The sequence below is a fragment of the Thunnus maccoyii genome, chromosome 9 (genome assembly GCF_910596095.1).
Source record: "Thunnus maccoyii chromosome 9, fThuMac1.1, whole genome shotgun sequence".
NCBI classification, from domain to species: domain Eukaryota; kingdom Metazoa; phylum Chordata; class Actinopteri; order Scombriformes; family Scombridae; genus Thunnus; species Thunnus maccoyii.
In genome coordinates this window covers 31,598,460-31,720,355 of record NC_056541.1, presented here as the reverse complement: position 1 = coordinate 31,720,355, position 121,896 = coordinate 31,598,460, and the positions used below count along the sequence as shown (strand labels likewise).

The window sequence follows — 121,896 nt, the reverse complement described above, 5'->3', positions numbered from 1 at the left end:
ATTAGATCCTGACCGATGCTGTCGGTGTGTCGGAGATTTAAATAATCAATGAAGTTATGCTGCTGTGTCTTGTGCGTAAATGCACACAGTGTCTCTGAATGGAGAGATGCAGGTGCGGGGAGATCGCTGCATAACTCTCTCTCTCTTTCTCTCTCTCTGTTGAACACAGCTTTGGACAGAGCAGACCCCCGGTCCGGTTAATAACGAACAAATTTGGTCTTTGACAACGGAAATGATGTCCGTGTTTATTTGCACATAGAGTGGGGAAGTGAGATCGGATTACAGATCAGATCAGTTACACCACTAGTTAACACTTGTTACTCTAGTTACTTTAAGCTTATTACTCAATATACGGCTCAGCTTAAAACGAACTAAAGAAACTGTCAGAAGCCAGCAGCCAGACCTCCTGCACTCATTCACTAATCACACAACATCAACAGGTGACTGAACAACCACAAATGAATGAGTGAGTCCAGACAGCTCACTGTAACTTCAACAAGCAAACTAACGTTACCCACAACACATTATATGATCTCTGCTGCATTCTTGTTAAGGAGATAAAAGACACAAAAAAGCCACACAGAGACATTTAACCATCAGAGATGAAATTAGCGATCAAAGAGACAGAGAGAGAGAGAAGCTGTATCTGACTCAAGTTATCTGACGTCGTCTTCTTTCTTTCGTGGAGATGAAGTATTCATGTCATAACATCCATTTGTAGCTGTTGGTCATCTTGTATGTTAGTTATCAGAACTTTGTGGCTACTGGTTAACCAGTCTGATATCATTAGCAACAAAGACAAACAAGCTAACTCTCCTGGTTGTTTCTCCGGTTGCTTCTCTCTCCAGCCTCCCCAGCAGCGTCCTGCTGCTGCTGCGCTGCCCAGTCCAGATAATTTCTCCCGTTAGCTTAACAACAGTCCTTAACAGTCCTTCCATGGATGTATAAAGAGTCCTTTAGGCTGTTACAACAAGCCAGCTGTTGCATTGGCTAAGCAAGGAGCTATCTACTGCTGCTACTCTGCCTTACTGTGGAGAGAACTGAAGATGAATTCTGGAAACTATCATGGGACCAACTCAATGTCAATATTGAATTCTGGTTGTTGATTGGTGAGGAAGGACAGCCTCCCTTGGAGCGTCATTTTACGTGTCATGGCCAATCACAGATTAGCATGAAAAAAAACGAAATACATTAAGTCCAATGCAAGAGATCCCGCCCTGCGGAGGACAGCAGGCACCCGTCCTCCTCTGTCCCCCACTCCACCTCCACCAATTGCCCCCCCCAATACTTCACACATACTGCTCTTTCTCCTCCTGCCCTGCAGGTGTCGCTGTTGAAGCATTTTAAAGAGAATTTCAGTGATTTTTTCCAAAGAGAGGAAAAAATACTTTATAAATAATACTGAGATTTGTAATGGTTTATTTCAACCAAATATTCTTTTTTATATTTTGATCTCCTTTTTGCCTCTCAAAAAATAGAGGAGGATCAACCTCCTCTGCCTCTATGGACCAGCCTCCACTGATACACACACATACATACATTCACATCCTATTATAATCAATATTTTGTTTCCTCCTGTTGCAAATGAAAATCTAAACTGTATCCTCATATTATCATAGGAGACTTCAGTGGTTTCCTGCTTGGTGACAGACGGTACCCTTGCCAGCCCTTTTTGTTGACCCCTTTTCCTGAGCCCGGCCCACAGCAATGTTGAAACTTGAATCACTGCAGGACACGAGCCAGGGTGGAGATGACCATCAGGATGCTCGAGGCCCGGTTCCAGTGCCTTCGTAGGCTCCGGGTCACCCCAGAAAGGGCCTGTGACATTATTGTGGCATGTGTGATTCTCTACAACATTGCTACAATTAGAGGAGAACATTGTCCTGCTCAACCAGCGGAAGATCTTGATAATCATCCTAACCACTCTGCTGACGCACGAGATGGAAGAGCAGTCAGAGACACAATATGCTACCATCATTTCTGATTGACCCATCACCCCCCCCCCACAAAATCATCCACTTGTGGGAACCTTACCTGATGTTCCAACAGTCAATGCTGAACAACATCTTACTGAGGAAACTTGTGCTCTGGAGGTGGATGGACCCTCTTCCTGATTTCCAGCATTGCTCTGTGCGAGAAAAAGAAGGTGCATATTTCAGTATGGTACAACACTATCATCAAGTGTTAGATGCTGTTTTTAAGGTGTAAACCTCAATATGTCTCTCTGCTTCTTCCCTCTCTGTGGCAGCTGATAAGGTGTCTTCATCATCCTCCTGTAATAAAAAATTATTTTTTGTGTTCTACTTTAGGGACATCTTGTTCCCTAAAAGAGCGTATCACTGAACACAAGAGCTCTATTAAGAGAAAGGATGTAACCAGCCCTGTTGCAAGACATTTCGATGAAAGGAACATCACATCTCATCTTTATTTTTTTACAGGCATAGAAGCAATTAAGCCCAGCCCAAGAGGTGGTAATGTTAGTTTTCTTAGGAAAAAGAGAGAAGCATTTTGGATTTTCTATTTCCAAAGTTTATCTCCGGGGGGCATGAATGAAGATTTCTCAATTAATGAGTTTCTGTAGTGGTTTTTTAATACCTCTTGTTTATGTGGTTTTGTAGTGTTTTTTTATGATATATTTTATATGATGAAATTTTTTAATAATGTATTATGATGTATTATTTTTTATCAATGTATATTGTATTATGTATCTTTCTGCTCTCTCTATACACAACACGTTATAAAGCTTTTTATCTTTACTATTATTATCATTATTGTTATTATCCTAATCAAAGTGTTTCTAATGTATGCCATATCTAATAGGCACATTTTTGGATTAACAAAAACCCAAGTACCACCCCCTAGTTGCACCTTTCTAGTTAATGGACCAAACATGGCGTCATCCATGCCCCTTCTTGGACACTCCCCTTGCCTCTGTTAATCTTGGACATCGATTGGCCTGAAGCCACATGACCATACATCCAACCCATCTTTGTAGATGCCCCATTGGCTGATATGTGTCTGGATGTATGACTTCTATATTTTTTCTAACTTTTTTTTTTTTTTAACCTTCTTTCATACCGAACTTACTTTATTTAAATGTTGTTTGTAATGTGTTTTATGATGATCCTGATGAAGGCTACAAGACACAATGCCTCGGTCAACTAATAAAGTTGTTCTTCATACTACAAGTGTTGCTGGAGTTCTCATGTCCCTGTGTTCTACTGTAACCCATAATGAAAAATCTATTGAGTATTAAGAGTACTTACAACTACATGGAAGTCTGTAACGGCAGAGGGCTCGACCAGGCTGATCATCCGTAACTGGTAGAAGATGAAGATTAGACACTTAAATTATAACCTTACCCAGAAAAGAGCTCCACCTAATTTGAATTGTTTTTACAGTGTGCAGGCCACATCACAATTTTTCAAGTATATAACTCAGAGTCACCTTTAAATGGATTATGATGTATGTTTTATTCATTTAAATTACTAACTTCTTATGTAGGCCGTTGTGTCCTGGGGGGTGGTGGGGTCCGATGAGCTTCCGCCAGAGATGCCTTCAGCAATGGGTCTCCCCATGTTTTGACCGAGGGCCATCTCTTCAGCCTCTGTGAGAGGTGGTCTTGGTGGACCCCCATCTGTTTTTCTGGCTTCAGCCTTTTTTCTGTTGGCTATAATGAAGGTCAAATTTGAACATATCCAGTAAGCGCAAATTTGGAGACTTGTATCTATAAAGGCATTTAGGTGTTGCTTTCAAATAGACAATATTAAATACTGGCAGTGTTGGAATGGCTGAAAAATGTACTTTCTTTGCTTAGAAAATTTCACTAACTAATTAAATATATCACATGTTGAATGTAGCCACTGAATGCTGTTTAGTTCGGTAAGGCAGGCTAAACAACATCACGCTTGTAATGAAATTATACCTTACCAATCTGAATTATATTTTTATATTTCATCTTCAGTTGCTACCAAGTTCATTTTGTGCCTGTCGGGTGCACCTACATAAATATTATACTGACACACACACACACACACACACACACATATACATACATATATATCACATGTTGAGTAAGTGCAACACTTAATGTAAAACTTTATTTTTTATCAATTAATACTCACGCATTGCCTCGGTCAGCAATTTTCTGGCAGACCAGCTCACGCTCTTTTGTTGTGGCTACAGTATTACTTTTTTCCTTGAATATTTGCTCATACTCTGTGTACACATTCATTAATATTTCCAATTCCACTGGCAGGAAGTACAAGGATCGAGCCCTTCTCTCTGCTGTTGCCATGGTGAATCTTATCTGCATCCATTGATGAGGGCTTTTTATCTCCTCATGCATGCGCTTTACTCAGGGTTAACTGGACTCAGAGTTGCTTGAACTGATTGTTCTGAAACTGAGAACTCTGAGTTTGACAGCTCAGGGTTAGTCAACCCAGAGTTAAGGTTTACTCTCAAGAGTTTGTTAAACCCTCTTTCTGAAACATGCCCCATATATTTAGCCTGCTCGATATCTTTCAGGTCTCTGTCTTGCATCGGCAAGCTCTCGGATCACGTCTTTGAACAGTTCACATATAGTGATCCAGCGCCGATCCAGCACCGAGCCCACACCAAATTGCCTCCAATCTGGGGTCTTTTATCACTGAGTGTAGAATCAGGGCTAAAATCATGTAGTGTGAACTCAGCATAAGGGGGCTTCAGAGGGACAAATGATTGCTGTCATGGGAACTTAACCCTTCCATTTGTGGGATGCTCTCTCCACTTGTGACATCACTGACCTGTCATTTGTGCTTGCTCTTGTTTGCTTCATGCAACACTACCCACCTACCACCTACCTGCTGTAACTTGATGCTTTTTTCTACCCTCCCTCCCTCTACAGTTTCCCAACAATGACATCCGCCAGGCACATTCAAAGCCATGGGCTGGTTTTGTAGAGTTCAGCAAAGCCTGTCCTCTCTGGAACTTACAACTTACTCTGCTCCGCTCGTATTCACCATCACTTTTCTGCCGCTCGCTCTCTCACTTAACCACTCACTCGCTTACGCACTGCCCTATTCCTTAAAAGGAGCTACGCTACCTGGAGTTTCCCTGGCAACGACTCATGTTTCAAAACAGCGCTGCTCAGAGGCTCCCAAATGCTACTGATTTCTGAATGAATGGATATTTGGCTGTACTTTGGCATTTAAAAAAAATGTTTTTTGGCCTGGCGGGGGCCTGTATTATTAAAGGGGAAACACTGGTATCTGTGTCAATTTCACTTACAACAAGCAAAATCTGGGACATTTAAGACAAAGTGGGTTATCATTGTATAGAATGAATGGCTTAATCATGTTCCTGTAAGAGGGCCTGCAACACCACTGCCTTCAGGCTGTGTGAATAAAAGCAAGCAACACCATCATAACTTATTTTCAGCTTAATTTCAACTATAACAAATGGGTGTAGTGTTATGATAGAAGTAACAAGCAAACGTCTCTCTATCATTAGGACTCATTTTCTCCCAGTCTCTCCTCACTTTCAACCTTAGCATCACTGCAGCTTGCCGTTAAATCCAAGAGGCACACCTGCCATTAACACCTGGCATTAACATGCGTCTCAACTGACCACTTGTGATCAGATCTCACTTCCCCGCTCTATATGCAAAAAAAACACGTACATCATTTCCATTTGCAAAGACCAAATTCGTTGTTTTTAACCGGCAGGAGGACCAGGGATATGTGTACACTCCATACAAAGCTGTGTTCAACTTGTTTGATAACAGGATAAACAAATATACAGTGCATTGTGTGCCTACTCACGAAAATCAAATGCCCGTCCTATTGACTTGCTCTAGACATATATATATTTAAAAATAAATATAGAGTTCTATGCTGCGGCTCCCCATCGACAGACGCTATGTGCATTTATGCACAAGGCACGCCGACAGCATCCGTCAGGATCTAATGTTAATTAATTTTACACGCAGTCCAGGTTCATACTGTTTGGAGTAAAGCAGCCGTCCTCCTGATAAATCCTGAGCTCCATTATGTTGAGCAGCACAGCAAAACTAAAAACTGTAGTTATCAACTTGACAGGACAAGTTATTTTCTGGTCTTGGTTTAATTTCTACTCCAATCGTCAATTTGAAGAGGAAAACGGGTTAGGGGAATGAGAAAAACAGAAAAAAATGGGAGGTGGATTACATTCATTTAATTCACATGAAAAACAGAAAAAAAAATCCTGTTATCAAACAAGTTGAACACAGCTTTGGACATGCGGCCCAGATCACCTCTGAATGTGGTCTAAGTGATTGGATCTCAATGTGTCTAAGGTGCGTTTGCTGCCAAAATACAGGATTTATGTAATCACAGCGCACCAATACAAATCCAAGCCCTGATTTGGCTTTTTTTTTTATTTTTAAAAAAAGATGCATATTAGCGTTAAATAACTTCAGTTAACTCTTATAACGTTAGAATAGGCTAGTCTCTGGTAAGTTACTATCTGGAAAACCGTGTGGCAGTTGGCAGACGTTAACTTAGCTGTGTTAGCGTTAGTTAGCCAAATTAGCTAACTTAACGTTAACGGCTGGGTTGTCATCTCTTATGTTACTGTTAATTTAATGCTAATTCTAAATTGAACAAAGTTATTTATGGCGTTACCTGTTGAATATATGCATTGTCAGGCTGTATCAGCTGTGAAAGAAGTTGGTCGAGTTGAGTTGACATGTTAACACTTGGTCAGATAGCCTCGGGGCGCTAGCTCAATCGGATCAATTAGTGCTTCAACTGCTAGCATAGCACGTGCATGGGCAGAACGAATGTTACCGTGGAAACCACTGTCACCATAGATCATGATGTATAATAAAAGCTGAAACAGGCTTTCAAAGACCCAGCCATAATCACCGCCCTAAATTTAGTCATGAGTGGCTCCCAAAACTCCCAGGTTACCAATATTTATTTTCAATATAAAATAAATCACTAAATCATGAAAAATGTGTCGACAATGGTATTGTATTGGTTAAACAACTTCCCAGATAGCAACTGACTCTGGACCGCCTCCAAACCGGCAGATCCATGTTACAGTCTCACCGGTTTTACGTCCCCGTGCCAGATACGGACAGCATACAGGCTGACGAGTGGGTGTGTCAGTTAGACTCGCAATCAGTCAGCAGAGTCAAAGTAGTTACGGGCCAGAACTGAATAAACAACTCTGTGTTTGTTATTAGTGATGTTACAACCAATGTTGCCCACAACTTGCTTTTCATCCGCATCTTACTATCTGTTGACGTTACGTTAGCTGCTCATAGGAATGTAGCCAGTAGCATATAGGCTAACGGCTAACCTTAAGGCTAACTGCTAACATTAGTTTGAAACAGCACCATTTGACAGCACAACCAGTCTCTATTTCAGGTTCAGGTTCCCCCGGAGTGCCGCGGATCAGTAGGGTAAGTTTTTGTTTGTTTGTTTGTTTGTTTTCCTGCTTTGAATTCCCCATCATTACAGTAATTTTCAAATCCAGGCTATAAGTTAGTTAAAGTTTTGCAGTCTTATTTACGGAGCCCCTAAAGGGACATGGGGAATTTTTTTTTTTTAGATACGTTTCTCGTGCGCACGAGAAAATTTCTAATGCTCACGAGAAAATTTCTAGTGCGCCCGAGAACATTTCTAGTGCTCACGAGAAAATTTCTAGTGCGCCCGAGAAAATTTCTAGTGCGCCCGAGAACATTTCTAGTGCTCACGAGAACATTTCTAGTGCTCACGAGAAAATTTCTAGTGCTCACGAGAACATTTCTAGTGCTCACGAGAACATTTCTAGTGCGCACGAGATACTACTTTTTCGTGCGCACAAGAAAACATCTCGTGCTCACACGAGATGTTCTCGTGCTCACACGAAATGTTCTCGTGCGCACGAGAAAGCATTGGATGCGCGCGCATGTTTTGTGGGAGATCCACTGCATTTGGTTTGTGGTCTGTGTGAAAATGCCAGTTCAGGAGTTAATTCGGCTGTATTTCGAACTAGGACTTCATTGTAAGGACATTGCTGCTTTGCTTGCAAGTCGTCATCGCTATGTTGTGTCTGAAAGACATTTAAAACGAATTTTGAAAGCATGTAGTCTGTTTCGGCGCAAGGGATACACCCCTTTGGATCGTGTGGTTGATTTCATTCACCAACAGTTACAAACAAGTGGCCAGCTGTGTGGGTATAGGTGGATGTACACTAAATGCAAGGAGAATGGATTACACATCAAGAAAGAAGAGGTACGCTTAATTCTTAAAGAACTTGACCCAAGGGGTGTTGAACTCAGAGGAAGGAGGCGGCTCCATCGTCGAAACTATTTTGCAAAAGGGCCCAATTATATTTGGCACTTTGACTCTTATGACAAACTGAAACCATTTGGTATCTGTATAAACGGCTGTATTGACGGATTTTCCCGGAAAATGATCTGGATGAATGCATTTAAGACCAGCAGTGACCCAAAAATCATTGGAGGCTACTATATGGAGGCAGTCCAGAAATTCGGTGGTTGTCCAAGAATTGTCAGAGGCGACCGGGGCACTGAAAATGTTAAAGTCAGAGACTTTCAGCATTTTCTCCGTCGTAACATTCATGACGGCTCTGATATTGACAGCTACATCGAAGGGGCAAGCACAGCAAATCAGCGCAGAGAGTTGGTGGGGTTTCCTCAGAAAGGAATCAATGGAGTTCTACATCTCTCTGTTCACTGACCTGAAGGACCATGGTTTGTTCGGTGGGACATATTTGGACCGAGGTCTAATTCAGTTCTGCTTTATGAGTATCATTCAGGTAAGCTATAATGCATTGTTATATCTATTTTCATCCTAAATTGAGGCCCACAAATGTTCGTTTTTTCTTTTAACATCCTCCCATGAGCGGACACTGGTTGTGAATATTAGGACTCGTGTCTCATCATGTCCATCTGTCTTCTTAATCACTGTCATCGGTGTCCTACAATAGCCTATTAATTCATAATCAGTGTTGGGGGGTTAGGTAGGCCTAATTTAATTACAAAATAAACAAAATTGTAATCCGTTACATTACTGGAGAAAAATGTTTAGGCTTAGGCCTATTAATTTACAGTTACTTATGTAAAATTCATGATCAAGATTTTAGTTACATCTGAAAATTTTTAGCAAAAGCCTAAAGCTATTTTATTTTTGTTGCTTGGTGTATCTTCTTCTTGATCGCGTTTCTTCAAATAACTATAATCTGTCTTTACTTAACACTCGACTTCTAGATGTATTATGTTGAGCGTTACCGCTGTGAAACAATCATAAAATTGATCTGATGATTTCTGTCTTCATTCGACAACAGCACGGTGGTGAAGTTAGTTTTAGGTTGAACTTTTGACATCTGTTCGGATATTCATTGTGGGTTCAACAGTATTAAATATTCACCCTGAAACTCACTTCACCAGTGTCCTGTAGTCTAATCTCTCTCAGCGGGTAGAGCTGTCTCCATACAGACACAGACATACAGAAGAAGAGTTGTGACAACTTCACTCATTTAACTATCCGCATGAAATAACGTCTCATCATATAATAGTGATTTTTCCCCCAGTACAAGCATAGTGGGCAGCAAACACTGTTTTTATTAATTTATTTTTATTAATTTATTAAATTATTTATGCTGGTCCTTTTCCACTCAATTTCTCCTAACTTCATCAAAAACTTCAAGATTTAACATGATTTATTTCAAGTCATCTCATAACTTACTTAAGGAGCGCATGATGTGAATAACAAATTGCATATTAATTAACTTTTCTTTCTCTCTATACTGTTTTTCCAGGATGAATTGGACGAGACCATCCATGTGTGGGATTCACATGTCATCAGACCATCAAAGAATGACAGGGTGCCCAGTGGTCGCCCCCGAATCATGTACATGTTCCCAGAACTCTACACAACTTATGACTGCATTTCCCCAGTGGACAGAGCTGATGCACAGTTGTGTCAGAGTAATTGCACATTTCGACCAGCAGTGCCATGTGACACAGACATCTACAACATCTGCAGCATTCTGATGGCAGAGTCACAGCTGCATCTTCCAGCTGATGCTTATCAAGCATTGGATTTGTACCTGCATTTGAGGAATGCGATAACATCTGCTCTCTAATTTGAGATGGATTATTATTCAGATTATTCAGGGGTACAACATGTGCACACTGACTACACTGGAACAGTGCTATGCCACAGACATTAAGAACATTTGCAGCAATATTGAGGGGCAAAAAGGATTGATATGTCACTATATGCACACTGACTACAAAGAGAAACAACAAGGCAGGACATGAAAGAGGAACTGAATATTTATTTGAGAATATTATGCTCTTCGTAGTTAACTGTCAGTATATTTACCATATGAGGCTCAAAGAAAAACAGCCATTTGAAATGGTAATCTCAGTGTACTAACAAATTACAGAAAAATCATTTACAATAAGAAAATCAAAAATCAAAAAATGTCAACTGTTTCTGTTTTAATAAGAACAATAAATGAACAATGCTTCAAGGATTTAAATCTAAATAAATGTAAATCTGTAGAAACAGTTTTGCTTCAGACAAATGCCATAATAATATCAGTGTAGAAGAGGGATGTGCAAGATCCTTTGCATTCACTACACAATATCCATTGTAAAGCAGTCGCCAGACAAGACATTATCAAATTCTTTACGAAACTCAGGGTATGAGCTGTAGGTGTATGGTAACTCAAGAACTGCTCCACATGTGTGTGCTACAGGCCTGCAACTTAAACAACTGGTCTGCATCTTGATTTGGCACAGGCTTTAAACAGTCATCTTCAGATCCATGCCTTCTTGTTGACTGCTGAGTATGACTGCCAACATCATCAGAAGGTCGTGGATGCAGGACCTCTGTGTTACCCATCTCAGGAGTTGCTGATCTTGATTGGCTGATTGTCTCTCCTCTCTATTGATAATTAAATATAAAAAACAACAAAACAAACAAATGTATTATTATTAATGTGTAATTATTATATTATCTATGTTTTTGAATCATCTGATCCAAGCTGTTATGTGTATTGATGTGATTATAACACCCTGCACCTGAGTACATTTTTTGGTGTATGCATTTTGACTTAATGTAGCATTAAACTCAAAACCGTTTGCAGACTCCCATCTTAACTGCAGTTAAAATTTAAGATGGATTTACAACTTACAACAAAATTGTGGTCTCTTAAAGGCCATTTCTGTGTCCTCATAGACTTCACCTGTGATTTATTATAAACATAGCTGCTGTGTCATGCAGATGTAACTCAAATGCCACTACAGGAAACTATAACTTTTGATTAATCAATTTTTGTTTGAATTTTAAAGAATACTGAACATTTTGGTACAAAAAAATCTTCAGACAATAAAAGTTCTGTACTGTATAGCACAGCCTGGATCCATAAAAATGCAATACTAGGGCTTACTTTTTCATTGTTTTTCTGCATTGAGCCACTGGGAGCTAGATCTAAATCAGAGGAGCTCTCTGGATGATCCACTTGATGACGTCTGCTGGTCTTGTTCCTCAAGGATCGTGTCTTCATTGTCCTAGCCTATAAAAAAGTCAGCAAATCAGCAAATTATGGGCTTATACAGACTTGACATAGAGTTAAGACAATAGATTTATCCTAAAAAATAAATGACATCTGTGAATGTACAGGTCACATTGAATAAGAGCACAGGTAGGAAAGCTAAGGTGAAACTTATTAAATTGGCTACTCTTTGAGAACAATAAATATGTATCAAATGCATATCTTTTTACAACATACATCATACTCAGCATATGAGACAGGTGTGGTATACAACCACACCAACCATAAAGGAAGTCATTAATTCTACGTATAGTGCAGCATTTTCACCCACAATCTGCGCCGTTTAAAACCATAGCAATAAACAACCAATCAATATAAATTAAATATCTACAGTAGCCTATGTATTGATACCACAAATGTGGCAGAAGATAAATTACCTTCATTGGCCTCTTATGTGTTGGCTCGAAGTCTGATGATTCATCTGAGAGGAGTTTAATGTCTTTAGCCTTGGTTGTTGCGTAGATGCACAGCATTCGTAGTTTAGTCTGTTCATACAGCTGGCCCACCGTGACTTCATGGGGCACAGAATTGTGACTGTAATCACAAATGTCAAACTCGAAGTCTTCCAATGGTCCTTTGGATGAATGCCCATTTGGAAAAAACAAGCCTTTGCCTGTCTCCACCAGTTCACCCATAGTCACTGATTTCTGGACCGACAGATTCCGTGTTCCTCCTCCTTTTCTCGTTCTGACCTGGTGATAAGTTCCGCTCTCAAAGTGGAGCCATCCCATATCAACCCGCCGGGTGACTTTGGCTGCATTTTTATTGCCAATACCGGGGCCTTGTGTGTCACTGTTAGCAGGAGTTCTTAATCTGTCTCTTAATTTCTGCATGAGAGCGGACTTCACTGTCTCTACTCCTCCCGACTCTTCGTTTGTCACAGTTCTTTGACGACAAAATGCTCTGAGTGCAAGTCGGTCCCCATATCTTACGATATACTGGCTTAACTCCTCATCTGTCATAACACCTATGACGTTGATGTCGATCTGTAAAATGCAAGGCAAACGTTTGCAAAATTACACTGCCTCCAGAAAGCTAGCAACATTAAATGTAGGCTATTGCTTACTTTATGTGAAAGTTAACAATTATCCTCACCTTGTCATCTTTTAGTTGGTTGATGACACTATCAGGTATATTCCGCATTTTCAGGAACGACAATAAATCTACTTCTGCTGCCATCCTTTGTGCTTGTCTTGGAGGCTTAATCACAGCAAGAACAACTCCTACTGTTGATTATGTTGATCTCATGCTCACGAGATGTTTTCTTGTGCGCACGAAAAAGTAGTATCTCGTGCGCACAAGAAATTTTCTCGTGCGCACTAGAAATGTTCTCGTGAGCACTAGAAATGTTCTAGTGAGCACTAGAAATTTTCTCGTGAGCACTTGAAATGTTCTAGTGAGCACTAGAAATTTTCTCGTGAGCACTTGAAATTTTCTCGTGCGCACAAGAAACATATCTAAAAAAAATTTTATGTCCCTTTAGGGGCTCCGTACTTATTGGATAAGTAACGTAAAGAAGTTAAAAATTTCATCTTAAGTTAACTGTAATTCATTGTCTGATCGCTGTGTAATAAGTTGTGTAATGCGCTGCTATATGTATTACCATTGAAAAGCATATTGTATTTGGTTGTTCATTTAGTTGTTGTGACTAGCTAAGAGAGAGGTTCACTCACCTCTGTACTTGTAACGTTAGTCGCTTTGTTTGTGGTGTTGTGTTGAATTGCTCTGGCACAGACTGAACAAAAATTGAACTTCATAGCCACTGGTTTCACAGCAGTAACCTGCGTGTGGCGATTCTGATGTGAACACGGTGTAAATGCATTATGTTACTCATAAACTTACAGTGCATGACATTTTAAGCTTAAGTACAGTTGATCAGTGTGCAATACTGAGCATTTTGAAATTTGAATTGAGTTTGTACTGTATACAGGTGCTGAGTTATAAATGCAATGAGACTGAATGGGCTTATAGCAACTGGTCACTTAACAGTACAATATTTATGGCCAAAACCGGTGAGTGTGACGGGGTGGTAAGTCAAACTGAGGAACACACACAAATCATAAAATTTTTACAAAAAATAATGTTTTTATTTTGAATAAATATATTTTATGTAGTGACACACATATACTCCTGAAAACAATAAAGGTTTGATAAAAATATAACATTTATTTGGTGATATTTTAGATGTAAATGTCATGTTGGTCAATCCAGACATGTGAAAATGGCCCTGTACTAATAAAAACTTATCAAGAAATAGTATGTTACTCTTTAAGAATAGCATTTTCTCATATATCAATTGAATTACTAGCTTTAAGCTTTGGAAACACATTTTGGCACATGTTTTGTGCCTTATGCACCTCATCAAACATTGCAGACGCAAATGGCACCCGTTTGGTAGAATGACTCGTATAATGTGCATGCCAACTAAGCATAATGTACATACATTTCTATCGCTTAAATTTAATAATTAATTTAATAAATTTAACAATATAACCATGCTATTTTTATTTCCACAACACATTCCTGCAAATATTTCAAAATAAAAGCCTTAAACATCAGTCATGGACAAAAACACAGTGCAGAAAAGACTGACTGCAAAACTCATTGCAGTTGAGAGGTCTTTGAAAAAAGACAAAGCTAAAGAAGAGCAGGCCAAAAATGATGAACTGGCCCAGAAGAAAGAGGGTGACACTTTGTTTAGGGTGCAGGTTCTTCTAAAAGAAAAAAATAAGTTTAAAAAACAGGTTGAAGGGTTGGCTCACTGCGTAAAAGAGCTCGAGGGGCAGAAGAGGGCTGCAGATAAAATAATTAATGAACAGAGAGAGCTGTTAAAAAGGATTGACAAAGAAAACAAACAGTTACACGATGACAATGCTTCATTAAAAGAACAAGTAACACACGGCATCAACGTTGAAAAAGTAATGCGCCGTGAGAAAGAAGCATTTCAGAATGAACAAAAAAAAAGAGAGAAGTCGTTAGAAAACGTTCGAAGATACAAAAAGAAAATTGATGATGGTAAGCTAGAAATACATAAAAGAGACAAACAAATTAAAGTAATAACATATGAGAAAGAAAAACTTTTTCAGAAAAATGTGGAACTCCAAGAAAGGATATGCTGTCTAGAGGATGACAAATCTTCCTTAGCAGCGAAAAATGGTACAGCTAGAGGAAAAGGTAGAAAAACAGTACAACAGCATTGAATATGTCAAAATGAAGCTGAACAAGGTCAACAATAAAAAAACTCAACTTGAAGATAAGTGCGACAAAGACACTCGGATCATAAAGAACAGAGAAGACGAGGTGACCAATAGTAGACTTTTGGTTCATGAGTCAGAGAAGAAGATGAGGCAGCAAAAAGTGCAGACCGAAGCTGCCGTGGGTGAGATTATGCTGCTACAGAAAAACTTGGACAAGGTTAATTTGGAAATAGAAGACAAGAACAAAACAATTAAAAAGCTAACTGATGGAATCAGAAGCCGGGGTACTGAGCTTAACAGGAAGAACCAAGAGCTGGAAACTGTTCAGAGAAGTGAGAAATGTTTGCAGAACAGGGTGATAGTCATGGAGAAGCAACTGACAGAAATAAAGCAAACACATGAAGAATTAGTAGTTTCAGCTGATAGGGAACAGAGCCGGCTGAGGAAAGAATTGGACCATGTGACTGAAGAAAGGGACATATTTATAAAAAAGTCAACTTACAGCGATAACATGGTATTGCAGCAGCAGCTGAAGATGGACCAACAGAAACATGCAGAGGAGACGCTAAAACAAGAGCTCAAAGACTGTGAAATAAAATTCAACCAGTACCAGGCAGAGCTTGATCACTTGAATCTTGAGTTATCGTTCAGTAGACATAATGAGCTGACACTTATGAGGAAGGTCGCAAGTTTGCAGTTAAAGAATCCGCAAGACAATAATGTTAGTGACATTATGCGCCTTCAGCAGCTCCATGACTACAACTCCCAGTTGATGAAGAATCTTGAGCGCATGTCGGCTAAGTTGGCGGAAAAAGACAAGGAGATTGCCAATTTGAAGAGCATGTTGGCTCGGCGGCCAGATGATGCAACCCAGAAGTTCCAAGAGAGTCAGAGGGCGATCAGAGAGCTTAAAGATAAGTTAAAGGCATCGACGGCAGAAGCCTGGGTATTCATGGATAAGTACTCTACTGTGACAGAGGAGAACAATAGGCTGAAAGGTGAGTTAAAGGAATTGTATATTAGAGACAAATCAAGTAACAAACCTTTGCCTCCTATTTCCAAAAAGTCCCAGCTCCACTCTGAGAAGAAGCCAGAGGATGGATCGAAGATCACCCCCCATCCTCCCATTAAGGTCTACGGAACACAAGTGAGGCCACAACCACCACCACCCCGTAAGTAAGGCTGGGTTTCAATGTGGTTGGCACTGTTGCCAACAGTGTGTAGTAGTGTGCATACAGGATGGGCCAAATGCAGAGGATCAGTTTCCCCATGGGGATCAAAGTACTGTAAAAAATCTTATCATCATATCTGAGAGTCGCAGCACAGAGTAGCGGAGTGAAACAGGCCAGGTGCTCTCTATGTTTAAAAGTAGGCTTAAAACTTTCCTTTTTGATAAAGCTTATAGTTAGGGCCGACCAAGCTCGCCTTGGATCAGCCCTTAGTTATGCTGCTATAGGCCTAGACTGCTGGGGGACTTCCCATGATGCACTGAGCTCCTCTCTCCTCCTCCTCCTCTTCTCCATCTGTATGCATTCATGTAACATCAATGCATATCAATAACTTTGCTTCTTCCCTGGAATTTTTTTGTGCTTTCTCATCTCACAGGAAACCCTGGGTTCTGGGCCGAGCCTTCGCGGTCCTTCACAGTCCTGATGGCATCCTTCCCTGGCTATTGCTGCTTATACTTATTGTTATTGTTATGATTGTTGTTCTTCTGTCCCCCCTCCCCCTTTCCCTCTCTCTTTCTCTCTCTCAACCCAACCGGTCAAAGCAGATGGCCGCCCACCAAGAGCCGGGTTCTGCTTGAGGTTTCTACACGAGTGCCACAAATATGTACAAAGTAAATTAAACAGATATAAAAGGATGGAAACTAACAAGGACTTTTTAGTGGCTTAACCGACAAATAACATTATGTGAAGACCAGGTCATGTGCTGCCACTCAGGATAAAAACCATACACACGAACTATGTCTGTATTTCCAAAAGAACAACAGTATGTGTATTAGGGATGTGCCGAGAGCCCAGTATTGTATTTGTATCTGTATTTGTTGAGGCAGCAAAATTATTTGTATTTCTACTGTTTCTATTTTGTATTTGAATAAAAGTGCAAAGAGGCCTAAAAATTCTGTTTTTGTTTTATTACGCTTTTAATTTTAGAAAATTAAATGAAAAACAGAAAAAAAAATCCTGTTATCAAACAAGTTGAACACAGCTTTGGACATGCGGCCCAGATCACCTCTGAATGTGGTCTAAGTGATTGGATCTCAATGTGTCTAAGGTGCATTTGCTGCCAAAATACAGGATTTAAGTAATAACAGCGCACCAATACAAATCCAAGCACTGATTTGGCTTTTTTTTTTATTTTTTAAAAAAAGATGCATATTAGCGTTAAATAACTTCAGTTAACTCTTATAACGTTAGAATAGGCTAGCCTCTGGTAAGTTACTATCTGGAAAACCGTGTGGCAGTTGGCAGATGTTAACTTAGCTGTGTTAGCGTTAGTTAGCCAAATTAGCTAACTTAACGTTAACGGCTGGTTTGTCATCTCTTATGTTACTGTTAATTTAATGCTAATTCTAAATTGAACAAAGTTATTTATGGCGTTACCTGTTGAACATATGCATTGTCAGGCTGTATCAGCTGTGAAAGAAGTTGGTCGAGTTGAGTTGACATATTAACACTTGGTCGGATAGCCTCGGGGCGCTAGCTCAATCGGATCAATTAGTGCTTCAACTGCTAGCATAGCACGTGCATGGGCAGAATGAATGTTACCGTGGAAACCACTGTCACCATAGATCATGATGTATAATAAGAGCTGAAACAGGCCTTCAAAGACCCAGCCATAATCACCGCCCTAAATTTAGTCATGAGTGGCTCCCAAAACTCCCAGGTTACCAATATTTATTTTCAATATAAAATAAATCACTAAATCATGAAAAATGTGTCGACAATGGTATTGTATTGGTTAAACAACTTGTTAATGCTGATGGGCAGATATTAACATATAATGAATTTCTCTCTGAATTCAGGTTACCAATTACACCAAAAGAGTATGCAGTGGTTTTTGATGCTTTGCCAAGGGCTGTGCTGCAGCTCCTCAGAGGTTCAGTAATTGAAGCAACAACGATCAATCCATTCAGTAGTGGTATATTCCTTGGAGAAGTTGACATTACTGAGACTAAATGTCCCAATAAATACATCAGGAATTACATACAAGCGGTAACTCTGCCCCTAGGAAGATTCTTTTGGGCTGCACTTTATTACTACCAAGTAGCCAAATTTTCTGCCAATTAATTTTTCCATAAAGTTAAAAAGGTTTCCTTTAAAATTATGCGGCCAATATATTGAGCAAAAAAAGTTAGAGAGATTTAGAATTAATAATTAATAATCTTGCAATTTTTGTGGACTAATAGAAGAGACAATGTTATTTGTTTTATCATTGTATATACCAGAATATTTTGGGTGGATGTTCAGCATTACATAAGAAGGAAAACGGGGCAAACAATCCAATTTCAGGATAAAGACATTTTTAATTGTTTTGAAGATAATGACAAGGAAAAAGGTATTTTCTTTGTAGTTAATTTTATTACTGGGAAAATTCCACATTCACAAGAAGAGATGGACAGACTCAAAACCAAATTTTGGATATTTTTAATCAATAATTGCATCAATATGGCACTACGATAAGAGGATTTAAGAATAAGAAGGCAATGAAAACTAATTCCGTTTTTGATAAATTTCATATGGACTGATAATACATTATAGTGAATATGCATTACTTTTTAATATTTTTCTTTTTCTTTTGTATTTTTCTCATAACGCTGTATATGTACCCCTGGACAGTTTTGTTTATACATATTGTTCACGTGTTCTCTAAAATAAGGAATTAAAAAATAAAATAAAATACATGAAGAGAACTGGATACAGGAGGAGTATCGGGCTTTGAACACGGATGTATTAGCCAATTTGACATAGCGGCCAAACCGTGTAATTACGATGTCATGTGATGCTATTGGGCCAAAAAGACATTTTCTCATAGATTTACATTGTGAAAGAGACGCCTATAAATCAGCGGATACATTTTTTGAGCGTCACAACCTCGTGAAATGACTTGTTTCACTATCAGAATTGAATCGTTTTATCCCCACTCAAGTTAGCCAGAGGGCTAAACCAAAAGTTAGCCGTCCCGGCCGGCGGAAGTGTCTAGTGAGCATCCTCCATGGGTGCATGCGGCCCATAGAGCGTGCTCACTGGAGCCCAGGATTTGTTGCCATGACAACAGTTCCAGATTAATTTTAAGCAGCGTCGAAGAACCAAAAAAATACAGACTCATAACCCGGTTGTCCACGTATGAAAAACTGGGCCCTGGTTGGCTCACAGTTGGCTCACACAAACTGAGTGATGTGTGCATGCGTGTGTGTGAGTGTGAATGTGGGCAAAATGGCATTTGTCATACACATAATCTCTCGAATCGTAACAACACAGACCATGAAGACAAACTGATAATATTTAATCGATAATGATTTATTATCAATAGCAGTAATTTGTAGAATACATCTAAAACTACATTAGTCAAAAAAGAGACGGGGGGTGCAAGATAATAAATAAAATAGGGGGTGGAGAGATCAGCTAAAGCATTGATGAAATGATATAAAATTATGTAAAATTACAGTTTGGTAGTTCACCGGCCCACAGAAGCATTTATACAAAATATACACAAGCTTTCTTTGTTACGGGATAAACTCATAAAATAATGTTATTCCCACCAACACAAAAGAAATTGTCAAGTCTGGAGACATCAGTGTGTACATAGAGACAATTTATGAATTATAAAATGTAAGTTTGGGATGGAAAAAAGAAAAAAAAAAAAATTTCCTTTGAGATTTATCCACAATCTGGGATTACAAGGTCCAATAACTATTACGTATTCAGGAATTTTTTTGTCACACTTGCTTTGAGATGCTCATCATGTTACTGAGTTTCCAATGTCACAAACTGTATTTACACCAACAAATGTCATACAAAAAAACTCAAATTGCAGAGGATTAATGAAGGCCACACAGTAGTTAAGCAAGAAGAGCCAAATTAATGTACACGTATCTCACCAAAGGCACCTCAACTGGAGTGTTCTTGCAACTTGTCACATATTTATACACACCATTACGGACTCAAGGTCGTCCACTGTGCTCACATATATACCAAGTGAAGAGAAAATAAAGTGTGGACTTGAAAGCTCAGACTTTGCAGTTGTAAAGTTGTGAAAATGGCACGTTTCAAAAATAAAAATGACGACAGCACCGGAGCCCTGCTCGGTGAAAATAAGCTGCTGATGCCTGAAACTGGTTGGAAACTGAAAACTTGTGTGGTTAAAACAGCACTGAAGTGTTTTTCCATCCTTGTCTGAAAAACATGGCAGGATACAGTTTAAGTCAAACATCATTTCATCACTGGTCTCTGGTCTAGGAGTCACTGGTTTTGGTTTCAGCTTGTGGGGCTGTGGCAACACTCTTCTCCACTTCTGCCTCTGCTGGCCGCAGGGTCTCTTTGCTAGAGGCCACCTCAACCTCCTCCTCCGCCCCGTCACTGGTGGGAGACTGGAAGCCACTGTCGTCATAAGGAGGCGGAGGGAATTCAGCTGTGGCCTCTGGGGGAATTTCCTCAGGAGGAGGTGGCATTGGCAGCGCCTCCTCTGACACCTCCTGATTGGTGGGTGGTTGTTGCTCCACTGCCGGCTGGCTGTCATCGCACTGACTCTTCTCCTCTGCAGCTGTGTCTGATTCACCCTTCAGCTGGACTACTTCTTTGTCCTGCTCCTCTGGTTTGGCCTCCTCTTCCTTCAAGACCAAACCATTTGATAGGTCTGGAGGATTCTCTGTGGCTTTGGGACTTGCAGATCTATTCTGGTCAGGAGACAAGTTCTCCTCCTCCTCCTCCTCCTCCTCCTCCTCCTCCTCGCCGCCCTCCTCTGGGATGTTGTCAATACCAGGCACCTCCATGCACGACTCACTGGGCAGGACCGGGGAGCCTTCCACCTGGATCATGGACACGACCTGCTTCATCCTCCTCCTCTTCTGGGACTCCCCATCTTCACCCTGGCTGTCACCCTCAGCGTCTTCCTCTGCTCTTTCTGCCTCCTCCTGGGCTCCTCTGTACTCCCCAGCCCAGTCGATGGAAGGGTTTTCTCCCAGCAGGTGCAGGCTGGGGTCGCTGTTGCTGAGGACGATGCTGTCCCTGTACAGGTTATGTCTCCTCTGGACTGCCGCCTCCTTCACAGCTACAGACGGACAGAAGAGGTTTGGTTAAAATGTGCTTCAAGAGACATTCAATGTAGAAAAAAAATAAGGAGGACCAAACTTAAAAGGCAGGAAGTATTTCCCTTCAGTTTTAGGCCTAGTGGTAATCTTAAGGACCTAAATTAACAACATGAAAGCTTTGTAGTGTACAACTATGACTAATGATTTGTATCTTTATATGTGATTGTCCTGAAACCAATGGAAGGATTTTTGACACTTAATTTTAACCCACCCTATTTAGCATTTGTAAGCACTAATACAAACAATTAATACATGGTTTACAGCATAACACACTATAGTGTAGTTGGAAACAGATGTAAGGATATATTTATTAATATCTTTGTTAACCACTATTTTATAACAGGTGTATGAGTAGTTAATGAGTGATTGATAACATTTTATACAATACATAATCAGAGAGAGCTGTGTAATGTACAGTATATTTAGAAGCAGGGTATGTTCCAAGAAACAAGTTCACTCTTTGTTGAGTAAAAGCTGGAAAACGAGCAAAACTGGAGCACTGGAACATGGACTCATGTAAAAAGACCTGTTCTTTCATTCAAACAGCATTAATTAGGAGGAGTTATAGTGGTTAACATTAATAAATGCTTAAAATGTCCTTAAATCTGTTTACAACTACTCTATAGAGTGACATGATGTGTTCTACACCATTAAATAATTGTTAAATTGTCAATAAAATAAAGTGTTCCTAATTCATCAGTTCGTAAACTGACTATTAAAAGATTAAAGGACAACAATTTGGTCATTGATTGATCATTAATCAAATTCTCAGATTCCAGCTTCTTAAATATGAAGAAACTGAATTTGTTTGTGTTTTAAAGTGTACACCAGCTGGGGCTTTCTGGTCATGGTGACGGACGTTTTTCACTATTTTCTCACATTTTAAAAACTAAACATTTGATTACAAAATCAAATTGGCAGATTCATCAAAAATGAAAATATGTATTGGTTTAATTAGTTGTATAGTTTATCCTTTTGATTTGAGAACAAATGCACAGCATCAGAAAATGTTTGTTTTCATTGGAACAAAAAAGCAGAAGGAAACACTTTTAATGAAAGGTTTTCTTTAATTTAGTCATATGTCAAGATATTACTGCTTACTCTGAAACATCTGGAGCTGCAATTAATAAAAATAATCTCAAATACCTCAGTGATTTGGTAGATTTGATCATTTTTAAGAAAGCGTGTTTTGGAAAACAATGAAACGTGTCTTATATAAATATGGAAAAAATAACTCAATATGATTCCAGATTTATGTTTGATTTATGGTTAGCTACACTTATATTTGCTGTCGCTGAATGAAGTTTACGGGATTCTTAATGTATTGTTTGTTTAGGACTGCAGCTTTTTGATATGTAAATTGTCTATGATATGGGTCAATGTCTATGTTAGCAAAACATTTTAGTCTTTTTATAAGGTTTTATTTAGATTTTTGTCTGAGATTCAAACAAACAAAAAAGATAGTTAAAGATTTTCTATCATGTAATGGAAAATCCACCCAGGAGCTCAGTTAAACAGCATCCTGGTCCAGAGTCTGATGCCCTGTGTGAGTGTAGAAGCAGACGGGATGAAACACGCTGTGGAGACTCACCCATCATGATGTCCTTCATGACCGAGTGCAGCACCACCTCCTCAAAGATGTTCTCCACCAGGATGAAACGGGAAAAGTCCTCAAAGATCAGCTCCTGGAAGCGTGGCAGCTCCTGGTCAAAACATCAGAATTCAGCTTTTTCTAAACTCCCTCACTGATGTCACAGAGTCAGTCAGTGTTTCAAAAATTAACATGATACCACAAGATGAAGACCGCACGGACACTCACCGAGGCACAGGAAGGGCTGAGCTGCTTCAGCATGTAAGGGATGAATATCTGGAGGAGAGCCTCGCGGAAGAAACGCTTTCTCACTGTGCTGCTGTCATAGTCAAATTTCTGAACAAAAAAAGAGGAAGAAAAAAAAAGACAGAAAAATAATTATTGCCACCATAAGAGTTGTGTCATCAACACAGGAGAAAAATGTTTGTAAGTAGTGCTGCTGACAGGGTTGATGAAGCATTTTTTGGGATTTTCTCTCCCTTCATTTCCTGTCACCTCTCGACTTTATGGTATCAAATGAAGGCAAAATGCACCAAAACTCCTTCAAACAAAATGAAAGAAACCAAGACAATTTCTGTGTGTGGACATTTCTACAGCAAATACTGGCACCAAAATTCAGTTAAAAGCACAATCTGTGGTCTAAATGTCTTTTTAAAAAAGGCAGTCCTGTGACAGTAAATTGATTTATTCAGTTTTTTTTTGTTTTTTTTAGGAAAAATTGAATCCAAACAATTGATCAACAGATGATGACACATGCTACAGGTGACAGCCATGTGACTCAGTTGACAGCTCCTGAAAAAGCTAGTAAGTGGACCTTGTGTTGAGGTTGTTTTGTGAAGTTAAGAATCGCACCTTTAAAGATCCCGCTGTAGAAATAGTATCAAATAATACCCAACACTTGTTAACAGCTGGTGGATCTGTGATTTTAGCAGCAGCTAAGTGTTGTCAGCTGACTGAAACTGTAGGTACTGTAGCTCTTGTGGCGATAAAGGAGTGTGTGTACTTTAGGAGGAGTAGGGCAGTCTGTTGAGTTACAAGTGTGTGCAAGTGTAGAGGAGCAGTAGGGCTGAGTGATTGAAGTTTAAAAAGAACTGAGAGGGTAGAGAAATAAAAAAATATGGTTTACTAAATAGAAATATTGAGTGTATTTGGACAAATTGTATGAATAACACATTTAAAACTAAATTAAAATTAAAATTAAAAGTGGGTCACATCCTCTGTGTCTCTTTGTTGTCCTCTTTTTTCCACTTTTCCTTTACTGATAGTATCATTCATTCTAGTGAGGCGGGGGTTTCCCTTCCTCAGACCCAGAGGGAGGGAGTTTTTTTTGTTTTTTTCTGCTGTCTATCTGTTTTGAGAGCATTCACAAACACCTGAGGGTTAAAGATGCTGCTTTTACATCAAACATTCAGCAGTTGAAACTAACTTTTTAGACTTCTATGGACTACTTAGTGTTGGTTTGAGTTTTAGTTGAACTTTGGATGGAATTACTTGAAATACACATTGCTCTGTGCAATGATCTTTGCTTTCATCCCGATGCTCTGCGGTCACAGTTACCCTTTCCCTGTATGAAGTCTTTGTCTGCCTCACGTAAAGAGCCGATTAGAAACCTGATTATGTGTATACATGACAGAGTAATTGGTGTTCTCCAGGGGAAATCAGGTTTCTCTACATCCCCCCTCCCCCTCCAAATACAGAAGCCAAGTTTCCCTTTTACATGACATTTAAGAAATCAGCTCACTGGAGAAAGCAGACTGTAAATCTGTTGCAGTAAATGCAATGAGTGTCCCTGTGTGTGTGCTTTACCTTAATGACTCTGTCCTGGCAGCGCTGGATGGTCTTACACAGCTCCTCTGTACCCTGAGACTCTAAACTCTGGTGAAGAATCTGCTCAAAGGTATACACTGCATCATCCATTTGCTGCAGAGAGAGAGAGAGAGAAAAAGAGAGAATTCATACTGACTCTTCATTTATTGTTCTCCTGAACAACTGAACCACCATTAGAGGGTGCTCACTCCCTACAGTTCTACTGCTCCTGTAGCTGAACCTCATACAATCCCTTCACTTCTGAGAGGCTACAGGGTCACTGCCTGTCAGGTCTTGAAATGGAAATAAATTAAATGATCTCACACCACTGGACATTTCAAAACATGTCTGCTTTAATATTGAAGACACTTAAATGCATGTTAAAACAATCTCTTTTCCAACAGTATCGACTGGAGTTTGTTTATACGTCGGTATCATCAAACCAGGCGGCAGGGAGCATCTATTCAGTTCAAACAAGGACAGCAAATGAACTCAAATGACTCCACAGAGCTTTTGTAGCATCATCTACAGTAAGTGTTGAATAATTCACTTATAACTAAATGACTTCCCTGTGGCAACAACTCAAATATTGACCTCATTATCTCATGGTACTGATCCCCTCATTTCTCAACCTGCAGTGATCAGATACAGACTCTGTGATCCTGCTCCCAAGCCACAAATACAGAACATACATTCACATATTTTGTCTTCATGAATCTAAAAGGAATCCTAAGAGCCTGGTAGCAGTTATGAATATTTTGGAAAGTGCATAACTGTAAGCAGATTGTAAGCTTCCTCTTTCCCCTCTGGATGTCTCTTTTTTGGACAATTCAAACATTACAAATCACAACAAAACTGTATTGAGAATATTTAAAGGGGAACTCAACCAATTTTACACTCACAGATCAGTTTATTTGTTATGGTTTGCACGACTCAGCCTGTGAAAACTGCTCTTTAACGTCCTCTGTGGCTCTGCAGGGAGCTTTGTCAAGTCTGAGAAAATAATGACGATGTCACAGGTGTTTTCCAGGAAGGGAGGGGCTAATGAAAGACGATATTAAGGTGAATTATCGGAAGAGTCAAATCCAGCACTTTTGCTGCACCAGTTTCCACTATCCTAGGAATTATGTCCATTGGACAGTTCTGCTGTGTACGATGTAGGCGTTAAAATGTAACCTGCACAAGTGTTTTAATTTCCTAACTATAACCACAACTAAACTTTAGATTATTTGCCATAACCAGGATCATTCCATGCACACATATTGTAGAAAGTGAAAATCATAAAAACGTTGGCACTAGACATAAAAACATCCTGTCATTGAATGTAACTTGAGGATACATTACAATACATCAACAATATCCTCTGGCAATAGGGTTGTGATTTTGCCCATTCTTCTCTTTAATATGGCTTATGTGATTCCCCCCATTGTTCAAAAGTGCAATACTAAAATCACTGGAGTGACCCTTTACAGGCAGTGTCTCCTTGGTGCCATTAGTGTAGTTTAGGAAGTATTGAATTTCTGGGGCTGAATGCCTTGCTCTTGGATGAATGAACACACAGCACAAACTGCATGAAAACTGAAAACTATTTAATTTGCCTATTATATAGCTGTTTAGTTCTTGCTGGAGATTTGTTAGAATCCAAAACTCTATGGGACTCTATATATAACCTAGGAAATAATTAGTAAACCTTGTCTTGCTCGTGATATCCTGGGTGACAGGTGCAAAGACAGATGGGATATCCTCAGCTACATGTGGAGGCAGTGCTCAGTCCAGGCCCTGGAGGCTTTTGGTGTCACGGGAGAATTCTACCTTGTTTTTAAAAGGATGTTAATGGCCTGGATGCATTATATTGGTTGCAGCAACCTCGTTTTGAAACTTATTGTGTGTTAGAGCCAATCAGGTAACACAGGACTGAACACAGGTTTAGCTTACAGTCAAAACTCTGCTTTACCTATTCTCTGCTATGCCCCATATCTCCTGATGTGGCCACAGCTCCCTGTGGGTGGTCACAGAATCAGCGCCTATGGCCTGAGAGCAGCTTCTAACTTCAACTCATACTCATTTGTAAAGTGTCACACACTTTATAAATGAAATGAGCCCCAGGGTGTTTTTGCTTGTTTTTAATTTCCTTCATTTATAGGCTTATGGCAAAGTCACCCAGGCATGCCATATATTGTTTTTTTTCCAGTTAGGATGTCCAGTAATGGCATAGTTTTGCATTTGAGTAGAACTATACATGCTGTAGGAGACTTTTTATGAAAAAAAACTTAAAATCTAAATTTTGTAAATGTTTTGTCTTTATGTGCAGAAATTGTCAATCAAGCTCAAAAACTCAAGTTAGAAGGAGCATCTTTTTTCCTCAATGTTAAACTGTCTTTGGTTCCATTAACTTTACAGTGTGTGTATGATGTCTGTGCATTCTGGTTTGACAGAGTTACGATTTTGAGATGAAAGAGTACTGATTTTGATAAAAATTCTTCGGGCACTAAGCATTAATCAACATTTCTGTACATGTGCCAGTGTTAGCCAGCTGGCTAATATTCAATTGTAGTCCTTTGGAAAGATGTTCTAAAACCAATGTCAGAATGTTGCAAAAATGTATATTTATTTTAAAGGAAATGGCAGAAACTCTCTTATTAACCATGGAGATTTTGCTGGATAGTCATTCAGCTTCTAGCAATTAAACCCAATCCTAAAAGCAAAGTGTAGTTAGTCAGTGTTAGAGCGTCACCTCTCTCATGAGGATCTGGGCCCTCTGGACGAACACTGAGGGGCTGGAGACATCAAACCTCTGCTGCAGACCCTCCAGAGTCAGCTGCTCTACCTTCTCATAGCAGCTCTGCATCTTCACCGGGTGGAATGCCAGCATGGAGATCTTCTCCATGTGCTGGGAGGAGGGAAAATTATTTTTACAAAAAGAGTCAGTTTCACAAACCAACCTGGACCAATAAAATGGTTTTGATGACTGGTTGATGATAATGGTTTGCTGATACCGGTTCAAGCATGTAATATAAGATCAACTCCCCCCCCTCACCTACCTGTGCCACGGTCTCCTTAGTGCCCTCATTGAGCGTGTTCTTGCTCATGTCCACCAGCTCCCTGAAGAAGACATCGCGGACCTCAGAGAAGCCTCGGCTGGTCGGCTCCATCAGGGCGTCCAGGATGGAGCTGATGTAGGGCTGGATGCTCACTTTCAGCAGCTTCTCAGCCTTGGGGAGGACCACCGCTGTGGGGAGAGATGGGGGTTAACATGTATGTAGGGTCGTAGTTCCAGACACACCTCCACTTCATCTTTCAGTCAGGCATTATGGGTGTTAACTGGCATCAACACTACATACAGAGGAAACAAATGTCTGTTACGCAGGCAGGATTGGCAGCTTATTATATGAGTATTCATCCATCTCTTGATTGGACAACACAGGATCATTTTTCTCATTTATGTTTCTGGAATTTTCTGCTTTTTCTTTCTTTGCAACTAAGGGTACTTTAACTCCTAACCTGTCTGGTTCAAACAAACTCTGGTGCGTTTGGGCTGCTGTGAAAGCTGTTAAGTAAGCTCTGGACTGAACAACCGGACCGAAAACGTCTGCAAAGGAGTCCACTTCCAATCAGTGCAGTTTCTGATGTCAAAGCAAAGCAGACCAACAGCAGGATTTCATGATAGAAGATATATCATTTTATCGTGAATTCAAAAAATAAACTACTGTTAAATCCATCTTCTGGTCTTGAACTGTCAAGGAAACAATATGTATAAGGGGTGTATATATTTATGCAAATCATTTTGGAGCCATGGTAACGTGTGCAGTGCAGAAACGAGATACATGTGTTGAATAGATGTGTTGAGCTTGTGTCGTTCTGTTAAATTGGGAGTTCCTAATAAAAAGTAAGTGAAAAGTATTCCCCACACAGTAAATATACAATACATGAGATACAAACATAATATTACAGTAAAAGATTATATATTTATAAAATGCTCTCTCCACTAAACCTCACTAATAGTTTAAGCCTGTGACATCATCAGATTAATTGATGCAACTCAGAGAACAGCTGGCACACCGGCTATATATTAGCTTATGTTTCCTGACAGCTTTACTTACTCCTAATGATGCTTTCAAAGTCAAACTGAAAGCTGGAAAAAAAAACTGCCACCATGCCTCTTTTTTCGAGGAATTGTACTCTTTCATGTAGTAAATATCAGTGGATCTCCAGGTTACCGTGTTTTATTTGATGGCCCTTTGCTTTAATGTCACTTGTACATTATTCCAGGGCTGGAAAATAACCTGACCTTATCAATTTACATCATGGATCTCTTACTGGTCTAAATCTACTAACATTGGAAAACATTGGGCCCGATTCAAGAAGCACTCATATGAACAGATTCATTCTTACGTGGCACATACAAGCGAGTTAAGAAAGTTGTGTTTGTCAATTTTCTCGTGCTGAGGTACAAACAGAATTTACAAGTGGTGCAGACCTGTTGTAAGTGTCACGAATAGATCAGCTCTGCCTTTCTTCACAGGGGAGAAACACTTATTTGACTTAGAATTATAACATCTTAATCTGAATGAATTTCGAGTTTAAATATGACCAAAGTCAACTAAAATAAAATATATAACAAAACAAAATGAATGCAAAATTAATATTCTTCTCACCACATCATCATCATGGCTGTCAATTTACAGAGAGGGTTTTTAGATTCTATGATTTTCATTGTCATATTTTGGTCGCATTACCTTCTACGTGTAGTTTCTAGGAAACTTCTCTCATTCCGATAGCTGCCTCTGCGTCTCTCTGCAGCTCTCTGTCCAGTAACATCACCTACTGTAGACCGTAATATTCTCTCCTCTAATATCTCTGTGACTGTCACATGACTGCCTCATACACAGAGCGCTTTGCTGTAGAAAGACGTTTTTTAGCTTATAACTTCATGTCAAAGCATATCCTCTTTATTTCTGTCACAGTACAGCACCGCTCTATGTTGTTGTATTAATATTTTCTAATTGTTTCAGGTCCTCTACTACTGCACTCTTAAACTTAACTTGAAGCTCCGCAATATGAAATTCTTAATGAGCAGATCTCATGACCAAACCATGTAATTACAACATCATGTGATGCTATTGGTCCCAAAAAGACTTTTTCCTACAGACTTACATTATGAAAGTTTGAATCGCTTTATCCCCATTCAAGTTAGCCAGAGGGCTAAACCAGAAGTTAGCTGTCTCAGTTGGTGGAAGAACATGCTCTAAAGGTGCATTGGGCCCATAGAGCATGCACAGTATGTTTTCAGGGACTGGCTTTTTTGGCTTCATGCGCCACTAAGCAACTTTCATAGGAATGAACAGGGCTCCACCTCCAACACTGTACCCAGTTCTCTTTATACATCCCGCGAACGCACATTGGTGCCACACTCACTCACTCGGGTAGTTTTGGGTATGAAAAGTGAAGCCAATGTGGAAGTGCCTTAAACCTGCATTCTCTCTAATGGCCATCAGGGGGCGACTCCACTGGCTCCAAAAATAAGTCTGACTGTATAGAAGTCTATGGGAGAATGACCCTACCTCTCACTTGTGTTGTGAGAAGTAGGGTCGTTGTGACGGACAAGTTGCTACCACGGCGACAACATTGGTCAGGTAATATAAACATGGTATGACCCCAGATTCACAGAGAATGGGCATAACCTTATTACGTTGATCTGTCATTCGTACAGATCGCCCCCCACAGTTCAGCTTGCATGTGAACCGTGGATTAATTGCAAAATGTAATGTCTCATTTAAGACAAAGTAAACAAACTGCTGTAAGTACAAGTCATAGACAGACAGCGCGTCGCTACCAGGGATTTTGAAGAGCAACGACCAAACCAGCATCTAACGGGTCCGAAGTGACATCTGCAGGTACGTTTACATACAAGTTTTGATGATGTGGACACAGGCTGTTGTTTCATTCACAAGCATATTTAAAAGAGGAACGTATCATGCTTCATATTGCAATTTAATTTAACAATTGAGCTTTGAATATTTCACATATTTTAAGATATTATTTAAATATTGGACATCTTGAATGTTGTTTTCATTTAAAACCATGGGCAAAAGGTCCTTGCTGTAAATGTTTTACAGAATATATGGAAAGCAAGTCTCCTCCCCCCCTTTTTTTTTTTTTTGCTGATCTGAAATATGATCCAATCCGTGACTCAAATCCGTGATACAATCCGAACCGTGAGTTTTGTGATCCGTTGCACCCCTACAGTTAACCATAGTGCATCAAATGCACTGTGCTAACCAAGCTAGCAGCTAGTGTTAGGGTCAGCTCCAACCTCTCATCCAAACATTAGGGGTGCACGATTCAGGAAATCTCACAATTCGATTCGCGTTCTTGGGGTCACGATTCGATTCACAATCAATTTGTGATTCAAAACGATTCGCGATTCAAAATCAGTTCTCAATTCAATACGTTCATAGATTTGATTCTAGATTGATGTTTTGAGTTACTCTTTCCATTTGACTGCAGCAGACACTTTTATAGGTCTCAAATAAAGATCACACTGAATCAAATGTAAACATTTGCTACTCAATGTCAACCTGAGTAAGATTTATGTTCCTTTAGTCCACTCAGTCAACATGGGCGCCGGGGCGGCGTCATTGCACCATCAATGGGATTTAGCGAGCTAATTCATGTCAGGAAAAAATGGATCGTGGCAAGACTGAAAAATGTATCTGAATCGGCAGAGATAGAATCGCGATTCTTATGTAAATCGATTTTTTTTGCGGACCCCTACCAAATATGGTCACATATCATCACTTCTGGCTCCAAAAATCCAAGATGGTGATGGTCAAAATGACAAACTTGAGGCTTCAAAACGTGAGTGCACCAATGTGTGAGGTCATGGTGGCTACGTCCATTTATTATTATACAGTCTATGGCCACACTTCAAAGCTCTAGGGGCAGGTAGTGTAGTAGTGAAGAGATGTTGAATGAAGTTCAGTCTTGGTACTTGCATACACAGCCACATGCATCACAATCATCCTATATTCATCACCCTAACAGTTATTTTTAATTAATTCAACGTATCTCTAGGGAGTTTCTTTCGGTCTCTGCTGAGAATTAAGAGTTGAAGGTCAAATCCTTATCTGCCTTTCCTCCCTGGACATTCCCTCTAAAGTTACAGTGACTGAGTCCCACACCTCACCTTTGATAGTATCTGTTAGGAACATTTTCATACGGGAAGCAGAGATCATAAAGTCTTACAATGAGCTCTTGACTATAAGGCATTATAACATAATCTTAAGACAGGAACATAAGTGTATATATTTCCATTTCAATGACAATGCCCTCATTCACAGGGCACAAGGGGTCACTGAATGGTTTGATGAGTATGAAAATGATGTGAATCATATTCTATGGCCTTCACAGTCACCAGATCTCGACCTATAGGAACACCTATGGGAGATTTTGGACTGATGTGTTAGACAGCGCTCTCCACCATCAGCAAAACACCAAATGAGGGAATATCTTTTGGATGAATGGTGTTCATCCCTCTAGAAGAGTTCAGAGACTGTAGAATCAATGCCAAGGTGTATTGATGCTATTCTGGTGGCCCAACACCTTACAAAGACACTTTATGTCGGCTTTTCCTTTAATTTGCCACCCGTCTGTATGTACAGCATGTTTGTGTCTGTTTTGCTGACCACTCTCTCCATATGCTTGAGTCCAAGATGGATTGAGTAACGTGAACTATACTTTCTTAATTTGTGGTCACATGATTACTTTTGCTTATGGTTACCTTGATAAAGGGGGTGGCTCATTTTACCCACTGGCTCTATTTAGCCCGTTCTCCCCTATAGTTGGTTTATATCAATGCACAATTAATAATCAGAGGAGGTTTGTAAACGTTTCATTTGTATGCGTGATATTCTGATAACATTAGCTATTATTAGCCCTGTCAATCATTTATCAAAATAAAAAGAAGAGAGCCGGAATGAAGAACACAGATTTTGTTAACAATATTTATTTATCCTAAACTCATTTTCAAGGGACACGTCACTTGGAGGTTTTTTTTTTTTTTTGAATTTGCCATGGTGAGCATTTTAATTTGACTTACCATAAGCCCCGTAAATTATGCCTATAATCATTTTTGGATACTATTTGGAGATCAACAGAAAATGATCAAATGCGCACATTTGAATAAAATCAGTCATTATTCTGTGAAGTGTGTTCTTTCATTTGGTAGAGGCATTTCTTCATCTAAGATCACACGATGAAGACATGTTGGATTCTAAGTGTGCTTCTCCATGCATCTCCCATAGGGTATGGAAGATGCACACACTAGTATTATGATGTAATGACCCTTCCTTCTTTTATAGTTTCCTTGGTGAACAGGTATCATATCAATCAGCCCTGCATTTCTCCTTTCTTCTTTCATGTTTTATTTGGTTACTATGATACTAATCTCCACTACTCTCTGGGATTCCTTTCATACAGCCAGTGCAACACAGCTGCAGCTGAGCTCCTCCTCCATTCATACAGAGTGTGAGGAATGCTGCTGGTCTGCCTGGTTTCCGCTGTCTGACAAGGATGGGGGGCTGTCAGACTGCTGATGAACACTTGTACAAATGCAGAACGGAGGTTAAATGGAGTGTAAAGTATCAATGTAAGATGAGTCTGTGTGTAAATGTTCATCCATGTACAGTGTGTGTGTTTGCAGGTGGGGAAATTAACTATCCTACTGCAGTTGGATGATTGTTTGATCAAATTTGTGTTGATGATTAATAATGATTTGAATAAACTATTAATTTTAATCAATAAACTGATCATTTTAAAGATGCAATTAAATGTATCTAATTTATATTCATGTATTATTAATTTATAAGTAATTGCAGCAAACAAACTTTCAACGATCCTTCATTTAGAGACAGCTATGTAGAATTGAAAGTAGCATCTCACTTTAAAATTAAGTAATAGAAATCTTTAATACATTTAAGTATAACACACACAGTGACTGCCAACTCCATATATTTAATTTGAGCAGTACAGAAGTAAAGAATTGAGACCATTACTGAAAAGGCAAAAACGGGCATAAAAAAACAGGCCTAACCTCGGATCTTGTTGGTGACGTGCTCCTTGGAGGTGATGATCTGGTCCATGTCTGTGCGAATAGAAGCCTCCAGCAAGGGGTGGCTCGCCTCACACTTCTGTACCACCACCTCGTACTGGGCCTGGCACTGTTCCTGCACCAGGCTGTACACCGCATCACTGATCTGCACAGGCAGGAGAAACACACCTGTAGCCAGAACTTCCTGCTCTTCTCACATCCCCAATTCCAATGAACCAAACCTACAAGTCTATTTTGTATTTTTGTTTCAGTTCTCTCTGCTGTCAGGTAAGTGTTAACATTTTCTAAAAATGTACTAATACTACAACTGGGAAATAACCTTCAATTAATAATAAAACAGAAACACATGCAGCTGAGATTTTCTTACCAGCATCCAGTTCCTCTGCCTCTCATGCAGTTTGCCTTTGAGTCGAGGGGAGATGAGCTCCCTCAGCTCTGGGAGAAGACCTTCCATGACCAGGTTAGACAGGATCTACCAACAAACATATCACAATCACCTCACTCACTAAACTGGTATAAACTATATTATTCCAGTCAGCAGTAAGAGCACCATGCTCCATGGGACAGTTTGTCTCTGGCCTGTTTCTGGGCTTCAGTCTAACAAATAATGGATCTTTGCACTCTGCACACCGACTTTTCACTCAAACAATAAGATTTTGTTCGGCCTCCTTGCTGAAAACTCTGAACCAAGTCTCAAATCTTCTCAATATAAGACAGGAGGATAAATGTATGAAATGATTTTTGACATTTGTTGCAACCATATTACACATATATCATATGAAGTTCTGTCTAGACATTTTTTGTAATGCAGACCATTCTGTGTAAAATATGAGAACATATACTGTGTGATGACATTTGAAAAGCATTAAGACATTTTTCTATCCCTTTAATATCTCTGGTTGTATTAGTTCAATGCAGCCTGATTTACAACTGGAATTACAGGATGTTTGCATCAGTCTTACGAAGCGTCTGCATTTGTTTGATTGTTTTCTTTGAATTTCTGGATAATTTACCATATTATGGTATATACAGTATATATACTGTATACATAGTGATATAAAATGACTGAATTAAATATAAACTTTTATGCATATTAGACAAATTACTGGAGGATTAGCAAACAATGTTAGCAAATTACAGTCATATTTCACATAATATTCATATCATTTTCATAATTACTTATTTTTTAACTAAATATATAAGGATCTGCAGTGTTCAATTGTTTAAACATACAGTAAAACACAACTATGACATATCTTGTAGAAAGAAGTAGAAATTAGTGCAGCAGGTTCTTTTGGAATATATAAAAACACATGTAAACTCTCAGTAAAGTCAGGAGGAAATATTAAACTAATTCTTTGCAGATGCTGCATATATTATCATAAATGAATGGAATTTGCATCAGCTAACAAGAAGACAACTCTTATGAACTTCCAAAAGAAAAATGGATGGACACTTGAGCACTTGATTTTTCCTCAGAGCAGCATCAAAACAACAAGCGTGCAGTAAAAAGTGTGCTCTCACTGACGTCTACAGAATCTGTTCAAATCTTCTGATTTAAGTTGCCCCACTGACCCAACTCAGCAATAGCAATTTAGTGTTGTGCTGTATGACCAACTATTTACTTTCCATGGTCGCAAATACTTGATGTTCACTAAGGGTCAACTACGGGTCCCACTGAATGCTAGATCATATAATTATCATTTGATTTATTGCCTGACTGTAGTGCACATGTGTTAAATTGGTGAAATAGTGATTATAAGCTCATGAAAGGATCTCAGACATCATAGCACAGCCCCAACAGGGTGAAGCCTCCACTGCACCGCAGACTGACTCTCTAACAAGGTTAAGCCAACATAAAAAAGTAGCTATTCTACCACAGTGAATTACTGGAGAACACAAACTGGTTCTGTTCAAAAGCCAATTCACTTAGCGGACCATGTGAGAGGAATTTTAGGGTGGGACATACACACCAGCCAACAGCTACTAAATATTTAACTATGGGTGACTAGCAGGTCAATTCCTCAAGTTGTTTTTAGGATTCATTAGCTAATACAGGGTTGTAAAATCTCCAATATCTATAATCATATAGACATCATGACGATGTGATGGCTTTGTGGACTGCAGCATCCAGAATAACCTGTTCAACGCCAGAGGTAGGCTATAGAAACCTGGGCCAGACCACACCTGCGATACAGCACATTTAAAGCCTTTTAATAAACCTTCAGGGCACACAAAGCATGAATATATCTGAAGTGGAAACACTTAGCAGACAGTAAATAGTCTAACTTTACATGCACACAATAAACCAGCTTACTGTGAGAAATCAGGCTAAAGGAGGAATTTAGAGAACTCATCTGCATTGCTGCAATGACTGTAAAACCCTTGTTCACATTATGCATGTCAGGAGTCAGGTTTCTCCCCTTCCCACTACAATATTTTGGAACAACTATAGCTTGGAGCATAGTAATAGAAACAATTAAACCCCAGGTGAGGGTGCAGATGAAAGTGATAGAAGTTACTAGTGCCATGCTTACCTGTGACTGTACACCACACATCATTTCCCAGGTGCCATAGTGCCCTTTAGCTTGGCGGTAGAGTCGTACAGCATCGGTGAAGGCTGGTGTTTGGATTTTATTCTCCTCTGACAAACCTGGAACAGGAACATTGGTATCTTTTAGCTGTTAGAATTTAAGCACACTGTAGTTTGGACAGATTGTGAGAATCCAAATGTTTTCCTGCACTTGCAGCCTCATGGATTTAAGAGCCAAGTCCTGTGCAACCTTCACATCATTTTGCTCACATTTTCTCAAGACCAACTTGAAGCTGGAGTACGGGACTTTTGTACCCCCCCTTCTGACAGGGGTTATTATTAGTAACTTAAATCAAATTATATATATGGGTGTGTCTGTGTATGGGTGTGTGCCGTTTTAGCTCGACTGGCAGTTGCCAACAGCGCAGTCAAATGGTGCGTGAGAAAGAGAAGGCCTTTGAGACTCAAAGTTGAACCTCTCTACATTCCTTAAGTTGTCTGGCCTCCAAAGAAAACGAATATCTGCTCAAAGCCAGAAAAGCATGTTAACACTGAGTGCTGTGATAAAAGAAAACATGCTAATTCTGAGATGCTGTTCACCCTTATTGGACAGTGTGCAAGAATGCTCAACTATGACAAAGCCAGGAAGTGTGTGTGGGGGGAGGGCAGAGACGGGGGCCAGAGTTCCTAGTAGTGCTAGAGGCAGGAAGTCCCAAGACCCTCTCTAGGAGGGTTATTTTATTTTGACTGAGCCTCAGATGGTATGAGAGGATTTCAAACAAACCCAAAATTGGGATTTCCAGCCCCTTCCTCTACCTCCTCCTGACACACATCACATATTCTGGATTTGAACATTGACTCAAGCATACATTAGACAACTTTTTAAATGCAGCTCAAACCGAATGACAGGTCTTGGGTAAGCCCTTGTGATATTTTTGGTGTGTTCAGTGAGTGATAGAGAAAAAAAGGGGATCAAGCTTTACCCAACTCTCAAAGCCTTGTCTTAAAATGTTTTACACTTACAAAAACACAAAGACATGAAAAAGTTCACAACAATGATACCATTACATTCCCATCCACCTGTTTTCATGTGTATTTTAAACGTGTGCCTTAAAAAACCTCAGAAATCTTAAAAAAAAAAAAAAAAAAAAAAAAAAAAAAAAGCCAAATCATCACAAAAAAAAGTTTTAAAGCTGGGCTGAAGTGGAAAACTTGGCATATTGAAAAAGAGAGGATGCATCAAAGGCTGACGGAAACAGATTGTTCAAACACACATCAGAGTTGCCATAACCGTTTCTGCTTTTAATGCAAATCTGTTTTGGACAGAACTCACTATTACAGGCCTCCAATCCACCAGAAACGCCCAAAAATAAAGGGTAAAAAGAGAAGGGGTCTTGGGAGTATACATAACCACAACATCTCTTGTTAAGGTCCAGATAGGGGTCCTAGTTGCATCATGTCACCCTGATGTCTATCACCATAGCGGCTGATAAAAACACCACGAGGTACACTTGGATTTAGAATCATATTCATTTATTTCCAAACAAGAATAAAACTAAAATGCTATATTGGGTGGGAAGCAGCGATGAAATACCTTGATGTATCAGAGTTGTTGATGCTTGATTAACTGTGTATTCTGGTTACACCCTCTTAAATATATTTCCAAGCAAAACAATTTAAAGCTGCACAATATTTTCATATTAACAATGGGTCAAATGTCTCTGTAATGTGAAAGATGTCAACTAGTGACAAACCTACAGAGAATTATCACCAACGCTGCAACTCTGCAGGGCCTTTTAGCCTCTTTCAGCTCATCGTTTTGGTTTTACATACCACATTTTATTGTTTTGGCTCAATTTCATAGAACTCATGAATCTTGTTTCCAGCACCAGCAGGCAACTGTTTTCACTGATGAACCCTGATAAACCCACTGTACTCTACCTGTTCAGCAACAGACAGTCAGTGAAAGAAATACTCAAGATACTTTACTTCAGTAAAAGTACCAACACAGCAATGTAAAAATAATTCATTAAGTAAAAGTCCTGCATGAAAAATTATACTTAAGTAAAAGTACATAAGTATTATGAGCTTGATGTAGTTAAAGTATTGCAGTAAAAGTACATAAGTATTATGAGCTTGATGTAGTTAAAGTATTGCAGTAAAAGTAGTGGTTTGGTCCCTCTGACTGATATATTATTATATATGACATCATTAGATTATTAATAGTGAAGCATCAGTGTTAGAGCAGCATGTTACTGTTGTAGCTGCTGGAGGTGGAGCTAGTTTCAACTACTTTACATACAGTTAGCTAGTTTAGTCCAGTGGTTCCCAACTTAGGGGTCGGGCCCCTCCAAAGGGTCAGCAGATAAATCTGAGGGGTCGTGAGATGATTAATGGGAGAGGAAAGAAGAAAAAACAAAGTTCTGATACACAAATCTGTTCTCAGTTTTTGGACTTTTTCTCTAATCTTTGATTTTTGCTGAAATATTGGATCATTTGAACATTTATTGAAATGAAAGCATGTGAGAAGTTTAGAGGGAAAAATCACTATTTGGTGGAGCTGTTAACAACTCATAGACATGTGAAATGTGACCCCGACTACACACTGCTTTTTGTAAGACGTCAAAAGCCAAAAAGGTTGGAAACCACTGGTTTCATCTTTAGCAATGTGTTGTATTTTAAAAGCTTGTTATATTATCCATTGTGTCAAATCTTCATCTGAAAAGTAACTGAAGCTGTCAAATAAATGTAGTGGAGTAGAAAGTACAATACTTCCCTCTGAAATGTAGAAAGTAGCATCACATGGAAGTACAAGTACAAGTACCTCAAAATTGTACTTAAGTACAGTACTTGAGTAAATGTACTTAGTTACTTTCAACCACTGCAAACAGGTGACAGACACAGATGGAAACTAGCTGGTGAACATAGTGGAGCATTTAGCAGCTAAAGAGCCAGATATTTTCTCAGGAGTCGGTGGAGACAAAAACAGCTAAAAACAGAGTGAACATTGGACTTCATACAACTCCAAATGGATGCTAACGTTGCTCTGTGTCTGTTGGGTGTATAACAGGCAACTGTTTGCTAACATGTTCCCCAGAACAACGTTATGATGTGATAATATCTTCATTTTGCATTTGCAACTTGTTCTGCTGCCCCTACCAATAAATGACAACTAATGTAATACCCTGCCACTCAATCAGACAGCTTTCAAAAGAACATTATTTCATCCTGAAGCTGCATTAGCTGTTGTTAAGATTGCTGTCAGATTTAACAAAATGTTAAGAGAGAAACAAGAGAAAAGACGCAAAATGAACAGAGAGGAAGAGGGGGCAGAACTCAGTAGGGGCCCATGGCTAATTCTAGGCCCCAGGGCCCCCGTAGTCATTTAGTCCAGACATGCATCACTTCATGATACATAGACAGAACCCTCTGTTTGAAGAAGAATGACTTGTTTACCCGGGGTGAGATCGGTGCACCCACACCTTGTTTAACAGAGCTGTTAAAAAAAGTTAGTGCAGGTCTATGAAGCGTTGCTCTGTGTGGCACACGGAGAACATATGGAGTCATTCAGGCGCTCATACGTCACGCAGCTGGCCTGTGTCACGGCTGAGGCATGTTAACTATTGGTGTCATTTCCTCTTTCTTGTTTCTCACAGCCCCTTCCCTCACAACTCACACAGGTTTCCAATCACGGTCTGCACTGTTGAGACATTCAGCATGCTAATCTAGTTTAGAGGTGAGACAATCTGTAAAGACATCGTTTCAACTCAACTAATTTGTATGTTCTCCTATATTCAAGTTTTATGACTGAAAATTACAGCCAATTTCCCCACAATATAAAATTATCTTTTACCTGAGAAGAAACCCACTGAAATAAATGGCAACAGAAACAGTCGGAGTGAGACAGACTTAAGGAATTTAAAAGAAATTAAATAAAGACAGAGTGGCATAGTGCAGTCTAAACAAAGTGCTGTTGTTAATCCACACTGTGAACCACTCGCACTGCCTTTGGCCCGAAATATCAAATCCCTCAGTTACCGAGGAAGATGTGCACGTCACCGTACAGCACTGAGATGAAGTGAAGCTCCGACTCACTGCCAAAGCTGTATTACATTTTGTTTGAAGTGCACACTGATTCATGACATGCAAATGTGAAAGTGTCATTTCAAGTTGTCCAAGCACTAAGCTGGTTTAAAGAATGACTGTGATGAAATTAAAATCCAATCCATGCCAGTGAGTAGCAGGATAACCAACAGAAAACACCACCAAACATTTAGAAATAAGGCTGTGTGTCGTGCTGGACCACATTCTATGTTCTGGATTCCTGTTACACTAACTACTCACAACTGTTACAACATATAGTGTGTACTTTGTTTTCTTGGCTGGATTTACTGACCATAAATACTGATAATTTAGGAGTGATCGCAATAAACAGATAAGTCTGTTCTGTTCCTGTCAACAAATGCCATAAAAGACGCAAAACCAACGTTGAATTGATCCTTATATCAAGTATAAGTAATATCTTATGTCCCAAATACTTTCCTCATTTAATAATAAAGAACTTCACAACTGATTAAAAAATACCTTTCACTTTATTTTTGATGGCAAACAGATTATGTCAGATGTGATGTCAGACTTAAAAATGTCAATGAGTCACAGTGTTGGACTGTGACTTGTTCCTTCATTACCATGAACACACAACTGTAATTTATTTTCACTCAATCACACACACATACACACACACACGCACACACACACCATCCTGCTGTCAGAAATACTAGAACAGATGTGTATTCATCCTCCACTGAAAACGGTCCCCAACAACTGCACTACTTCCTCCTGTTTGAGTAAAGTTTACTAAAAACTACAGTGACCAGCTGTTTAGGAAATTACTGAACCTTTAAAAAAAAAAAAAAAGAAGTTAATTTGAAGCATTTTTAAAGATTTTCATCAGGATCCAATGGGCTTAGAGCTGACGCAGTATTGAGAGACAGACAAACACATCGGTGATTTTGGTCTTCTAATGGGATTTGTTGACACCACCAGTTCTTACATTTGTACTTTGTTCAAAATAGTAATTTTATTGCATATGAATATTTTATTCTATAGCTGCACCTTGATTGTTTGTGAAAATTCTGAATCATTGTCTGAATTTCAGACAAAATACAACGTTGTTGTTTTAAGGGGAAACAGCAGAATCTCACTTATGCAGTTCCACTGGCTTTTGTTCATGTGTACTTAAAAACACTGCTGCAAAGATGTACCTGCTAATCTGCACTCAGCACTAATTTCTTAACAACACAAACACCTATTTGTCCATTCACACTTGTGTCCTAAATAACTACAAACTGTGTGTCTGAGAATGTAAGTACAGGTCTGGTGGACAGACCGAAGCACCTGTCAGTTAATGAACCCTCTGCTGAAGAAAACCGCACAGATGAAGGTAGAACAAAGCCTTGTTATAGGCCACAGGTTCCTCTCAGGTCACACCTCTTGCACAACTCTAGTCTGAGCTAGGCGCTATGGCAACCAGGTTAATACATCATGGCATGATGCCATGATGTATTTACTCTATTTCCACTTTCAGTCCTGTGCCAGTTTCACATTTGCCTCTGATTGTGGCAGCTACATACACACCTGAGAACTCAAAGACCTGATGAAGCACTCTAAAACCACAAGTTTGTAAGAACTTTTGACCATCTTTACTCTGTAACAAAGTCACAGTCACTTGTAGTCTAACTTGACTCTTATGTCAGAGATAATATCAGGAATCCAACTTTATTTTTCAGGCTTGGAGCTGGTAGCTAGCCAGCATTAGCCTGATGTGACACCCCTGCTTTTGAGAATAGTAAACCACAGTGAGGTCAAATGTTTTCCACTCTGTTCACCTTGTTTCTCACGTCAGTGTTCTCTACAGTCGAACTTTCAGCAGCCTGTCAAGTACTACCAAGGCTATGTCCCAAATGTCCTTGCAAGGTCACTTACTTGCATTACGACTGCTAGACAGGAGCATAAAAATGTGGATGTCGTTTGTGGTAGAATGAAGTTCTAAGTGTACAGTATTTAAAACCATTGACAATGTGACAGAACAGAGACAGAAAACTCCAGGAGAGAGAGAGGGGGCAAGAATCTAACAGGGAACATCACAGCAACATGGTATGCATCAAAAAGCTCTCAGTGTGGAAGCACAACAGGCAGTAAACAAAGCTAATGGTGTTCTTTTTATGAATGCATCAAAAGAAGCTTATGGAATGAATCCTGAGCTCCATCAGAGCTGTCAGGACATTTTTATTTTAAGGTTGCTGAAAGTCTGAGATAAGGCTAACACCCCATACCCACTTGATCCAACCCAATGTATGACTGAAGATGGAGAGGGGGAGAGAGAGATAGACCTTTCTGCTGCACTGAAAGCCATTGTTGTCCAAGATGCTGAGTGGGTGCAGGGTTTTTGAGGTGAAACAGACAGAGTTGTTTAGTTGGTTTAAGTTGTTGCTGCAGTGTGTGTTGGTCAGCCTGTCTTGTCTTTTACTGCTGTTCCACTCTGCTTGGTCTCTCTGTGACGGCGTGGAAAGTATTAGCAATATACTTCATGTTCATCTCACAAAAGGTAATTATTTAGTCATTAAATCAAAACACCACCTTTGAAAGTAATTACAAGATAACTCTAGTGTGTGTGCGTGCTGTTCACTGTCCGGTTCCTACATTGCCCTCACAGTTGAGTTCTGCCTTTTTTACTCAGGCAACATCACGTGCTGGATTTTTCAAGGTCGTTCTGTTCGTAATACAAGTTGAGTTAGATAGGCAGGGAAATTCTTGCTGATCTTGTGCAAAGACATTCTTGCCCTAGCTTCATCTCCACTTCTTCCACAAAAAATGTCCCTGTGGCACTACGGCAAGTGAACAGAGAGTAAATTGCCCAATATGTTTAAGCCACAGATATTTAGTTTCATTGGAAGCCACTTGGTGCAGAGACTTTGAGCCACTCCCTTCAGCTTGTAGCTCTGGGCAGCCACAGGAAAAAAAAAAAAATCAAAAGGACTCATCCACATTTATCCCATAAACCTGCCAAGGGGTATCAGCACAGTCCTCTGTATTACCATGGATTTAAAAGAGTTTTATATTTTCATATTTTGCTTAACAAATATAATGATGTACTTATTAGAACAGGGCTATGCAAACTATCATAAGAAGTACCAAGAAGAAGAACAAAGTTTAAGGTATTGAAATCATGGTGTCTAGTCATGGTTAGTCCATCAGTGCATTGATAAGTGTGTGTGTGTGTGTGTGTGTGTGTGTGTGTGTGTGTGTGTGTGTGTGTGTGTGTGTGTGTGTGTCTATTGATCATTTGCTAGCAGGACTCACCATCGTTGGTGTGTCGGACACAGTCCTGGAGGACAGCGTGCCACTTCTGTTGCTCTTTCTCCGTTACAACGCAGAAGTAGTAGTGACGGGCGTACGGGTGCCAGAGGATCAGAGGAAACTGGGTGGCACACTTAAGGAAGGGTGAACTTCCCACCTTGGCTTTCACACCTGGGAAAAATAAAAGTTCATCAAAACATATACATTAACATTGACTTATGCAGAAAGTGCAATCTAATGTGGTCTGAAACAAGCAGCTTATTATAGTTCTTGTATTATAATGTGTTCAGGATGTCTTGAAATGTATTTGAGGAGGTTCATGTAGTTTTCAGCAGGTCCAGCATTGCTTGCACAATGCTTGTTGTGTAGTCAAGAATTTGTAAAACCCATAAAACATTATTTCAAACAGCAGCCAAGATCCAATCATTCTGGAGACACAAAAAATGTCATACTAAACTCAATGAGACCAAAATCATTTAAGGCGAGGGTAGTGAAGTCAGAGGCAGCCAAAAACATCAGAAGTACTTTTTGATAATCTCACAGGGAAAACCTTAGAGTCTAGATTCGTATTCAGTGGACAAATGCACAACAATCCACAGTAAAAGGAAAAACAGTTGGGCCACAAATAAAATGGTCGTGGTCCCTGATTGGTCACAACCTTATTACCAATATGCTCCAGCAGCACTCAGCACTGCTATTGCTGTTTGAATGTCATTCATTGAAAGTTCAAACTGTTAAATTTACTTTTTCCCCTCACTAATGATTATGCACTCATTATTTGTCGTTGTGTTTCAATTTTTGTAAAATTTTTGTTTGTTTATGTACATATTGGCATGTCAGTATTATATTAAAACAGACTTGAAAAAACTCAAACCCATCCTTTAAGCACAGCTTGCTGTGGTGCTCCCATTGGTTTTCTTGCTGTCAATATTAAGCAACTCTATGACATACAGTTTCAAACGCCTCCTTACGTCTGATGTGTTACCTGGTTTGAGGCATCTAAACTAGCTGTGTACATTTATATCGACTCACTGCTGTTTAGACATGAGCTTGTCTGGAGGTTAAATCTCTCTCTCCCTCCCTGTAAACAACACTATACAGCAGGCTATGAGCACTTTGCATAACGAGCTCTGGTTCACCTTGTTATAAATTTGAATCCCATTAAATAAAGGAAGAGTACTGCCAAACCTGAACAATACCCATCCCTGCAAATAGCAACTTATCTCTGATTATGATGTAATGGTGTAGTTATAAATAAGGCATAGAGGATGTCAGGAATAATATGATGCAGAATAAATACAATATGTGACACCATAATTCAATGCAGCAACAATATTTCATCTAACAATAAACTAGAATCCTTAAACACTACTGTTTGTTATCCTGTTTTAGTTGTATCTATCCCTAACTACTGCCACCAAAGACACGTGCAGCTACATCTGCTTTGCTTATGATTTAAATATGAATATTAAGGTAATACAACCCAGAGTGTTTTGAGCAGTCTCTGGAGGGCTCAAACACAATCAGTTTGCTCTCATGTTTAAAGGATTAAATATGACATTTAGATGAGCCATCAGACATGGCAGATGACCCCCCAGGCCTATTGTACAAACACCAACTCCATCCAACTTTTCTCACTTTTCCCACACGCCTCCATGCCTTTCTGGACTACAGTCTCACATCCTCAGCCTCATAATGCATATATAATCTTAATTATTACAATCCTGGATTACAGTTTAGAATTTTAGTGCCCCATGATGGTCTAAGAGGCTTTAGAGGTCGTCCCTCCCTAACAGGAATAAACTTATTTGGGAATATTATGAAAACATTTCCTTTTTTGGACCTCTGACCATAAAAATGGTCAACTAAATTGAATCCTGAATCATAAATCTCAGCATAGAATGTTGCATAATGGCAGCTTCAGCTCTTGCTCCCCTTCTCCTCCTCCTACTCCTACTCATCCTCCTCCCCCTCCTCCTCCTCCTCACCTGGCAGGCTGCTGCTGATCAGATCTAGGTATTGCTCCATAGATGTCAGCACTTTGTAGCCAGCGCAGTTGATGGTTCCTTTGGGATGGAGGCGTCTGTCATGGGACTGGTAGACAAGACAGGGAGCAGAGTGTAGATGTTAGACAGTGAATCCAACATTCATAGATGAAACAGACTGTATTTAATACCAAACACTTGTTCAAACTTCTGATTCCAGACTGGGTGGGTTTATTTTTTTTCCCCCCTCACCGCTTTGCTGTCAAAGTAGTTGATGTTGTAGGAGTCTGGGACAAACAGGAAGCGGTTCCTCCATTTCTTGTTCTCCTCTAGGTACTGAAAGAGTGAGCCAGAGAAGATGGACTTGTTCTCCAGAGGGATCTGTGGGAAAACATGACACCTTTCAACTGAAACTTAATACAGCACAAAAGGCAGAGATGTTTTCATGCCAGTACACTGTACAGACAAGTTGGAGGAATTAAAAGCTTTCTTCAAGAGAAGCACTGAAAAGCCAGTCTTTGTTTGTATTACAGAAATACACATCTCAAATGAATCTATTAGAGGTTGTTTCCTCACCCCCGCCCTGCAGCCACCCACTTAACACTCCTCAATGCACTCTTAAACCAGGCCATTAAACAGAATGCAGACCCAACCTCACAGCTTTATGTAGACAGCTCTGTAAGTGTATGTGTGTGTGTCAATAGACTGTAAAAAGTATGTAAAGCTATGCACAAACATGATATGTGTGAACACCGAAATAAATCCCAACCCAACAAAAGGCTGATTTCAACATTGGAGGTCTTCCAGCATCATAGTACCATACACATGTTGTCACATGTATTTTAAACAAAGTATTAAATATAATAATCTCCCCCTCCAGTCAGAAGGGCGTTTTTCTTCTTGGTCCTTCAGGTGGATGCCTGAATGAGCTTTACTGTGCAGAATGGTGTATGTGCAGAGTTGGTTTTTATATTCATTTGCAAAGGAAAAAGTAAACATATTAAGCAACATTTGCGTCAAAAAAAAAAAAAAAAAAGGTTATAAATGTAGTTGCAAGAACAATACTTTACACTCATATCTTGGGATGTTTGATTTGAAAGAGAAATTATTTTAATTTTAACTGTTCTATTTATCTGTTAACTCCCCCTGCTCTTTCGTCTGCTTCTATCTGCGGATGTCTGTAAATGGTCTCATCCATGTTTACGTAGGATTAGCATGCTAGGCTAACCGTCTGTCAGCTGTGTGATTTTATATCTGCACCGTGAAGTTTTTCAGAGCACACAAACACTGTAAACACACCTGTCACCTGCCCAGCATAGTGCTATTAAAGAGGAGACACCGTGACTACACCTTATTTTTATAGTCTATGGGCTACACATGTTATTATGGATCCCTTTCCTCTCTTGACAAGACCCGCCCTACTCTGCCTCTGATTGGCTTACCCTGATATTCTTACCCTAACCCTGACCAATCTCACTCCTCATGCCTAAACCTAACCAACCCAGGCTACGAAGGCCAGGCTGTTGACATGTATTAGCCAATGAGAGGCAGAGTAGGGCAGGTCTTGCCAAGAAAAGCAGTGGGATCCAGAATAATGCAGGCTACAAAGAGCACGGCACGGCTATGCTAAAAGATGCTAGCCATGCTAGCTAGCTGCTAGCCTCCGTGCTAGCTGATAAAATGGATCAGTCATGTCCAAGCAGCAAATTCTGGGGCTGAAAAATGAAGCCAATGTGGAAGTTCCAAAAACGGCAGATCCTCGAATGACCACATGAGGCTGGTTTCAAAAGCGAGTCAATCCCCATAGACCTCCATGTTAAAATGACCAACTTTACAGCAGGAATAATAATAATTAACTGTACGGGGGTGAATTTTTTTTATAACTCACCCGTTTCAATTTTATTAAGCCGTAAAGTTATGCATATTAAGGACATGGCTGCTTTGAACAACAAGTTGCTAGCCGCTAGGTGGCTTGTTTCAGCAACCGGGCTTCATTCGGCCTGCCTCAGCTCCCCCTCTTTGCCCATCTTGGATTAGCTGGGAGTTAGGCAGAGTCAGGCACTGCCAAGATGGCGATGGCTGGAACCGCCCACTTTGAGTTTCAAAACTGCTATTCAGAAGTCAATAGTTGACGTCATGGTGGCTACATCCATATTTTTTAGTCTATGGTCGTGTCTCTTTGTATCCGCAGGTTGGTGTCGGAGCCTCTGTGTGAGAAGCTTCAGTCGGTAAATGTGTGTTTTTAAAACTCATTTTGGGGCAAATGCCCCCTGAGGACATAATTGAAACTGTTCAAGCTGATTCATTTTGAAAGAGCGACGGCCAATGGGGAAACTCCAACACTGGGTCGGTCGCACCAATGGTGTAACTTCATTCAGTGAGTTAATCAGTGAGTGACGGACATTCAGGGTTATAGGGCTGGTCCGTGGCCGGTCCAGCCAAAAAAAGTTTGGAAACATTAATGGAGGAAGAGGATGTTTTACCTTGCGGTGTAGTAGCTGGGGCTGCGGCCCGCCTCCACCCTCTATGTCAAAGCGAACCTTGTTGAAGAGAGCCACTGCATACTGCTGCTCATACAGACACCCAAACTCCCCCATCACCTCCCCGGTCTGAGCTGCAAGACACACACACACACACACACACACACACACACACACAGTTAGAAATGTAGTGGTCCAAGAAATGTCATACATTGTGGTGTTAGGCATTTTTCATTTACACAATGACTATGGAAATGTGCAATGACGTACAACGAGCATTCATCTTATATACATTTTGATCAAGGGTCTCATCAGTGTGCTTCAGGAACGATCAACAAACGCAGTGACTCAGAAAAATGAGACAATTCCACAGCACATGAAAGAAAGTTCAAAAGATCTGATGAAGGCCCATAATTCAAATTTATTTTGTACACAGCTGTATGTGAATTCCTCTACAGAGATACAAAGTTACACTCATACTATGAGACTTTATTGGTATGAAAGACAGGTTGCCAGGTCAGCACTGGCATCTTTGCTATCCTGTGTTGGTTTGAGGCCTCCTTCCTGAGTGTGACCTTACAGCTAAAGAGTTATTCACGTGGGAAATGTTTACGGTGAAAGTCAAACACAGCCATGACATGGTGTAAAGTATGGCATGTCACGCTGCTCTATTTGTACTTTATCAGTGAGTCCACATCACTGGTGTTTGCGAGAGCTCGGGTTTCTCACCTTTCACACTGTACTCTTGTAAAAGGAACACCTGGATATTTGTGTAATGGAAGATAGGACTTTTTTTCTTCATATTTCAGTCACATATTTGTGAACTGTTTTTAAAGACTTACATCTTCAGTGGGAACTAATGGGCCACAGACAGAGTAGGGAAGCTGAAAAGTACTGAGAGATAAACTAACACATACTGTTGTTTTTGGTCTTTTGATGGGATTATCATTTAAGGCCAAAATTAGTGTTGAACAATATATGGTTTCAGCATAAACACCACAATTTACACATGTGCAACATGAGTAAATTACACATGTGCAACATGAGTAAATTGTGAACTGACTAGCTGGAACCAAACTACTCGGGATGGATTGATAATTGGATGGGAATTTGGCAGGGTCTCTACAACATAAAAACAACACTGAAAGAGGCCTCCCACCATTGCTCATCTAGCACATACCTTGTCTGTATCTGCTTCCCTTTAGAGGCTTTCATATGAACTTCTTAAATATGTCTAAAGTCAAACGCCCTTGCATGACTTTCATTGTAATGCAGGGATTCTGGTAATATAAAGATTATAAGACAGCAATAGCAATTAGCAAATGGATCTCCATGTGGTATTGATAAATATGTTCAACAGTTGCAACTGCAGTAGGGAGGAGGGATGACCTATTTGATCCCATCTGCTCTATATTGTGGTTTTGAAATGCTGCTTTTGCATTTGGGGAGATGTGGGGAGTGTATAATTAAGCGTTCTGGTGAAGCTATTAGGAAGGCAGCCACACGGAGTTATGAATGATGGACTACGTCTAGAAATAAGGAGGGAAATGACTCGTAGAATGTGCCATTTTTGCTTCATCAATTGCTTGTTCATTACAGATTCTATGTGGCCAGCAGATTGTCAGCTTTAAGTCTTCACCCGCTTTCATATACTTAACAGTCACTGCAGGACAAAATGTTGGACTATCAAAACAGATTCAGGTGACATCATTGTTTGAACACTGATGATTAAGAGAAACTATCTTGAATAAACATCCTGGTGACCAAAAAGACGGATCTGTTTGAACTGCTTTTCTTCAACATTCCCTCAGTATGAGTCAGTCGCCACAGTCGCCCTCCTGCTCAACTCTCTTTCACAAAGAATGTATCACACTTCGTTGAACATTCAAGACGGACATAGGAGTGTTGAGTCCACAAAGCTCTTCTCCGTCACAGAGGTCAAAAAATAAAGACTATCAGTGGAATGATTTCTCCAAGGTTAGAGATTCTTGATTCAAAGCCTCTGAATGTACCTCTGTGTGTATCACTGAGGTCACATATTGTAAGATTTTATTCCCTAAAGATGAATGCAGCTGATTGTACCTCAGCTCCTGCACAGGCACTTGGTCATGGAAAAGCACAAGGGAATTGTTTTCTACTTAACTAGCCCTTTGGACAGGAAGTCCCAGAGGAATGTGACCCTTAGCTAAGAAAAGGAGAGATGGGAGGAAGGGGAGGGATGCCAAGAGAAAGTCCAGTGCCACGGTTTCGACATTTTCAATCACCATGATGTTTCCTGGCATGTACAGTTGGTTTGGAAAGAACTACTAGTACTACTACTAGTACTGGTACTACTAGTTTGGGAAGTAAATAAAAGCCTGGAGCCCTGTGCGTTTCTTCACATACCTTTCTAAACTTTTAGATCAGAACCTTACACCCTTTCTGATGTTCCACTCACTCAGATGTTTAAGGTTATAGTCTATGGTTAGGGTTAAGCCTAAACATTTTAGTTATCAATATATACAATATGTATGGACTGAGGCCTATTTTCACCCGGGGCTTTCAGTTCCATTACCTATTGTATATCCTAAATTTAGTCCAACTTGAAATTTTTCAATACTATGTAGTATCACTACTGATACAATTCTCTGTGATGTGTATTCTTAAAAGGATACTGGCAATTTTCTATATTTTTCTTACTGTTAACAAATCATATACAGAGCCAAACTAACAATAAACTAATCTACTAACAAGTATTGTGTGTGTATCCAAAGTCTGATATATCTTATTCCTCTTCAAAAACATTAAAAACATGTCAGTGAGCCACACCGCTGCACCGGTTGACATGTTCCTTTGTTCCTGAATACAGTGGTTACTTTAGATTGTTTAGAAAGTACTCCAAAGAATAAAAATAGCGATAAGATGGTAACCGTCACTGCACATGCATGGAAACGCAGTTCTTTTTACAGAGTTTCACTAGCTTGTTTTGCTGTTCATGTTCTGCATATACTCTCCTGGTTAAATCACCATGATAAAAGATGTGCCACTGTTAGAAAATATCTGGTTCTTTGGTTAAAAGAAAAAAAGCCTATCAATTCAGAATTGTTTCTTGTTTCAAAACCTATTCACAATTGAAAAAATATAAAAGACAGCATTATATTTAGGCTCTTACTCCATTCACCCATGTCTTCAGTCCACTCAACTGAAATATGAAACATCACTGACTGACTTCCACCTTTTTTGAGTGAGTCATGGCCAGAAAACAGTGTCAGTCATTTAGTAGCCACAGCAAACAGTAACAATGCAATCATCTGTACGCATTAGACTCAACTTAGTCACACAGCACTAAGCTGCATATGACCATGACTATACACCAGACAGCTTTTGTGTCAGGGTGCAAACCTCACACACCCACATGCTGGCCGCTGCCTTCAGCAGGTTCCTCCCTGATCCTGCCAACCCATAATAACTTCACTTGTAAGAGTAGTATACAGTATTCATATCATATTTTTGATGCATAGTAGCATTAAAGAACTCAGTTTCATCCATCTGGCAAGACTGACAGCAGCTGCCTTTAAGTGGTTGCTTTGAAACACATCATGGTTGACATGCTTCTTTTGGCAGTCACTCAGCATAATCACATGATGACTAAACTGCATCAGACAGCTGAGTGAAATCAAAGACCTCATTCATTTCAAACAATTGAAGACAGCAGGACACCCACTCAGATATAATGCCGCCCTTATTGGACTGTCCTTGCTGCGTTAGTACACGTCAGCAAACTTTTCAGTATTTCCACTGACCGTCCACTTCCCAACTGAGAACATCCCTGATTAGGCAGATTTCATGGCCAAAACAGAGAAGCTCCAACAAAGTTAACCGCTTACAACAATGTGAGGATGTGTGGTGACTATTTGAGGTATTTCTCACTGGACAGTGCTAGTAAGTCCTATTAGGGTAGCCAGAGACCTGAGTGCGTGAACGGCTGTATGTGTAGTTCTCTTCATAGTGTGAGGGTGTCTTTATGTACCATTAGTCAAGGAACATGACTGTCTTAAGCCCTATTCAAATGGGCACTGATGTATTGATGTTGCTCTACTCCTAAACAGTTCTTTAAGAACTCTTACTCTGGAATGAAAGCAAAGAAAGAGAGGGCACAGAGACAGTTTTATCATGTAATCCTCTGTACAACAGTGTATATAAGATCAGTGGTTACACTTAATACCCATTATTCACTGCCTTAAGTAAACAAAGAAATTAGATTGCCTGCAATCACCTACCAAGAAGGTACAAATCAGTACATACTGTACTGTTCTCAGGTTTGAATGTAAACTGTGCTGGACCTGGTATAAACAGCATTTATCCACAGTGACTGAGCACACATTTAACACTGGTAACTTTACGTACCCGTTATTTCTGCTTGGGTCTGTAATCCTTCTAGATATTTTGGAGTGGGAGGTTTTATTGGCCTTTCAGAGTTTATCACGTTACAGTTGACGGTTTGCTTCTTTTTTTTGCCGTCTGGAAAGTCATTTGATTGTACATTATAATAAATTAACTAAACCTAAATGCAAAGAAACTGAAGATTCTACAAATGCAATGTAATGAGCAGATAGAAAAATCTCTTATGGAGTAGATTACATTTGTTAAGTATTGTCTAAAGATTCGCAAAGATGCAAAGTGGGATGAGATATTTTGGGCATCCATAATTCCAGTTTATTTCGACCTGATGCACTTCCTATAAATGTGGCCATTTTAGCTCTGTGGGTCATCTGAGATTCAGGGAAATGAGGATTCGCTCAAAACGATGAATATCAGGGCAAGCTACACAAGCCTCCTACAACTTTCCATATGAACATAATTTTCATATTAATCATTTCAAACGCTCGTCTCTGAGGGAGACTGATGGCAACAGGTTTTGTTTCCAACAACTATAAAGTGTTCTGAATTTGCTGTAGTTTTGATTCACACCTCTCACTGTCTTCTTAATGGCAACGGCAGCTGAGGCTCATGGGTATCATAGTATTTATGCCATCCACTCTACCAAAGAGCAAGAAAAACACGATTTCTCAGAAGCAAAGTTGAACTGATTAAAGATGGTTTAAGATGTATATAAAATACTCTATTTGAATAATAATTTGTGTCTGATATTTTTTTCCACAAAGAAGCTCAATTAAATTACATCTACTCTTTCTCCCTCATTAAAAATTCCAGAATCTATGAAAATGCAAATATATTTCATTTCAGAAGTTGAACTGTTGGACACAAGATGTCTCCTACTTCACTGCAAAGTCCATTCTCAGCGTATGTGCACTGAAGGCTTCAAGTTTCCACATCACACTTATTGAGTTGTGCAAGTTGAAATCGTGGACCAGGATTAGCTTCTGAACTATTTGTGATGTCACTCATCCTCTTCATAGGCCCACCCCTTATAGTCTTTGCACACCAAGTCCATTTTTTTCAAAAGCGTTTTTTTAATCCCTCATCCGACAAAAATCGTTACGCACAGAAACCTTGCACACTGAGTCCGCTGCGTTTTATTACTATATTCTTTGCAACAATTCGCAATACGAGGCAAAATGGAGTCGTCAAGCAGTGAGGATGATTTTGTGGTCCTCTAAATTCTTGAAAGAAAGAAAGAAAGAACCTGGCTCTGAGTGGTCAGCAACTCTGTAAAGGCTTTTGACGGATACAAAAAACGCAAAAAATCGAACCTGCTCCGAAAACTTTAATGACGGACGAAACTTTCAGAGTCGGTGTGTAAACATGATTGACACAACGTGACGTGGTATTTATTTTTTAACGTGCGACAATTTTGGACGAAAAAAATGGACTTGGTGTGCAAAGACCTTTAGAGTTGGATTTTCAATGAACACAGAGAAACTTTCAGCAGATAAATGTGAAAACAGTGTGTCAAACTCTGCACAGTGAGGCTCACACAGTCAACTTTAGGAACAAAAAGGAAAACGTATTTTTGAGTGGGGGGAGACTTTAAGACAGATGGTCAAAACATAAAACATAATGAACCAACCAAATCAAGGACACTCTTGTTTCTATGTTGAGGGACATTGAGGGTATTACTGAAAGAAAACTCACAAACTGAAGTGTTGAAAAAATAATCCCAAACTCAATTTTGCCTAATCTCAATTCACAAGTCTTTTTGTTATGAGGTGTAGGACAGAACATGTTGGAATTAGAGGTTGTAGGAGCAAAAAGGGATCCTTACAAGTGGCTGCTGTTAGTCTAGCTGAGTCTTTGTTGTGCTCCTGCCTCCTACCAGACTAATTGTCCTGGGGGCCTCGGCAGTGCTGAGGCCAGCTATCAGCTCTAATGATACTACTGTGTTGTCCTGCATCACTGTGGTAATCTAATCTAACCAACACTCTTTGTCGTTTACATGGCAGCTCGTCTTATCGCTGACGTCAGTTCAACAGTTTCAGCACATCTTGATCATAGAGATCTGAGTCAGATTACTATTTAATAGACCCGCAAGAGAACCCTAACCCCCCCCCTCTCTCTCCTTTCTCCACAGTGCCTTAACAAAAACATTCCACTGAGATAGACCCATAGGCTGACTCATAAATTTAGACTGTGTTCCCATCAGAGCTGAAGCAAGAGCTGTGGCTGGGCCTGTGTGAGGATCTAGTGCACCAAATGAGAGCAAATTTAGTTAGATCTTAACATGTTTACTGAGTTAATCAGGGGCAGGGCAAAAGATCTTTTTTTCCAGAATGCACGTTAGCCAACTGCTCTGTTCCAGGCTTTTTTCTGGCAATGAAAGGTGGACCAGCAGAGCTCATATCAGTGTGTGATGCATGACCAACACATGTTAGAGAATCAGTAAAAAAAGCTATTTGCATGATCCATACAGAAAATTTGCCCTGATGCCTATAAAAAGTAACAGCAGGCCTCTGAAGCACATACAGTACATACTGAGAGTAATTTAACAGAGCTCTCATGAAAATTAGAAGATCTAATGTGCACAAAGAATACAGCATAATACATTAACTGAGAATGTTCACCATTAGGCCTATAGATTCATGTTCAAGCACACCTGTTTATCTTTTTATTTCCTAAATTGCTCTGAAATTAAAAAGAATGCAGTTGTGCCCCACTAGCAACAAGGCTAACAGAAATGAAATACTGGGGTGAAGACATATCAAATATCTTGAACAATGTTTTATGCCTCAAGTTGTGCTAATCAATATCTTTATATTAACAGTCAATAAAAGGAGTATGTGTAATGTGAATGGGGACACTCTAGTGATAAACTCCCACAAAACTATCACCAAATCTGCAGTTCCCCTCAGCTCTATAGAGCTTTTTAGCATCTTTCAGCTCATTGTTTTGGTTTTACATCCTTCAACTTTACTGTTTAGATTCAGTCTCAGCTGCCGTTTTCAGTGAAAAAGTTCTGATAGGTAGAGTACAGTGGGTTATAGTGTACACCAGCTGGTGCACATAGTGGAACATTTAGCAGCTACAGAGACAGATCATTTTCTTAGGAGATGATGGTATATGATGGAGATGTCTTACAGCTTGTTGAGCTTCCCCAATGTAGCCAGAAAAAAATATGGAGTTACAAAATGCATGTTTAAAGTATTTTGGCACCACTCAATTTCCTTTTAGTGCCCACCACAAAATTGTGGAAAATCCCTGCCCTGTTGACTTGGCTGTAGCAGCAACAACATTTAAAGACAATAACATATTGTCAAATACAATGTTAACTGATTTTTGTGGCCCTAGATAGAGCCATATTTTTGTTATGGCAATCTGAAATATGCCCTAGACCCGTCCAAAACATTTCCTGTGCAGAAAAACCCTCTTTTTTGTTGATTGTGCTGGCTAATGAAATCTGACAGATATGATACAGGACGCTTCTATTGTTTTTCCAACCCGGTTTAGATGAAACCATGCCTTTTTCTGTATGACGAAAGCATCAATGGAACGACGGAAGCCTTGACGGCTGTGTTCCCATGGTAACCGCACTCACTCAACATAGACAGCTACAGAAAATATGAAAATAGCGCTTTTCAAAAGATGACTGATGATCAAAGTTACGTAGAGCTTAGGTAATGTATCTGTAAATGTTAATTTGACACTGTTTTAAGTTAGAAGAATATACTAGCAAACAATATCTAATAAATCAGTCTAGCGTTAATTCTTTCTTCTCAAACATTTTTTACGTCCTCAGTACGAGAAGGTAAGTTAGCTTTTACAATAGCTGGATATTGTTCAAAGCTAATTAATTATGTAGCTAAGTTAGGCCTGCTGTATTGTGATGGTTTTGTTAATGGCTAGCTGTTTTTTCCTCTTATTTCAGACTTGGTGTTTGTGTGTGCTCAGGACAACAGGACAACATAGGACTACCCCCAGTTGAAGGTATCTGACAATATCTGTCACTCAGTCCTATGAGGAACATCGTTCATTAACATTGTTGTATTTTTGTCAGAACACTGCTTAGCCAACATATCCCCCAGAAGCTTTATTTTTCCTAATATTGTCATAGTCATTCTTCACTATAGTGCCTGTGTTGGTATGATAGTTAATAGTGTTACAGTATCACTTTTCTTTAATATCAGACATCTAAGATATTGGTGTTAGATAGCTGTGAAGGCTGACACTTTCATTATGTGTGTGGATTTTAATTGATAGTAGTTTGTTTCCTACTTGTAGGGTTGGCTACCAAATCAATTTGGGGACCATGCCTGTTATTATGTGAGGTGGCTTCATTGGGAGACTACACTGGTTTTGATGGCACTGTGTAAGTGGATGTCCGCACTGTGGAATAGGCAAAGGAGTGGGTGACACTGTTGAAGGGGTCGTCATGGAGGGTGGATGTTACCTGACCAAGGTCGGGGTGCTGAGTGCTATTCAAGGTAAGAGTTGTGCTGTCAAAATTTCTTGAAGCAACTTATCAGTGATCCTTGTTCCTTTGGCCTTTATGGCAGTAGTTACAAGTGTTAGCATAGGGTGAATGTGAAAGCTGCGAGCAGCAGCAAAACATCTAAGAACATCTGCTGTCAAGATAAAGTGCTTGTGACATTGAAGAGTACTGGTGGGAAAAGAGCAAGTGAGTTTATTGATCCACTTACTCATAATTTCATTATTTTTAAACGTCATATTGATATATGTTAGAGGACTGAAGACCCACGTATATCTGACTTCCTGTGCCTATCGATTATCCATACCTCAATTACAACCTGTATGTTGCAGACGCCATCCACCACCAAGACGTTGGGGGGAAACAGAAGTCCTAACAGGGCTATATGAAATTGGCCAGACCCCCACATCTGCTCTGACAGTACTTAAACAAGATCTCCAAATAGAATATGGACAGTAATTTGTATATGCATCAGCCTAGGGCAGGTTGGGGTGATTTGCCCCAACCTGCCCTAGGTGCAAATGTGGGCATCACGCTGGGAAACATGGTCAAGATAACTACTACCCACTATATTTGTAAAAATGCAATGAAATAGAATAATGTATTTAGTGAATGGAATTACAATTTTCTGCAGTATGTAATTTACACCAATACCAACTAAGTTAGTGTAATTTCCTAGACTGTTCCACAAGGTGCATAGGGAAGAGTATGACACTCAAAATGGTTCAACCATGTTGGTAGTGCTACAAAATCAAGCGGAGAGCTGCAACAAGAAGTGCAAGGACAGCTGTGCTCTAATGGAAACATCTTCCTAGGGAGCTCCTCTTGTTGCTGTGTTGCCCTTGATGAAGAAAGTGCAACAACTGAAGCACAGTGGGGAGCTGTGCTTCATAGATTCCTCAGGGAATGTGAATAGGGAGAAATAGTGTTTCTCCTCCTGACCCACAGCTGTGCTGGTGACTTCCCGCTAGGCATTCTCCTCCTCTGCCAGTTGGAGGATGAACAGACCATTTCTGAAGGGCTATTAAAACAAAAAGTTGGAGAGAAGACCCTTGCTAGCAGGGGACAGGCAGGACCACGGATCATTATTACAGATGACTGTAGGGCAGAGAGGGGAGCTCTGGGGCAGGTATTTACTGATGCCACACTTCTCCTGTGCTCCTTCCATCTGCTTCAAGCAATTTGGAGGTGGCTGTGGAGCAAGGAGGGTGGTGTGGAACACAAAGACAGACCAACTCTATTCACAGTGGTCAAAGAAATACTGTACTGCAAAGAGGTAGCCAGGCTGGATAGGCTTTAGAGCAAGACAAGAGAACATCCCGTTGCAGTCAGGCTAGAGCTCACCGCAGACAAGTAAGTCTTATGTTTATTAATCACATTACATTTGTTAATCCAATGTTTTGAAGTCATGAAGCTATTGTGTTTGGATACTTTCACTATGCCATTACATTTTTGATGTATGTGCATTTCCTATGTTTTGTGCATTTGTTTCTTTTTTCAATCAACTGCAGGTATGAAAAATACCTGAAGTACATCGAACAGCTGTACACTCAGTTATAGAGGCAGTCTAAAAGGAAGTCCAAAGGAAACAACACCAACAATTTTGCGGAAGTGGCGATGCGTTCCCTCAAGGACAAGATACTGCAGAGGACGAACGCCTTCAATCCTCCTCAGCTCTTCGACCTCCTGACATCAAGGCTGGAGACCTACTAGGAAACACGCATCGTTGACGTTGCTCCTGGACACTGTGAGTCATTCCAGAGATCCAGATTCTTTCCCCAAGATGGCAACATTGCAGCTTCACAAATTCAGCAGGTGATGGATCTTAACAGTTGTCACTAGTTGACGACCTACAGATTTTTCACCTGATCCATATAAATAGGGGGCAGCACTACCACACAGCATCATTTGTTCATTGCTTTCATGCCATTTTACAACACAGTAATCCAGTAGAGACCTAACTTATTGATATAATATTTCAATATCAATCCAGTTTACCACAATGTGCTACGATGCCAAATGGCTCATGCCAGACCAGCATCTGCAGCAGCAGCCAGCTGCTCTGACAACGTTGGTGCAACTTTCCAAATAGTTGTTATTTGGATAAACTGACCACATATTGGGAGTCTATATGGTTACTTTCTCGCCTAAAAAAATATTAAAACTAAAGTGAAATATTAATAGTCCAACAGTGAAAATTACAACAGCATTCAGCCTGACTGACAGTACTGCCGGGGCAGCAGTATTTCTTCCTCTCATGTTGGATTGAGGGCAGACTGGATGCTACAGTGACTCACTGTCGTCCCTGTGGTACAAAGTGGTATTACGAGGCAGTATAGGCTGGATGTTAGCATGCTAACTTCAGTAGATATCTCTGCAACACTATATATAAGATCTACAGCTGTTTGTCCAACAATTTCCTTCTAACAAGTCCAGCGATGAGGGCAGAACTGCTCAAACTAACATCGGGAGGTAAAGCAAATATTTTCACAATAACCGGTATAGTAAGATTCCCAACATTTCCAGTTTAAATTACATAATAAAGGGATAGACGCTTAATTTTATTTCAAGTGGTCAAGCCAAGCCACGTGACTACTATGCAGACAGACCATATTCTAGCAACAATAGCCTCAGCAGAGAGCAGTGTGCATAACGGCAATTTTTACTTTTGAGGACTGACCTATATGTACAATGACAACTTAAAAATTAAAAACAAACATATCGTTCAAACAAATTTCCTTCTTAGATATCACATATACAGGCAATGTCTCTCTTGGGGAGGACATGATGGAGGATACAGGATCTCCTTTTCACTGCTGGGCTAAAGGCAATGGCTAAACACTACCACCTCCTGAGGACCAACCCCTCCAAACTACTGTCAGCCATTCACACTTTCGAGAAATCCAGTAGCCTCGCCAGCAAAAGGGCTGCCACATTAAGGCGGGCTGCCAGACATCAAGGTCCGATGATTGGCTGCCAGCCTACTTCTGTAGCACGCAGGAAGTCAGGGGCTGGCTCCAAGAGGCGTTTTTCAGCAGGGTGTCCTGTGAAACGTCACAGCTTGAGTTCATCAGTGGCTTTGAACACCACCCTTGCTAAAAAAAACAAACACTGAAGAACTCTGCCTCCTCTCATCCCCTTCTCATACCCCATATCTTATTAACTTTGTTTTAATAAAATTTCTTTTTGTTAAAACTTTATCATGGTGTGTCTCCTGTTTGTTGTGGCCAGCGAGCCAACCCATGTCAATCTTTATTATATCTCTGTGATATCTCATGGTGCACTTACATCATTATAAGTTCGTTTGGCTGTAGCAAAATATATGTCTTCATATTGCAAATGAATCACAGCTCATTGCTTTTCAGTGTGATTTACAAGATTTTACTTTACAATAAAATAATTAACTGGTTCCAGCAAGTTTCATCTTATTCATTCTAATTCTACACTGTGTGACATTATCATATTCTAACTTGTTTTGACTTTTAATTGCAGCTATATGATGTTGACATTGAGTAAACTCCAATTATTATTGTAATTCCATTAAAGTCAAATATTCTGAATGTCTTGACTATGATTTTCCCCACATCTCAAAATCCAGTTTATATACTTCATATTTTTGCACATATCTTTTAATTGCCTTCCAAAACAAATTTCTAGGATGTTTGAGAAATGTGTAGTCACAAAGGTATATAAAAAAAGGAAATTTTAAAAAGAGGCTTAAGTGGTATTTGTCTTGAATTCAGGTAAACGAGGCAGAATCTTCAACAGAGGAGAGTCAACTACACCGAAGCAACAAAATGACTTTGATAGGATTGGAAAACCTGTACTTCGTGAGTAGTAAGATTGACATAATGTTACTGCCGTTATGCCAATAAGTTAACATGACTAAACCTGACTGCAATTTTAATTCTTGTCTCATTTGTGGTCTGATAAACAGTAAATTCATCAGATTCAGTATTCCATATCGCGATCTTACAATCTGCTGTGGCTGTACCACGTGAGCGCGGTTTCCATGGGAACGCAGCTGTCAAGGCCTTCGTCATAGGTGTGGTTTCATTGATAGCTATGGGCAAGTAAATTAGTTTTAACTTGAAAGATTAGTTAAGCTAGCTTACATGTTTAATAGTAGCAGGAAAGCTCTAATTCATACCTTTCACCTGAGTTTCCTTGTTATATTAACCACATCAGAAACATTCTTTTGCTCTGTTTGTTTACCTAATGAGATCATTTCTACCTTCTCAGCTTCTCTGCAGAAGTGTGTGTGTGTGTGTGTGTGCGTGTGTGTGTGTGTGTGTGTGTGTGTGTGTCTACTGTGGGGTCCCAGCAGCAGGTATTTCCGCAATCTGAACCTGTTGCAAACAAGCTTCTCTGTGCCGAGCAGGGTGTGTGTTGAAGGTGAGAGTGCCACACCTCACCTGGTCACAGAGAGCCGGCCTGTTGGCCACCAAACACCCCTTCAGAGCCTGAAGATTTAACAGAGCCGAGGAAACACACTCAACATTAGGATTTCCTGTTCTGTGGCCCCTCACCCGCTGACCAAGCTAGCACCGCTCTGTGTAGGACTACAAAAAGGAGTCACTTGTGAAAGTGGTCGATTTATCTCCATTATTAGGAAAAATGTGAATGAATCAAGTTGCACACAAAAAATAGAAAAACAAAATGTGTGAAATATTGGGTATATTCAACTCTAACGGCGTCTTAAAAATACTTCAAATGAAAGACAGACATCATGTGTGACCACACTGAAGCCATACAACATTACGTCATTTTAAATGGAGGTTGTGAACTACTGGCTCAAACAGTGCGTTTCAAAAAACCTACTAGCACAGACACGTGCACTCGTACCAGTGGAGGAAATGAGGGGTTAGCCATGTGATCCCGGTCATTTCCACCCTCTACACACCCACACATCTCTCTCCAATCTTGACCTCATGTATGAGGTTATGGGGGAAGTGGAACACACTGCTGGCTGGTTTAATATGACTCCATTCAGGGATTCCCACAGTTATTCTTATCAGCAATCAAGGCACCGCTTTTTACAGCATGATGACAACAGAGAAGTGCCCATTCATCAGCTGGTCATAAATCCTCAGCTAAATACAATGGCCATGGGTGATGAAGCCATCTATGAACATGATTACGTCAACACTGATAAAGAAGCCACATCCACAAAATGTATTTCACCAATTTGATCTCAAGCGCAGCCGTTTCACCCTCTCAAAGCATCAGGAATGCACACACAGTGAGTGAATATTTGTGGATGTGTGTGCGTGTGTGTGTGTGTGTGTGTGTGTGGGGGGGGGTGCTGTTTAATGATAAATCCAGGCACTTCCCTTGAAGCCAGCCAGGCACTGAGCTTGCCTTGGCTGCAGAGACTATGTGGCGCTGGCTGTGCAGCTCAAGGCCTGGAGGAGGTTTCCATCCAGCCACACAGCACAGACACACTCGCTTTTTTCATGCATTCCTCAGATTCCACATCTGATACATACGTATGTGTGCCTCACTCTGAATTAGCCAATCAAGGTTTTTTTGTTTTGTTTTTTTTTTTAATTAAAAAGATGACACTAAAACCCAGGAGCTCGGCCTCTAACATAGCTTCTCTCTAGATCTTCAACTTCAGTTAATCAGATGCTTGTGTTCTAAAACTTCATGCAGAAAACAAGGGTGGAAAATCAATGTAACAGACAGATCAGTGGAGTTTCAGGGTCTAGGAGGTCCAACAGGCCGTCAGATGGAATGAGATGGAGTACTTCATTCATTACTGGATTTTGAAATTATACAATTCGTAAACGCATCTTTTTCTCTCAATAAAACAGAGCTTTATCTAAACAGCCACATGTACAAGTGTGTAAATGTGAAAATGCCAGCTTGGCATTGTAGTGCGTATGGGTAAAACTGAGCTTTGTTGAAACACAGTCATATCGCTGTCAACACAGATGGTGGAAGTAGAGCGGCGCTTCATTGGGAGGGGAAGACAAAGAAACGACAATTACAACAATGGCGGATGACTTCATGCAAGTGTTGTTCTCTTCATTGTCCACTTTGACAGCTCACTTATGCCGGGATCCCACCAGGCACGTGTGCGTCGCATTCCGTCCTCTGCACGGCGCCCTATCCCACCAGGAGCGTGTCAGAAGCGGAACGTCTTGACTGCGGGGAAGCCATCCTCCTTTTAATTTCAGTTGCACTCCTACTACAGTAATTACAGCAGCCTGGTCAAAGCTAATAAAGCACCTTTAGGCTACTGTAATTACTGCAGTAGAAGGGCAACTAAACTGCCCAATTTTGTTAACTTGCTCAGCTTTAGTTGATTTGGTCATTTGGTTCAGTAGGCTACGTAGTTAAATGGTTTCTTTATTCATCTGTTTTAATTGCGTTTATTGTTGATAGACGATTGCATATATTTAGCAGAGTGGAGCGGAGAGCCGCTTCTGAGATGCTTCTGAAACGCGCCGCAGCGCGTCTAGTGGGATCACAAACATTGACTAGATTGGCTGCGATCAGCTCCGGCAGCTGCATTGGAGCCGGAATGCGGCACACATGCGCACGGTGGGATCCCAGACCAAATCTGATCAGATTTGTTTACATATTCTTTAATCAGGTAGTTCCTGATTTTTATGCCAATTTTTTTTTTTTTTTTATTTAGCCACATGAGAACAAGATCAAGAGTCTACAGCCATGCAGCACTCTACGCTAAATGCTAATCCCAGCATGCTAACATGTTCACAACAAATGTTGTGAACATGTTAGCAACATTTGTTAATTAGCACACAAAGCACAGCTGTTGGAAATGTCATTAGTTTTTCAGACATTTAGTCATAAAATTTAAATTCTGATCTAACAGCAGCGCAGCTGGAAACATCTGGGGATCACCAAAGTCAGTAGGATTCATCCCCTGGGGACCATAAATATCTTTTGTTTAATATCGTTTGTTTCTCAATGTAAGGTATGGAATAAGTATTATTTCAGTGTCTGTACTGAATATTTAGGCAGCCTATAGCATCAACACAAGTACTGAGGAACTTCAGATGATACCAGAGATAATCATCTGCTGATAACTGTGAGACTGATCCTCCACCACTCCCCAGTTAGTTCCACACCAGTCGACAATAAGGAAACAGGATCACAAAGAGGTTTGATACTCAGTGAGAATTAGCATTGATGTTCTCTCCTGCACACACTGTACTATACCTTACCTGCTACAGTCAACTCTGCACCAGATCTGACTTCACTTATTATGGAGCAAGTTCTGACAAGCCACATTACCAAGCCAAATGCTCGTTTATGAGCTGTGGCAGCCAACACAATCTTTTCAGGATTCTTGTACGATCTTTCGATGAGTAAAAGAGTGAGAGTGGTCAGAACCTTCCACTCACCATGGCTATTAAGCAAACATAATAGTTCCCTATTTTTCTGATTCGACTGACACATTTCTGGATAGATGATCAGAAGGTCAGGCACTGTCAGTAATGTTCACATTCCCGCCTAAATATCAGTCAAAGTCCAAGTGACCATGACAGTGGACTCAACCTGATTTAATAGACTCAATAGTCAAAAGACTATGGATGGGGCTGGTGGGTGCAGCTCCACCTATGTTCCTCAGAGATTAATCTGCCTGATCTGCAGTCTTTTCGTTGAGGACCATTCACCATTAAGTCATTTTTCAAGCAAAAATGCCAAACATTGCTTCTCAAGAATTTGCTGCTTCTTTTTTCTGTTTTATATCACTGTAAATTGAATAACTTTGGTCATTTTTAGATGTCCCCTTGGTCGTCCGAGATATTGTGGTGGGCATTTTTCACTATTTTATGACATTTTCTAGATCAAACATTTACTAAAATAATATTAGTATTTAACAGTGCACTTCCTAATAAGATGAATCATAAGCGATACCAAACAACATCAATCAGAGCTGTAACTGTACACATGTTGGACTTTTGAAAGGATGATACCATATTTCTTTTAATTTGGTGCAAGTCCATTTGACTACTTTCAGACCAGAAAAGGAAGGCAATACTAAATGAATAAAGGACAACAAAATATCCCCCACTGAAATGAATTCCTGAAAGATTAAAGAAAGCTCTTGGAGAACAGCTTTTAAACCATCATGTAGGGACATTATGGAGCTTCATCAGTTTTTAAACGTGCAAAATCTCAGCTAATCAAAATCTTTCTGCGGGGGTGGGTGGGGGGGTCATTGTTATGACCCAGTGTTTTTAAAATTCTGTCTAGGGCCCTGAAAACATCCGCACTACCTCATGTCTCGAGTTTATTGCAACGGCACTACTATGAAGAGAACATTTGCCAGTAAAATCCATAACGAAGTGCTACAGTCACACTAAAATCCTGATGAAATTATCATCATTCCCGTTTGTCTGACATTCCGTAAAAATGTACAGAAAGTCAGTGACCGCGCGTAAAATGCATCTGCCAAAACAGCACGCAGCAAACAAACGTTGACAGAAAGCTCCTCACCAGTGATAATCTCCCGCTTGGCTTCATCCAGGTGACTGGAAATCACGTCCCCCATGGTGGATGAAACTCAAAGTCCCAGATTGACTCCACTGCAAGTCCACGTCTAGTTTGTTGAGACGAACGCAGGAAAGTCCGCTTTTTGAGTCCTGTACAGAGAGTCCTTCTCAGCTCCTCTCCAACATAACCTGAGCTGGCAAAGGTTTGAAGAGACGGGCGGTGGCAAACACTCTCTGCGAGGCGGCACGGATAAGAAAAGAAGTTGGCCCACTCACAAACTGACGGCTATTTCTCGGAGAGACACACCCTCCTTTAGAGGAACTCCCACCTTCCACTGGAGTTGCGTTTGAGTCACGTGGGGGAAAGAGTAGACACGAGTTTCCCAACTGGATTTTAGTCATGAAACTAAAGTTATGATGAATCCAAGTCTCTTCCACATCCCGAAAGTATAAAGTCTCTAAACTATTCTGAGTATTTGATTTTTTTTATTTTCCCAGTTCATTGCTCAAAAATACTTTTACTCACAACATGAACATTTAGATGGTGTTTATAAGAGTGAAACGTTATGATGAACCAACAGAAAATGATCACAAAGTACAATCATCGTTCCTTCCAGTAAGTGAAATATAGAGGAGCTTCAATTCCTAACCAACACTTGTTCTGATGTCAGTAAGAGCTTGTTGTATTGCCCTGTCTGAAGTGTTTGTCCTGCACATGGTCACATGTAAAAAGCTGATTAGAAACCTGGTTAGGTGTATACATGTCAGACAAATCTGCATTATCCAAGAGAAATCTACCTGGGGAAATCGGGTTTCTCTAATCCTCTGCCCAGATTCTTAAAACCAGGTTTCTCATTTACATGACATCAGCTTACTGGTGAAAGCAGACCGTAATCAAGTTACTTAAATGCAGGTAGATGCCCTGATTGTCTCTCTGCAGGTGCTGAGTTTTATCTGAGCCACTTCACACTTGATTCTAAATTGAAACAGAACTCCTGGCTACAGTCCTGGTAACGCTAACACACACATAACACTCCAAGGTACACGGTCATCAGCCATCTGCTAGTCCACAGGCACTGTGTTAAACCTGTGCCACTGATAAGACTAGTCAACCAAGACTGTCCATCCACAGTCCTCAGCATCTCAGGGAAAATCTCATCCATCGCTGGCATCTTGCCACTGTGGAGCTATTGGACTACCTCATTTACCTCTGCCAAAGTGAGTGTCAAGGCCTTCCCTGAGTCTTCTGACCACTGACTCTCTTTGCTGATTGTTTTCAATAGGCAATAATGACAGCATAAGCTTAAACATTGGGTTTACTGGGTGCATTCGATATTCCTTTGCCAAAATGGATATATGGTGTTTTGCTGTGAAATCCTTTAATGTCTTGAGTCTGAATTTCACCCTCATTTTACCACCTCTGTTATTTTAAACAGTCCTTGAAAATGGAACAGAAGTTCAGAGCAGTAGAGAACAGAACAAGACGGAGGAGCTAGATGAGTCCAGATGATCTGCTAAATCTACAATTTCAACTTTGCTCTAGAAAACACAAGAACATTTTCCTTACAATTCCATTAAACACCCAATGTTTTATTCTTCAATCATTCAAGACTTATTGTTAACATTTGACATGCTTTCAAAATAACTAAAAGAACTTTGACTTTCCTAAGTTGATTAAGTTAGACAGAGCACAGAACATCTTGCATACATTCTTTCAGCTGATGAAAACAGTGGTGTTGGCAAAGTTGTTGGTTGTGTTGGTGTTGAAATTGTCGATGGCCTGTAAGTGAAAAACCTTTTTTATTGTGGTTATTTAACTGTGTAAACAAAATGTTACATTAACCCCTTTTTTCCTGTATTTTCACAGAAAACACAAGGCAAGGACTACAAAAATGAAGGGTAACCCACTTCAGCTGTAAAATCTGAAGGAGAAACTGAAAAATTCTACTGCAAGCAACTAAAAAACATGTTTGCCAAAACTTTATTAAGCCTTTCAAAAAGACTTTTGTTTGTTCCTTCTACACTGATAAAAACTTGGGGGATTAGAACTTTTCAATATTGATGATACAGCACATTGATTGCATAATGCCCAATGACTGTAATTTTATAATGCCAAATTTTATTATAAAGTCTTTGTCAACCAGAACAAGATATGTGATTCACAATCCATTCATTCCAAAGCAACAGCCGATTGATATTCATGAGGACAAACAGGTGTTAATCATGTCTCTATCCACATATAAGCATGTGGTTTCAGAGTTTATAAAAAGAAAAAATGAAATACACCAAAAATCTGGGTCAAAATCTCATAGCAAACCTATTTGAAATGACCTCACTTTGATGCCATCTAGTGGTAGAATTAAGAATGACATCGTGATAGACAACAATACACGCTGTTGTAAATCAAAATAATCGAATGATGTTAACATTTTGGACTAAAATGATCTTCAGGTGGTTGTTTCAGCATCAGCATAATCAAATAAGAGTAGAGTGCCCTAACAAACATTGGGCTGACAATGACGTTTTGTCTCCGGGCCAAAAGTGGTCCTGATGGCAAAAACAGAAACATTCACATAAAACTGAAATCATTTTCATTTTCAATCAGTTTTTTAGGTTGTCTTACCCATGTGCCGTCCAGGGTGGGGGAGGGAGGGATCGAAAGTCCAATTTTACATATGTATGCAATGATGATTTGCTGTTATATTCAATCTAACTTCCGGTACTACAAAATAAAACAAGATCACAAAACAAACTGAAGAAGAAGAACTGTCTCTGGGATTGTTGCCTCTGTCTCAACACTGTGGCTCCTTGGTCACCTTTATATTTTCATATTACGTTGTTTAATATTACATTTGATTAATCTTGTGATAATGTATTATTGTTAGTTCACCAGTGACACCGGTGTGTTGTGTGTAACGTGAGCGCCCTCTGCTGGGCCTATACTCTCTTACCAGTCTGCTGTTTCCCTGTGGTAGGTTGATGCGTATAACCACAGTTAAAAACACCTTAATAAGTTTGTCTTTGTTGGTAAAAGTGTATTGTATGTACTTCATATGACTTCATATATGAAGCTCATATCAATTAATCGGCTAATTGGTTATAAATAGGTAAATATATAGGCCATATATTATTACTATTAGTCAACTAAAATGGTCTTAAGTCAAGGACAGCCCTCCCTTCCATTCACTACTGTAGGGTTTATCTCTTCTTTTAAACTGTTTATATTTGTATTTGCCAATAGTAACAATGAAGCCTTTTACTGTGTCCATGTGGAATATTCAGGCAAACAAGGCACAGGCACTCATTTTCATCTGATGAAGCGGCATCTGGAGTCCTTTTTTTATACCTGCCTTCTTTTTTCTTGGTGTTTTAGATTTGGATTTCTTTTGGAATAGATTATTTTTTACCTTGTGCCCGCCTTTCAGCCGTAAGTGCCTCCTTCACCGATGTGTCAGTGAGAATAGCAGTTTTTTTTGTTTCTTTTGGTTGGCGGGCTAGTTTTCTTGGACCAGCTTTTGGATATGGCCAAATGTCCTCTGTAGTGGATTGTTGGATGGAGATGGTATTACTAGGCAAGGGTGGGGTGGCGCTAATGGGCATGGCTGGGTTGGTGCTGGGGCCTGGAAGTGCTGGGTCCTGAAATGGGCAATCTGAGACATAGGATGGTGCAAATTCTGTCTCCAAGAACACATCCCTGTCATAAGAGTGAATCCTTGTCACCCGAATGCCAGTCCGAATATTCAGTAGGGTTGCAGCCAGAGGATATGCAATTGCCACAATCCCAGGGATACAGAGATTGTGATTGTTTTCCTTGGGTTGTTCCTCATCCAGGAATCAGACACATAATTATAATTATGCCATTTTCTTTGGCAAAATTTAGTCCATCAATGGAAAGATGGGAGCTGTGGTTGTCCAGAAGGAGTAAGCATGGCTTTTCCTTTGAACACTTGGCATGTTCAACAAAATGATTGAGGAAATCTACAAAGTTTGTTTCCTTCATCCAGCCACAGGGGTTTGCTCCTCCTTTGCTGCCAGGTGGTCAATTGTTGAGGAAGTGATTGCAGTCATTACACCAGTTTCATCCATATTCCAGATGTCTCCTGGTCCCAGTGAATGTTGACCCTAACACCTTCTTCAGATTGTCAAAGAAAGCCTTGACATTCTCCTTGTTAAAGGCACTTGCCCTAGCAAGGCTAGTTGCCTCTGGCTTTCTGAGAGAGAGTGTAGGGTGCTGCTTGAAGAAGTGCTGCCGGCTTTTTCTTTTTTTAGCCCAGATTGGTGGAAACTGCAGTTCCTGTGCCACTGCAAATTCATACGCTAGCTTTCTCACCTCAGTTGGCGACAAACCAAAACGGATGTTGTTAAACTGATCTCGTGAACTCCTACTCAAGCTGCAACTCCAAGTCTGGGCTAAAAACCTGCCATAGAGATTTACACCCAACCGCTGTAGTTGGGATGGCTGTCTGACTTTATATATCCTTCGCTGTACTCCTGAACTTCACCTGCCTCACTGCCCTTTTCTGTTTTTCTTTCATAATTCCTGACCGTCTCTTCTCCCTTCTTTCTTTTCTGTCGTCCTTCCTTCCTTTTTCTTTCTTCCTTCCTTCCTTCCTTCCTTCCTTTCTTTCTTTCTTTCTTTCTTTCTTTCTTTCTTTCTTTCTTTCTCTCTTTCTTTCTTTCTTTCTTTCTTTCTTTCTTTCTTTCTTTTTTTCTTGCTTTAAAAACACATGCACAAAATTCAAAATTACGTATGACAACAGCTGACAAGCAGACTCTGTGTCTATGTATACTGGCAACTTGTCTCTATATTCTAATGAATATTAGAAGGCACTAATAGTTTTTATTTATATAGGACGCTATTCGTACTAGGCAGCTGATGCCTGTAGACATAGCTATTAGTGCAGCATCTGTTTGATATATATTGCTCAGTTGCTTTCAAAGTGCACCCAAGGTAGTTTAAGGGGGCTTTGTGCTTGAAAATCTGTGATATAGCTTAATTACCCTAGTCCACTGGGTTTTTGTTGCATTTTTTATAGTAAATCTAATAATTGAAAACTCAACAGATGGTCCGCTGGCCTTGAGTGGACCATGTTCCTGCCTGAAGTTATAAGCTATCTGTACCACAAAGGGAATCACAGAGCATGCTTCAAAGCCTGGGTGCAGTGTCAGACATGTTATGTCTGGTCTGGGGGTGAAGTTGTCCACTGAGACCCAGAAAGTATCCACCTCCCTGCAGCACATACGCCCCTCAGCTGAGGCCATGGGCTGGCATTTCCCACACAAGCACCCATCAAACAAAATGTTTATCAGGAAACCTTTTTCTTTCTCCCTCTAACCTTTGTGGTAGAGCATTGCAAACACAGTGTCGAGTTTCATCCAGGGGGTCCAGGAACTAGAATTTCAACTTAGTGTCTGGAAACACATTTCATATATTTCCAACCGATCTTTGACGTGAATACTATGTTCTCTATACATGCTACATAATAATAAAGGGTTCAAGGTTGGACATTGGCACAGGGGTGTTCTCTGCCTTTTTGTGTCAGTTTCACATCCCATTTCTCTAGAAGTCTTGATGGCAATGCTTAAAATATAAGAAAGGGAACACATGCTGACAAAGCATGACAGAAGCTCCGGCTAAATCAGCCTCAAGAAGTACAAAATACTATAATGATGTGTTTCATTTCTCCAAAAAGGTCCTAACTCATAAATTACTTCATCATAAAGGTGCTGTTGCATTTCTTAATTCAGTGCACTCAAGCATTTAGTTGCTAAAGCCTTACTTGGCCTGGTGGCTATGGTGGCTAATGGCAGCAGACTGTAGATAAGTATTGCAATGTAATTGACTTAAGTAAGTCATTTGGCTGACTTGTGCTACTTTTACCACATATTTTATTGTCAATTGTAGTGAGGGTCTTAAAGTTTCCAGTGATTCCAAATGTGTCAAGTTGAATTTTGAGAATGTGTAAAGGTAATGCACAAGACATGTCTGTCTTTGATGGAATGGTGCAGGTATAAAGTCATGATATACTGACAAGACTATGTTGTTGCATGCAAGTATAATGATTGAATTAGTATAATTAATTGAATATATTTCCTCAAATACCTCTCTTCTTCATGTATACAATATTACAAAGAAGAAGCCATTCTGTAGAATGATTCTCAGAGCCAAAGCCTCTGGATAAGAAGTGTGAGTGATCCTGTGAAACAGGCTTGTTGGAGGAAAACGCAAGAAAGAGAAAGTGAGAGGCATACTGGAAAGTGAAACCACTGTGTCATGCTGCAAGGCAGCCCTGTGTGGGTGTTATTCTGTGTATAAAAGAGAGAAATCCTTTGAGACACAGCTATGAACTCAGCTGTCATTGCCTTTCTCACCTGCCTGCTTGTCCTCTACGTACAAAGTTAGTGTTCCGTGATTGTCTTCTCCTTTGTGATGGAGCTTGTGTTTTAGAAATGCTATGTAATAGAACTTTAAAGCTGCACTAAACAATGTTTTTATCTTCAAATGGATCAAGTGACTAAATGTTATGTTAAAGGGATCGCTGATAGTGATGAACTCAGCTTGACACAGCATTTTATCATCTTTGAGCTCATTGTTTTGGTTTTAACACCTTTACTGTTTTACACTACCTGCCTAGCAACAAACAGCAGAAACTAGCTGGTGAACACAGTGCAGCATTTATAAAAGAAAGTGAATGTTATGTGATGATATGTCACATATTGTGTTTATATGATGTTCCACAGCCTACATGTGGCCTCAAAGGGGCCTCAGAATTTAATAGTTCATTATATTTTTTTATAATAATCTGAATATGTAAAGCTGTCAGATAAATGTGGTTGAGAGTAAGTGCAGTACTTGATAAATATACTTCAATTCCACCACTTTAAATATTATTAAATATTACAGACAGATAAAGTTTTGTAAAACCTTTTTATTAGCAGACAGCTGAATAATTTTAACTTACCGCTCAAAGTCCTTCAAGAAAACCAAAAAGGTTTAGTACATCTATACATCTGATATTTGGATAATACAATTAAATTTAGAGGAAAAAATTGGTTTGTACTTACACCTGAGAACCTTATGGAAACCAAATACCACTTTCAAGTAAATCTAAGAAAAACCATTTATATATTTTTCTTATATAATTTCTTTCATCTTTTTCATTGTCTGCAGTCTGATTTAATATGAATTTGAAGTTAAAATATTTCCATCTCCTGCCTGCCTCTGAAGTCTGGCTTAAACTGGCTTAAAAGATGATCAGCAGCTAATGAGGTTGTGTCTTTTCTTCCTGCAGGACAATCAGACCACAGTTCTAATAAATGCAAGTGATAACATGGTTATGTTGGCCAGATCAACACAAAGCTCATCGAGGCAGTGCCAGTTGTACACCACCCAAATATCTTCTGTCCACAGACAGAGATTATGTAAATTCATGAGCTGAATTAAGCCACATTGTGGACATGTTAATCTTCCGCATTACTCAGCTTCTCTCTAATGCGCCTCTTCTTCTCTCCCAGCATCACAACAACAGCAGATAAGAGGAAGTGTGTGAATCCACAGTCACCACTTGGAAAAACCATTCTGAAAAACATGAAAAAGTAAGATCAGCTTGACCCCACTAACTTCAGACAACAAAACAGTGTTAATGCTAATGTTTCAGATCTCTGTTGCTTTATACTCATAGTGCAATGTCATGTTGATTCAGGCACAGGAAGAAGCTGTGAGCATGACAATGACTTCCAGTCAAACTAATACTCAGAGCTCAACAACTCTCCACACAACATCCACGCTGTAGAGCTGCTGTAGAGCTGCTGTAGAGATGGTATTGTGTGTATATATGAAATAAATAATTTGTATATATATTGAATACTTTTTTAGCATTAAAAATAAAACCCCTGATTATAATGTTTGTGTTGTGTGTTTTGTTACAGAAACTGAACCCGCGCTTACCTTCACCTCTCAATAGAATGTGTTCACACTGTGTTCACAAGATTACAGAAAACTAGAGCACAGTAGATGTTAGACCACCAGCTAAATGTGATGAAATCACATCTGCACTCTATATGTTCTATACTGTACATTGCCAAAAGTATGTAGACACCCAAACATTCCCTCTGTGGGTGTTAGTTGAACATGTCAACAACAGCATTGATGAGGTCCAACACTGATGTGGGGTGATGAGGTAGGTCTGCCTCACAGTCGGTGTTGCAGTTCATCCCGAAGGTGCTGGATGGGTTGAGGTCTTCACAACAAACTGAAAGAACCATTTCTGCAAGAGTTTGTTAAATTTACAGTATGCGAGCCTACGGTAATGTGTCAGATGTTTCATCAACCTTTTATATCTTCTGTTGCTCCAATCTCATATTCAGAATGTAACTGAGGTCACTGCTTTTTGTAGTGCTGTTTTTAAGCTCATTTGCTAGCACAATAAATTGTGCAAAAAGTAAATATTAGCTGGTGCACTCCACTCATGTCACAGGCTGCCCCATTGACATCATTGAAATAACTACATGATGTGGAAGACTAGCCTCAGTGTATCTGTGCTCCATTCTTAGGCCATTATTATTCCTTATTCATATAAAGGATTTACTAAATGGATCCAAATAGTTCTCCATTCAGGTTTGCAGAGGGTATGCTCACTGATTAAAGAAGACAACTTAATGAAAAATCTCACCTGAGACAAGTCTCAACCACTAAATTTCTTGAAATTGTCATCAATGAGAACTTGAAGGGAACACGTTATGATTACGGCGATAACACTATAACAAAATATATTAGTGTAATATATTTGTGGAAAACAGTGACTTTTTATTTACCCTTACTTCTCATACTGTACCATAGTACTAAAAACTACATGCAAATTTCTCAGCATCTTACAGTTTACATGAACGTGTTCCAAATATGTACTTTGATATATAAGATGCAATATAGATCATTTCATTTATGTTGAAGCTAATGCACTTCTAAATCTTCAGTCTTCATCTTCCCTAACACCTGACAAACAGAAAAAAAGTTTTCAATCAGACACAGAGGTCCTAACTTACAAAACTCTTCTTTCCGTTTCTTAATGCTAAAACATTTCTGTACAGTGTAAATAAGTTTTCTGTTATTTGGGAAGTAACCTGTGCAAATCAACAAATCAACAACCCTCACTTCCTTTTATGGATTCCCTTCCATTCACTTTGCCTTAAAATATGAACACACATCTTCTTTTCTATCCTCATTGCTTTTAATCCAGCGGTTGAAGCATAAAAATCATACAAAACAGCATCTTGTCAGTGAAACAGAATATTACAGTGTGTTATTACAATCCAAAAATCATTACAGCTGAAATATTGATAATGTTCTCAATAACACATGGTTAAGAATGGTTATTTGAAGATATGAAAAATCAAACACAGGACTCAGAAATACTGTCAGGTGGTTCAGTAAATAAAATGTTCCACATCAATACTACCTCACCTCAGCATACCAAGCTCATGTTTTGGCACACTCCTCCTTTAAAACTAAAATACTGACTATACAGTTGCCTCTCTGATCGCTGTGTCATTTTGTTCCCGTTTCTGCATGACGCTCAGAAATAGAAAAAAACAAACAAACTGTGTCATTCTCCTATTCCTTCAAAATTACAGTTTAGGGCCAGTTGCAAGATTTACTGACTTCATCCAAGTCATTTCCTACGGTGTGCACAGTGTAATTCTTTTAATAGTCACAGAGCTCGGCATTACAGATAGACTGATTAAAGTTCTTGAAGGCATATTTGAGAATGAAGATGGCAAAAGCTCCTCTAAGGATTCAGTTTCCCTCATGGAACACTAAAACTGTCCACTGCAACCCAACAACAACAAGAGCTTTCCAAGGCGTTTCACTGAGCCGTGACTGATGGAGGCACTGTCTGAGTTACTTGGGATGTCAGTGTGAATCCAATAACACTGCAGGTCCTGAGGTACTGAGACTTGTTTTTGCATCTATAAGCTCCACGATACAGAGTGCATACCAAAAAGCACATTTAATACTGACCATGCATCGAATATATGGATTAGATGACATGGATGAGAACTGAAGCTTGACAAAAAATACTAATACAAGAGCTTAAAAAAGGTAACAGACTGTAATGACAGATGACAGTATAGAGGACAAGCTTGAGTTCCTGGCACAGACGATATAGAGGCAAAGAAAGGCAAAAAGATTTGAAATCTTATAAGCAGATTAACACTGATTGTGAAACTTCATCACTACTGAATACTTAATTCTCAAATTTAAATACAGCTGAATTTATTGACTATTTTTAAAAAAAGGCATTTCAAGAATTCATAATGGTTCAAAATTACAATTATTCAGTTTCTTATGAGATTCAAATGACCTTTCTTTGCTTCCATAAGAGAATCTCACACAAACACAAAGCTCTTTAGAAAGAGTCACTATCACATGAAACAGTCAATACTAAAGGTTAAAACCAGAACATCATGTCTTTGAAAAGTCACAAAAAGAAACGGAGCTGAACTCAGTGAATGAATTCAGAGAATGAGACTAGTGAGGGTTAGTTTTCCAGTGTAATACTGGCTGGTTTCTGGGTTAAGGTAACAGGTTAAGTATGGGGCTCAGCTTGGTTTATCTGTCCCTGCATAAGCACCATCACACCTTTTCAAATGGTCATAATACGGTTGGATCAATACTTTCCCTCCAAAGCAGTTTGTTTGTGTGTTCTGTTAGATTCACATGAGCTTTGTCAATCTGCAGGTTTTCTGAAAAAAAAAAAAAAGTATGAAAAATGATGAGTCAGGCAGTAGCTTGGCACAGTGGTGTCTTGGCAGCAGACCTCCTCCTTCACTTCTGTGCTGCATCTTGGGAAGTGGAGTCCTGAGTTGCTTGTGCAGTTCCTGTGCTGGAGTGTTGAGCCAGCAGCTGCTCCAGTGGACGCAGGAACACCAGCATCACCGTGATGTTATCGCTGGAACCGGCTGCCTTTGCGTGACTCACCAACTGTTGAGCAACTCTCAGTCCAACAGCGTCCTCCGACAGTTCTGCTGGAGCAATATCTCCTCCCTCGGGGTCACCGGGCTGCTGAAGTGCGTCCAGAACCAGATGTGGGACCTCTGAAGGTCTGACTGCATCGAAGAAGCCGTCACATGCCAGCAGCACATAGTCCTCGTCCCCCAACAGCTGGACTGTGGAGCAGTCAGCATCTCCAGACACGTAGGGCTTCTGGTCAAAGTCACCTGGAGGTGAGATGTGGATGTGTGGTTAGCAGCTGAAGCGAAAGACCTCATCAGACTGATAGGCAATGTAGTGAACCAGTGTAGTCGGTGAGTACAATGCCAGCATCCAGCCATCAAAGGTCCTCCAGTGGCATTCCATCAAAATGGTAAATGGTAAATGAACTGCACTTCCAGTCTTCTCAAAGCACTTTTACACTACAAGCTAAATTCACCTTTTTTTTTTTAAAGAAATAAAAGACAGTTCAAAGAAAGTTAAAACTCTCCAATAACAGTATGTTTTAAGAAGAGACTTAAAGAGATCACTGACTCAGCCGACGCCCCAGCGCCCTGCCTGAAAACACTCTGTCCCATTTAGTTGCCTCTGGAACAGATAAAAGACCTCTGCCCGAGCATCTCAAAGTACGTACCGGTGTGTGCGGTACTAAGAGGACAGAGATATAGCAGGGAGAGAGGCTGTGAAGAGCCTTAAAAGCAAATCAGTAAGATCTTAAAATATATTCTAAAACATACTGGGAGCCAGTGTAAAGAGGCTAAAACAGGAGTAATGTGATCAAATCTCTTAGTTCTGGTTAAAAGCCTGGCAGCTGAGTTCTGTACAGTGTAAAATGGCCCCTGTGTCTTTTAAAGTTCAAATAGATTGTATTTTTGAAATATTTCTAAGATGATAGAAACATGGTGTCACAGACTTTGTGGTGTGCTGCTCAAAACTTGAACTACTATGAAACCAGACGTCAAGATTCCTTGAAACAGGCTTGATATGATCCAATAGGGAACCAGCAGATGTCCTCCAAATCTGAGGCCATGGTGGTCTGCCGGAAAAAGGTGGACTACTCCCTCTGGGTTGAGAGTGAGTTGCTGCCCCAAGTGAAGGAGTTTAAGTGTGTCGGGATCTTGTTCACGAGTGAGGGTCAGATGAAGCGTGAGGTTGACAGGCGGACTGGTGCGACATCAGCAGTAATGCGGGCGTTCAACAGGACTGCTGCGGTAAAGAAAGAGCTGAGTCAGAAGGCAAAGCTCTCAATTTACCAGTTGGTCTATGTTCCAACCTTCACCTATGGTCATGAGCTTTGGGTAGAGACTGAAAGAATAAGATTACGGATACAAGCGGCCAAAATGAGTTTCCTCCAGAGAGTGTCTGGGCTCAGCCTTGGAAATAAGGTGAGAAGTTCGGACATCCGGGGAACACTCAGAGTAGAGCCAGCTGAGGCGGTCTGGGCACCTGGTTAGGATGCCACCTGTATGCCTCCCTCTGGAGCTGTTCCGGGCAACTCCAATTGGTAGGAGACCCCAGGGCAGACCCGAAACACGCTGGAGGGGACCACATATCTCTCTTGGCCTGGGAACACCTTGGAGGATCCCCCAGGAGCTCAGTCTGATGCCACCACGACCCAGTCCCGGATAAGTGGCCAAAAACGGATGGATGGATTGAATTACCAGTTACATATGTCCTCCTGCATGCATGGATCGCAAGTACGGTGTTTCATGAGAGGAGTTAGTTAACATGTGTGGAAATTGTCATGAGAGAAAATTGCCTCATGTTGCAAGTCGCAGCTTGTATATGGAAATTTGGTGAAACAGGCCGCTGGTTGTCTCTGTATTTGAAGTAAATGAAGATCAGTATTTGAGAAATTCCTGTATTAACCCCAAAATGAAAATGGAAATACCTACACGGATGCATCGGCTCTCTTGTTGTTGGTTGAGATACACTTACCTATAGCTCTAGATACAGCATATGTGCCATTAACACGCCAGCAACCCATGAAGGTGATGCAGCCACCAAGATCCTCGATTCTTTGCTTCTCATCCTGGACAGATAAGGCCAAAGGAGACGGTTACCATCTGACTGTCTTTAGCTCTCATCACACACAAATTCATATTATCTTGACATGTGCAGCAATTCGTTGTAACTGTAGTATTTTTTCCACTCTACACGTTATTCTCAGGAGACATAAATAAGCAACTATGTTCATGACAATCTGGCCAAAAATTGTTGCAATGTGTCTTTGGACTTAAGAGCCCCGCAAGTCCCAAAAGTTTAGACCTTTTCATTTTTTATTGCGTAGGGCTGCGTTGGTGGGGTTGAGGGTGTGTTGCTTCAGGTACGGATGGGACATGAAATACACTCCAGCAAGTCCAGTCTGAGAGGCTAATCAGACATAACAGTGCACCACGGTTTACCAATCTTTTATCTTAAGACACAGCCAAATTATGTTGATTTGTAATCCAGGCAAAAGTTAAGGCACGATGGTAGCGGTCTCAAATGAACAAGGACGCTGTGTTTATTCTCACAGTCTGAACGCAGCCTCTGTGATGTAGTAACTAACTGCAGGTAAGGAAACATGTTACATCTTTGTTGTAGAGCAGTTCATACTCCAGCACAGCAGGGTGACCTAAGTCAGCAGCACCATTATGGATGGCTGACTGATGCCAAATTTCAGCATCTATCAAAGTCTATCAAGGTTTATCTCACCTTAATCTCCACTGTTGCTGGGCTGAACCAGTCTAATGCAATAAATGTGTCAAACATGTTGGAAAATACATTCTGCTACATTTCTGAGTAATCCTTGTTTATATTCTCTGACCATACCTTTCTGTGTGTGTGTATGTGTATATGTGTGTATGCGTGTATGTGTGCGTGTGTGTGTGTAATATCCCTACCTCTCTGTCTGGTTTATGGGGTTCCATGAGAGTTACAGCTTGTCCCTCTCTAACCAGTATTGCTTGAGAGTCTCCCAGCCAGGACACTGTCAGCTCCTGACCCTGGATCAGCACCGCGACACCAGTAGTGCCACTCCGCAGACGCTGACAACACAAACAATTGCAATTCCATTTTAAAACTCAATTCACAATTCAACATTTAAAGACAGAATAAGGAAATAACATAATTATTTGGTAAATTTAAGGGTCTTTTTTGTAGTTATAATGCAATAAAAAGATGAGAGCTGCGTGTTGAGGATGCTTCAGTACCTCTCTCTTGGCTTTGTCTCTGAACATGTCATCAGTGCATTTGAAGGCACTTTTAAAGGCTGTGGCTGCATCGCTCTGCAGTGTCTGCTGTTTACTCAGAGCAACATGGAGGTGAGCGGCAGCGTAGGTGGCAGCGTCCATCCCCCCATGGCCGTCAAATACAGCATAGTAGGCACGCTCCAACCCATCCTGGAGCATCGTGGAGAGACAGGAAGTGTTTGGTACATTTGAATCACTTTGACAGTGTTGTGATTTCTGGGATTTCGGAACCATGAATAACAGGACAAAAACCTGATGAGCAGTGTTTGGGGTTACACTCGAGGTACCTTGATTCCAAAGAGCTGGTTGAATTCAGCCAGGGCCAGGTGTTTGTCCTCCATCTTCCTCCTCGTGTTCTTGATGGCGTGAACGGAGCAGCGGAGGAACCGGGAGGGAGGAAGCTCGGGGAGGTTTTCGTGCCATGCCAGCGCTAAGTCTATCAGCTTGTTGAGGAAGAGACGTTGGACTGCGTCTGACTCAAGTACTGATGGTGACATACAGAGGAAATAAACAAGTCAATCAGAGCCTTTTACTATTACTACTGATGCTACTGGAAATGAAGAAGCATGAGGTTAAAACATCACAATACAATTCAACCTAACCAGCCTCCTACATGAGTGTGAAGTCAAACACTTACAGACTACTTGCTGTTCATCTTCCTGGTTGGCCTCAGCCTCCTGGGGACAGTGGAAAGGTGAAAGGTCGATGTGCAGCAGCTGGGACAGCGCCGCCTGGCACAGGAGGGCACTGAGGCCTGCAGGAGCACCCCTACACCAACAAACACAAGTAGGAATACACCATGAGTGGCTTATCAAGATCCGAGCCAGACAATGCAACCAAATAACAGACAACTGTACAAGCAGACCCGTGGACCATGCCCTGGATGGCTGAGGATCTTTACAGACCAGAGGTGACTGATCCACCTCAGCGCAGTAATGAGCAAGTCAACTCTAGCAAACACAAGCAGGTAAAATAAGACCGTGATCAGTGCTCATTTAATGAGTGCAGCTGGTACATGTGGGTTTAAATGTAACATCAAAACAACCCTTTACAGAATTATATTTCTGCTGCAGAGAGGACTTGGTTTAGGAATCAGGAAGTGGGGAGAACAATGATGTTTTTGCAGACAGGATGAGAGGACTTCCTGATGGGGCATGCCTCTGGAGAAAAACGTGAGCAGAAAAGAGAGCACATAAACCAATGATTCTTCATTACATTTGTAATGCTCCTCCTCTAAGTTTAGCTGATCGGTTCTAAGGCTCTTCACTGCAAGAAAGGGAGACAAATGATCTCAGACAATCGCACATACTGTATGTGTAAACGTAAGCATTGTCAGCGTTCATCAAAACAAAAAGGATGAGACGTCCACATCCCGGTAGTCTCACCACACTCCATGACAAAAACATGTTCATCCTTCCTGGTTTGTAACGGTTTCCTCTGCATCTGGGCTGCAAATCACCTCACATCATGAATGTGTCATGTTCTAAAATACAAATCTCATTGTGTTCACTCACTGCCTGCCTGAATAGATTTCCTCTGTCTGGAATAGATCTGCAATTGTATTATCAATTAATCTGATTATGAATATTCTGATTAATTATCTAGATAATAAAAATTAGTGAATTGCACATCAGAACTTCCTCGAGCCCAAGGTGGCAAACCAAAACATATGTGATATAATTACACATAATTACCCTTTATGATAATTACAGAGTAAAACTAACAATGTTAGTCCGTCTCTCTATGTTTTCGGACTTCTCTATTCTGTCTGTGGCTCTCAGCCCCGAACCCACTACTTCCTACTGAAGACTAAGCTTCACAAATATAGAATTTCAGTTTTTTAAAGGCTCAGTTATTTCCTAAAACAGTTGGTTGCTGTAGTTTTTAGCAAACATTACTCAGACAGCAGGAAATAGTGCATTTTGCTGGGGACTATTTTTACCAACCGGACCCTGTTCAGAACTGAAGCCTTTCGGATGAGAGGCCGAATATCTTCAAGAATCTACAAGTCCAGTTACTCAGTGAGCTCTATGACACAGAGGATGAAGATACAGTATATGAGGCTTTGACACTCACACAGTACTTGTTATTAGATCAATTCATTGTTGGGTCTTTTTTTTGCCAGATTTATCCTTTAAAATGATATAAAGAGAAAAAGTGAATCCTCACATTTGAGAACTTGGAAACAGGTAAATGTCTGACATTTTTCTTGATCAATTACCAGCATTGCTGTGATTGAATGTTCAGTCAATGGATTCATTGACTAATTGTTTCAACACTAGCCAGGATTTCCATTAATGATGAAAACTTTGTCCGGCACCATTCTTACGCAAATCTTAAAATCATCTGAAAATAAAAAAAAAAACAGTAACTCTTGCAAATGATTGTTTGTAATAACAGCAGAGTGAGATGAGAGGGTTCAGTACTGTTGTTATGTTACAGCTCCCCGGTTTACTTTTATACTGTGCATCAGCAGCTTTTATTCTGTCCACCCCTGCAGAGTGAAGCTAACTGCAAAGCCAACCTCTGCATAGTGAATGAGCAGGGCAAGAGCAGAGCTGTCAGGAATGTGAGGAATGCACCCACACATGCACAAGTGTGCACGCACGCAAGATGGGCGGATAGTGCAAATACAACAAGTACTCTTGCACTAACTACACTAACAGTACAGCTCACTGTGTGATATATCAAATATGCTGTGATACAGAAAATACAATGATGTGAAAACAAACAAAAAACATGACTAGTGGAAGTGTTACAGCAATGCAGTATCATTAGCTGCAGTCAGGTAAGATTGCTGTAGTTACTTTGAAGTAGAAATCACTAGAACGTTTATGTAACAAGGTGCAGAATGAATAAAGCCATAATGAACATTTGTGTAATGGACGCCTATGTCTGAATGATAAAAATACATGACTTTAATAGATAAATGAAATCAGCAATGTGACATATTTCATGTGTGAATAGGGTTATGTCCCCTGACTTCCTATGAGAACTGATAAAACTTATTATTTAGTTGGACTGCGATGAGATGTGATCAGATGGAAACAGCAATTTTAAGGCACACCGGAGTTTTCTAATATACATACAGCTTTCTCTTGATTCAATATTTCTTACCCTAATTTATTGTGGCAATCCTTCAAACATGTAATACATTTTGTGAACTTCACCCTCCCAGTCATACCTGGCAGCCAGCAGCCTCAGGCCTAGTTCCAGGCTCTCTCCATGCAGCTCCTCCAGGGAGACTCTGCGGCTCAGAGGACTGACAGGCAGCGGACTGCCTTCCTCCAGAGCAGCTGGGAACTCCTCCACAAACCTCCCCAGGAAGCACCTCGCCTCCTCCTCCATCCTGCGGACTCTGGCTGTAGTAAGCTCTCAGGTGAAGACGGGGTCAGGGCCGACAGGTCACTAGTGGAGACATGAAGGGCAGAGAATGTCACTTTGAAAGCATGTGATGGGAAACGAACGGAGCGTTCAAATCACAGATGGAAATTTGAATTGAACGCCTCTGAAGTTCTCTTCACAAATCGATAATATCATAGATAATATTGTTATAACCTGTCATAACAGCACACAATGAAATACCAGTAACCAAATCTATGACTTATGAGTCAAAAATATTATATAGGCCTACTAAGATAATTATGAGATAGTAAGTCAACAGTTTTACTATAATAATAAGCAAGTTGAAATTTTGGTTACTAGGCTATCTCATAATTTTGACTTACCATGAATATTATATGTAGCATAGCTAACTTTTCATGCTTCTTGTAATGTTATTTTTTAAGCGGAAATGGGCTTCCTTAAAGATCCCCTCCACATGTATTATGACATATAAAATACTCTACTTTTACCATGTAAAATCCTTAAAATGTCATCTACTCCTCTGAACTCATTAAAAATTCCAGAATCTATGAATATGTAAGTATATTTCATTTCAGAAGTTGAACTGCTGCACACATGATGTCTCCTGCTGATCTATAAAGTCCATTCTCAGTATCTGTGCGGTGGAGGCTTCAAGTTTCCACATCACACTTGTGGAAGCTGCAAACTGGACCACTATCGGCTCTTAACTGGTTATGATGTCTCTTTCAATGGGTCTACTCTGATTATGGTTACAGGCCCATCCCTTCAAATCTGATTTTCAATGAACACAGGAACTTTCCACTTTCAGCAGATGAATGTGAAAACAGCCTTCTAGTGTAAAACTCTGCATATACATCATTCTGTACAGTGAAGGCCAAACATCCAACTAAAGGAACAAGAATAAAAACAGTTTTGAGTGGAGGGGGACCAGCTATCAACTTTGAAGTTAAAATACTGCTGAAACGACATTTCTTACAAATAAAAACAACCAGAACGACATAGAAAGCAGTTAAGTAACTGTAGCTATAACAGCGAACATGTAGCCATTGTGTACATCATGAATTGTGCCTCATTATTTCTACATCAGAAGGAGGGAGAGGTATGTGCCAAAGCTATCTAGACATGCTATTTAACGTTACAATATGCTACTCAACTTTCTTAAAAACAGTTACTTTGTATTTTGCTGCCTACAAACGGGCAGCGACACAGGTTAGCCAAACATGAAAAACTCGCTTTACTTTCCGTGTTGTGACATTGTTCACATGGTGTGCTCCACGTTACCATCCCTAGTGTTGACGGTACGACTGTCACAATGCAAACATTAACGATACTGTATCATGTATGCAGTCGGCGTAGTTAAATTGACTGAAATAACGCTAGTTTGTAACTTATAACGGTCCCGTTTGTTCATCTTACCTTGGGCTAGCTAAGTAGGAACAGTCCCTTCGTACGCCCACACAGGCTACAGACCGACAGCTGAGGGAAAACACGCCCTTTAGCGACAAACAAAAGAGATTCATTGGGCTCACACGTAAAACTGCGCTGGTACAGCTAATGGTAAAAAGACTGTTGGCGACGTCACCACCGTGATTTACACTATCAGCAGCGTATAGAGATCTGCGGTCAAACTCCTATTGGGCCACTTTCCTGTACGTCAACACGCACTTCCCGCTGTAGATTTAAAGGGCCATACCACTTCCATTCATTTAGCTATACTACTATAGATTATCACGCTATAGATAAATGTTAGAAGAAAACGGAAAAAAGACATTTACTATTACAATGACAGTATTGTGAAGTAGTAATTTGAAAATGGAAAGTGAAAATGAAAAACCTGATATGGAAAAACCTCAGTGGAAATGATTCAATAAAATACTTAAATAGTAGAGCTTATACTGACATTTATCCTGAAAATGTAAAACAAAACTTCATGCTAACAGGCTAAAAGTTACTAGCTTAATGAACAACAGCATTATAGGATGCTAACACTGTAAATGGTACAATTGTTAATGACTTGTTAATTGTTAGTGTATTAGCATGTTAAGTTCAAAGCTCAAACTGTTGAAATTTCAAGTGTGTCATGGACACAATTCGGACATTATTTTCTATAATATTTCCTGGAAAATGCAGTTTTCAAGTTGGACATATTTCATGACAGTGAACAAACACACTTATAGCAAACTGTTTTTGCAAGACATATTTTACTTAGTGTAATTAAACACATGTAAAAACAGGAGTCAATTGAATGACATAGACACTACATACTAAGTAAATAATAGGACACACTACACAAAGTAAGCTGCTAAAGCAGCCATTTTGTCTTTAGGTTTTTTAGGATTGCCTCGACGTCCCCTGCCTCGCCCCCGTCCTCCTCGTCTTGCACCCCCACCCCGGTGCATGGGGTGCCTCATGGTGGCATGTTTAAGCTCCACAAGATCCTGGAAGACTGGATCACAGAAAACACAGCCAGTGTGTTGCGTCTCACCGGCAGGAAGTGGGGTGCGAGTCTTGTTGAAATCCACTGCAACCAGAGAGGCGTCACAGGCGTCACAGCTCTCCTGAGCAACCTGAGGAAAGAGAGAAGAACGTTATAGAGGCTGCATAAAGAGAGATCGCCAGAGTTGAAATGATAAAACCTTCAGGAAAACACAAGTCATACACAGAAAGATGGTGAACTAATGACCTAAATTCAAATCACTCCACAATTGATCTTTTGTCATACATGCTGTCTCTCACATTTGTGCTATAAGAAAGAGAATACCATTGAGTGCATTTCTTTATTGTGTCTTCAGATAGCTGAAACATGGCCGAAACAAAAAAGAAACTGCAACTTTATCAAACAAGTCTCAGGACTTCTGGGGCTAGGTGTCTATTACAATAATCTATTACAATACTTTATATTTTATAAGATCATCATCTGTTTGAACTGTATGTAAAATCTTCATTTGTAAAGGGACTACTAACTATAGCTGTATATGCTGTAGGTACTGTATTACAGAAGTACCGTATCTCACATTCATCACAGAGTAACCAAGCCGGCACTGTCTCATAGCTCTAAGAAGTCAGAACAATCAAAAATGATCACTGCTACACTGAGTTTTCATTATGGATGGATTGGATGTTACAGGATAAGCCTGGTGATATTCTATATACAGTACTTGTTATTGACAATTCCTATGAAAAGACCCAAACTAACAATGAATTTATCCTACTTACAAGTATTGTCTATGTTGCCAGAGCTCAAGTTAACCCCTCCTCCCCATCACCACCATGACCTTCATGATATCCATCAACCACCACCAGTGTATAGAATTAACTTATTAGTACTTCATCTCTGGTTGATTAATATGAAATGTTTGATGCTACTCAAATGTTTGGGTGGAATGAAAACTTGCAGACTCTTGGATATTAAGGTCACTATGTGTTTGTTGTTCCATGCCTGTAAAGCATCATATAGGCCATGTATGAGATACTGGGCCGTATAAATAAGATAATGTCAACACAGGGCATTGTGTTGATGTAGGGCCGTTTTCTTACCTGCACTCTATGTGCATGTTCAAAGAAGTGCACCACCACGTTGCATTTATTACACGCCATCCTCCATTTTGGTCCAGAGGTGGGATCCAGCACCAAAACCCCACTATCACACTCCACACACTGTCCAATGCCCAAAGAGTTGAGAGAGTGCTGGCAGGACGGATGGGTACATTCATTGCATCCCATACCTGGAAAAACAGACATGAAGTAAAAGGAGTTGAGCGTAATCATGAGGATAGATATATCTCATGGCGAGCCATTTGTACGATGAAGAACAGAGCATTATCTAGTACTCTAAAAAAGGCTCCAGCTACTCTCAGAAATGAATACAACACTTTTCTAAATATCTGGCAACTCAATTTGACCTATATGGACACCTTGCCAACACCTCTATCAGATTTGATATAAAAATGTTATCAGAATTGATGCACCATTAGTCATCTATGAATAAGTCAGGATTGTCTCTCTTTATTCTGTTTTATTTCTTTTTTACTACTTTTTTACTCATTGTGAGTAAGCCATGTTTGTGTATGTATTGTGCACGTCTTATTATATCTAAAATTTGAATATTATTATATTACATTAATCACTATCCAAACACAATAATTACCAAGAGTTAAGGTGTCGTCTTACCTTTCTTCATGTCCCGGAAAGGCGGGTTGCTGAAGCAGTAGGGGCACAGGGGGTAACTCTTGCCCCGGGCCCCCGAGGTCCACAGCACCAGCTCAAAGTCATCCAGCGGACAGCGGAGCTCCTTGTACAGCTTGATGGCTCCGTTCTGGGGAAGACTGTACGTCTCGTCACAGTGGGAGCAGTGGAGTCTGCTGGGTTTGGCCTGCAGATACACATTAGGATCAGTGACGTGATGTCAGGATTATTCACTTTCATCGAGTTTAAATCTTCAATTTTTAAAGTGTACTTGTGATCACTCTATTTATTTGCACTTTAATACACTATGTGCACTGAATTAGATTGATACTTTTTACCAGTTATACTGTTACTGATATCATCTTGTACATCATTAGGGCCCTTTCTACTACAGGAACTTCATGACCTGTAACCTGGAGCTTCCCATAACCTGAACATGTGAGAACCCGTAAGCTCTTCTTTCTAGCTTCTGTCTTGTGTTTCCACTGTGGACATTTTGGATATACAGTAAGTCAATGAAAAGGCAACACTACAGCAAACAATGTCACTGTCAAGCACTGTTTGGTAGGCAAGTACAGTCATACAACAGACAACGACGGATTAAGTGTAGCTAATATTCTTTCATGTTTATAACTAATGACCCTTTAAACATCAGCATCATTCATTTAATGGCAGTAGGAGGTGGACAGCATGGATCCATCCCATCAAACCAACATGCTGCTTGAGTCTCTCCTGAATCACAAGACATTGAGGTGATGCAGAAGAATCTGCTGGAGAGCATACTGCAAAAAATTAAATATAGCTTATTTGCTACTTAGTGGGAAAAAAATGTTTACTTCTGAAAATGTTACATGTTTTTGAAAATACCAGTGCAAAGGAAATGTAGTTAAAGTGGCCGTATTATGAAAAACTCACTTTTTCAGTGATTGTGTGTATATATGTGGCTACTAACACACAAGCTGTGAAATAAGACCCAGTCAGTTTGGTGTGGGCTGGCTTGCTCTGTACTCTTGTGATTTAAGCCGTTCAGATTTGATGCCCCTTCTTACATCACTACGGGCTTCACCCCCCCATCCATGTCTCTATCTGAGTCTCCACTCACTTAACTTCCTGAGGTCCACCATGTTTTTCTCACATGCACTGGCCAGGGCCCGACTAAACTAAGCAAAGCTAAGCTAAACTAAGCTAAGCTAAGCTAAGCTAAGGGTGAAAAATCTGCACACATTTATTTTGGGTTCATTCAGGCTGAGCTTCAGTAACATGATGGTTCCTGCTGTTGTTCGCTGGCTGTGAAGGCTGCTGTGGTGCATCAATATATCCATGTTCTCATTTATAAGGCATTATGGGTTATCCATCTTAAATGAACTCTTAAACACAAAGAAAAGCGCAAAAAGTGAAGGGATCTGCATACTTTCCAAAGAAAAGAAAATTCATCTGACAAAGTTCCCTGAAAAACTGTAATGAGGTGAAACAGACCAAACGTATATCCTCATTAGACACGGAGCAATACAAACACGTGAGTTCCTAATCTTACATCACACACGACCCACTACACATATATTCAGATGCAATGGCAATGACCAAAATATCTGCAGCCTAATGATTCATTCATGAATTTCAAAGTGCTTCTGTCGTCAGATGGAAATGCTAATGAAGGGGACATGTCAGCATTTGCATTTTAAAGCTGAACTCTGAAGGCCGCACATCAAGTCAACCAGAAGGGAACATAAACGGTGACTTGATCATTTCAAAGTAAAAACCTGTTGTTAATATCTGTAACGACACAAAGCAACAACACCTGTAAAAAAAAAAGTGTTTGAGGGTGAGCTAAACAAGCACAAACTGATGATAATGTTTATGCAAGACGTCAATAAGGTTGCTGATCATCTATTGGCTGAGACTGCAAGATACCAAAACTCGCTCTCCAAGCTTTTGGAAGAAGAATGCGAGCAAAATATATATCAAAAGTTACAACTTCAAGACACCCTTTATCCTTTTACCCCTCCCTGCTGGGATTTTCAGCAACATAACAACATGCCAAATTATATTCTCAAACAGTAATCACTAAAATCACACTGGATCCTCTTCGGTGTGGGTTTTGGGTCAGGTTCAGGCTGTTTTGTTGCAAAAAACTAAAGATGAACCTACATACTTCATACTCATGTCCAGACCTCATTAGTGCTATCAAGCTAAATGGTCCAGCTTTGAAAAGTAGTCATTTATTACAGTCATTTTCTTATCATGTTCATTTACTTTTCATGCTAAAATGGCTGCTTTAAGTCTAAAAGTGAAGCAAAATATGTTCTAAAATATCATTTTTTGAGTATGTCAGTGAAGCTGAATTACACTGAACCACCTTCAAATACTATTTTAAGAAGAACTGTAGTTCAACTAAGAATATTACCACATAATCTCCTGTATATCGTAAAAGGTCATCCGAAAAGTTTGATCAATTATCTGCAGTTCTCTGTTTGAACTCAAACTTCATAGTCAATAGTTGACAGATATAACTTCCCTGAAAGTAATAATTTAAAAAACCTTTAACCTTAATTCCTACTGGATGCAGAAGGAAGCTGATCAATATATCTGTTCCTTCATTTCTCTGTAAGATAACAGAATTACCTCATAGTTGGTGATGGAAACTAAGATAAATACATTATTTTAAGAAAATACATAGCTCACTTCCTGTCATATTATACAAAACCGAATAATAATATATAATAAAATCAATTAGTGGAGATGAATTTTGTCAGAGTGGGAGACATGACCGTGATTCATTCTTTTTGTCTTTCACGTCATTCAGGCTTTCAGCTGCTGGATGCTGAGTTGCTTCACTAAGTGGACTCATTCATTCTAGACAGGTCATGGTCAGCTCATGATGGTTAAAGATGCATGGAAACGGAAGAGCGGTTGATCAACGGTACTTCTGACTGTGCTGACCTGGATGTACTTCATGAAGCGGTGGCACTTGCCACAACGAGACAGGGGCTTCCCGGTGGCAGCGATGGGGGAAAAGGAGACTTCCATCAACTCATCCATGCCTGTAAAACACAATAGAGAGTTACTGTCTTCTGGACTTGAACATGTCGAAATGATATTTCCTTTAAAACTTCAACTCTGTATCTCCTCTTGAATGCACTTCCACCTTCAAATCACTGCACACTGTCCTGTCATGTAGCTCCTGCTTTGGTTAAAAATTGAAAAGAAGCTGTTTTATTTATTTCTGATTAAGCTGTTGCAATACACTCAGGTCGGTCAGTCTATGTCCTTCCATAAGTCAGTCTTAGAATCAACAAGGGAAAGCTTGAAAATGGTACACGGACCAAGATTTGAATAGCTTCAGGACGGACCATTCTGCTGCTACCAGCAGTTTAACGTAGGGTTCTTATGTTTGAAAGACCTATACAACGACGGTCACATGGTTAATTTTGATTATTTAAAACAAAATTATGTAATCTGGTAAACTCAGATTTCTATCCCAATTACTAAAATCCAGCAAGGTCAAAGTCTTAATTAAATACGTGTCTGAAAAGACAATGGAGAAGATACCAAAGAGCAAAGTAAAGTCTATCATGTTGGCGTACCTCTGCTGGATATAATTAATCAATTATACATAAAATACATTAAAAGGACAAGCTCACATTAAGAAATCAAGATTTATGTTGGCGCTGTCATAACCAGGTTGGAACCATGGTGCACATGCCATATATCTGAAATCTTTTGTAAATGAGTTGTTTATCATTGTAAGACGATGAAAACCATTAACACCTCCATCATTTGAACAGCGGATAGAACTCCAACTTAGCAAGTTTTATTTAGACTCTCAGTGGTGAATTCACAAAGAATGTATTGTGGCCACTGATAGCACCAGGATGCAGCTGAGTGCATTTTCCATTGTTTTGTGTCTGAGTGCAATTATGCATGTGGCAAAGTATAAATGTTGTGCTAAGAACACAGTAGGAAGGACGATGGAAAAGAGAAAGAGAAAAATTTAATTTTCAGACCATGAGCTACAAGTCCTGACCAGTCCAGACCTGGTCTTTGTGAACTGGACTGTGGCTTATCTGCATAGAAAGGGGCCAATTCTGCACCAAAAGTATGCATATCACCTAATTGAAAGGTTCTATATGTAGGAATCAGAAATTCCTTCTCATTAGTGACACCTGTGGCTGTTAAATAAACTGTAGTCAACGTCCTGGTGCTCGCGGTACGAGACTATGGCAGGTGATGTCTTTGTCCTTGCTTGCACTTCTCATAATTATATAAAAGATCTCTAATGTTGTGTTTTTTGCACCATGTTTCAGTCAGTCAGCCCCCCACACGGTTGCTTTTTGTCTTATTTGTGCAGGTTTAAAGACGTGCAATGACCACATTAACAACAGATAGTGACTGCACTCATAGCACCTGTCTAATAAAATCTTGTTCTAAGCAATGTTTATATTTCAGTTGTGACTGAATTGTTACAGCCCATCTTCACTGGGATTAACATAATGTCCAGGCCCTTGAAAGAGCTTTTCTCACAGTCCTTCTCTGGGTGCAGAAAACTTACTGGTGATGGAATCCACAAAATAGTGAAACTTCCTCTTGAAGATATCCAGTGCATGCTGCAGGACCTGCTGGAAGTTGGCTTTACCCTGTGCGATAAGGTTAAGCTGCTTCTCAACAGCGCTGCGTATGGTGGGCAGCACCAACTCTGCATCTGCAACACACACACACAGACTCAAGCATTAGTAGTTTGACTGTAATAAAGTTACTCAGAAATTTTAATTGTGGAATGTGGCTGATGCATTTTAATGAGCTGGACCATTCTCACTGGTCCCCATCTGAAGGGACTGTTTATAAAGGACTGTTTGCAATAGAGTGTGCTACGATTATTCAGCATGTTCTAGAAATATGTACAAATCCATTATAAATGTAAGATAATGCGCAATAATATGAGGCAAATGACCTGTTTTGTAGTAGCCATGTACCAGGACAATGCCCAGGTTGGTTGGCTTCAACTTGCGTCCATTCTCTACTGTCACATAGTTCCTCTGGCAGATGTTGTTGATGTGGACGGGGATACTGGCATCAGTACCTGGAGAACGGAGGAAAGAATACATGAAACATAAAGCTACAGCTTGAGGTAACACTATGCACATGGTGTTTCTTCTAGTTAGAAGATATAATTGTTGCCATTGTGTCCAGCAGGCAGCACTGAGGTATACCGATGCCATGTTTCTCCATGAGAGTGATGAGCTCAGCCTCGGTCAGGTAGTCCGGGGGGCTGGTCTGCTTTTCCACTAGCTTGATCTCGTCTACAGTGAAAGTGTCTCCACGTTCACAAACTGGCATAGCCTCTTCCAGAGGGATGCCCTGCCACGGCATCACCTCTGTGTAACCTGGGAACGGAATAAACATTTAGCCAGGTCGTTACAACAACACGGACGGACAAGTTCTCAAACCACCTCAAGAAACTTTTGCAAAGGAATTTTCATTGGCTCAAAAGTTTATATAAATACTGTAAATGTCTGTAGAAGACTGTGATGTAAAGAAGTTTACATCACACCCACCAAGAGATGGCCCAAGCCTCAATCTTTGCAGGCAATCCCTTACAAGCAAATCAGCTGTAACAACTGAGATGCTGGCAGTTAAACATATGACAAATCAATCATTGCTATCAACCAAGTAGATTAAAAAGAGCTTAACTCAACTCACAGTAACCTGAGCTCTTGGAAGCTTTTCTTGAGACTGAGATCCGACTGTTTTCAAACTACTTCCTATAATTCTCGCTGTGCTACAAATGTGCAGAGTGCCAACTGCAGCTTGGCCCTCCAGAAGCCAGCTGAAGATGTGTCCAATAGGCTTTACCTGGTGATATCAGGGTTTTGCCGCTACATGAGAAGGCCTCGCTGCCAATGCTGAAGTCAATGGTGGTCTGTAGGTACTTGCAGTCCTGACTGACAGTGGCGATGAAATGCCGTGTGATGTACTCGTATAGCCGCCAGCCATCACTTCCTGTGTAAAAAGCAGAAGAGGAAGAACCTGGGTTGGAAGCTGAATATGGAGAGGTCCATGTAAAATTCTAATACAAATACTGTCATGTGTGTCCCAGTGGCCTGCAGGGAGACAAAAATAACTGATTTCTTGTTGTCCCCTCTTGCTGATTCCAAGTGAGTATAAGTACCTGTGTGATGGGGGCACAAGAAAGAAAACTAAAAATCTAATTCCACACCCAAGGTCTATTCAATCTAAGTTGATCTGTTTTATAATATATACAGGTTTCAGTACAGAAAAACTGCAATCAATGCTTGGTGGTTTTAACAAACAGATTAAAACACAAATCACAAACTTGGAAGTGACTTTAGACTCCAATTTAAATTGTAATTCTCCTTTTTTCATGTCAGAAATATGTCCAAAGTCAGACCTTTTTGAACTCAGAAAGATGCTGAAATGCTCATTCACACCTGTATTACTTGCCATTTAGACTATTGCAGTTCCCTTTTTACTGGATTACCTAAAAACTCTATGAGAAAGCTACAGCTGGTTCAGAATGCTGCAGCCAGAGTCTTAACTAAAACACTGTACTGGCTACCTGTATCTTTCAGAATTGATTCTAAAGGTCTTTTACTTGTTTATAAAGCTTTAAATAACCTTGCTTGTCCTCCAAACATCAGAGATCTTTCATTGTAAGGTCCTCCACCGCTTTTCTTTTCAATGTTTTTCATGTGTCTGATAAAAGTACCGATGAGGCTGCCTTCTGGATATCAGAACGGAAAGCTATCTCTGTGTTTTTAAAAGGAAATTAAACACATATCTTTCTAATCTGGCTTTTCATTTGCAGTAATGTTTTAGCCTTGTTTTTCAGTTTTAATCGTTGTTTTTAATATTATTTTTATCCATGGTGTTTGACTTATTTTATTGGCTTTATCTATTTTCAACATTGTATTGTTTAATTGTAGTAATTTAGTCATTTTATTTGAACATATAAACATATATACACATTTTATTTGTTGTATATTTTTTTATGTTCGTTTAATCGTGCTATGGGCTGCATGTTTGTATGAAAGGTGCTATACAAATAAAGTTAAGTTGAGTTGTCCTGTTGAAGTCCTCCAATCCAAAGACTGTTGATATTCTATATTTACATTCTGCTTCCTGTTAATATCAAACAATTCTGAAATCAATGAATGACCGTTCATTCGAAAAAAAACAATGGCTAAATGGCTGAAGAGGTTAGCGCAGATGCTGCTATAGCGTCAGTTATATCAGAACTGGAGAGTATTTCTACAACTACCTAGCTAACTACACTGACTTGCTTGCTAGCTTGCAAAGTTCCTCAGATTGCAGCTTGTTGTTGTGTTTTCTCTTCAGCGCTCTCATTGATCTGATTGGCTGAAGTTAGCCGTGATAGACATGTGATAGACAGATGGTTCATCCAATCGCCTGCCAAGTATTTTTTTGAACGTGCCCGCCCTTTTCCAAAAAGTTTCCCAGGACGACTTCTCAGATGGTTCTGTCTAACAAACCATGGCGCGTTAGGTTACCTTGATACAAGACTGACTAATTAGCTGTATGACCCACCCAGTTCTCCTTCTGAGGCTGCACGCATAGGAGTGATAGGAGGATGGTCTCCAGCATCAGTTCCTTTCCTGGGTCGGTTTATTCCATCTGAAAGCAGAGCCTTCACCTGATGGAGAGGGAAAACATTTATGTTCATCTACATTCAAGCATCATACTCTTCCTGCCTGTCTATGAGCAGAAACACAATGAATCTACTTTTGTATGCGTGCACTGCTGGCGCTTGAATGAATCAGGCCCTTCATCTGTTTGTGTATCCTCGGCCCCATGGTGGCCCTCACCTCCGCTGCCCAGATGGGATTGTTGGCCTGCTGCTTCAGTGTTCCCTTCAGGTCAAAGTTTTCTGGATAGTGGGTCGTCTCTGTACGTGGGTAGCTGATGTAGCCCTGTGTATACAGGCGCTCTGCAATCTGCATGGTGTGCTGGGGACCCATGCCTGAGACATCGAAAACATCACAATCATTCATTTCTTTCATCCCCAAAAAACTGCTAAAAACTACAGTGACTAGCTGTTTTAGGAGATTACTAAAAAAAAAAAAAAAACCATATATTTGAGCTGTTTTTAAAGATTTATCTAATCATAAGACCCAATGAGCTTGAAGCTGAGAGTCACAGACAGGGTAGGGAAGGCAGAAAGTATTGAGAGACGAACTAAGATATTGCTGTTTTGGGTCTGCATGTGGAATTAGTTGACAATAAGAAAATATAGAATAACACCAGCATTAATGCTTAAGTAATGATGAACATCACAAACTGATTCCATTCCTAAATTCCCACATATTCCCTCTCATTAATTCCATTATTAAGAGGAGAACTAATAGTTAAATGACAAGAAATGTAGAGATGCTTATGTGAATGTGAACGTACCGAGGGCAGAGCTGGCCACTCTCAACATCTCCACTGTGTTCAAGGCCTGAGGCCTCTGCTTGCTCTTCTCTTTCTTACTCACTGACTCCACCTGTATTAAAGGAAGGATTACACAGTTTATATTAGACGTCCACTACGATGACTCGGGTCAATCCATCAGGTAGTGGAAGAAGACACACTGATGGAGACTCTCTTGTCAATGATTGACAGTTTAAATTGCCCTAATCTAGTCTATAGTATCAAAATGTACTAAATCTTCATCAGGATTTTTGAGTCCAATGCTGATATTTTAGAGTTTACAAAAAATCTGATGACAATATATTTGGCTGATTTTGGATCATTTTTTTATGGGGTCTGTGTTGAGCTTAAACTTATCATTTGTGTTCTGACATTTCTTAATCATCTTAATCATCATTTTCTTAATCAAATTTAAAGGATCTTCTCTCTACTAAAGGCAGGAATCTCTGTCTGTCTGTCTGTATTTATGTATGTATGTATGTCTTTTGCATATCTCAAGAACTGTTCGTCCGATCGACCTCACACTTGGCAGGTGTATCGCTGAGGACCCAAGGACATACAGTGTCGATGGACACACGACACATTTAATATTAATAAACTTTGAATAAGTACACAAACAGCAATTCCTTATTGTTTTAATTGATATGTTTGTCAATTGATACATATATGTGTGGTTCTTGAGAAATAATAAGTGATTGGCCTGTTCTGAAGAGGCATGTTTTGAACAAGCACTGTACCAGTTATCAGTAATGATGTGTTGTGCGTATGTATGTTGTGATGGTGTTTTCTTATCTCAAATACCCAGTATTAGTCCAGCTATACTTTCCATATTTGCAACCTACTGTAAATACTTACTGTAGACATGTTATGTTATTAAATAATCATTACAGTCAAATACATTCTAATACACAGAATATACTGGACATAGTGAGGTTTGAGCTCTTACCTTAGCCTCCCTGGATGTTTTGGCCAGGTTGACGAACATCTGACCCACCTCTCTGTCGAAGACCCTTACCCTGTTCCAGTCCAGCGTCAGTGGGCTGTCCTTTCCTTTGAACACCTGATCATAACACAGCATGTCTGTCAATTTACCATTAAAGGACGAGATCATTGATACTTTGTCGGGGGGAGAGGCTCTGGGGATCTACCTTTGCCTGGAGGACCCAGTAAGTCTCTGGTTTGAAGGACTGGATCTTGTCATGGCGTTCTACACAGAAGCCCAGCGTCGGGGTCTGGCATGGTCCAAATGAGATCAAAGAGGAGTCCAGATTGCCGTATTTGCCCTGGAAATATTTGGTCTGGAACCTAAAATATATTTAATCGGCAGAAGACAAGCATATTAGCATGCTATCACGTGACATTCAAAACCTAAGATTAGCTGTAATCAAACTAGTGGTCTGTGTGAACACAGCATTTGCTGCAATTTAGATTTTTTACATGTAGTTCTAACTACATAAACCTAAAGCTTGAGATGAGGGTGCAATCACATTCATTTTAGATTCAATTAATTCCAGGCAAAGAAGTTTGTACTGCTCGTTTCCCTGACAGGAATTCAGTCAAAACTAGACTAAAACAACATATGATGGAGAGATCCAAAGAAAAACATACTTGGTGTAGGACAAGACTAAATACTTGCACAGAAATGGGTCAGAAATGACTGAGCAACCGAGCCCTGCTGCTATCAGGACAAACTTATGTGACAGAAAGCTACAGAAGTCTGGCAGCGTACCGGGTGAAGGCACAGCCGATGCGCAGATCCAGCTCCTGCCGTGCATCCACTGACAAGGCTTCATTGCGGTTGGGCTCTCCCAGGCGGTTCATGGCGTTCCAGATGTCAGTGTCAGTAATGGAGCTGAATTTGGCGCGGTAAACAGTCCGCTCCCTGCCGCCTCCCTTGTTCATCACTGGTTGGATGGCGTCAAGGACCTGGGAGGCAACAGAAATAGTGAATGAACATGTTAAAGACCCCTCCAGACATGTTGCAAGACATAAAAAATACTCCACTTTGAATAATAAATTGTGTCTGACAAACATCTCCTCCTTCTCCTGCATTGAAAAATCTGGAATGAATGAAGATGCAAATATTTTTTATTTTTAAAGTTGAACTGCTGGACACAAGATGTCTCTTTTTTCACAATAAGGTCCATTCTCAGTGTATGTACACTGGAGGTTTCAAGTTTCAAAAGTTGCATATTGAACCATAACTGGCATAAAACTTGTTGTGATGTCACAAATCATGCTCATAGGCACACCCCTTAAATTCAGATTTAACTTTCCACTTCCTGCAGATGAATGTGAAAACAAACTCTGCACATACATCATTCTACACAGTGAAGAGAAAAATATTTAGCTGAAGAAACAAGAAAAAAAAACAACACATTTTTGAGTGGAGGGAGACATTCTCACAGTATTACACAGTATTGCTTTTAGTATGATCTAATTATTTTTGACATAACAACAATAGATCAAATGAGTATGTGTAATGTGAAAGCTTTTGCTTGTGGTGACAAACCCACAGAGAATTATTGCCAACATTGTAGTTCCACTCAGCTCTAGAAAACATTTGAACCTCTTTCAGCTCATTGTTTGGCTTTTCAGCCCACAACTTTACCGTTTTGGTTCAGTCTCAGTGTTTACAGTGAAAAAGCTCTGATAAACCCATTGTACACTACCTGCCCTGCACCAAACAACATACACACGCAGTCATAGACTAGCTGGTGAACGTAGTAAAGCTTTTATTTTTCTCAGGACTTGATGGAGACCAAACCAGAGCTAACAGCGACTCACAGCCGCGGTCACATCCTGGATCTGGTTTGCTCTACTGGTCTTACAAGGCATCAACTGTCCTGTCTCAACCTCAGTATCTCTGACCACACGGCAATCACCATGGATACCGAGATCCCAATCCCGAAAGATAAACACAGAATATCCTTCCTCCTCTCCTTGGAGGAAGGATACAAACAACCACACCCTTCTCCTCTCCTCCCTCGACATCATGGTGCTGCCCTCTAATGGCTAAAGTCATATCTCACAGACAGTTCAGTAAAAACTTCATCAAAACTCACCTTTTAAGACCTGCTTTCTTTGTGATTAATGTCCTGTGCTACCTTGTCTTTTTTCACTTGTTTAGTAGATTGTCTTTGAGTATCTTGAATAGCCCTCTGTAAATTCAGTGTATTATTCTTATTATTATTATTAAAGAGAGTGAATATTGGACTTACAGCCATTAGATGAACACAAACATGTAAATGAATACTAATGTAGCTCTTTGTCAGTTGGATGTGTACACATCCAGACAACTAGATAACAGATAGAAAACTGTTTGCTAATAAGTTTTTATGAAGTGTTAACATCTCAGTGTTGTTTTCAGCTGGTTGCTGCCCTCTAAGTGGCCAAAAAAAAAATTTTTTAAAAATAAATCAATGAATGTAGCTTTAATGGTCAGTTCACAGAGATGACAAAACACATATTCTCTCATCTACCTCTAATAGTTTCTACAGCACCAGTCAAAAGTTTGGATAAACTTTCCCATTCACTTGAATAAGAAGTGTGTCCAAACCTTTGACTGGTACTGTATGCAGATAGTTTGTGTTTTATTTGTTCATTTTAAAATGAAATTTCTGTCTGAGTTGAACAGAGTTTCTTCTGTGGTGATCGCATCAAAGTATCTGAATTTGCTGTAGATGTCTAAAAGATGTTGCATCTCTCATCCGAAAAGCTCCATCAGTTTAAAATAAGAGAATGTTGATAGGAGGCAAAGTGTCATCTTAACTCTTATTACTATTACCTTCTTTAAGTTGTAAGAGAGCAAAGCCAAAGCATTTCATAACTAATAATCTCAGACATCACACAAACATCAGGGTTTGAGAAAAACAGAATCAGCTTGGATTACCTCAAAACAGATGTTCTCGCCTTCTTTATCGCAGTCCAACCATAAAACCACATAGTCGCAGCCTCTGGCTTCAACCTGACATGACACCAGAAATTTGGGGTAAGTTTCAAAGATACAACACGTGACACGCTGACCTCCAGCTGTTTAGAAAGAATGCAGTCAGCTGAGTCGACCTCTAATTAATTGGGCATAAAACCTACCTGGAGGAACTTGACCATGTTGAGTTTAGGGTTGGCCTCCTTCTTCTCTGTGGGAGCTTTGCTAAAAAGCTCTGCAGGGTCCACCTTGTCCCAGTTGTTGTATTTACCTTGAAAAAAAAAAGGACCAGGTTGTTAAATACAAATTTCAAGGATTCTGCGTAGGGAGGAAGTGGGGGGGGGGGGGCTCAGGCTGACTGAGAGGTGTCAAATCTGCTGTAGAATAAGTTGAGTTTGTTTGCAAGTTGATAATTGTCCAAGTGTTGAGCGGTTTTTAAACACTGCAAAGAAATGCCATCAATGAAAGTCAGTAACAGGGTGAACGAGATGATACCCACCGATGAAATCCAGACTCATCACATGTCCACAAACAGAGGTCATCTTAAAGCGAACAGTTTGGCCCTGGAAGCTGCCGGTGTATTCATGCACTGAACACGCTCCATTGAGCCCCTTTCGACTTGTACAATTTCCTAAAGGCCGAGAAGAAGAGATGAGCGGTAATTAGTCAATTCAGTCATTTAAAGGTGCAGGATTTTATAATGAGCACAAGGGAATTTAAAATATTTTAATATGTACCACAGATTAAATCAAATAGAATGAATTCAACAGAAGTGGTCGGTAGCACATATGTTTAATATTATTAAAACTCTCATGAAAAAGAACCAAACCAACAATAAAGAGGACTGACTTTAATCTCACTGAAACGCAACTTTCCCTCAGAGGTTTGGTGTTCCAGAGTTCAAATATTTATCCAGTCATATTGCCAAAGCAAAGTAAACATGATTTGTACTAAGCATTTAACAAGATGTATCCTAAAGAAAAGTTTACAAAAAACTCAAAATATGGATCTTAAGTGCTCAAAAACTTTAATTCAATGAATTTTTTTTTTTCTAAAACTAAGGCCTATACTTGGTTGCATGAGTCAGACGTGGAGTTTGGCGGGAGGTCAGGTCTCTTTTCCGGTGAGTGAGGGTCCTCCCTTTGTTACCTGGGCTCAATGCTACATGATGACGTCCTCTCTGATTAAAATGATTCTCTCAAGGTTAAATGCTAATGACAGGAACATGGACACACACACACACCCACACGCCACTCCAGACTCATTGACATGGACAACCCAATCACCAATAACTCTACCAACCCAAATTATGCTCTCTCTCTCTCTCTCTCTTACACACACGACAGTAGAAATCCTGACAAGAACAGGGTGTATAAATAAAGGTTTCCAGTGTCTCCAAGGCAAAGAAACAGAAGCGCCATCACTCCAGTCTCCTCTCATAAACTTGGAAGTCAGCCATGGAACAGCTCCTGGTAAGAAACCCTCCTTTATACTGATGGATGATGATGTTTGAGGGATGTTTCTGGCATTACTTTGAACCCTACAGGGTGGAGAAGGTTGATTTTTTTTTCTTATTTTGTTTTGGTTTATATATTCTGTAACATCTCCACATGTTGTTTCTTTGGTTAGAGTTTCTATCATTCTAATTCCAAAAGGTACACGATTTTTCCAGAACTTCCTTGACAGGTTTGAGGATTCAGCTTTTCACATTATTTACACAAATAGCCAAAATGCATTTTGAAGAAAAAATTATATATGGATATATATATATTTTTTTTTTTTAAAAACTGTTTTTATACTACTTACATTACTTCTGCCTCTCGAAGTATTTCAATCTGCTTCAAATATGGATATATTGCACATTTTTCAGGATGGCCATTTTAAGATAGAGAAATATTTTATTTATAATGTAAATTTAGGATTACAAAGAAACATCCAATTAGAAAATATATGTATTAGAATTCTAATAAAACAACAAACCTTTACTCAAGTCAAGCTATTTCACTGACCTTTCTGAGGGTCAACACCTAGAATGTCAATTATTCACAAAAATATCATACAAATTAAAAACATAGGAAAATAACAGACATTGTGAGCTTCTTCACACATTTCAAGGTGGGACACAATAAAATTTGATGCTCACATATTGCTTGGATTGCCATATTAACACACAATGACTATTGATATGACTGACAGCATGACATATCAATAAGTTCACGTGCCTCACATAAACACTGGGTGGAACGCTGGTGTTCAAAAGGGACTGATAGGATTAGTTAAATCTGATCAGTTATGAAAGTGGCGATTAGAAGTCATACATTAATACCGAGAACTGTCTAAACTGCTGACTGAGAATGTTGTCCCTCTCCATGTTTAAACTACGGTTTGCTGGTCAACTGGGGTGTCAGGAAAACACTACTCCGTCTTCATGAAGACATGAGTCTGATTTTATGTGGACAAAGATAAAGTCATACAGGGAGCTTGGTTAGGGTGAGATTATCTCATCTCTTTTTTGTTGCCTTTTCCCTTTATTTATCTCCCTCAGTTTATTGTATTATTACTGTTCCTGTGTTTTCCACTTACTGCTTGAATGTCAGTTGATACTTTTATAACACATCCATTAGATTTAGAATTGTTAAACTGTGCACCAACTGAATCATAGTTTTCTGTATGATGAAAAAAAAAGCTGCTAAATAAAAACATGATTGAACTAAATTCAAAAAGATATGATTCAAAGCAAGAAGTAACCAAATTCAGAATGTGACCAGAAATTTGAGGCCAGCTTTTGGTACAGACACATTTCAGTCTGATCAAAAAACATTGAAGACTACAAACATTAGCTAAGACTGGTCTTATTATTAGGGCTGTAGTCATCCAAAGAAAACCTTGGTCGACTGAAATCGTACATAATCTTCAACTAATCGATTAGTCGCGAGTGGGTTGGGGGGGGGGGGGTGATGTAACGGGACAGAGTGCACAGTCAACTCACATTTCTCCGTTTTGCCTCTTCAGGTTAGGCTAACCTATTGTTGCTAACTTTGGAGCAAACGGGGGTGTTTAGAATACACCCCCGTTTTTACAGGTAATTTGTTAGTTTGTCCCTCCCGCCGCAGGAAATAATGGATTAATCCTGGAAAGCTACTGATGTAGCACTTTTCTTCTTGTGAAAGTAACACGGAGATTATTGGACCAATGAGAATTTAGTCAGACGAGAGCATATCGACCAGTCGACCAGGAGCCTACAGCTTATTATAGTATTATTATAATATTAGATAGCTGCCATTCAGTATTATCTGCTGATGACTTGATGAGGGAGCCCAACATATCATGATAAATGCTAGAACACTGTGACTGGAGACACATTCTTCATTCAGTGTGGTCTGATCTGCAGTAACACAGCTGTGTTCATCTAACTGTGAGCCAGTGTCTCATTATGTCCACACATTTAAATTTGACACCTCATACCAGCTCTGTGAGAGGACACACACACACACACACACACACACACACACACACACACACACACACACACACACACACACTGGACATCTCCAACTAACTGTCACAGAGAAATCTGTCCACACTAATACAATCCTGGTTTTTCTCTGTGTCCAGCTGCTGCGTGTCTTTCTGCTGTGCCTGCTGGCCCTCCACCAGTGCCTGGCCATGCCACTGGGCAGCCAGTGTGTGGATGAATCCTTCTGTACATACAACCTGCAGGACTACCACAGCCAGCTAGTCAACCTGCCCAGCCGCATCAACGAGCGCAGCATTGCCACCTGGAGCTATGTGTGAGTGCTGCCTCAGCATGCAGGAAATTTCAACAATATGATTATAGAAATAATAGTATTGATTATTGATTTTCAGTAGTAATTGTAATTAAACACTAACAAAATGACTTATTGAAGTTTTAGTTTGACACAGTTCTAATGTACATTACAGTAATACAATGGAACACAGTTCATTGCATCGAACATCAGTTTGACCTTTATAAGATTTACATTGCTGCTTTTTTGCAATATAAATTGATGTATCACGAAAATTATTATCAAAATTGTTGATTTGTTTTCATTCGTTTCAGCACTAGACTTTTACATGAAATTGAATAAATCAGCTTTTGTCATATAGATAGTTCTCAGGAAGATATTCTATTAATATTGTGATATCGATTTCAACTATTATCACCCAACCATAATACAAACATACATATAATGAAGGAAATATGAGGATAAAAGACAAGACGGAAAAAGAAAGGAAAGAAAAACAGCTCATTCTGCTTTACAAAAGTAAAATTAGAAATACATACTAATGAATTAATAAATAACTATACTAATCTAGGATGGATTTCTATTTTCGGATTTCCTGTTTTCAAGTGACATGCAGGGGATCACATTCAACATGGTTGCATGTGAATACTGTAAATGACAATGTTTCATGTTTTGTTTGGTTGGTTTTGGTTTTTTAGCCATTAGTCATTACTGAAAAATGACTTCTCAAGCATCGCCAGATTTGATGTTTGATAAGCATGGGATCTAAAGAGATCCTTCTGTATGACTGACACACAGTCATGGAACCATTCAGTGAACCAGATTGATTAAATAATTGGTGAGATGAAGGAATTCTATGACTGCCAGGGGATACAGGATATAGATCAGACATTTCTTTAGCAGAGGAAAGTTCTACAGCTATACATAAGGCTGCTTGTCGACCACATAAACTGTCAGAAAACAGACTAAACGCTGACTGAAAGCAACTATGACCTCTCCCTGCTCCTCATCTCTCACCAGGGAGAACATCGACTTGAACCGTGTGCCTCAGGTCATCCATGAGGCCAGCTGCCACACCAGCCACTCCTGCAGAGGGCTGGACACGGCTTTCGGTCTGGAGACCATACCCGTGTCCCTGAAGATGCCTGTCCTCAAGAAGAACCCCAGCTGCTTCCCCACATCCAGCTACTCTCTGGAGTTTGAGCTCATCACCATAGCTTGTATATGTGCTATCTCCAGACACAGCTGAACAGGACTGACTGCTCCAATGTCAAACCAGGACCTTGGTGACCGTCAAGAATGCCATTTCATTCAGTTATATTGTTTTCCAGTAGACATTGAAAACGTCACCATTCAATACATGCCTGTTAAGAGCTCATCATAGTAATTAAAAACATTTTACATTAACTGCTATCCTTATTGTGTCCTTTTGTAGGCTTGTAACAGCCTGGTTGGGATCACGTTTTCTGGTTCACTAAAAAAAACACACTAGAAAGTAATTACAGTTCAGTCTGAAAGAATAAAATTCAGTGAAATAAAGTCCTGTTTCAAGATTATGAGTATGCCGAATTTTATAGGCCTCTTATCAATTTGGTTAGATAAAAAATAATGGACAGTGATGTGTTTAAACCCTTACCGATATGGAAGACTACATTTTTTTTAAAGATATGTTTACGTTATGTCACCTTGACACAATACCGAGCCAGGTATTCAGGCACTGATGCTGTAGTTAGCTGACAGAGCTGATATAGTTGCTGTTAGTCAGTGGTCGTGTTAACTGTGGACTTTCAGCGGTATGTGTCAGTGTCTTGGTGAAAACACGAACAGAGCACGTAGGTGTCCTCGTAAAAGCCTAAAATTCTCTTAAATTGAATGTTCAATACGGTCTACATTCGTCAGGTCATTTTTGTTTTACATTATGTAAATTAAATGGTGTCACCTACAAGAAGCGTTCACATTTCTTCACTTATTTCATTGAATTTAATCATTTTCAATGTTAGCTTGTTGTTGCAGTAACGTTATCACAAAGATGGTCACAACTTAAACAGCAGGTAGGCTGCTGGTCACAACGGGTGGCTACACAGTTTACATAATATTTAATACTTTTAGTGTGAACACAATGACAAAGCAGGTTATTTTGTTGAATATGGGCCACTTCCCGATTGAAGGTAACAGTTTGAAATCCTAAGATAGGTAACTTAAAAGTTAGCGGTACTGCCAACTAATAGCGTAGTTAGTTTGTTTCCCACATTATAAGAAACGTTACGAGAGCTGAATGTTTCCTGCTGAGCACAGTTTAAGTGGCTTACATGTTTAGCGTAGATAATAAACACAGGTGAGAGTTAATTAAAGTAAAATTGTTGAGGCTTTTAAGAGGTAGTTCTGTTTAGTTTCTGTTCGTGTTTTCAACCGCTGCCGTCACCATGGTCACTGATTAAACCGAAAGACCGCTGTTGTCCTTTAGTGCTAAATTCGTATATCAAATTGTGGCATATTAAGTGACCTGGCAATAATGTGCACCCACCTTTCGAGAGGATTTTGGCGATCGATTGAGCCAAGGAGGGTTTCTCTGCCACCATCAAAACAGTTCTCATTGTGAATGAAGTGCTGACGGATCTTCTATCAGCTCACACGCAGCTCAAAGTTACTGCTGTTGTCTAACTAACGTTAGTTCAAGCTTGAGCAATGGCTGCTGGCAATAACAACTCGTCTAGTGTTTCACACGCAACAAAATATTCATTTCACAAAATTGTTTGCTACCAAGCTAAAGTATGTTATGCGCTACGAGAGCGGCCATGACAGTTGAATTGATTCACTTCCGGTGTCAGTGAATACATTTTTGTGAATTTTCTCCGGTTGATGCTGTGTGTGCGATTCCCGACTTCACAGTTCATTCTCTCACATTATACGCATTCCTTGTTGCTCGACCCAGTGATGCATTGATTTGGCCTTCATGACCAAAGTAACTGCTTTTCTTATATTTGTTTTTACTGTCAATCAAAGTTCTTACTGTGTAGATTCTTACATGTAAAATATCGCACCCAAACATCAGTGTTTCACTTTTTTTTAGACTAACATTGTAATAAAGACTCAAAAAATGATAACTGGTGATAGCCTGAAGTTTGTCAGGTGGTGGGGTGTTGGGGGGGATTTACATTTTCATTTCTAAATAGTGCACTATGTACATTAATTTGCCCTATGGCGTTGTTTCATTTTAATAGTGTTTCATATGTAGGCCTGTTCACTATGAACAGGGACCAGAGAGGCCAGTGTGAACAGACTGTTGAAACTTTCACGTGAGTTAATCTAGCTATAGATAATTTATTTATTATTGGGCTAATGAGAAATGATAAAAAAAAATAAATAAAAAAAAATGTCCATTAGTCATACTGGCACAGTGTCTTAGACATTTGACAGCCTTGGGGGAACGTGCCATTTGTAAGAGAACTACAACAGTGTTTCAGAAAATGTGGTTTAAGTGAGAAAACAGGTAAATCATTTAAAATCATGAAAAACACGTAGTATCAAACTATAATAAATAAAGAAACAGGTTTATATTTTTAAACAACAAAAACTGCTTTTCATAGAAGACAAAAATCATGAAGCATATATGCTAATACAGATATTTATACTGAATATTATAATAAGTATTATTTCACACTCTGTTATACAAACAGTATGACTAAGTAATACATTCCAATAAGCAGCTGCAATATGTTCAAGAGACTACAAGTGATCATGTGACCTCCACCAGCATATCTTTTCCTTCATGCACCTGTTGAACACCTGCAGTAATTAGTGCTTGATAGTCCTGCAGAGAGAACTGGGAGGTGAAGAGAAAAGAATGAGTCCAAACCATCAGAAATCTATTACAGAAAGGACTATAAAATGATTTATTGTGGTCAGAGTTACAGACTATAACTCCACATTCTTCAAAAGAATTAAAACAAGTAATTATACAGATAATTATTATTATTTAAAGGTAGCAATAAAATAATGAATAATCTGTATAATACTTTGTTATCAGACACTACCCCCCAACTATGTAATATATTCCAATAAACACTACACTGTATATGTTTTGTCCAACTCTACCTTCATGTTTCCATATAGATCTACTCTACAGAATATTAGACACTGCTTTTTTCTCTTTTTTTCAGTTGATATAAAAGATATTTCATCTCTTTTATGTATTTAAGTCCCACATTTTGAAATCTTGTTTGACATTAATCCAACACAAAATCAAGACTTTGAGTGTCTCTTTGGTATTACTGTAAAAACAGTTTACCAGCATTACCAGTGTAATGGACCAACCTTCTGATCCCCAAGGCAGTTTGGGGCATTTGTCAATCACTTCACATTTTCACTCACTTTGGTCACATTTCTGACTGCAATATAGTGCTTTATATCAAATTTGTGTTTTCACATTTAATATTTTTCAATCAAACATCAGCCAAACAGAGAGAGGAGCTGATTTACTCATTTCCACTGCTAAATCCTCCACCCAGTTCTTATATATGTATATGTTCTTATATTAATATATTGTTTTCACACTGTAAATACGTGTAGATGATCAGAAGCAGGTCATGTTTGATGGTTTATATAGAGATCATAAAGTGAAAATTAGCCACCAGTCAAATGTTGAGTGGATGAATGATGGCCTTCATTTTCTCCTCCCTCCTTCCACCTTTCATTCATATTTGTCAAGCTTTTATGGCAGGATTTCATTGATTTTTAACTTCCACCTTTAACCTGAACATAAAACAAATGATGAAAACATGTAAAACATCCAAATCCACCTCTAAAGCTCACATAAAGAAACCTGTAGTACATCCAGACCTCATCATTCAATCCAATCATCAGCCCTTACAACAACACCAACCAAAATTTGTTTTTTGTTTTTTTAATTTTGTGACAATCATCATAACACTAAAGAGACAAAATGCATTTACACAAGGAACATAATTAAGTACTTGCATACAATATCATCAAAAACACAGAACAGATTAATCAACACCTCAGAGAGTACTATGAATAATATTACTGCCATTATAATAAACGATCATTGCACTATAAGTTAATTCAAAGATGTTAACTAACACCAAGAAAAAGATGCCAATTATGAATTACTCAAAATCCCCTAAGTACCTTATGAATTCACAAATCAATTTGCATTTACATACATACAGTGTGGGCATGCTGAAAAGTGTACTTCCATCCTCTGTAAATGATGAATCAACCTTAAATCTATCTTTATATAAGAAGAGAGGGTTTTTTTTGCAGGATTAACAGCAGCAAAAAAAAGTCTGGCTAGGAGATGGAAACCTCCCCGGAGTATTTCACTGGAAGCACTTATTTTACTGCGTCTTGTCATTTGAAGCTTTTGTGCCCTCTTAAAATCTGTTGCTGTAGCACCTGTGTAGGAGGACCGTGGATTCCAAGATTTCATATAATTAACAACAGTCGACATCTGCAATATATATTGTAAATATGTTTGTCTACATGATATTGTAAGCTTAGCAGCTACAGAAAACTCCCTTTTTGGTTTTTGTTGAGTTTAGTTTGAAACACATGATGTTGATTTGATAATGGTTTCATTTTTTCTTATATTATTTGTGTTTACTTATTCGTTCTTTATTTTCTGCTGCCAAGGAGAGCACAATATGAAGCACTATCTTATATATAGTGCCCTATATATACCCTGAGCATTTAACAGTTTGATGGCATGAGAGACAAAAGAATATATCACCATGTAAGTTAGACCTGGTGTATGGAATCTTCATCCAGAGGTGAAAAGCCAAGGCTTTACATATACAGGATGAAGAGAACACTCACTTTAAATCAGATCCGGCAATTTGACACCAATGCTAGCTACTTTAAAGTATAGGTTCACAAATTGTCAAGTCTGTCTTAAAACAGAAGTCAGGTGCTTCAGCAGTGTGAGTTAGTCATATCAAGTGGGTATCTGCAACATTTACAGTCTTTTTAGCATCAAATTCCCTCTTTATGTTTCCTCGGACAGTGTTTCCCTGTTGAGCTGTGGTGGAAGTATAGTAACAAAAAGAGGGACTTTGGCACTAAAAAGACTGTAACGTTGAAAGATATCTACTTGATATTAGCTTCAGATAAACTTTTAAATGCATTTTTGCACAGAAGGAGGACTGTGGATTTTGTCCTCCATCACTTCCATTGTAAGTGCATTATGAAGGGATCTTCTAATGATTACAGCAAGAAAAATAGGTTTCAATGTTGATTTGGGCTCCTGACTGTTGTTTTAAGAGAGACTTGAAAAATTGTTAACCAGTCCTTTAACGTTGTGATACAGCCTGTTGTTGTCACCTGATAAACGAATTAATAACTGAAAAGGATGTGTGTTGTGTAACATGCCGTTAGGGGGGTGATTCTGCAAGACTGCAGCTAGACCCTTCTCGATTCCAGAAGTTCTATTTACATCCTTAATTCTCTGGTGTGCCTTCCAGTGACATGCAAAGTACATAGGGAAGTACTACACATGAACAATTACATTCAAGATGAACATGCGGTAGAAAAGCAAGTATATCTTCAGCCTTAGTTACACAAAACATCTTGACATAACTGTGATTAAGAAAACTTACAAACATTTGAAGTAAATTTCCACCACAGCTTTGCACTAGAAGACACTAGAAAGCTGTTTTCACATTTGTCTTCTGAAAGTGGAAAGTTTCTCTGTGCTCACCTTAAATTTAAAGATCCCCTCCAGACATGTTTTAAGATGTATGTAATATACTCTACTTTGAATAATAATTTGTGTATTTTGTTTCTACAAAAAAAAAAGTCAAATTCTCTTGTTAAAATCCTTAAAATGACACCTCATTAAAGATTCCAGGGTCAAGAAATATGCGAATATATTTCATCTCAAAAGTTGAACTGCTGGAAACAAGATGTCTCCTACTTCACTGTTAAGTCCATTCGTAGTGTTTGTGCACTGGGGGCTTCAAGTGTCCACAAATTGAATAGTGGATCAAGATTGGCTTCCAAACTATTTGTGATGACATAAATCATGCTTCTAAGCCCACCCCTTAAAATTGTATTTTCTTTGGGTACAGAGAAACTTTCAACTTTCAGCAGATGAATGTGAAAACAAACTTTGCACATCCATCATTCTGCACAGTGAAGCTCAAACATCCAACTGAAGGAACAAAGAGGAAAAACATATTTTTGAGTGGAGGGAGACTTTAACTACAAGCATGATTTGTGACATCACAACTAGTTTGGACTTTGGAGCCAGTCATTGTCCAGTATGCACAAAGAGGGGCCATTTTTATTTTTTTTATTTATGGTCCCTGTCGGACAATATAATGATCCCTACACCTACACCTGTCAGAAGAAGGGCTGACTGGAGACTGTTCTTTAATTGACCACTAGATGGCAATAGAGGACATGGAATGGTGCATTTGATTTCTCGCTTTTCTTTTGCTGTTATCTAATACTGCTTAGTTCATATTTCATCTCTTATGAACATTGAGAGCCTGGATTCTGTTGAGCTGACAGGGAAGAAAAGTGGAAAAATCACCAGCATGCTTGCATGATCATGTACAGCGATGCCATGCTGTCAGCTCTGTGTTGTCACCATTTACAGTCACTAAAATCACAGCTGTGTGGACATCCATCCATCCATCCATCCATCCGTCCATCCATCCATCCTCTCTATATTCCTCTCTGGCTTTTGGCTAGGTCACTGAGGGCAGAGGGGGAGAGCTGGAAAAGATGGAGAGAGCCGTGTGTGAGACTGAGGGGGGTGAGGAGGCTTGTCTGTGCCTCGTCTTTTGGGATGGTGATGGGGTGTTGACCCCAGGACAGATGGTTGGAGGAGAGAACTGCGTGTGTGGCTGAGTGTGTGTGTGGCTACATCCATCCCCTCCTCCACACTTCAAAGTGGGTAATCAATTAAATGCATCCTAACCCCTCCTACCCCTCCCTGCAGTCCATTGAGTCAGCAGATCCCCCTGAGAAAGGGGCTCATACTGGAGAGCAGATGCAGGTCTATGGATATGACTCACTGGGGCTGTTCTGAATAACCTGGGGTGGAGGGACTTGAGCTGTGATTTGAGGCTGGTCGGTATAGATTGGCCTCAGGGTCTCAGCATGCACTATATGAATATATACGAATGCCTGTGTACGTTTGATTATTTTATTACGTTTGGGAAAACCTCCAAAAGAACATAAACTAGTATGTGACACTGAACTGCCCATTGGCTGAGTTACTGTTGCTACACCTTCTGTTCTAGCACAGCGCATACACAGTTTACAACGATCACAATGGTAGACTTCCCACTGAACAGTCTTAATAGTGTTTTAAGCAATTGGTCCTTGATTGCAGACAGAAGCTGAAATGACAACTGTCAGATTAGATCAGCTCACGAATTAGTATGAGCTCAGTGAAATGGTTGATAACACTGTCTCTGGCTGACTCTTTAAAATGAGAGGCTGTAAATACACATTTGATGGCTACATGAGTGAGGCTAAAACTACATGTTCCAGACAAAAAGTCAGCCTCCTGTTTGGATGATAATGATAGAAAAACTCATCAAATTTGTAGGCTACTTTATTGTTTGTATTATCAAATGTATGTTTCACTACAAAAGAGTGTGAACTTCCACAAATCCAATAAAGAGCAGGACTGAGCTGCTAACATCACCCTATACTCTGTTAGTAATAGTTATAGTGGTGTCCTGGAACGGCTCCCACACAGCGGAAAAATACTAAAGTGTATCTGTCAGTCTCTGATGTAGTTAAATAAGCAAATGTCCAGGGTCCACAGGCCTAATATGGCCCAAAGGCTCCAGGTTCACCATGTGTGTTAGTTTGTGGTCATTTAATTAATATTACACATGCAACACAAAAGCACTTTCTATACTTAAATAATGGGAGCCATAAGGTAACACTTGCATTATTAACTGATCTTGAGGGCCCATCTTAGTTTTTGAAAGACTGTATTTGTTGAGGTTACATTTTGCTTACATCATACATTTTAATTATTTTCTTCTTAATATGTAAATAATACACACATGCCTTTTAATGACATGATCCAGCCTTGCTTGGAACCACCACAAGCTTCTTACTGTGTGCAGTAAGCTAGGAAGCTGGACATGTTTAGCACATTTTCGCTCTTGTGTCTCTGGTTTTGCTAAAAAAAAAAAAAAAAGAAGAAGAAGAAAAGACCAGGCTGTTTTAAAAAGACAAATCACTTTTTTTTCACCATATAGGGCACTATATTTATTATTTATGCACACATCCGTGCCCTCCAGTGTTCCCACAATGGAACAAAAAAAGTAGTGTCCATGGCACCTACATTACTTTCTGCTAACAATCCCACAATGCAATATGTTGCATTTTATAGATGCAAAGATTACAGCCTGTGATTGATATTCAAAATTTACTGCTCACTATAGAGTAAAGTGTTGAGTGTCTGTCGTATAGAGAATAGTGAACTTGTGAATGAGGGAGGGATTTCAGACACAGTCTGTGCCTAGTTACTGTTGCTAAGCTATGACTGGACAATTTCTGTTCAGGGGAGGGGCTTAGCCAACAGTCAAAAGCCAACCCAAAACAGCGACTTTGATAACAAATATATCCATCCATATATATTTTGAATTGGGATTAGGATTTTTGATCAATTCTACTGGAAATGAATAATCAGTCATGGTAAAAGTCCATCTTATATGATGTGGCCCACACTCACCAGATTTTTTTTTTTTTGTTCCAATTTCTGCAACACATTACCCACGTCTGCATATGCTTGCAAACATACATGCAGAAAATGCTAAGTTGAAGATGAATAGGTTAGGTGTGATGCTAATTTATGCATCTTTTGATTTGTGATTGTGTGTGTCAGTCATCTGCTGTTTCTAAATTTGTATGAGTCATCCGCTGACCACAGTTTGTGTGTGTGTGTGTGTGTGTTCATATGTGTACATATGTGTGTTGCCTGCCATGAGTCCCAGTGGAATCCAACCCATCATGATGGACTGCTATATGTTCATATCTAGCCACTAACAGAGGAGCCTCCTCCATATTTGGCAAACCTCAAGTGTTCAAACGGCGGAAACCGTCAGTGGGGGACGGAGGGGGAAAAAAGATATAAGGAAAAAGGTTGGAGGTGAGGAGACAAACAATGGTGATGGACAGATTCAAATAAGATGACATCACACTCAGAGGGGAGTGACATCCCATACTTGCCACTGTTCAACACTGTATGGACTAAAGGAAGATGGTTTCACCTGTCTTTTCTCTAGATACAGGTGATATTCAAAAAATGTATTCCTATGTGCCGACCCAAACCAACAATGAATTGAATACTACTACTCTTCTGTGCCTTAGAGCTCCATTGTTCTTCAAAAACTATTAAAAACACATCAGTGACACTGATGCATTGGTTGACATGTTCCTTCATTACCATGAACACACACACTGTATCACACTTACACTTTCGGTATTTGGTATGTCATATACAAAATGTGTTATTCACCAACTGAAAATAATTCCCAACAAATTCACTGCTTCCTCCTGTTGAGTTGAGGGGGAGATATAGTAAATGGACTGCGTTTATATAGCACCTTTCTAGTCTTTTCTTTTACAATACAAGCCATATTCACCCATTCACATGCTGGTGGCAGCGGCTGCCATGCAAGGTACCAACCTGCACATCAGTAGGATCTAATCATTCACATACGCATTCAACAATGTGGGGTTCAGTATCTTGCCCAAGGGCAGTTCGACATGTGGACCGGAGGAGCCAGAAATCAAACTGCTAATCTTCCCATTAGTGGATGACCCGCCCTACCTCCTGAGCCATGGCCGCCCCAAAATAAAATGATTTGAAGCATTTTGTTGAGTTCACTCCAAAGATTTGTAGTCATGGATTTTGTATTTATTTACTTTTTTCTTAGCTAAGCAACAGTATTGTTCAGGGCCGTGAGGAGACCTTTAGAGGGGCAGGTGCTCAAAATTAAAAAGGGGCACATGAAACAAGATTTTAAAACACCAACATAATTTATAGCATAACCTGTTGAATTATAGCAAGCCATGTTCAAACAGAATGTAACATGGAATCTTACAACAAATCATACTATATCATTGTCCCCCACCTGATGAAATCAGAGGGATACTATGATTCGCTCTCTATTGTGTGTGTGTGTGTCCTGTTGGCACCTATTAAACTTCACACAGCCAAAGGCAACGTTCTCTGCAGGCTGGACAGGCACACTGAGAGCTAAGAAACATAATGGCCACAGTATAGATCATAAACTTATTGTAAGAGTAAATGAATGGCAGGATTAACCCAAGGCTTCAAGTATTTTTGTCTGAAGGACTCAGTTTATAATGTTTAAAAACCCGTGATTGGTGTAAAAGGCTGCTCCTTTAAAGACATTTAGCATATACATATTGTTTCATGCTTCGATATGGAGACAATCTCTGATCCAGAGCATAACATGTAGCTCTTCAAATGCCATAATTACAAAGAAATTGTAAAAATCTATAAGGCATACAACAATTGGGATGAAAAGGGGAGAATATTTAAAGACTAGAAAATACGACTAAAATAATGAAGAGACAAAAGTAGTGCAAGAGACAGTTAGACACAAGCACACAGCTATAAAGTCTTATCTTAAAAAAAAACACACAAGTTTGGTGCAAGCACCACATGACTGCCATTTCATTATTTATTTGAATTTAGATCTGTGTTTCTGCAAAAGTAATAAAACACATTTGTCTTGTAAAATACACCAAACAATGCGCAGCTGAATAATATAAATATAAGGTGGTGATGGACTGAGTGATTTTAAACACAAATGAATCTCATCATCTAAACATCACTGCTGATCATCATGTGACATGAACTGACTGATGCCAGCCGGGGCAGTGTACTTATAGCTAAATTATTAATAATGTTAAATGTTCTTCTTGATAAGGGCCATGGGCAGACCTTCACAGAAAAAAACAACAACAAACATAAAATACACTGACAAGAGGACATCAATGGACAAAGGGGCAGGTGCTCAGGCATCCTCAAATTAAATTAAAATTAAAATTAAATGACATAAAATTTAATTATACAAAAATGGATGCCATCCTTTTGTGACTGTTTACAGTCAACAAATGGTTTTTTTCACATTAGACTAAATGAAGATATAACTTTAACCTAATGTGAAAACCTGACTGAAATCTTAACCCTGTAACCCTGACACCTAACCAAACTCAACTTACACTCAGTCCTAAACAACTGGATCAAAAGTTCAATAAATAGATGATTTATGATGTTGTAGGATATGTGCAGAAAAGATTCAGTCTGTCAAATAAAAATCTAGCTTCTCCACCACTTGCTATAGGTGAAAAAAACTAAGGGAGTGATGGACTGATGACTCTTTTGTTCATCCATTCACACCATCCATGTTTCCCTGGTTGGTTGATTGTGTAGAATAATTGATTTTTGCTGATATGTTCAAATTATTCAAAATATAAACACATTATGTGTTAATAGCATGAAACATGTGGCCCAGGACATTTGCAACATGTCACCCAATCACTTCTCCATCCATGTGTCTAAAAATGTATAATCATCTTGAAAAGGCATTGGTTAATCATGTAAACATGTTCCTACACCTACAGTTGACCCACAGATACAGTAGATACAGTATGATGACCGTTTTGTGCTAAAGAGCACATTCAGACTCCTTCACAGCTAACTGAAGGAGCAGCTCAGAGTGAGTGAACATCACAGACCGAGTGTATGTTAGCCTGCACCACTCCTCTCTCCCTATACCATGCGAATGTCTGTGGCAGGTGGCGTTGCTATGGCAACACACTCCCATTTTCCTCCCTGATGCCGGATCCATCCGGAATGGTGCTCAGATCACAAGCTCAGATCCGGAGCTGCAGGAGGATGGGAGTATTATGGTATGGATCCCATGCAGATGGAGGCGGGGAGGTCTGTAGTGACGGTGCAGTGCAGGGAGGCGAGCATTGATTTCTATGCAACATACGTACACGTGCTAGATAACACAGAAAAATCTTTACAGCAGTATGCATAAGAGGGAAATATCAGGAGACATTCACCTGAGTGACAGACAAAGGTTTGAACTGAAGCTCCTCTCTATTATCATCATTTTTTATATATATAGTTTTTCACTCCTATCAGCAATAACAACATTGTTGCTCAACAAGTTAATTACTGACACACACTCTGGGGTGACCATATTGTTATAATAGCACATTTTACCGTAACTGTGAGCTAAACCGTGTCGATTTTCATAATTAAAGCTGCTCTAATTAATATATGACATATATGAACAATAGATTCAATGATTATGTGTGATGTGAAAGGTGTCGCCAATAGTGACAAACCCCCAGAGAATTATCATGTGACTCTGCAGTTCCCCCCCCAGCTCCTTGTGTTTTAGCCTCTTTAAGCTCATTGTTTTGGTTTCCAGCCACAGTAGCAACAAAGTCAGTGACTAGCTGATGATATCTCTCTCAGGAGTTGGTGGGGGCCACACAGAGCTGAGAGGAGAGGGAATATTGGATTTACATTCATCAGATGAACACAAACACAACTCCAAATAAATGATAATGTTGCCTACAAGGGATTAAAAAACAACAATGAATGCTGGTTTATCTTTGTTAGTGTGGTCTGACTTTTCCATAGAGTGGATTCATACACTGCATCATTTTGCATCACCTTAGTGAACTGGCTGTCTGACCTATAGCTCTGTGGGGAATGACACAACATATCCATTAACAACCAGACCTTTTGAAAACCAGCTGTAGTACATTGACAAGGGACAACTGTGAGTGAGACTATATGCAAAAATGTGCTTTTTGATTTATTGCATCACTATTGTATCTTATTTAAATAGCCTGTAATGTACTGATCCAGCCTCTGTAAGTTGCCGCTGCCTGGCTAAACTCACTCACTCAATCTTGTTTTGGGGCTTATTATTTTCTTTGGTGTTTATTTGACTTGGCTGGTAATCATTTGGTTAACCACATGAGGTGGTCGGGGTGGTGAACTGTTGACTCATCTTTTGGGGAAGACTGGTTGTCAGCTCTTTCCCTCTATGGATGTGTATGGAAGAGAGAGGTAACCGGAGAGTCACAGTGAGTGTAGCTCGAGCAGAATCCAAATCTTACAGGTCAAGAATATCTAGTTAACCTGAGTCAAGTGGCTAAAGGTGTCTTTGTCTTTCTGTCTTTTTTCTCTGTTTTTGATGCACTCATATTGCAAGATCATATATCAGGGCATCCCGGGGGCCAAACCAACGGCACAGCACATAATCAGTCAGGAAGCAACATTTAGAGAATAAATAAAATGTGCAAAAAAAATTTTTTTCACCAACATTTAGCAGATAAAAAACTTGGGACAGAAACTCACAGTAAGGGATATTAATCCAGTGAAAGACCATATAAGGACGGCTGTTTGCATGAAGCCACCACTTTCTTTCAAGTTACATTTCAACATAGATTCAATTTGATTAAAGGACAAATCTTGGCAAGGAAAATATGGTGATTGTACATTGTATTAAATTAGAATTACCCTTTAAATTTGGTGGGTTATGTGAGAAATCTTTTCTTCAAATATGATGTTCCTCTTCCTCCATGTGTGCTGTGCAGAGCTAGCTGTATTCATACCAGTTCTGTCTGGATCGGGACACCTGACTGAGAGGAAAGCTGAGCACAAGAACAACAAGGAGAGAGAGAAACAATCAGACCTCTCAGTTTTTCCCACGCCATCTTCACAGGGAATTCCCCAGTTTGTTTTCTTATTTAATCGGCTGTGGAACAAAGGAAAACCTGCAAATGATAGTTGGTTATACCAGTATTATCTCCTCATTGTGAAAAACAAACCTGACAAAACACTGACATTTAAAGCCAGCACCCGTCAGCAGCTGGAGTTTTCCTACTTCATGGATTCATTTCAGTTTAAAACCAAATCTATGAAATCATTCACTCATCGTGACCTTTTGTAGTCTTTCATTGAGGAAAAATATACTCTCATAGCATTTTTTAAAATAATGCACCCTCTCTAAACGGTTTATAAGCTGCAACTACTTGTTTTATTAATGGTTGATAAATCATTTACTCATGTTTAATGTTAGCAAATAAATCTTAGCTATAGGTCTGTTTACTAGCTTTTGTTTTTATATTTCAACCTAATCCCATGTATGTGCCTTTCACAATTAGAGATGTAATGATTAGTTGTCAACTAATGAATTAATTGCCAACTATTTTGATAATTGATTAATTGTTTGTAATCATATTTTAGGAAAAAAAAGTTTTAAGTTTGAATAAATGTGACTATTTTCTTGTTTCTTTAGTCATTTATGTTTTGTGGATAAAACAAGAAATTTGAGGATGTTGTCTTGGGCGAGAGAGAAAACAGTGATCCACATTTTTCACCATTTTCTGACATTTTATGTACCAAACAACTAAATGATTAATCATGAGAATAGTTGACAGAACAATCAATAATGAAAATAATTGGTAGTTGCAGCTTTAATCTGAATAGATTTGAATAGATTTTAAAATAGAACAGATAGATTAACAGATTTTTTTTTACAATGTTTATTATATTGAATGAATTAGCACATCTTAAATTATACATTAATGAACTCAAATAAAACAGTATTAAAATGAACAAATAATCATTTTATTCCATCTCACAGTTCAGTTGTTTCCTGCCTCAGCAACATTATAAATAAAGCCTCATTTCTGTAGATACTATTGTACCTCACTTAACAACAACAATGAGTAATTCATCTGGAATTTGAATGTTAATAAGTTATTAATTAAGGGCTCTTACAACAGTCTGTGAGGTCTGCAGTACATGTCAATAAGTTGTTCATAACTGTGTTTTGGTTCTCTCTTTGGTAACACAGTCCAGGTCTCCCTGATCTACTTAAAGTAAACTTCTGCTCAAAAATGTGTTTTGCTTGTCGTTCCTATGGTTGGATGTTTGATCTTCACTGTGCAGAATGATTTATGAGCAGAGTTTTCACGTTCATCTGCTGAGGAAGAAAGTTTCTCCGTGCTCACTGAAAATGTGAGTTAAAGGGGTGCACCGACGCACAACATTTATGACATCACAACTAGTTCGGAGCCAATCGTGGTCCAGTATGCAACTTACACAGGTGTGATGTGGAAACTTGATGCCTCCGGTGCACAAACACTGAAAATGGACTTCACAGCAAAATAAAATCAGTACAGTAAAGTCTCATCTCAAGCAGTAACATTTTTGAAATCAAAAATATTTGCATATTAATCAATTCTGGAACTTTTAATGAGGGAGAAGGAGTATACTGCATGTCATTTTAAGAATTTTAACAAAATAATTGAACTTTTTTTGTGGAAAAATTATATTGGACACAAATTAATATTCAAAGTAGAGTATTTTAAATACATCTTAAAACATATCTGGAGAGGATCTTTAAGAGGAATAAAAAGAAAAGACAAAAGCCATGTGGGAGGAACTTCTCACACCATCATGTTACTGTGACAGTAAGCGAAGTAAGTATCAGTGACAAACTCCTGCAACATATATACTGTGGCCTTCACAGAATAGTGTTCATCCCTCCAGAAGAGTTCCAGAGACTTGTAGAATCAATGTCAAGGCTGAGAAACACCATTCTTCTAAAAGATATTCCCTCATCTGGTGTTTTGATGATGTTGGTGGAGAGCGCTGTCTAACACATCAGTCCAAAATCTCCTATAGGTGTTCAGTTGGTTTGAGATCTGGTGACTGTGAAGGTCATAGTATATGATTCACATCATTTTCATACTCATCAAACCATTCAGTGACCCCTCGTGCCCTGTGAACGGGGGCATTGTCATCCTGGAAGGGACCACTCCCATCAGGATAGAAATGTTTCATCATAGGATAAAGGTGATGACTCAGAACAACTTTGTATTGGTTTGCAGTGACTCTTCCCTCTAAGGAGACAAGTGGACTCAAACCATGCCAGCAAAATGCCCCCCAACACTTGGGACCAATACTTTGGTTACTGGATTGGATTATTGTTTATTCAAGAAGCAATGAAGTCTCAGCCCCCAGCCTGTAAGACAATGCTTCAGAGAGGAGCTGTGATGTGTGACACACTACATCGGAGACTTTTCTTTATGCCTATTGTCGTTTTTAGATCTAGTTGTTTATTCTTTGTATGTTGTAAATGAGGACTGCAGGAAACTTTACGTGTTTAAACTCAACAGATGCATACAGTATATGTGTCTTTCTATATGATGATATATTTATAAAGTGAAATGTGGATCATTGGAAGACATAAATATAATGTTTCTTCCCCCTCTTTTGCTCCTGAAGGTCATATATGGGGCAGCAGAGATCAGTGCCATCCCTCTCACTTATTAGAGTATTGCTAAAGCATTGGAACGGTGACAGGATGTGTGTGTGTATGTGTTTGTATGTGTGTTTGCGTTGCTATTGCTCCTCATCACCCATCACCCCTCTTAGCCGCCTCCCATTATTGCTGTGTTCCAGTTCCTCTCTCTTCCCCTGCCTTCCTCCTCCTCCCTGCCTGGAATTCCAGGGTTGTTTGAACAGAGTTCTCCCACTATTGTGACAGACGACCTCTGACCTTTTGGCCTGGGGTGAGCGAGGTATGCAGGCATGATGGCTGAACACTGGAATTCTCTACACCTCCGAGCTGTAAACTCTGCTCTGCTCTGCTTCACACACTCACAAAATCAAAAGCGAGGATATATATTTGCGGATATGACTTGACTGTACCTGTACATCTTTTGAATGAGTGGGTGGGATTACCCTCCACTACATCCCTGCTCTCTCTCTCTCTCTCTCTCTCTCTCTCTCTCTCTCTCTCTCTCTCTCTCTCACACACACACACACACACACACACACTCATATAGAAAGCCATGCTGCTCTATGCAGCTGTGGAATTGAACAAAGTACAGTCACTCAAGTGCTGCACTTAAGTACTTATACTTACTTAAGCATATATATTTGATGCTACTTTATTTTTCTACTGCACTACTTTGCAGAGGAAACATTATACTTTTTACTCCATTATTTGGGAGTTATAGCAATAACTACAACAGCACATAACTACATTGTTACATTTCAGTTTTGTACAGTTTTATACTTTCATACATTTATCTGGTGGCTTTACTGATGGTGTTACTTTACAGATATCAACAAATATTCTGTTGAAAGTATCTGACAGTTTTATGCAGAAACTGTTTCTCTGAAGAGGAATGAGTAGTTTTTAATGACTGCTATAAGATCAAATAAATCAAAAGTGTAATTCTGATTGTGGGACTTTTAAACGCAGTGAAACAGATTGGTGACATTTTTATTAGCGGTTTCTTTGTTAAGCTTTTGTATTCTTATCAGTGTCAGTGGGGTGTTTCTAAAACATATTTCTCTATTCTCAAGCATCTTAGATAACCTATACTTATATTTAGTTCACATTGTGTTTTTTTTTTTTAATAGAAATAACTGTGTTTATTACCAGAGCAGATCTTAGTGTTTTCTATCCTTTAACCGTATAAGTAAAAAATAGAAATGACTCCTCAGTGGGTATGTAGACACATTTGGAGGCTCTGGTGTGTGTGTGACCTGATGTTAGAATAATTCTTCTAATAAAATCTGTTAAAATATAAAATTTGAGTTTATA

The 121,896-nt window shown here is 39.6% G+C and overlaps 6 protein-coding genes across 7 annotated transcripts; 2 read left to right on the top strand and 4 right to left on the bottom strand.

Annotated features, from left to right (window-relative positions):
• Positions 1-7,433: 7,433 nt before the first annotated feature.
• Positions 7,434-13,082, bottom strand: LOC121904124. Its single transcript, XM_042421664.1, has 3 exons — positions 11,973-13,082; positions 11,431-11,556; positions 7,434-10,925 (listed from the first exon to the last, which is right to left on the bottom strand). The coding sequence occupies exons 1-3, from the start codon at positions 12,555-12,557 to the stop codon at positions 10,707-10,709; spliced, it is 930 nt and encodes a 309-aa protein (XP_042277598.1). The 5' UTR covers positions 12,558-13,082; the 3' UTR covers positions 7,434-10,706.
• On the top strand, positions 7,554-10,546 carry LOC121904121. Its single transcript, XM_042421661.1, has 2 exons — positions 7,554-8,787; positions 9,790-10,546. The coding sequence occupies exon 1, from the start codon at positions 7,554-7,556 to the stop codon at positions 8,706-8,708; it is 1,155 nt and encodes a 384-aa protein (XP_042277595.1). The 3' UTR covers positions 8,709-8,787; positions 9,790-10,546.
• A 6,212-nt stretch (positions 13,083-19,294) lies between the features above and the next one.
• niban2b (niban apoptosis regulator 2b) lies at positions 19,295-65,643 on the bottom strand. Its single transcript, XM_042421566.1, has 14 exons — positions 65,307-65,643; positions 47,972-48,102; positions 45,741-45,869; positions 45,492-45,597; positions 43,507-43,674; positions 36,149-36,264; positions 33,979-34,083; positions 33,594-33,756; positions 27,544-27,731; positions 27,237-27,392; positions 24,503-24,616; positions 22,925-23,032; positions 22,697-22,808; positions 19,295-21,065 (listed from the first exon to the last, which is right to left on the bottom strand). Exons 1-14 carry the CDS (start codon positions 65,359-65,361, stop codon positions 20,251-20,253), a joined length of 2,466 nt encoding a protein of 821 aa, XP_042277500.1. The 5' UTR covers positions 65,362-65,643; the 3' UTR covers positions 19,295-20,250.
• Positions 65,644-71,645: 6,002 nt separating this feature from the next.
• LOC121903855 (C-X-C motif chemokine 2-like) lies at positions 71,646-74,418 on the top strand. The gene is given in 4 exon segments (XM_042421246.1): positions 71,646-71,700; positions 72,595-72,724; positions 72,818-72,898; positions 73,006-74,418. Coding segments are annotated over 4 exon segments (285 nt in total). The 3' UTR covers positions 73,025-74,418.
• An 89-nt stretch (positions 74,419-74,507) lies between these two features.
• ppm1f (protein phosphatase, Mg2+/Mn2+ dependent, 1F) lies at positions 74,508-84,508 on the bottom strand. 2 transcript variants are annotated; one of them, XM_042420884.1, is made up of 8 exons: positions 84,308-84,508; positions 82,710-82,933; positions 80,163-80,293; positions 79,813-80,009; positions 79,487-79,675; positions 79,178-79,321; positions 78,231-78,324; positions 74,508-76,519 (listed from the first exon to the last, which is right to left on the bottom strand). In XM_042420884.1, exons 2-8 carry the CDS (start codon positions 82,871-82,873, stop codon positions 76,128-76,130), a joined length of 1,311 nt encoding a protein of 436 aa, XP_042276818.1. In that variant the 5' UTR covers positions 82,874-82,933; positions 84,308-84,508; the 3' UTR covers positions 74,508-76,127. The 2 variants fall into 2 exon arrangements, with proteins under 2 accessions (XP_042276818.1, XP_042276819.1); XM_042420885.1 differs by lacking the exon at positions 84,308-84,508 and adding an exon at positions 84,130-84,277.
• Positions 84,509-85,073: 565 nt separating this feature from the next.
• top3b (DNA topoisomerase III beta) lies at positions 85,074-106,040 on the bottom strand. Its single transcript, XM_042420883.1, has 18 exons — positions 105,741-106,040; positions 99,949-100,080; positions 99,614-99,720; positions 99,414-99,488; positions 97,251-97,447; positions 96,670-96,826; positions 96,468-96,581; positions 95,504-95,594; positions 94,918-95,072; positions 94,640-94,745; positions 92,927-93,073; positions 92,284-92,457; positions 92,025-92,153; positions 91,626-91,775; positions 90,017-90,117; positions 87,062-87,263; positions 86,429-86,616; positions 85,074-85,458 (listed from the first exon to the last, which is right to left on the bottom strand). The coding sequence occupies exons 1-18, from the start codon at positions 105,808-105,810 to the stop codon at positions 85,177-85,179; spliced, it is 2,577 nt and encodes an 858-aa protein (XP_042276817.1). The 5' UTR covers positions 105,811-106,040; the 3' UTR covers positions 85,074-85,176.
• Positions 106,041-121,896: the final 15,856 nt, after the last annotated feature.

Coding starts and splice junctions, on each gene's coding strand:
- top3b (XM_042420883.1), bottom strand. CDS start 105,810: ATGAGAACTGTTTTGATGGTGGCAGAGAAACCCTCCTTGGCTCAATCG. Junction 96,827..97,250: donor ATCGGCTGTGCCTTCACCCG/GTACGCTGCCAG, acceptor AATATATTTTAG/GTTCCAGACCAAATATTTCC. Junction 91,776..92,024: donor ACATGGCTACTACAAAACAG/GTCATTTGCCTC, acceptor TGTGTGTTGCAG/ATGCAGAGTTGGTGCTGCCC.
- LOC121904121 (XM_042421661.1), top strand. CDS start 7,554: ATGGGGAATTTTTTTTTTTTAGATACGTTTCTCGTGCGCACGAGAAAA.
- niban2b (XM_042421566.1), bottom strand. CDS start 65,361: ATGGGGGACGTGATTTCCAGTCACCTGGATGAAGCCAAGCGGGAGATT. Junction 36,265..43,506: donor TGTCCGACACACCAACGATG/GTGAGTCCTGCT, acceptor TTCCTGTTCCAG/GTTTGTCAGAGGAGAATAAA. Junction 27,732..33,593: donor CGTCACCAACAAGATCCGAG/GTTAGGCCTGTT, acceptor CTCTCCCCACAG/CGGTGGTCCTCCCCAAGGCT.
- ppm1f (XM_042420884.1), bottom strand. CDS start 82,873: ATGGAGGAGGAGGCGAGGTGCTTCCTGGGGAGGTTTGTGGAGGAGTTC. Junction 80,010..80,162: donor AGATGAACAGCAAGTAGTCT/GTAAGTGTTTGA, acceptor TGTCACCATCAG/TACTTGAGTCAGACGCAGTC. Junction 76,520..78,230: donor TGCTGTATCTAGAGCTATAG/GTAAGTGTATCT, acceptor TCTCACCTCCAG/GTGACTTTGACCAGAAGCCC.
- LOC121904124 (XM_042421664.1), bottom strand. CDS start 12,557: ATGACAGATGAGGAGTTAAGCCAGTATATCGTAAGATATGGGGACCGA. Junction 11,557..11,972: donor CACATAAGAGGCCAATGAAG/GTAATTTATCTT, acceptor ACTTTTTTATAG/GCTAGGACAATGAAGACACG. Junction 10,926..11,430: donor TGCAGAAAAACAATGAAAAA/GTAAGCCCTAGT, acceptor AATTATCAATAG/AGAGGAGAGACAATCAGCCA.